The 110,026-nt window shown below is 42.2% G+C and overlaps 1 long non-coding RNA gene and 1 other non-coding gene across 2 annotated transcripts; both read right to left on the bottom strand.

Annotated features, from left to right (window-relative positions):
* Window positions 1-63,495: 63,495 nt before the first annotated feature.
* LOC143839086 (uncharacterized) lies at window positions 63,496-77,759 on the bottom strand. Its single transcript, XR_013231596.1, has 3 exons — window positions 77,491-77,759; window positions 74,235-74,333; window positions 63,496-63,785 (listed from the first exon to the last, which is right to left on the bottom strand). It is a non-coding gene; the product is annotated as an uncharacterized LOC143839086 (long non-coding RNA).
* Window positions 77,760-93,544: 15,785 nt separating this feature from the next.
* Window positions 93,545-93,649, bottom strand: LOC143839197 (U6 spliceosomal RNA). Its single transcript, XR_013231653.1, has one exon. It is a non-coding gene; the product is annotated as a U6 spliceosomal RNA (small nuclear RNA).
* Between the last annotated feature and the right edge of the window lie 16,377 nt (window positions 93,650-110,026).

The raw sequence follows: 110,026 nt of genomic DNA, 5'->3' as shown, positions 1-110,026 counted from the left end.
CGTTGCTTACTTGAAAAAAGCAATGCCAAATGTCATTCACTGCCAACATCTGGTTGTGAAGAACCTCAGTGATTGCTTGCACAAGTAATTACACACTTTCATTACTGCAATGATGAAAATGGCAGCCACAGGTTATGCCCCATATTCTGAATGATCAACTCTCCTCAGTCTTCAGAATGATGAAGGTTTTCAACATTGCTGCTTTATACTGAAGCTCATTGTCTATTAAAAGACTACTATGTGACATGCTTGTACAACATTTTTGACACAATTGTTGGATTTTTTGAAGACACAAATGCTTTGTTCAGCAATGAACCCAAAAAGATCAGGCATGACATTGCTCATTTATCAGAACTATTTGCAGGTTCAAGGAAATTAAGTTAATCTTATTAAGACCAAACCTATCATTTAAATATTTCCATTTTCAAGAAGAAAGCTGTGAGAGGACAAGAAGGCACTGACTGAGCAACAAAATGACATTGAACTAAAGCCAATCTTTAATAAATTGTACTAAGAATTCTGTTGAGAGAAGGAAATTTCTGATTACGATCCAGAAATATGGACAGTAATTGTTACATTTCCAACTTTTTTCCAGAATTACACAGGCATGTTCTATCAGGAACATGCCCTTGTAATTCTGGCCAGGTAGAAGATCTTGATCTTTTTCTGTACTGTCCTTTCTATGCTGAGGCCCGAGCTGAGTTCATCCATCCCTTTGTGAAACAAAAGTCAGGACAAACTGTAACACATAACACAGACATTATCAATAAATTACTGTCTGATGAATCCCCCAAAATCACTAAACCTGTTGCTAAATGTTGTTCAATAGCATGTAGAGTTCATGGAGCTGGTAGGATCTGACATGAAAAATGAAATATGAGGATCTTGTTTCAGGCTCAAAGCTATTTCTGCTCTAAATCCACTATACATTTTATTACCAAGTTATAAAGTTACTTTTAATATATATATATTTTAACATCATGTTTTATCTGGGATGCACTGTATAATTTCCTCTGTTATATGTCTGCTGCAAACCGTAATAAAAATCATTTCCAACTTCATATTTGGGGGAACTTGGTTTTAGTGTGACCACCAAGCTTTACTCTGACCAAAGAAACAACAGGAGAATTCCCGGAGGGTTTGAAAGAGGCTGTGGTACGTCCACTGTTGAAAAAAACATCTCTAAACCCACAAGAGCCTAACAACTACAGGCCCGTGTCTCACTTAGCGTTTCTGGGCAAGATGATAGAAAGGGCAGTCGCAAACCAACTGACAGAATACCTGGAAGAAGCTTCGGTCCTAGACCCATCCCAGTCTGGCTTCCGGCCTGGCCATGGGGTAGAGACAGCGCTAGTCGCCCTGACGGACGACCTCCGTCGCCAGTTGGATCGAGGCGGGTCGGCACTGCTGATATTATTAGATCTCTCAGCAGCGTTCGACACAGTCGATCACGAGCTTCTAGCTCGCAGCCTCATCGATGCTGGAATACAAGGGACAGCCCTTCAATGGCTGATCTCCTTCCTCCAGGATCGTGGACAGAGGGTTGCAATAGGAGAGAAAACATCAGGCCGCCGGCAACTTACTTGTGGAGTCCCACAAGGAGCGGTCCTCTCTCCTATCCTATTCAACATCTTCATGCGCCCTCTCGCACAGCTGGTACGGATGTTTGGGCTGGGTTGCCATCAATATGCAGATGACACCCAGCTCTTCCTCCTGATGGATGGCCGCCCTGACTCTCCCCCAGAAGCATTAGCCAGCTGCCTGGAAGCAGTGACGAGATGGCTCAAGCAGAGTCGTCTGAAGCTCAATCCTTCAAAGACGGAGGTCCTGTGGCTAGGTAGGAAGGGCCCATGCGAGGAAGCGCGCCTGCCTACCCTGGATGGCGTGCAGCTCTCTACGGCTCACTCTGCCAGGAACCTAGGCGTGATTCTGGACGCCTCCCTGACAATGGAGGCCCAGATCACAAAGGTAGCGCGGCTGGCATTCTACCATCTCCGCCAAGCCAAACTACTAGCGCCCTACCTGGCCCCGGAACACCTAGCCACAGTGATCCATGCGACGGTCACCTCTAGACTGGACTTTTGTAACTCGCTCTACGCAGGCCTGCCCTTAGCCCTGACCCGGAAACTACAACTAGTTCAAAATGCAGCAGCCAGGATCCTCACGGCAACACCGTGGAGGTCCCATATCCGGCCTATTCTCCATCAGCTGCAATGGTTACCAGTTGAATTCCGGATCAGACTAAAGGTTCTGGTAATTACCTTCAAGGCCATACGCGGTCAGGGCCCAGTGTACCTGAGGGACCGCCTCCCCGCCTATGCCCCCAAAAGAGCTCTGCGCTCTACTGCCTCCAATCAGCTAAGGATCCCTGGCCCTAAAGAAGTCCGTCTGGTCTCGACCAGGGCCAGAGCATTCTCTGTTCTGGCCCCTACCTGGTGGAACGAGCTCCCAGAGGAGATCAGGGCCCTGACGGAGCTTAAACAGTTCCGCAGGGCCTGCAAAAAGGAGCTCCTCCACCAGGCATTTGGCCGAGACCAGATGTAATGTACAGCGACCAAGGGCCCCTGCTCCCCCCCACCCCCCCCCCTCAGAATTCAATCAATAAGCCACCCCCCTCAGAATCCCATCAACAAGCCCTGGACCTGTTTGTGTTATGATTGTTTATTGTTATACTGTGTTGTTTGGTTGCAATTGTTGGTTATTGGTGTACATGTTCTACAGACTGTTTTATGTATGGTTCTCTGTTATAATGTAAACCGCCCTGAGCCTCCGGGGAGGGCGGTATAAAAGTATGATAAATAAATAAATAAATAAATAAATAAATAAATAAATAAATAAATAAATAAATAAATAAATAAATAAATAAACTCTAGATGACTGAAGGTGGCATTTTAAGACTCCTGTTATGTGACTAAAGCAGACATTGGGAAACTGATATCACTTCATCATTCATTAAGAAGTTACTGAACAGTGAAGCAGTTATTAAATGTAGGAATCAAGATTCTTGCTAAACGATTATCAGAATATCACCTGTTATGCATGGGGCTGTTGGTGATGGGGCAGTGGGGCCAGTCCCCAATTATGCATGATGTCACTGCCATCCTGGCCACCACCCAGACATGGCCCGATTCAGGGCCTCAGATGGCCCACAGTAAGGGAACGCAGATACTTCCATGTACCCTGTGTTGCCGCAGTCACCATCCATGGCCCTGCCAGGTTAGCCTTATGGAAGAGGGCCAGGGCTGGGTGTCCAGGGCTGGGCACCCTTCCCCCAACCCTGCAGGGACACCACATGCCCTGGATAACTTTGTGATACCGCAGAGCCAAACAAGGCGATCTCCCACCCCTGCTATTGTGTGGTGGGACCCCCATGCCACCCCCTGGTGCCACCATGCAGCACAATGTTGTAAGTGTGCATACACAATGTTGGGGCAGTCCACATGCACCATGGGATTCGATCTCCCATGCATACTCGGAAAGTGGCGGGGCAATATTGTAGAACAGAGAACTGTTACGGACATTAGGTAGTGCCTTCTCCACCAATGTTTTGTTTTACCTTGGGTACAGAATAGTCCCCCAATATTGCCTTCTCCATATTTTATTAAAGAGTCAGGAGAAATAAAATGGGAATCTGGCAGAGCACTCCGAATAGCACTGCATAAGCCCTCAAAATGCAGTGATAGCAATGAGACCAGTTTACTTCCCTGACACCATTGCATCAACTGAATCTCATCCTGCTGTACTTTTCAAGGTGGTTTGTGGTCTTCTAGTTCCTCAGTCAATTCTCCATGCTGAAGATAAATTCAGTTTAATACTATTATACTTTTTCAAGATTATTTGCCAGTGAAATGTCTTATATCTGGACTGCTTTAGATGCCAGTCTGGATGCAATTTATTTGTGCCTGAAGCTTCTGTTTGTCAATTTTCTATGGATGTTTTCAGATTGGTTTCCCTGATTGATATGAATAGGATTCGGGTAGGTTGTAAAGAACACCACTGACAAATTACATTCTTTCATTTCTTAGTTTATTAAATCTAGCAGGGATAAACAGGCTATTCCTCTTGTCAGAATTGTACATTCTTTGTGGTAAGGTTTTCTCTAAATTATTGAAAGAAGTTATTGTGAGGTCTTTATTGGGGAGGAAAAGCAGTGTTGATGAAGGAAAGGCTTGACAGTTACAGACCTGTTTTGGATCTCTTGTTTTTGGGCCAGGGATTGAGCAGGTATGGAAGAGAATTTCCTGGATGTCTCATTTGCCCTTGATGCTTTTAGAATGGCTTCATACCTGGTTTTGGAACTGAGATGCATTTGTTTGCTGTGGTTGATGAACTTTTTCTAGAAAAGATAGAAACAAATTTTGTTAGATGCTAGTGACATTTTATCCTGTAAGCCACAAAATATTATTGAAACAGTTGGACTGCAGAGTCCTTTGAATATCAGGTGAATTGTTTACAGCTCTGTACTCAATCATTTGTATCCAGATCTCAGACAAATAAAATTGAGAGGCTGTTGAAATCTTGTTCCCAGGTGTGTTAGCTTTGGGAGAAAAAATGCTGAATTTCCAGGATTCTCTCAGCCATGGAAGGTCCTAGCAGCCACAATTCTCAAGGGAGGAATGATTGTGTGCATCATCACACATGTACCAACATGGCAAATTGCAAGATGAGTCTCAGAAAACTACTTTTCCTGAACATTCACAAAAGAATTGTAAATTTTAATCAATTCTCAGCTGAGATGAAAATGTCCATGATGAATAAAGTTGTACCAACATGCACATATTTAATAGCTATTGAGTGTTCTGGAATAAATGTGCATCCACTACAGAATACAGAACATAGCTAACAACAAAACCTATGGAATATATCTATAAGCACCTTTCAAGTTAAGTCTATAAATCTAAATTATCACTTTTAAAATTATATTTTATAAGTATTTGGGTATCCCATCATAACATAGAAAACCCATACCATCCTTCCAATGATGTGCCAAACTCACTGAGGGACATGCCCCCAATAGGGAGACATCCCTCCCCCATTGATGGCCAATCAGAGGCTCTTCCTTGCCCCCTCCTCCTCCATGCTGCTTCCCAGCACTTGCCTTAAAGAGGAAGAGTGGGCAGAACATAAGCTGGGAATCTGCCATGGGGAGTGGCAGGAAATAAATCTAAATAATAATAATAATAATAATAATAATAATAATAATAATAATAATAATTTGGGAATGATCATCCAGGTACCCTTCAGTCTCCTGGCCACTGGGAGGGCAGGCAGGCTGTCTGGCTGTACTTTGCCATGACCTCTGGAAGGGCAGGGAAGGCCATCCAGCCACACTCCACTGCAGTTGTGCTGTGCTCCCTGAACTTCTGGACTCTGAGAGGGTGGGGAAGGTCATCTGGCCATGGTCTGCTGCACCCACTCTGTGCTCCCAATCCTCTTAGCTACTAGGAGAGTGAGGGGGTATCTAACCTCACTTAACTATGCTGGTCTCACTGATATGCCCGTCCTGGCCTGTGGGGGCCCTTCTGCCTTCCCTCCCTTCCACCTTCAAAATGGGCTTTCCTATTAATTAAACTATACATTTGATACCCACACATTCTTCCCACCATAAGATAAGGTAAAAATATTCAAGTTAGGAGAGGTAAATAACAGTAAAACAAATAATGTAGAATTTGTAGGAACTGGTAATGCTGCTATCAGTTATGAAAGAACATAATGAGGTTCTTAGATTCATTATTAAGTAGACATGGACTAAAGGTTCTGAGAAAATAAGAAAAATGATTTTAGCAAAAAAGGAAATGCAGACTACAAAGAAAAGTGGATTGAACAAATAACATACTAATGTGAGAAGAGAAGAAGTTTACGAAATTGTAGAGAGAAATTTCTTATCATTAATAGATTTCATCAGTGTCCATACAGGGTTTTTTTCATTTAACATTTTGTTAGGTTGACTTATCTCCATTCATTCTGCCTAAATATATCTTCTCTGCTAAGCACCAGGCTTATTGATGCTTGACATCACTCACAATATGTTCCTTATTAATATAATGTATTTTGCTTGAACTGTGCTTAAATAATCCTTATTGTTCAATCTACCTTCCAGATATTTAAAAATTACTTGCAGTGTCTCATCATTAGGTATGAGCATTTGGTTCACACAAACCCCTCCCCCATGCCCCCAAAATACCTTACTGATTTTTTAAAAGATATTTCTAAGATTAATGCAAATTCTCTAATCTGCTTTGGCTACCAGTATAGCTGACCCAAATAAAAAACAATGGGGGTATTTTGGTATATTCAGCAGCTATACTACTGAAATAGTTGCCAGACATTTAAACTTAATTGTATGATCAGTCTGCCAATCAGCTGTTAACATTAAATGGCCAGCAGCCATTTCAGGGTTCCTTTTCACTTTCCCTCCCTCCCTCCCCCCCTTACAAAGGGAGGGAGAATGGATAGGTGGAATAGCTGGGGGGAGGGAAACCCCTAGCACAGCCCAAGCTGATTCTGTGGAGAGACTTATTTCAGCAGTGTCAGCTGTTTGTCAGGCTATGCATGGTGGGGACTGGTTCAAACCAGCCCCTACAGCAGATCCCAAGCCCATCCTTTGGAGAGAAATCTCTCCACAGGATCAGCTGTTTGGCAGGCATTTAAATGGATCTTGGTCCCTTTAAATGTATGGGAACTGAAAAAATGTGGATTCCCTGTATCCTAACACCATACCAGTCTTGGGATTCAGGAATACTGGAAAAATACCATTTTTTTGCCTCCAATATATCCAAACCTGGAAAATACTTTTTTTTTGGGGGGGGGGGGGTTGCACATACCTACTCATAGCTTAAAATCAACATGACAAAACCATGTATAAAAAAATTATTTACTGTGCACAAGTAATGACAGAGAAGCACCTGTACACATAGCTAATGATAGAGAAAACACTGTTAGGTATAACTAATGGTAGAGAAATGGCTGCTATGGGATTATATAATGAGCTGTGTATATTTTCCATCAATAGAATAGCAGTTTTGTAAATTCTCTTAAAAGCCACTTAGTTGGTATTTCTTTATGAAATGGCATTATGGTATAAAATGATTTATAAAGGAATAAAATCAACACAAAAGGCCCCTTGACTCAAGGAACACACAATCTAAATTTCAAAAGTGGGAGAGGGCAAAAGGAAAGGCATGGAATTAATGTGGGCAAATGCTGCTATGTGTCCAAATGATGATGTAGGAACAAGGTGGCAAAGTGGGCCATGCTCCTTGGCCCAACCCAAGGTGGATTGAATACCTCTTCAATTAAATTCTTAATCCCCCCCCCAACACAAAAAATAACATATTTGATAAATTTTCAGCAGGGAATCTTTAGCTATTGTGCTAAATTTCAGATCACTATACGTTGGCATTATTCCAAATGATAACGCTACTCTGCAAACTTGAGCATATGTGCTATAGTTTTAAAGGAGAAAAGATACCCCCCCCCCTTTATGACCTCTAGTAACTGCATTAAGAAATTAGATTTGATGGGGAAAACTGAGTGAGGGCTGAAGGATAATATTCCTTCCTTCTTTCTTTGTTGGTTTTCTTCCTGCAAATCACAAGTGAACACACATTCAGTATTACTTTAAAAACAGAGATCCACAATGCCTCATTTCAAAGCTCATTGCCTGTACAAAAAACTATGTCCACCCAGAAGGCTGTCCATTTTTACTGCTCACCTCCTTATATCTTAGGCAGCAACATCAGCAGTGGTCAGGTAACCATAAACATTAGTTAGCCCAAGAGAGATCAAAACTTGGACTTTTTCCATCACTTTGGCAAGTGAATATTCACTTTGTGGTTTCTTTTTATATTAGTTTATATATTTGTCAGTGGTTTCAGTCCTGTGCTTTTCACTGCTGGTTTACAGCATTGGCTTTTTGAGGCTCACAAACTAGGAGAAGGAGCAGGAAAAATCCAGGTCTATCAGCCTTTTCTATGGGTACAGCATAGAATTCAGCCCAGTATATGTATACTTGAATAAGCTCCATAAAGGTTTACTGGAAGTAGAAAAATATGATTTAAATTGAAGTAATGTATTATGAAAAGAGGGAGGAAAGAAGCTAGAAACCCCACAATTAATACTATTTCTGATATCATGAGGAAGAGATTATGTCGCATTGCTACTATACAGCTCAGCAGGAGAAAGAGCTATCTGCTAGGAAATGAATATTGATAGAAGTCTCCTTTTTGTGTCAAAATTCCACGAAAATACTCTGAGAATATGTAGCCATTCAGAGTAGGTTTGCTGACACAAATTAAAGCTATTTTGCCTGTTTTCTGAGTGGAGTAGAAAACTATTTCAAAGGGAGGAAATCACTACTATGAAGAGAATGTTTTGTTTTTAAAAAGCAGGAAATAAATGTGGTGAAATGTGATGCCCGGAGCACAAAGACACTGCTCATCTCTTTCTCATGAACCACAGATTTTGGTTCTGCATTCCATATTTAGCTAAGCATTTCCTCATTTGAACTATACTAATGGTTTAGGGTTGCATTATGAGAGGAGTAAAAAAAATACTAATTTTCATAGATGACATTTTATTTGTAGCATTTTGCCAAAATTTGCATTGTCATATGTATTAAATGTAAAAATACAAGTCTTGGCTGCTAGTGACTACATTTTAAAAGTCCACTAAAATCCTTTGGATTGGCTCCTGTAAAAACAGATTGTTAATGAATTCTACAGATCCAATTTCACTGTTTCAATCTGAAAACCTTGTTTCATTTTCTCATCTCTTTTGAGCAAATCAAACTCAGGGATCATTATTTTCTCCTGCTGATCCCCCTCCCCGTCAAATGTATTCTATTGTTAATGTTATTTTTGCATCCATTGCATATAAATGGCAGTCAGTTGGCATGAAATGTATACATGGCATAAAAGCAACCAACGGGAACATTAAGAACAAAAATGGATTAAACAAAAAAATTCACAATGATAACAAAGAGGAACAAAAAGGAGCTAAAAAAGATATATTCATACATTTGTGTTTCTACCCATTTGGACCAGAGTTTCAAACCATGTTATTGAAAAACTCGATTTTTCTCTAATATTGGAAAACCTCAGGAGTCTTTCATCCTGTTGAATAATGAACAGTCTGCAGATTTTTGGTGCTGAAGGGACTCATCTACAACAACCAGTCATACATACTGTACGGGCAATAATTGCAAGTTCGGACACTGGAATCTTTCCCCTTGGCTAGTCTCAGCTGCTCATTTCCTATGCATTTTGTTCTAAAACACACTTTAGCTCCATGTGAAGCATTGTTTCAATATAATGCGCAAAAGTATTAAAATTCAGACAGAACTGCCATGAGAAAATATTTGGTGTTATTAAAGAAATAGTTGCATAACTATTATCCCTCCCCTGCCCCCGCCCCCCCAGTTTCTCACTATAAATGCATGGGAAGTAGATGGACAATTAAATAACACTCAACAACCAAATGCTAAAGAACAGGGACAACTAACTGATGACCAGAGAGTAACAAAAAGGCTCTCGTCCTATTTTCTCCCATTTCGTCACTGTAGGCTCGATCAATATAGCTTTCTGAACAATTTCAGTTTGGGAGCAGAATTACTTTGCCACACGGAAACACAGCAAGATATGAAGTGTCAGCCCTGTTCCCCTGGCAACGGAGACTCTCAGCCTTTCTTCCCACACTTATTCAGAGTGACAGCCATGTTGAATGGCTCCATTTGCTCTGCACATCTGATGCGATTCAAGTGAACTTAAACAAGCATCATCAAGGCATCAGCACACTTACTATGACATTCCCAACTGGTTGGGATCACAATCTCCATAAAGAATAGAGTCTTGAGGAAGAAAAATGACCCAGTAACATCTACTGATTTAGACAACTGACTTCTGGAGGAAGGACCATGGCTCAATAACAGAGAACAGGCTTTGCATGGAAATGTCTAGGTTCTGTACTTGGCATTTTTAGTTAACAAAGCTCTGGCAGCAAATACTGGAGAAAATCTTTCCCTGCCTAGAATCCAGGAAAGCTGCTGCAAATGTTATTGTTGTCAGCCATTCAGTCATGTCTTGGCGGTCCCATGGCACAGCTGCAGATAAGACAGTATTATACTATAGCTATCATGCCTTGTCCACACAGGAAGACCTATTGTGCAGGGGATAGATCCAGACAATATGGCACGGAACATAGCCACCATGACACAGAGTAGCCTGAGGGAGTTGGTAGGCAGCAGCAATATCACCCATGGACAATAGGGCCAACATACTGGCAGTTGTGAAGGCTGTGCATCTCAAGGGCACCATCTGCCTCCTGGTGCACAGGTTTCACCTGGTGGTGAAGAATGCTCTGGAGCCGGGGAGTACAGCCAAGACCACATGGCATGCAGTCCTTGCTCAAGACCTTCTGGTGCCTGGCGACCTACTTCTCAGACAATATCAAGGAAGAGCATAAGAAGAGACCTGCAAGACAGAAGATGTAGTGCTTGGCTTGCACCACATCCCCAGTCCAGCACTAAAATTGAGAATAAGTGCTTGCAGAAGCTGGACTGAGGAAACTGCCATGTGCATGATGCAATACAGGCATGTAGAAGCAACTCATCTGATAGTTACTGACTTTTCTGCCTCTGTTCTGTTCTGCTACTCAAACACTCAGCCTAATGCTCTATTCTCACCAGCAAGAACACAGGATTCTTACTGCCACACTATAATATGATTAGAAATAGAGAACAAAATACATCGAGAGTACTGACACCATTGTGAAACAATGCTAATCATACTGAGTTCCTTTTTTTCTAAGAGATAGATCAAGACCAAATCCGCCAGCACTGCATCTCATGAGGTTTAAGCCTGATTGTGTTTAGATAAGAGATAGTTACAAGATGACTAGAGATCTCATTCACAGTCATAATTCCTAGGCATAAACAAGTAATGGTGGATCTTTGGCAAGGCATGAAAAGAGTTTAGTTGTACTAGGCCTTGCCCACAACTATTCTTATGTCCTGTTTGGCATTGCTACACCCTTGATAAACTAGGTTCATCATCAATTGAATAAACTACTGTGTCATGTTCAAAAAGGGCCTTTTGAATGGCAAGCTTCTCCTGTTTGAAATTAATCCAGAGAACAAAAGGCAGCAATGAAAATGGACAGAGGTGATCAGATTCCATTGCATGTCTTCTGTGGAACTACCAGTGTTAGAAAAGAGGCTATGTAAATGTCTCACACATGAATCTGAAGCAAGATATGAAGGGGATATGATTGATAAGGATGGAGGAAAAATTATTGGTGTGATGGTGCTCTCATAGAAGGTAAAAGAAGTAGTGCAATGGAAAGATTAGCCATAGAACACTCCATCCTCTATATGGCACCCTTTTAAATACTTGAAGATGGCTATCAGATTCCCTCTCAGTTGTCTCCAAGCGAGAAGAAGAAGAGTTGATTTTTATATGCTGCTTTTCTTTACCCGAAGGAGTCTCAAAGCAGCTTACAGTTACCTTCCCTTTCCTTTCCCCACAACAGACAATGTGAGGTGGGTGAGGCTGAGAGAGCCCTGATATCACTGATCGGTCAGAACAGCTTTATCAGCCCCATGGTGAGCCCAAGGACACCCAGCTGGATGCATGTGGGGGAGTGCAGAATCAAACCTAGCTCACCAGATAAGAAGTCTGCACTCCTAACCACTACACAAAACTGGCTAAACAGACCACACTCCCCCAACCTTTCCTCATATGTCTTGGTCTCCAAACCCCTCACCTTCTTTGTTGTCCTCCTCTGGACATGCTCTAGTTTGTCTACATCCCTCTCAACTGCAGTGCCCAAAAGTCAGTCCTTGAGCAGCTAGAGTGGATGGCCGTAATTACTAAAAGTCAACATGGCTTTCTCAAGAACAAGTTATGTGAGACTAATCTTATTTCTTTTTTTTTTAGAAAGTTACTACTTTGCTAGGTCAGGGGAATTATGTGGACATAGTTTACCTTGATTTCGGTATGGCTTTTGCTGAGGTTCCACATGATATTTTTATTGACAAGTTGGTAAAATGCGGTATTGATCCTATTACTGTTAGGTGGATCGAGAACTGGTTGACAGATTGCACGTAGCGGGTGCTTATAAATGGTTATCTTCTTGGAGAGAAGCGATGAGTAGAGTGCCTCAGGGATCTGTCCTGTACCCTGTGTTGTTCAACATATTTATGAATTATTTGGATGAAGAAATAGAGGAGGTGATTAAATTTGCAGATGACACTGGGAAGGGAAGCAAACACACCAAAAGACAGAATCAAAATACCTGATGATCTTGACAGGCTAGAAAACTGGGCTAAAAGGAATAAAATGAATTTCAATACAGATAAATGTAAAGGACTTCATTTATGTGGGGAAAATCAAATGCATCACTATAAGATGAGTGAGACTTGTCTTGCCAGTAGTACATGTGAAAAGGATCTGGGGATCTTAGTAGACCATACATTGAACATGAGTCGATAGATAAACATGAGTCGGATAAACATGAGTCGGTGGATAAACATGAGTTGGTGTATAACATGAGTTGGTGGAATATGAGTCGCTTTCAGACTCCTTCAGGTAGAGAAAAGCAGCATATAAGAACCAGCATATAAGTAGTACTGTTTTTAGTTTGGGGCGCTACAAATGAAGAAAGATGTAGAAAAACTGGAGCATGTCTAGAGGAGGGCTATGAGAATGTTACAGGGTTTGGAGACCAAGTCATATGAGGAAAGGTTGAGGGAACTTGGTCTGTTTAGCCTGGAGGCGACTAAATGGTCACATGATAACCATCTTCAAATACTTGTAAGGCTGTCACATAGAGTAGCGATCCCCAACCTGTGGGCCACGGACCACATGTGATCCTTTGACTAATTGGAGGTGGGCCCCGAAGGACGCCTTCTCCCCCCCCCGGCCCTTTACTTCACCCCCCCCCAGCCCTTTACAACACATTTCATTGTTGTGGCGTGTCTGTATCTTATTTTGAAGGGATGTTTAAACATTACCATAGTGATCAGAGAGCGCTTGGGCAGTGGTTGAGAGTAGAGGAGTAAACTACCCCCCCCACCAGGCCTCAGTAAAAGGCGTTGAGTGGTCCCCGGTGAGTGGTCCCCGGCGTTGGGTGGCCCCCGGTGATAAAAAGGTTGGGGACCACTGAGGATAGAGCATAGTTGATTTGTTTTGCCCTAGAGGGTCAGACCAGAACTAATGGGTTGAAATTAATTGAAAATAATTTTTGGCTAAACATCCAGATGAAGTACCTGACAGTTAAAACGGTTCCTCAGTGGAACAGGCTTCCTTGGTGTCAGGAACCAGGCTGAGCCTAGCCTGCAGAGTCCGTGATAAAGACACATCCAACAGGCAGTTGTAAATCCAAAGAGAACTTTATTAAACAGAGTCCACAGAACGCTAAAGCAAGCCAAGATCTTCCTAAGCAAAGATCTTGATAATAACAAAGAGCAATAGGAAACCCAGGGCAGATATAGAGCCCTGTCCATAAGGGAGGGGTACAAAGGCATTTTGGCAGGAGAGCAAAAGGGCAGCAAAGGTGAGTTGGTTCACAGGGCACCAGATGGCCAGGAATCTAATCTAGGTTGTTGCCACATTGTTGAGACTTGGGCTGTCTCCGCAAGGACACTTAAAGTAAGATGGATACATCAACAACGGAAAACTCCTGCTGGTAAAGGGAAGGGAGGTTTGGAGCCTACAGACAGATTTACAGGTTTACAACTCTCAGTCTTTCCAGGGCCCCCGCTGGGAATGCAAGGGGAGTTTTAGAGCCAGAGAGCAGATTTATAGAGTTATGACGGCTGGGCTTGCCAGGGCCCAGGAAATGAAAAAGTCATGAATCGGGGGTTCATGACACTTGGGAGGTGGCGGGTTTTCCTTCTTTGGAAGTCATCTGACAGAAATGCTTATTTTATGAACTTAGGCAGATTGTGAGTGGGTGAGCAGGAAGGGATATGCCAATGTTTGGCCCTTGTGGCCCTTTCTTGCATATCCAGGAAATTGCTAATCACCACTGTTGGATGGTAGTGGAATTTCCTCCAGGCCAGGCTGGAATATGGAGATTTTTGGTGGAACGATCACTGAGGCGTGAAATTGGGGTCACTGTAGATGGGCAGGTTGTTGTGAGTTCCTGCACTGTGCAGGGGTTTGGCCATGATGACCCTGGAGGTCCCTTCCAACTCTGTGATTCTGTGATTCTAAGGCTAGCGAAATATGTGGGGAAAAGGTCCATACTATCATTTTCCATTGATACTTTCTTGGATCCACATGGATAATAGTTCAGCTTTTATGAATCTTTCATGATTCTGGGTCAATGTCTCATATTGAATACCACAGTGATTACAAAGTAGTAGTTCATCATAAGGAGCTATGTTAGTTTATTGCAGCAAAAATAAACTGGAAGCTTGTAGTTCAAGACTAACACATTTTTATTCTATATATAAACTTTTCTGTTTTACAGCCTGAAAGTGTATGCTAGGGGAGGGTGAGATGTATTAGTCTTTAAGATGTCTCAAGACTCTGTACATCCCCCACCCACCATTTTATCAGTGTATTTTTTGAGAAAAAGGTCTACCTCCGTGCTATACATGGCAATTGGAAAATGAAGGACAAATGGAAGAAAAGCAGAATTCCTATGGCAATTATCTTTGCTCTCTTTAGCCATCATAATTAGACATTGAGGACCATTGCTATGATGTTTTTACAGCACACCCAAGAACATGAGATTAACTAGGATGGTGATTCTTAACTTCTCTAAGATTATTTCTCATCTTTCACTTGTTTTTTTAAAGACTTGTTTGGAACACTTTGCAGGTCTGTTTGCCTCTCCAGGAGCATCTCTTAATCACAACAAACTGTCACTGGCTGTCAATCAGCCGCCCTGTAAATGATAATGGCCAGCTCTAGGTTAGAAAATGCCTCTTAACTTGATTTCAGATTGATGGGGCGGCAAACAATTGTGCCTTCATCAGACATTGATGAGCAGATCTGCATGCTGCTTGGAAATGCCATTCGGAAGGCCAGAAATGCCTCTCTTGGCTTTTCAAAAGAGCAATTGCAGCCATTCGGTTCTGCTAGCACAGTAATTACAGAGCCGATATTGATTTGCTGCTAAGGGACTTAAGGTATCATTTTGCACATGTAGGCGGTAACACCTAGCATTTATAATGGTCAGGTCCAAGTTAGCACGGAGTATTAATTTGATTGCCAGTTGCTGAGAACAAGGGCAGGGGTGGTGGCCTTGCTTGTGAGTTTCCTAGAAACACGTAGCTGCCCTCTGTTACAAATGGAATGGACATGGGGGAGGCTTTAGCTTTACCAAAGACCTGTATTAAGTCTGTGGGTTCAGTGAACACAGACTCCGACTCTTCAGAACAGCTCTTTTTATTTAGCAAATCCAGCAACAAACTCCAAATACTGAACAGAGAAAAACAGGCAAACACGTGCACTTTTATACTTTTCAGGCAGGCCACTGCTGCTTCCGATTGGCCCAAAGCAGAGCGATCCGATTAACTGTAAGCAGAGCAATCTGGTTGGACCTTAAACAGGCTCCTTTGATTGGCTAATTCATTGGCCGGCAGAAGCCCTCATTTGCATCAGCAGCCAAATGTCCACAGACATAACACCCTGTGTCTTCTGAGAGCCTGATTTGTGATTTTGAAAAGGGCAGATTCTAATCTGGAGAACTGATATTGATTCTCCACTTCTCCACATACAGCCAGCTGTGTGACCTTGGCTAGTCACAGTTCTGAGAACTCTCTCAGCCTCACTTAACTCACAGAGTGTTTATTGTGGGGAGAGGAAGGGAAGGCGATTGTAAGCCACTCTGAAACTTTTCCGAATAGAGAAAAGCAGGGTATAAAAACCAACTCCTATCCTTCTTCTAAATGTAGACCCTTAGTTGAGGCACCCACCAGATAGGCCCCACTGCTCAATGTGAACAGATAGCCCTCAGGCCACCAAACACCCAAAGCCTACTAGCAGAGAGAGAGAGAGAGAGAGAGAGAGAGAGAGAGAGAGAGAGAGAGAGAGATCACAAAAAGAAGGGGTGGGGTTGTATAAATGTTGGCCCTCAGCTGATGATCCCACAACAGAAGAAAGCAGAAAGGCTGGGTGGCACACAGAGCCCAGGCCCACAAACACCTAAATCCCATCAGCAGAAGATCACAAAACTGCAGAAAGGAAGACAGGGGTGGGAGAGGGAGGATTGAAGTACTAGCCCTCTTCAGAGGAACCAATAGCAGAAGAAAAACCCCACCAGCAGAAAGTCTAGGTGGTACACAGAGCCCTAGTCCAGCAAATACACCACAGCTCAGAGAGTTGTTAAAGCCATGGAGGGGTGGGAGGAGAGTGTAGACATGCAGGCCCTCTTCTGAGGAATCCACAGCAGAAGCAAAGCCCAATGTGAGCAAAAAGGCTGGGTGGTACACACAGAGCAAAGAGCAGTCTGCTCCCCAGGTAAAGTGATCAATTCTCCCCCCCCCCCCCAAACCTCTTTAGCTTGCCACAAAACCCACAGCAAAGGAGGGCTGGCCTGCATCTTGGGGCTTTATATAGTTTTCAGATCCCACAGAGACAAATGGGAGCTCTCTAACTGGCAGGCAGCAGTGCCTCTCAAGCTTTGTAGGGTGTTTCCCTTTGTATTGGTGTTTCCAAGGCTGGAAAGAATTCCACCTCCACTATTGTCTTGGAGCTTAATTGATTGATGGCAGGTTTTCTGGGAAACTGATATGTTTCCCAAACCATCCCAAACTACCCCTGAAGTCTGGGGAATCTTTGTGATGCTCATCCTTCAATGAACATTGCTTTCAACCACTGAACTGGCCCAAGTTCAGCACAAATTTTCCTTTGGACACTGGTCCATGCCCATCCAGAATAGCAAATGTTCACTTGGGTGATCAAGACTGCCAACACTCAACTGCAACTAGCAACAGTAGGGAAAGAAGACAAGAAGCAGGCAGGCAACCTGACTTCGCCAATCTTCTTTCCATAACTAAAGCCAATTGCAGCAGATTTAAGATTTAGGATGCTTTAGGATGCTTAGGGCTGATCCTGCGTTGAGCAGGGGGTTGGACTAGATGGCCTGTATGGCCCCTTCCAACTCTATGATTCTATGATTCAGATGGGCAGCAGTTTTGATATGTAAACCTCAAGCATAAAGCTAAGACATCTGCATGAGTATGAGTAGGGGCTCCCACCCACCCACCTATACCCTGCTATCTTTTAGTGCCAAAAAGACTGAAAGATCTGATCACTGATCTCTTGCATCATGCATAATTTAGCCATTAGCCTGGAGAATTGCCTGGTTTTGTTCCTGAATTCTAACAGCGACCCCAAAAAGTTATTTGCCATTCCCAGTTTCCATTTGAATATCATATCCTATTTATAGCCTAGGAACTACAAGTAATGACAGCTTTCAAATGTTCATGATGAATGGCAAAGGTCTAATTATACTTCCAGAGTGAAATCTGATTGCTACAAAAAAAGGGAAATGTCTCTCTTTCATCAGGAAAGTAACTACTAAATGCTTTATTGTTTGCCTGCAATACATTAAATGCCATCATAGTGATTTCAAGCTGCTGAGTATTATAAAAGTGTATTTAACAAAATATAATGGCTTTCTTCTATTTAAAATGAAATGAAGTATCCTAAAAATAAAAACTAAGCTTCACACAGCGATGCAAGCGAAAGTTGGGATTGCTTTAAATGAAACCAACTCTAAATAAAAAACACTTATCAGAAACATTTTTACCGTGAGAAGTTGCTACTGTCAAAGTGGAATTATCACGCTTCCAACACCATGTCAGAAAGATATGTTTGAAGATGCCATCAACCATTCCATTTTAGATACTGAACTATGAGTATGGGCCATGGGATTCAACTAAGATACAACCTCTGAACTAACAACTATTGTAAATATTAGTGCAGTATGAATGACTACAACAACAGATTGCTAGAAATGTGATACTTGTGGAGAGGATACATCAAAACATTGGAACTTGTAGAAATTTGTTTTCAGCATCTTTATTAAATCATCCTATTGCTTGTGCTTCTATGTATACCAATTCTCATGTAAATTGTTGTGGAATAATTACATTCTAAGGGAGGGCCAAACTGTGGCTCTCCAGATGTCCATGGACAATAATTCCCATGAGCCCTTGTTGGCAAGGGCTTGTGGGAATTGTAGTCCATGGACATCTGGAGAGCCACAGTTTGGCCACGCTATAGACAAAGAAAAAGACTGAGTGGAAGATATTCTTACTTTACACTAATAGGCACAGCAGTACTGTGCATTTGCAGAGCTTAGCTTCTGGCTTTGTGCAGACTTCCATGTGACAATACATTTCTGTGGCAATGCTGGTAAAGTATGTGACAGTGCCTGGGCAAATGGAAGTGCAGACATTTTCCAGAGAATGAGAGTTAGATAAGATGCCATTAATGATAATATTTAATAGATTAATTATTCTGGAATCGCACAGTGCTGTCCCATATAAAGTTATAGCCTTCTGATTCCATTGAAATCAATGGGCCTAGAATGATGCAGCTGCTTAGGCTTGTACTGCAAATGTACCAAATCATCCTCAAGTGGATATTGCCATTGTATATATATTTGAAACATATGGTTGGGTGATGATTGTTTGTAGCACAATGGAAACAGGACTTACTTTTTTCTCTATATAGCCCAGACCAGCATATCTTGTCAGAGCTTGGAGTCACTTCTTGGATGGGAGACCACCAGGGAAGAGGAAGGCAGGGACATCATCTCTTGCCTTGAAAACTGCATGAGGTGGAACTTCATAGGATCACTAGGAATCATTTGCAACTCTATAGCACACTTTATGTATTTATCACCTGTCTATAACATGAATAAGAGCCTCTTGTGGCGCAGAGTGGTAAGGCAGCAGATATGCTGAAAGCTTTGCCCATGAGGCTGGGAGTTCAATCCCAGTAGCCAGCTCAAGGTTGACTCAGCCTTCCATCCTTCCGAGGTCGGTAAAATGATTACCCAGCTTGCTGGGGGTAAACAGTAATGACTGGGGAAGGCACTGGCAAACCACCGCGTATTGAGTCTGCCATGAAAACGCTGGAGCGCTTCACCCCAAGGGTCAGACATGACTTGGTGCTTGCACAGGGGATACCTTTACCTTATAACATGAATGGAAATACTGGCATTGCAGTGCATAAAGTGCCTGATTGCAGTGCATTAAGCCTGATCTATCACTGGTGGGCAAAATCACGAAACTCCAGCTCATTTACTTTGGACATATCATGCAATCCAACTCAATGGAAAAAGCAACTATGCTAGGATTGGTCAATGGGAAAAGGAAACCAGGCTGATAAAGCACATGGTGGTTAGACACAGTCAAAATGGACACCAGCCAGAACATTATACAACTCAAAGAAGCAGTGCAAGATCAGAAATCATGGCAACAGCAGAGCCAGAGGATCGTCAAGAGTCGGACTCAAATGAATGGCTAACATCATCATCATCATCATCATCATCATCATCATATAGCATGAATATTTTCCTCTAGACATGCTCAGCATATATAAATCAGATCTCACAGTATGTATAAATAGTAAAAACATCTGAAATTTCTCAGTCTGACCATTTATATGGTTTGGGAATTGGATGAGGAAGTGCTCATGGACCTCCTGTTCCCTACAAGGGCTCCATGTAGCCATGGTGGAAAAATGCTGCAGGAAAGAGAATGTTATTGAACCATATGTAAGCACAGCATCTGTGCACAGCTGGATCAAACTCTCAGGTATTTGCATTGTTTTTCTTGATTGCATTTCACTGTTATTCATTTGCTGCTGTCAGTTTGCTTATTATTCTCTAGTTTTAAAATAATTTTTCACACATATTAATCAAGAACATGTTTGCTATGCCACTGAATTAATCAATGTTTATAAATTCCTAGTTTAAGCCTTCCTTATTTGATACACAGTCCATTCTGCTGCTGTCTACAATCGATAATGTTCCAAGCACTGTTGCTTCCATGCCCTTGACTTTGCACAGCTACTGACTTTGTAACAACAGTATATTCATCAGATCTAAAATGTCAGCCCAATACTCACAGAAGTGTACTTGGATGGCATGTGAAGCCTTTGCAATAAAGAGACTCAAGAGGAGGGCATTGGCCTTTCAGAAGCACATAGAACTTTCATTGCTGTCAGGTCCCTTGGTGTAATAGCACAGAATAAAGGGAGATTTCAAGGAAAGGACAAGAAAAAGACTCAAAATGATTAAGGGAGAAGAGATACATCAAATTTAGTTATATGTATGGACATAATCAATTCATACTAGATGTTCCAAAGAAGAATTGTCATATCACCACCATTTTGCTGGGTAAACAAGAGAAATTTAGTAAATGGGATCGACACCAAGGTCTTTGACAGAGCCCATGCTTGGCTTCCTATGATGCTGCTTACTGTAAAGTACAAGCTATATACAGAGATATGTGCTAGAAAAGCTTGTTTCATTTATTTATTTACTGTATCTGGATTTGTTATTGTTGCAACAATTCCATTAAAAAAGTTAAAACCATAAGATTAATTAACACATCAGAATATTTATATTGCTACCATTTTGTTTGAGCTTAAGTTCGGGGGAAACATAGAGAAAGAAAGAAATGTGTCAAAATTGGAAACTAACAGACATGTCCTTAATTGTGGGATTTTGAAAGTAACTGAGATTCTGCCATTACACTCCATCTGTCTCCTCTCAAGTATTGTTTCTGGTGGAGGGTAGAACAAACTCCAGCAAACTGCTTCCAAAACAAAAAGCCATGCCTCAAGTAGCAATCACTGAGGGCCATTTCGCACGGCTTCAAAATAGCACAATGGTTGCTAATTGGAAACGCTACTAATTTGCCATAACCCACGACGTCGTAGACAATCTGCAACAATCCTGAAACCGACCCGCAAAAAGCGCTTCGTTGTAGCGCTTTCAAGGGAATCCAGAAAAGTGGATTCACCCTCCGGATAGCGATACACTCCTGCAACCAATCTGCAACAGTAGCGCTAAAGACCTGTGCGTTACCATTGTTGCTGGTTCTTCAAAGTCCTTCCCCCTGGCTCTCTCCTCCAAACTTCCGGCAAAGCGATCGCCAGTTTTTTTTCTCCGAGCGAGCGGGGATAAACGCACCAGCGAGCCTCTTTCTGTTTAGAGGCTTCCCTGGCTTCAGTCCTTCACCTTTAGTCACTAAGCACAAACCACATAAAAGCCCGTTTGCTGAAATAAAGTCCCTTTATTTTTTACACATAAATTCAGCCGAAAATCGGGCCCGTGAGAGGGGGGGGGATTTTTTTTTTATCACTCGAGGCAGCGTGCAAACGATCATACAATCAAACGACAGCTCACATTAGGCAGCTGGATGGGTCTCTCCGTAGCAACGAATCTACCTAGATTCGTTGCTATGGGTCGTTTTTTTTTAAAAAAAACCTTTCTTAAAGGGAAAGGGGCTGTTTGGGAGCATGCTAACGGCTGCCCATTGGCTGCTTGACGGCCAGGGGCGGGACGAGCTTGGCAATAGCGCTTCCTTTCTAGCGATTTCTGCCGAGACCGGAAGCCTGTGGAAAACGCTAAAAAACGCAACTGATTCCACTACAAAGGCAGGTATGCATAACGACGAATTCCACTATTTTAAATGGCGATTTTTCATTCCGCAAACAATTTGCAACAAAGATCCCCGTGCGAAAAGGCCCTGAGAATCAATAGCAATTCTAACAAAACCATTACAGAACCCAGTAGTCCCAGTAGAACCAAAAACCAATGTGCCAAGCTAATCAGAACCAAAATCAAATCAGGGAATATTTGCAGTAGAAATGGAAAGAGGTAACAGAACCAATTCCAATGTACAGAATATCTTGCAGAACCAGTGCCACTGTGGCAGTACAATCTCAACAGGAGGTTCCATTTCTAGTCCACTACTCTCCAGAGACTTGTGTCCCCCCATAAAACGCCATAAAACCCAACAGACATCAGACCCCCTTAACCCCCACCCATAAAACAAGATTGGCAGCATAAATCAGCCCCCCCCAACCTCACAGCAGTCTACTCCAGGGTGGGGTGCACAAGATGTTAGTGCATAGCCTGAGGAGGGGCCTTGTTATTAATGCTGGCCTCAACCGAAGACCAGGACAGAGTCTGCACTTACTTTGTTTATTCCATTGTCAATCCTGTTGAATTCAGATGGCTTTGAACTCGGGTCTTCCTCTTCCCCCCCCCCCCATTGAAACAGGAAAGTGATCTGCACGTGGTTAGGGTAGTTCAGAAGGGGGGGAGCCAAGCCTCTTTCTTTCTATTCTTGAAGGATGGGGAGAGGAGCCAAGCAGGGAGCCACTATATTTTTTTTGGAGGGGGGGGCGGGAGAGGATCGAAAAAGGCAGAGAAGGGAGAAAAAATCCAGGACCAACAGAAGTTGATAGAAATTAGGGGCTTCTCCTTTAAGGCAAGCTTGTCACATGACCAGGTGCGACCTATCAGAGGTTCTCTACCACGGAGCTTTCTTTCCCAATCCGGATTTGAAAAATATTGAGTGTTAAAAACACTCTCAGATATCACACAATAAAGGTAGGGTCACTCCGGATCAATCGTTCTTGCTGCAGAAGGAAAATTTAAATTGCCCCAAATCCAAACGGAAATCGCATTCTGTGTAGAGGGCAGGGACTGAATCGACCTGGGATTGGAATAAAAACTACATGCAGTTTACACCCTGGTGGAAGAGCTCTATCTTACAGGCCCTGCAGAACTGTGATAGCTCCATCAGGGCCCTCAGCTCTCCATGGAGCTCATTCCACCAGATCAGGGCCAGGACTGAAAAGGTTCTGGCCCGAGTCGAGGTCAGGCATGCTTCCTTAGGGCCAGGGACCTCCAGCAGATTAGCACTCATTCCCCACAGCCTGTGGCCCTGAATGGTCTGGTATTAGTGTATCCAGACATGTAATTTTTTTTTCTGTTTATGTGTCTGTTATCTTTTTGTATTTTTTTCCTAAGCCATTTTTTGTATCTTTGGTGGGTCAGAAATGTTTAATAAATCAGGAAACAAAAATTAAATTTTAGCTTCAACTTGTGAGATATTCACCAGTGTTCCAATCATTTTTGCAAACATGCTCATACACAGACAAGTTGTACATCATAATTTTTCTTCTTTCTGGTAATTGTATTTGCATGCATGTCATCCAGTGGCATTACTAGAGCGTGGCAGCTATGACATGTGCCCTGGCCACCACTTGATTGGGACACTGCCAGTGAAACCACAGGTTTCTCTCAGCAGAACCTCCAGAAGCCCTAACTTCTCTCTGCAGAGATTTTCCTCTTGGATTTATTCCCCCTCCTCTGCTGTCTCCAATCCTCTCCCCCCCCCCCACTTCAAGAAAAGAAAGACAGAGGCTCCTGCTGCATTTGGCTCCCCCCCCCCCTTTGAACTTCCCTAATAACATACAGAACACTTCTCTGTTTCAATGGGGGGCGGGAGGCGGGGATAGAAGAAGACCCGAGTTCAAATTGATCTGAATTCAGCAGAATCCATAACAGAATAAACAAAGTAAGTGCAGAATCAGTCCTAAATAGGGTATCAGCTGATAGGTTATAGCTTCCAGTGGTCCAGTTCTAGGAGACACTGATGAGCACAAGTCATGCCTATCACTTTCTTCCACAATAGTGACCTTAATAGTGACCTTAGCCAATTGTGGCACCCCAAGCAGTCACTTCAGACACCTGAATCCTAGACTCGCCTGACTGGGAGAAGGGGTGTGTGTTCCATTGATGGAAGTGTCCTTGCACTGGGGGAAGGTTCAACTGGAAAAAGTCTGGATCCTTGATTCAACCCAGTTTATGCATACACTTTTCTGCTTCCAACAGCTTAAACAGCAAAGGTTTTATTCCCCCACAGATCTGTCAGATCAGCAGACCCATAGCACTCTCCTATATGAAAGCATCCAGAAAAAACAACTCCTAAGACCATAAGCAATACAGAAAAATGACCAGTAGTCATAAAGACAAAATGCTAGTCTCCCCCACACATTTCTATAAAACATATTGCCAATAGCAATCTTTTATTGTTTATTTTCTTATGCATATTTTGACACTGTGTTATGTAGAACAGAACTAGCAGTAAATGGTGGCTCGCAGTTGAATATCGTTAGAATAGAAAATCTGTTGTTTTCCCTTGCTATCTCTGTCAATCAGCCATATTTTGAAAAGGAGTGACAGTTCAATATGAATGCTAGTAATACTTGGCCTTAATGTGTCTGATCTCAGGAAATATTTCTTACCTTCACACATCATACCTACTAATGTACATTATCAATCCTCTCGGTATCTTTCCCAGTGGATCAACATTAAGAGTAGTAAACCAACTACTGCTTTAGTATAGTACTGTAGATTCTAGCATTATGCATGAAAGTGAGGTTTCAAATATACTTCAGTATTACAGGTGAAGCACATATTGCACAAATTCCATTGGACTGTCTACTGTGACTTGCAGCAGCTCTCCAAAGATTTACACAGAGAAACAACTTTCCCATTCATTGCCACCTGAGATCCTTTAACTGGAGAGATAAGTAGCTGAACTGGGGACCTTCAGATTCAAAATATATGCTGTAGTTCTTAGTCAGACCTTTTCCACAGTGGACCTCTGATCCTTTTATAAACGTATGTAGCAATTTTCTCATGCTCTGCCAATTTTATAACTGCACTACCTACTTCTTATTATGTACATCAATTGCTGGTGTGTATTGCACTTTACTAATACTTACTTGTTTGTTGTCTTATTTGTGGCCTGTGGTGTTCACCAAACACAAGATTGTCCATTATAACTGGGAACTGGATCCAACAGTTTTACAAGTAGGTACTGAAAAAAATTTGTCCTGTATAAAAAGGACCCCACTTGTTTGAAATTTTACTGTTAGCGCATAAATCCACTGTTGGCCCAGATTATCATCTTCATTTGTTTGATACTCAAACAGCTTGAGTGTCAAAACCCTGTTTCATAAGTTTTCATGGTGTCCATGTTGCCCCTGGCTTTTGCCTATCACCTTTTACATCTGCTGGCCATATATATTGTATTGTAACTGCCTCTACTGCCTTTTGATCTTTTGTTATTCATTGTAGAAGATGAGAAAGTAACTAGCTTAGTGCCTCTGGGATTCTAGCCTTTGAGCCATTTGATATTGTGGGAATACACTATCTTCTCCCAACTTGAGAAGATGAGATGCTGGTCAGGACCAGATTTCATTTTTTATACACCAGGGGGAATGGTATCTAGATGATTTTACACCCAAACTGATGCCTAGGGGGAGTCACAGGGGACAAGGATTGATAAGGGTCAATGATTCCCAGAGGTAACAATCTTAGCAAAGAATTAGAGATGTTTGCTTCATAGTTTTTTCAATAAAGAGATATTACTTCAAGAAAGTCTGCTTACTGGGAGCAATCAACTGGACCCTCACATTAAGAACAAGCTAGTTTTTGGTACCCTGATTTTTACTCCTCAAATGAGTTTCAAAGTGGCTGTAACTTTTCTCTTCCTCTCCCCACAACAAGCATCCTGTGAGGTAGGTAAGGTTGAGAGAATTCTGAGAGAACCATGACTGGACCAAGGTCACCAGCTGGCTGCATGTGGAGGGGCAGGGAATCAAATCCAGTTCTCCAGATTTGAGTACACAGCTTTTAACCACTACACCAAATTGGTACATCAGTTGGCTAGTTTGTTCTCCTTATAAACAACCATTTGTTTATTTGAAATATTTGTAACTCACTTTTCTCTACTATTGGCATATCATTCAGGACAGCTCATAGAAAAGATTCAAACATTTCATAATAAAATTCTTATGATTATAACATCAAAAACAATACCAATACTAATATCAAATAATCAAATATCTATCAGAATCAGAATGCCTTAACATACTGGAAATGCTGAATTGGAAGGAACTAGACACACTTCCTAAGAGAGCAAATTGCACAATCTAGGTATGATGGCTGAAAAGCCGTGCCTTGTGTGGCTACCAGTCTCACAGGTGTCAGCTTAGGAGTGCAAAGCAGGACCTAGCAGAAGACCAAAGACCACAGGAAGGGGCATGTGGGTGGAAGATCCACCAAAGAAGAAGACAGCATATTCTTCTCCAGGTCCAAGACAATAAGGATGCTGGGAGGAAAGTAATCTTTGCTCTCCCTCCAATCTACAGTGTCCTCCTGCCCTGCCTTAAAATTGCCACTGCAACCAAAAAGGAAGTCAGAAAAAGAAAAAAAATACAAAATAAAGCAAAGACAAATCATAGTAATTCAAATAATGGAACTGAGTAGTATATTTCTAAAGAAAAGGGAACAAAAGACAAAATAGTTTATTCCATGGCCCAAACAGTTACTGCTGGTTGATGTTGAATGCAGGTACATGAATTACCTGTATCCCAAGGCTACAATTTTAAAAATTAACATTCCTTTGGTGGGAATATTTCCATGTTCTGTATTATTTAAGATGCAAAATCCCACTTGGAGAAAGCATGGAGTTATTTGTTATGCATTTTTAAAAACCATTATTGCCCTTTGATTGGCAGTACAAGTTGATATGTAGATCTTTGCTCATGAAAATTACAACTTTATTCAAAAAGGTTTATGTCATTAGTTCCTGCTTGTCAGTTGTGTTGTGATTGGGGCTGACAGCAAATGCCAAGCTGAACAAGGCTTTTTTTTTGGGGGGGGGGCAGTTCATGAATGTCACTGTCAGTTCCGGAATTTAGCACTTAAGGAAGGCTCTCTTCTTTCACACAGTTGTTCACTAATTTGAAAGACTCATCTAATCCTTATGAGTTTTCAGTGAGTAGTACAAAACAACATCAGTATTCATTTCCATATGGACCCATTATGCACAGGGGTTTTAGCGCACATTCGGGGTGGAATGGCGGCGACTAAAATCACCGATAACGCACGGAGCGGGCTGCAACCGGCCGCAGCTTCGGTGCATGCCGCCGAAAAAGCCGCATCAGTGAAATGCGGAAGAAAGCGCAGCTTCCGGGTGACCGGGGCGCAACCAGAAGCGGCGCCCGGATCGCCGCGTGCATAATCGGTTACTCTGGGTTTTGCCGCCGTCGCGCCCCGCCCCGTACATAACCGGTATGCATCGCGTCTTCCCCCTCCGCGTTTTCCATGTGACCCGAAATTGCCGTTTCGGCAGCCGTGCATAATGGGCCATGATGAACAGTGGGCACCACAATGATGATTCCGTAAGGACAGCTGTGTTACAGCACATTGCCAAGCAGAGTTACATCTTCTTAGTCAAGTGAAGTCAATGGGTAAGTCTGCAGCAGACCAAATAACTAGCAGTGTTCAGGCATCTCACAGACCAGCAACTTCCTTGGATCTAGGTTATGTTTGTTGGTCTTGAAAATGTTCTAGGTCATTTTGGGCACAGTGGTGATGATAATCTCCCTAGGGCAAAGAGAAGGCAGTGGACTTGAACAGAATAGGAAACCATATGTCTCATCAACAGTGTAGTAAATTAGGATCTAAATTACTTATGAATTCCACAGGGCAGATTGTCAATGTTCTCATTCTTGACATGACTATTCGGTGAGCTTCACGTGGAGCTCTAACCTTCTTTCTTTAAATTTTTCCCCCCTTGGCTGCCACTACAAATACTAGTGCTTTGATTTGAGGCTGCCCTTTTATTGTCAGATCTTGGGGCTACCCAGCTTAGCACTGTCACTTCTGAATGGCAATGGTCATCCAGAGTCCCAAGAAAAAGATATTTCCCAACAATTGCTGTCCAACATCCTTTAGCTGAAGATGCCAGGGATTGAATCTGAGCTCTTATACAGACAAAGCAAGAGCTCCACCACTGATCCATGTCCTTCTTCATCAGCTGAGAGGCTCTACATGGTCTGCTTTTTATCTCTTTTGCTATGTCCTCTCTTCCCATTGGTTTGAGGACCAAACTTCTTGATCTCTGGGAATTGCATCGTTTCTTTTTTGAGAAGCTCTACATGCTGAGATGTTTTAGTATTCTGAATAGCAGCATATTAGAATTTAAATAGAATCTACTGAGAAGTATGTGGAGGGAAACCTAGATACAAATGATACTGCCATGGGCTTAAAAAAATTAAAGCTGGGATGGGTACAGTTGGGTGGATCAGATGAGAGGAGAGTGTTACTGCTCATTTGGAGGGGAGAGAGAAAGAGATACACTGCATTTTTAACTGGAACCATTCTTCTAAAATATACTCTTAAGGTATATTTCCTTGTTCCAATGGAAATATCATAGATGAAAAAAAACATTCTTAGGTGGGGTGAATCAGTACTTCAAATGTGCCAGTGTACTATCTAGTAGTGCAAGCTTGTAGGGATTAGCATAGGGGTCTTCTGACTAGTCAAGAGGATTGTGGAGTTCTGAATCAGAAGGGACCTAAGCTCTAAATACCCTTTACTAGTATTCATGTTATAAAATTGATAATCCATCTTTGTGTCCTTACAAGTACACCAAAGCAACTAATAACTTTGAAAATACATAATAAAATCACATTTAAATCATTAAAACAAATAAAAAACAGAGTTAAAATATATACCAAGATGTAAAAACAATTAAAATACTGTGCAGGTGTGCAAAGACTGAAGAGACATGTTTTCTATGACCCACTTCAGTCTATATCCTTCTGGCTACAGCATTCTGTACCAGTTGAAGTATTTGAGTTTTTTTAAGGGCAGCTCCACTCAGTCCCACAATTGTTTGTTAGTTTATTGGTTGCATTTGTATACCACCCTCTCCTAAGGCTCAAGGTGGTTAACATGGAAGGAAAACAAAGAACAGTACATCGAACTCTGTAACTATATCAAATAAAGGTAACAGTAATAATAATAGCAATAAACAAAGAAATTAACTTTCTAACAATAAACAGTAAACAATCTAACAGACCCATTGTTGGTCAGTGTATGGGTCAAGGAAGGGAGGTTCGGGAGCCTAGTCAATGTTGTTTGGCTTTGGTCAACCTCAACCCAATGCCTGGTGCAGGAGCTCCTTTTTGTAGGCCCTGCAGAACATGTTTTAGTTCCATTAGGGCCCTGATCTCCTCTGGGAGCTTGTTCCACCAGAAGGCTCTGGCCCTGGTTAAGGTCAAGGGGACTTCCTTGGGGCCAGGGATCACTAGCTGGTTGGAGGTGGTGGAGTGCAGAGCTCTTTGAGGGGCATAGGCAGAGACACAGTCCCTTGGGTACTGCATATGGCCTAGATTGCATATGGCTTTGAGGATAATTACCATAACCTTAAGCCTGACTAAGGCTGTTTCAATTTTATAATTAGGCCTAAACTTGAATTGGAAGGGCTGTAAACTATTTGCCTCATCCAAAAGAACTTGGAATTCTCCAGTCACCACCACCACTACCCCATCACCCTGCTCAAGAATGAAACCTTTGAGACTGGTCAATAATTATTGAGATTTTCTGAGTGCAGCATAGGCTTCTTTAGATGCAGATACACCACAATCTGTGTCAACCACCTCCTCTCTTAAGGAAGCATTGACTGCCTCTCGAACCCAATCAACCAGCTCCCACCGCCCCCAGCAGATTTCCTTCAAATATCATCAGAACACAAAGCCTATGCAAATTCTGCGTTTTCACTCAGGCAGCCATCTTAACTGCCAGGAGCTCTTCAGTAGCAGCGGCTCCACTTCACTTTGTTACGGCTCTTCTGGCTGCCTCTGATAAGCTGGTAAGCATGCAATGTGCCCTGGTTTCCATGGCAGTGACCCGACCAGCGGAATGAAACATAAAACAATTTTCTCTTTTTTCTTGAAGCAGAGAACTCTCTTATCACTCCACACTCCTAAAGTACCAGAAGATAGAGAACGAGCCATTTCTGTATCAAGGGCACACATCAAAAGAGGGCAAGCTGGCAGAGTCTTGCTGAAGGAAGCTGGGTGCTCCCTTGTAGCACTGTTGTGTGGCTATTAATGTAAGATGAGATGATTGCCATGTGCTGTTACCAGAAATCACATACACGCATGTCCTGGGACACGTGTATATTCAGCAGTGGGGAAATAGCTTTGCGAGTGGACGATAGCGTAGCAAAAATGGATTGTTTGCCAATGTTTATGAGATAATAACATCCCTAACAACTCAAGGCAGACAACAGGTATATAGTAAAAATAGTAACAATCTTTATTAGAAGGAAAATAATAAAAATATATCTAGCACACTAGCAAGCAGTCGTATGGGGAAAAATAGAGTGGAAAGAGAGGGTTCAGTATAATTATTGTTCCTGTAGAGTGGATAGACAGAGAGCTGCAACACAAACCTACAAGAAGGGGGCTTCCAATGGGTCCCATCTAGAAAAGGACAAGGTGGCTTTGTGCAGCCATTCTTTATACGGGTTTGTGGTAAGGGGGCTACGTGTTGTAACCCTGGCGAGCACATGATGGAATTTTCCATTGAGCAGGATGTTGGACAATGCCCTGGCCAAGTCCAGAAATAGCTGTTGATGGGCTTAGTCAAAAGAGTTAATGTGTCTAAGAAAGGGAACCATCATATTTCAATAGGTCTAGGTGCTGAGTTTGGGGGAGAGATTTCCCCTGCAGAGGGGCCAAGCAGAAGTCACATTTGTAAGACAAAGACGTTGGCCTAGGAACTCCTGGGCCAACAGACTTGAGCCAGGCCACTGCATCAGCAATACAATGGGATGGGGGTGATGGTGGAGGAGAGCAATATTTGAGTCAGGTGATACCTGTGTTAAGCAGAGGCTGCTATTCTGAACCTGTGGCTATGAGCAAGGTTGGGCTGGGGACTTCCAGGTCTGACCTGGCTTGGCAGACTTTTAAAGTGTCTTGGCTTTGATTAAGGGGTGCCACTGATTGTGGAAGACATTATGCCAATCTGGGAGGAAGGAGTCCTGCCATACTTAACAGTGCACACACAAAAAGGGTGAACATAACACACCTCTCTTTTCTAGTCTTTTAAAGCAGAGGGAAAATTTTGCTGCTGCTATTTCTTTTCTACTTAATTTTAATAAATGTGGCTTAGGATTCAGAAGTGAATGATGTAAATCCCCAAATGTGTATTTGTATTTACACATGTGCGTGCCGGTAACATACACCGGCTGATGGCTGGGAAATGGAGGAGCTTCAGTATTCGGTTGAAAATGTCTGCAGGACTTTAATGTTGTGTTTGGTTAACAAAGACCTAATGAAAGGCAATAGGGAAGCTTTTCTTGTATGTAATGGCCAATTGGGATCAGGACAACAGTGCACAAAGTAAAGGGGCTTCAACCTCCCCCTCCCCATTTTGCCAACTTGAAAGACTCACAGATATCTGAGAAAACTTATGTATTCCCTGGGATACATATGTGTTACCTCAGCAAGTGCAATCCTACCCCAGGACTATTTCAAGCTGGGAAAATGGTGCAGGGAAGAAGCTGAAGCCCTTTCTCTGTATAGGCCATGTTCCTCGGTTTAATCAGGCATCACACAGGCAGGAATGGGGGGGGGGGGAGAAACCCTGCAAGTCATGTGTAATTATCATTCATGCATAAATTCCAGACCCACCCCGTGTATGCCCATGATGTTTGAAGAGCTAGGACTTGCTTTGTAGGATGTGTGAAGGTCAGGTATCTCTGGACTCTGTAGTTTTGTCTGTAACTTGTTAACATGACTGCTCTTTAAGAATGTAGCACTAAACACACACTTGTATTAAAACCAAAACCAATCAAACATATCATGCTGGAGAAAAACTATGGATTGCCATCGATGTACCAATTACATCTCTTCATTCCTTGAAACTTCAATGAGTTGTGCTTCCTGTATTCTCTGCACCACTCCTGGTACAGCAGAAATATTAAACAGGAATGACTAAGTTAGGCAGAAAGAGCCATGGAATGGAAGTGGCTGCACAATTTTGTACATGTTGTCGTGTTCTTGTTTTCAGATCAGGCAACACTATCCTTTCTGCGGATAATGGAAAGAAATAGTCCATGATGATATACAAAGAGATGTTCTGAATGTAACTGAACACAACTGAATGCTGCTTTATGGGCTATTAATATAACAGATATTAAACTGTGAAATGAAATCAGTATGAACTTGTCTTAAAATTCTAGGAAAAGAACGAAAAGGCAATTAAGCCCTCAAACAATGTGCCAAGATATAAATGTTTGATTCAACAAAAGAAAACTTCTGTTTATGACTGACTGATCGCTTGACTGCTTCTCTTCACTCATTTGGATTATGTTGTCACTAAAACAACAGAAATGTAGTAATTACGGATAGCCATCCAGTTGTGATAGTCTATAGCAGCAAAATAAAACAGGGCTCCAGGGGTAACTTAAAGACTAACAGAAATGACACTATTTTACAAGTCAAAATTCACAGCACTCAGTGATCCTTAACAGAAACTTGATGACCCAGAGAACTTTTTCACACCATGGAGGAATAGGTAAACAAAATGACTCATTCTCCCTCAACCCCAAGTTGTAGTACCTTGTTTAACAGAAGGACTTGACCCATTTATTTTTAAAATGTGCAGCTAAACATACTGATCTAAAAAACTTAAAATGAGATATACACCACAATGTGATGTGTATAAATACACATGAAACACAGACCACCAAGTATTTACAATAGGTGCACTGGGCATGTGCCAGGAAGTCACAAGGAATCTCTAACATGTGTTTACCATGTATCTCAAATGTCTGGAGGTACACTTCTCTCCTCCAAAGAATGTGTTCCTCACAGGAACCACAAGTATGTACATAATGAACACGACTGCTGAGTAAATTCTTCAGATCTACACCGCTGAGCTAAAATTCTAACCTTCAGCTCTGAATCAGCAACACCGTTGAATGAGTGGGTTTCTGCCAGTTTCCTGTCAACTTCATTCTGGACCTAACACTTCCCATAAAGCCTGTCTGCCAAACCCTTGCGAGGAAGTGAAGTTAACATGAAAATTGGCAGTCCTCTAACCAATCAAAAGTCACATGGATGCAGATGTCTTCAAATACATATTTGTAAAAATAAAAGGATCAGAGCAGCCCTGAGAAATATGTGATTATTAGGAGGATTTTAAAACGGGCTGTTTGAATCTGAGCTTGAAAGAGAAAGCATTGTAAAGAAAGAAAACTGAAACAATTTGCCCAGGTTGTACATTGTATTTCTTTATAGAAAGATAATGTACTAAATCTGTGACAAGGGATATCTATGGTTTTTAGCATTTTTTGAATATAGAAATCTATAATCTTACAGGATACTTTTAAGAAATCATTTTACATTAATGGATTTGTCTCACCTCATGTATATTAGCCTGTGAATAAGATCCTGAGTCCTTTTTATGTTATAGTTCTGAGCAAATAAATAGCAGTAGGAAATTCAAGAAAAGTATAACTAGACCCTTAATCATAAAGCTTTCCCTTCTGTGCTGATGGCACTTCTCATTGCTATAGAAGAGTTTGTGCACACACATGCATAAATGCAAACACACAGCGCCATATGGATAGACGACTATTGTGTAAACAATTTAGTCATCAATCAATCTTTTTTTTCCTAGGGTGAATCATAGCCTGTTCAGTGTGTTATGAAATTTGCTGGCTTCAACTCCTATACAACAAGATGCATTTTTAACACTACAATACCCAAATTTGTTTTTTTTTAACATTCTGTAAAATAACTATTTTAAAATGCTATACAGTTAACCCCAATTTTGTGCTTTAGAAGTTTGTTGAACTCTACATTGCCAGAATGACTGAGCCATAAATAACAGTGCTGCTTAGCTCAATGGTATAATACATGCTTTGAATGGGAACAATTCCAGATTCTACTGCTTGTCATAGATAACATAGATAACTCTGACACTGGTGCTGTGCAACGCCAGGTCAATAAACAACAAAACCTCTACCCTGCAAAACTACTTTGCAGAGCAAAGAGCGGACCTGGCGTGCGTTATAGAAACCTGGACCAGGGAGGGTGAAACAGTTGCCCTCAAAGATCTAGCCCCTGCCGGGTTCTCTGTCCTCCACCAGTCTCAGACAGCGGGGCGGGGAGGAGGGGTGGCAATCCTGATCCGAGAGGCTTTCTCCTTCAGGGCCCTTCCTGCGCCATCAATACCAGGCATTGAATGTGTTGGCCTCGGATGGGGATCAATCGAGATCGTGGCCATCTGGCTAGTGTACCGCGCACCCAATGCACCACCAGATGCTCTGCCTGCGCTGCTAGAGGCGGTTGCAGCCTGGACGCTACAGTTCTCCAGCCTATTAATTCTGGGGGACTTTAACGTCCATGCTGAGCTACCGTCCTCTAGAATTGGGCAGGACCTGGTGTCAACCATGGCAACACTAGGGCTCTCGCAATTTGTTGTTGGCCCCACCCATCAAGCAGGTCACACCCTGGATCTTATTTTCGGCACAGGTTTGGATGTGGATCTGGTCACAACAACAGCCGTGCCATGGTCAGACCACTATGCTCTAAAGGCTCGGCTAAGGCTCCCACCACCTCCTCAGTTGGGCGCCGAGCAAATTTTAGCTCGCCCACGGAGACTTATGGATCCAATAGGATTCCGGAATGCTCTGCGGGAACCAATGCCTCCTGGCACTTCTCTCAATGGCCTGGTCAGTGACTGGCATAACAGACTGCTGACTGCCATTGATGAGATAGCTCCCCGACGCCCTCTCCGGCCCCATCTCAAGCGAGCTCCGTGGTACACCGAGGAGCTTCGCGACAAGAAACGGGAACTGAGACGGCTAGAGCGAGTTTGGAAGAAGACTCGTGATGAAGCCTCGAGAACATCTTATAGAATGCAGATGAAAGCCTATGAGATGGCGGTGAAGTCAGTAAAACGTAATTTTTACTCGGCTACCATTGCATCTGCAGATTCACGCCTTCTGTAAGTAAATCTATGACCTTGCAATTTCTGCTCTCTGACAAAGACCCAGAGATAACCATTTTAGTTGCCAGAGTTTTAACTAAGATGCTTTTATAATATGCTGCCTACCTTGTATTTTATCTTTTATAGTTTATTTAATCATTTTAAGATCTGTTTGGTTATGTAACCCCATTTTACTATTTTGTTGAAATTTTAAATCCTATTTTTATATGTCTTATATATTTTATGCCAATAAAAGGTTACTGACTGACTGACTGACTGACTGACTGACTCACGCCCAGCTCAATTGTTTAAGGTAGTTCGATCCCTCACTGCCCTGATTGAAGGGCAACAAAACAGTAGCCAATTGGACATCAGCTGTGAGGCATTTGCGAGTCATTTTGCGGACAAAATCTCAACACTCCGCCACGACCTCCCCCCAAACTTAGATACAAAAAGTGAACTAGAGGCCCCTTGGCCGTCTCTGGAGAAAACTATGAGTAACTTCAGAAGACTCATGCTGACCGAAGTGGACAGGATTCTAGCGACAACAAGACCAACTACATGCCCACTAGATCCTTGCCCATCCTGGCTCTTGAAAACAGCTGGCATAAAGATAATGGGCCCCCTCCGGGAGATAATCAACCTATCTCTAACAACAGGAGAATTCCCGGAGGGTTTGAAAGAGGCTGTGGTACGTCCACTGTTGAAAAAAACATCTCTAAACCCACAAGAGCCTAACAACTACAGGCCCGTGTCTCACTTAGCGTTTCTGGGCAAGATGATAGAAAGGGCAGTCGCAAACCAACTGACAGAATACCTGGAAGAAGCTTCGGTCCTCGACCCATCCCAGTCTGGGTTCCAGCCTGGCCATGGGGTAGAGACAGCGCTAGTTGCCCTGACGGATGACCTCCGTCGCCAGTTGGATCGAGGCGGGTCAGCACTGCTGATATTATTAGACCTCTCAGCAGTGTTCGACACAGTCGACCACGAGCTTCTAGCTCGCCGCCTCATCGATGCTGGAATACAAGGGACAGCCCTTCAATGGCTGATCTCCTTCCTCCAGGATCGTGGACAGAGTGTTGCAATAGGAGAGAAAACATCAGGCCGCCGGCAACTTACTTGTGGAGTCCCACAAGGAGCGGTCCTCTCTCCTATCCTATTCAACATCTTCATGCGCCCTCTCGCACAGCTGGTACGGAAGTTTGGGCTGGGTTGCCATCAATATGCAGATGACACCCAGCTCTTCCTCATGATGGATGGCCGCCCTGACTCTCCCCCAGAAGCATTAGCCAGCTGCCTGAAAGCAGTGACGAGATGGCTCAAGCAGAGTCGTCTGAAGCTCAATCCTTCAAAGACGGAGGTCCTGTGGCTAGGTAGGAAGGGTCCTTGCGAGGAAGCACGCCTGCCTACCCTGGATGGCGTACAGCTCTCCATGGCTCACTCTGCCAGGAACCTAGGCATGATTCTGGACACCTCCCTCACAATGGAGGCCCAGATCACAAAGGTAGCGCGGCTGGCATTCTACCATCTCCGCCAAGCCAAACTACTAGCGCCCTACCTGGCCCCAGAACACCTAGCCACAGTGATCCATGCGACAGTCACCTCTAGACTGGACTTTTGTAACTCGCTCTACGCAGGCCTGCCCTTAGCCCTGACCCGGAAACTACAACTAGTTCAAAATACAGCAGCCAGGATCCTCACGGCAACACCATGGAGGTCCCATATCCGGCCTATTCTCCATCAGCTGCAATGGTTACCAGTTGAATTCCGGATCAGACTAAAGGTCCTGGTAATTACCTTCAAGGCCATACGTGGTCAGGGCCCAGTGTACCTGAGGGACCGCCTCCCCACCTATGCCCCCAAAAGAGCTCTATGCTCTACTGCCTCCAATCAGCTAAGGATCCCTGGCCCTAAAGAAGTCCGTCTGGTCTCGACCAGGGCCAGAGCATTCTCTGTTCTGGCCCCTACCTGGTGGAACGAGCTCCCAGAGGAGATCAGGGCCCTGACGGAGCTTAAACAGTTCCGCAGGGCCTGCAAAAAGGAGCTCCTCCACCAGGCATTTGGCCGAGACCAGACGTAATCTACAGCGACCAAGGGCCCCTGCTCCCCCCCACCCCCCCTCAGAATTCAATCAATAAGCCACCCCCCACAGAATCCCATCAACAAACCCTGGACCTGTTTGTATCACAACTGTTTACTGTTATACTGTGTTGTGTTGGTTGCAATTGTTGGTTATCAATGTACATGTTCTACAGACTGTTTTATGTAAGGTTCTCTGTTATAATGTAAACCGCCCTGAGCCTCCGGGGAGGGCGGTATAAAAGTATGATAAATAAATAATATGGGCCTAGAAACAGACTAGAGATCTGGTTTGGTATATATCCATAAAGGTAAAGGTAAAGGTATCCCCTGTGCAAGCACCGGGTCATGTCTGACCCTTGGGGTGATGCCCTCTAGCATTTTCATGGCAGACTCAATACGGGGTGGTTTGCCAGTGCCTTCTCCAGTCATTACCGTTTACCCCCCAGCAAGCTGGGTATTCATTTTACCGACCTCGGAAGGATGGAAGGCTGAGTCAACCTTGAGCCGGCTGCTGGGACTGAACTCCCAGCCTCATGGGCAGACAGCTTCAGACATCATTTCTGCTGCCTTACCACCCTGTGCTACAAGAGGTTCTATATTTCCATAGTAAACTGTAAAAGAAGATACAACTGCACTTTGCTTCCTGCAGGGCATTGGTCTCAAAAACATGTCTTGATCAGGGTAACCAAAACAATCTTACTAGTTCTATAAGTCTAGCCTGGCGCTATTACTACCTGAATATTCTAGATATTTGTTTGGAGTTGGACAACTTTTCACTCATTTTCACCCAGTTAACCCTCTGTACTACTGATCTCAACCCATAGGGCTTTTTATTTGTGGCCTCATGCTTCTCAGCCTACCATTTTGGGTGGGAAAAGAGAACGCCTCCATCCTGTTGGAAAGAGAACGAGAGAACGCCTCCAATACTTTTGAGGCTAGAAAGGAAATGTTCAGAATGGCATAAGTTTGGCAATACCTAGCTAATACAGCTCAATAATGCCAATGTCTATCCTGAGTCCACCATACTAAAAACTTCCTACTAACAATACACTAAGAACTAGGAGTATCTCATAACTTTCTGTAGAGGAAGCCAGTATTGCCTAGCAAACCATTGTCAAAACCCCATAACCCAAAGAGCAGGACTCATTTCACATTTTGATTATTCACCATATCTTTGTTAGATCAAGAAATGGTACTGCCAGTCATCTCTGAGTCTGCATAATTCATTGCCATCCAGCATAATCAGAAGTGTCCTGTCTCTGTACAAGAGGCCATTAGCATAATACAAGGGAGCCGTCATCAAATCAGAGGTCTGATCTCAGGCTGGTTGATAATCTGGATAAAGCCAAATCTAGGTTTATCTCTTGAGTAGTTAAAAGGCATTTTGAAAATTGGAGCCTGCAAATGCATCTCCAGGAAGCATAAAACACAAACTAAATGTATAATTTTACCTCTCCATCTATACTCCCCCCCCCACTCCAAATGATTACTTTTTTAGATATACAGGCTGCAAAATAAGCTTCCTGTGGTGGGGGTGTATCTAGAAATGCCGCCAGCATTGAAAACAGGTTGTTTGTTATCCTGCCAAAGCCAGCCAAACCTACACTTCATGCAGATTTCAAACAATCTAGGAAACAGCAAATGTAATCCTAATTATGACTAAATTTTCTCAGTAATGAGTGAAAAAAATGGAAATAGTAAATAAAGGCAAATGCAAAACCTTAAGGCACCACATATGGTGGATAATTATGAACACCGGTGATCATTAATAGCACACATTTGAGAGGGAAAATACATCCACAGTCTACTTTATTCTGTATGCAGACAGCTGCTAAAAAAAACCAGAGCAAGATTAATCTAAATTTTACATCTTCTCAGTTAGACAGAGCAGGGCCACTGAGAGGAGAAATGGGAGGGACACAAAATTCAGGGGGCCCAAGTCAGCTGGAGAGCTCCTGGGGTCAGCCTCATGCTGCATCCATCCAAATGACTTTCCATATATTTTCCATGTGATTCAGTTCTGCATGCAGCCATTGCAGGACAGGCAGAGCACTGTAAAAGGCTTTCTGAGTAGAAGCTCAACTCACCTTTCTACAAGACTGAAGCAAACTTGCCTAAAAAATCTTACATTTTAGCAAGATAAAATAATGATCCCTTTTATTTCCCCTAATTTCTAACCCTCTACAACTTTGGTCCCCAACCTTTTTATCACCAAGGACCAGTCAATGCTTGACAATTTTACTGAGGCCCGGAGAGAGGTAGTCTTTTGCCGAGGGACGTCGCCACTGCCTGAGTCCTGCTCCACTTGCTTTCCCGCCGGCGCCCCTGACTTCCCGCTGTCCACTGAGGGGTGCTGCCAGCAGCAGCTGTACAGTGCCATGCTGAGGGGGAGCCCCAGCCATGGCGGCCTCCGGAGAGCACCAAAGTTGAGCTGGTGGCAGAGTGACCCCAAGGCAGCAGCCGAGGAGGAGGACGAGGAGGAGCCACGGCCCGGTATCAACTGATCCACGGACCGGTCCCGGTCCCTGGACCGAGGGTTGGGGACCACTGCTCTACAACACAAGTTTCTCATTTCTCTCTCCTTCCCTCTAATTTTTCTTGGTCCCATGTCAGTTGAATAATCAGTTCTTTCACATAGCAAAAGAACTGCAGCAATACTTGCAGTCTTTAACGGCTCCTGCGGAGCGGAATAAATAAAAGAGTAACCCCTAAGGGGGAGGAGAAAGGGCGGGCTCTGTCCGGGATAAAAACTCAGAGGGCCAAATCAGGAGCCACTTCGCTTCACCCTCCGAGTGTCACTCCAAGGTCAAGCGGCCAATGGGGAGCCGCGCAAAGCCGCTTGGCCCAGCCTCGCCTTGCCCGGCTGGGGACTCACCACTCACAAGGAGAAGCAGCCTTCCCCGACAATGAGTCCCCAAGGCTGGCTTCCTCTCGCCCAGACACACACACTCACACACAACCCCCCTGGCCGCCCCCCATCGTGCTGCCGCTGCTTCCCCATGCCCAGACACACGCGCACACACACACACACTCTCTCACACACACACCAGCCAAACCCCCCTGGCCGCCCCCCCGAGATCATCCCACCGCCGCTTCCCTGCCCCCACAGAGACACACACACACACACAAAACCCCCCTGGCCGCCCCCCATTGCGCCGTCGCCGCTTCCCCGCCCCCAGAGACACGCACACACACACACCAGCCAAACCCCCTGGCCGCCCCCCCCCCGCACGATCGCCCTGCCGTCGCTTCCCCGCGTCGAGACATGCACACACACATAGCCACCCACCCACTGCGCTCTCCCACCCCTTCCCCCTCCCCACATACCCACGCACACACTCCTCTCTACCCCCCTCTTTCCTTCCCACCTCCCCCTCCCGATTCGCCCCCCCCGTGATTCCCCCCCAACCTTCACCACCCATCCCCTCCCCTTTCACCTACCTCTCTGCCTGCCTTCCTTTTTTCCTTCTTACTTCCTGACTTCCTCTATTTCTCCATCTCCTTCCTGTCTCTCTGTCTTTCCCTCTCACTTGCTTCCTGTCTTTCTCCTTTACTTCCTTTCTTTCTCCCTTCTACCCATCCTTTCAACCACCCCTTGCCTTTTTTTCTCCCTCCCATACCTCCTTTCCTCTTCTTCCTTCTTTGCCTACAGTCTGCCTCCCCTCCGCTAGGGCCCACTGTATTTCTTCTATAGCGGGCTTAATTTCTAGTACTTCATAAAGCAACAGCAATAGCCATCCTCCTCCTCCTCCTCCTTTTGGTGATCTGAAGGCAAAATTACATTCATAACACATCCCCAGTTGAGACACAAAGCTGAATTGTTCTCCTGTCCTCCGTTTCACCCTCACAACAACACTGTGAAATAGGTCTGTCTGGCAGTGTATCACCCAGCAACCTTCCATTGTGGGTTGGGGATCAGAGGACTAGAGACACATGTTAGATTGCTTGAAAACTATTTTATTTCATGTGGTCTCTCATGAAAATAACCTGGTTCAGAGTGTTCTGATTCCCTTCTGTCAGCATTTTGGGGTTGGTGGCCAGTTTTCAAACATGTAGTGTTATTTTATGATAAGTAGAGCTTTAGCTTCCATTGCAGCTAGCATGAGTTTGAGATAATCTGGACCAGGATATTCTCCTTCCTTTCATTTTTGTCCCTGGGACACTCACAATCACCCTGAAGACTGTGGCTAATTTTGAGTCTCCTAGCTTTATTCTCTGATGAGTTATGTATACCACAAATTAACAAATAGATAGACAGGACGATCCATTCAATAAATGTATTGCAACAACAAACTGAGGTAATTTTTGCCCAGTTCTAAAGGAGCATTATCCTTACCTTTGGTAAACGTTTTTTATTTTATTTTGGACGACGTAGTACACAATCCGCCAACTCCTCGCTGAGCTCCCACTCCCTCATTCTGTTTGTAGCGGGAGCTGGGAAATCCCCAAAAGTGGACACCCCCAAAAAAGCAGTTGCCTGCTATGAGCACAACTGCCAAAGAAATATGCATTGTTTCTGTAGTGCTACTGAGCCTCCAATTCATTCCAACCTTGGTCCTGCCTCCTTCCCTACTTCTGGGAGATGTGGGACTGCCTTATTAGTATTTTTTAATGTCAAAATGCCTGGAGCAGCACAGAAGCAAACACACGCTTTGTCCTGGCTATCTCACTGAAAAATAAAGAGCTGTTTCATTGAGACTGAAAGCATTCCCCTCCAAATGTCCTGTGCTTTAGTGTCATGAGAAAAAAATTTGTTTTGATCATGGACACATGTACAAACGTATAAGCGCATTGATGACCACTAGCATACATAGGGCTTGAAGAGCCCTATGCAGCTATGAAGAAGCAAATACATGTTTGTACATGTATAACTTTTAAAAAAGAGGAAAGGGTATGGATGGAGCCTCATGAACATCATGACATTTCATTGGTTCTCCATCTTGATTGACAGAGCAAGGCAGGATGAATTGCTAAACAAAAGAGGCACCTTGCTTTCCTCTCCAACAAAACTGGAAACCAGTGTGGAGCATAAGAAGTGCTGAAGACTAGTAAGAAAATGGCTGCATGCAAAGCAAAGGTAAGACGGGGGGGGGGGGTACCGCTAGCCCATTCAGTGGCCATTCCACTAGATGGGGCAGATGCAGAAATGCCCAGATTGTGATATTTAATTGTGATATTTAATGTCAATCAGAGTCATATGGGGAGACAGGGAAATTCTTTGTCCAGTGGTGCATGGTGGCTTTCAACAGTAGCAGCAGGAGAGTTGGTTCTTATTTGCCATTTTTCTCTACCAGAAGGAGTTTCAAAGTGGCTTACAATCACCTTCCTTTTCCTCTCTCTGCAAGAGACACCCTGTGAGGTAGGTGGGGCTGAGAGAGCCCTGATATTACTGTTCTGTCAGAACAGCTTTATCAGAGGAGCCCAAGGTCACCCAGCTGGTTGCATGTGGGGGAGGAGCAGAGAATCAAACCCTGCTCACCAGATTAGAAGTCTTTACCTTGAGGCTAAAAAAATAAAGCCATTTTTACAATGGAGCTTGCTCCTGGCAGTCATGGTACTGAGAACTGGGACCCAAGATGGTGGGGGCAGTGGGTGACTCAGGGAGGGTTCAGAATGGGGGGGGGTGTAACATGCTGTATGTCACCTTCATCCACTTCTTGGTTATTTCAGCTAGGTGCTTTCAAGATTGATCAGTAGATGCCTTCATGAATCTCAGCTTCACTTTTAAGGCCTAATCCTGATTTTCAACAGGAGCCTTAGAGTTACTTTCCACAAGCAAGACAATCAAATGTTCACTGAATTCCTGAGGTAAACTGACAAGGCAGAAAACTTTTCCAATCTGGAGCATATGTGTCCATGTTGCTTAAATGGCAATATACTATTTGGAAGAAAGGACAGCTCAGAAAAGAATGTGTTTAAAATGTCTAGCAAGCAAAGTGCATAATTTAAGATTTTAATTAATTTTTAACACTCCTGTCATTGTCACATGAAGGGAGAGGGAGAGACACAAACTTTTCATGCTTCAGATTTGAAGTCGGTGTAATTCTAGCTACATTATTTTAAGATTTTAATGAAGTGATGGCGGTACAAGGATCTAAGCAAGTAATTTACCAAATTCTGTAAATATTCATCCCAAGAGATTTTAAACAAAGGTGTTCCCTTGATTTGCTTCCCCGCACTTCAGCTCTGAGGGGAGATACTGTTGACATGGCATTTATTGGTCTTCCACATCACTGCTTTCTATTGCTGTCTTATGCTCCAAGGAAAATTCTGGGACAAGTGCAGCCATCTCTGTGCCTAACTTGCTAATGCAAAGAATTCTGTTTCTGCAGACAGAACATCAGCAGCCATGGAAAATAACTTCACATTATTTATGCTGAGAGGATACTGACTAAAATGTTAACCAGGGAATAGACTATAAGAAAATTGCATGATTATACAATAAAGAGCAAAAGAGAAGACGTGCTCCCATAAGACAAATAATGAGTCAATCTGAATAGCCATTTCTTCAGCTACAGCCAGAGGCAGTTCAAGCTATTCTGTCACCCTAAGCTGTATGCTCTGATCACTGTCTCCTACACTGCTGTTTTCCCAAAGCTGTCTAGTAGTGGTTCAGTCCTCTGGACATGAAAATGGGGACAGAATATATGATCTTCTGTATTACCCTGGCACCCCACACAGATGTAGAAGGACTCCATGTTAGCATGGCTGAGGAACTTTAACTGACCTTTGGAAGAAATAAAGGAAAATATAATGTTGCCTTACAATAAGCTAACCAGGAAACTATGCAAGTCCCCTACCTAAAGGTTTGCCTTCTGATCTCATGAAAGCACCCCAATTCCAGAATGACTCGTGCTTATTAGCCTTTTGGCAAGCATTTCATGAATTTCCCAAATAATATTGAGCCATCTGATAAGGTAATCAAACAGACTTCTTGAATTAATTAATGACAATGTGGTCGTTTAATTTGTCAAGACAACCACCAGGGCTGTTCCCAGTAACATAACTGCTACCCCTGTATTAGCATCACAAGAAAGGACACAAATGTAAAAAATAAAAGAGGATCTATTAGACTGGCAATCTAGGTTCAGTTTCTCCTCATAAACTGGCCTCCACCACTGTCACGCAATTTAAGACTGTCAGTCTCAAAGTTGCAAGAAGCAGCAGAACATGCATACAGTACCATCAAGTTGCAGCTGACTTATGGCAACCCTATAGGGCTTTCTATAGGGCTTTCATGGCAAGTGATTAAGTAGAGGTGGTTTGCCATTGCCTTCCTCACCACAGCTTTTCATGGTAGTCTTCCAGTCAAGCACTGATCCTGTTTAGTTTCTGAGATCTGATGCAATTAGGCTATGGCATAGCCACTATGCCATACCTTTGCAGATCCCAAGGATAGAATATGCACACACACACACCTTAATCCCCTTACCTCTTTCCCATATCTTCTCTCATCCATTTCTCCCAACAGAGAAAGTGAATTATTTTGGAGATGAAGGATGTCTGGAGGGAGTCCTGGTGACATTGATAGAAAATCCCAAATTGTTTTAGCATACCATCCTTTAGTTCACTAAAATCTCTTTAGGATTACAGTGTCAATTAAATTGTTGACAATAAGTCACTGTTTTCATTCGTGCTCTCTCCCCAGTGTATGATCTTAATGTAGGAACTGATTCTCATGGGTCAATTAAGAGGTTTTGGTCCACCGCCACAGCCAAGATTGTGCACATGAATTTGTCCTATCAGCTGGACTTAAAACCTGTGTTTGCTGATGGGAGGCATGTCATTTGGGGAAAGCTAAGAGGAGACAAGAATTAAAGGAAAGGTAGCTGAAATGGGAATAAGCCATAGAAAGAAGATGAAGGAAGAAGCAGGGGGAAAAGTGCAGTTTCTATTTTACTTTTTAACCCAAAACATAATAATCACAAAATAAAACTGAAACAAGCACAAATCATAAAAGAAAATCAAAGTTAACCACCATAATTAACCACCATAATTAATGACTGAAAGAAAGCTGGTTAGGACATGAGGGGATAGTTCTTAAGTTTCTACAAGTCTTTATAGCTCACTACAGTATTAGCTTCAGTATATTCCTTCTTTATCTGTTATGCAATCACAGAAAATATGGAGGAATGCAAAAACATGATAGGTGCCATTTATTATTTGGCTAATATTTTTTAAAAAATAATGGCAGGCAGGCTTAACAGCAGTTTTCACAGGCCTGGCTGACATACCTTGCAGGCACATGGCTTTAGCAGACCTAATCCTCAGGTCACGCTGGCATAGATCATGATATCTCCGTCAAGACCAATGATTTTTTTTTTTGGTAGACTGAAAACCTTTTCCTGCCCGAGGCAGAGTAATTGTTGACAACTGATAAGATTTTTTTGTGGAGACTGTTTTCAAAAGACTGTTAGGAAAACTGGCAACAGGGAAAAGAAGTTAACATAACTGGGCTGCACTGTGATACATTCACAGTTGTGTGTCGTAAAGTGGGAAGCACTTCAGCCCTGCACAAATACTGCCAACACAAACTGACTCGCCATGTGGGGAGGGAAAATAGGCACAAACAGGTTAGTCCTGTCTCCATTCAGTAGCCAAGTTGTCTGTATGGTGGGAATGCACACTTGAAGTGCTTGTATGCACTCCCTCTTCCCCTTGATTAGCAATGTTTGGAAGGCCTTGCCACTGATCCTGGGGATGCGACCATGTGTAGGCACTTCCTCGGCATTTTTGCACTGCACTGACAGCAAAGAAAAACCATGGAGCTGGGGGCAAGACAAATTCACTTGTGCCCACTCTCCCTCTAGGCATTGAGCTAAGACATGGATTGCTTGTCTACATAGGGCTTCTTGCTTTCAGCTACAAATGGAGCTTCCAAAATTACCTGTATTTCACTGACAACTGTACGCTGTCATGTTACTCTGCCTTTTCAATCAGCATATTATTCAAAGACAATTCACCAATACTCAGGACAGAAATCAGGAGAGAGCTTTTAAGACCAGAACACACACTGCTGAAAGATTCTGAATACTGTCCTACTTTACCTGTAATTTCTGAGGTGTTTCTGGTTTCCTAAATAGTCTTTTCATTCTTATCAAAAGACATGCTAAAAATAACATCTGGGGTTTTCCTCCTTTTTCTTCCTTTTTTGTGCTTTCTTTTCTCAGAAATCAATCATTCAGTAGTCATCTAGCGCAAAATTATTTCAAAAGCAGGGGAGCTTCCCCTACCTCTCTTCTGCATAATCCTGTCACATCAGGTTGAATAAACTGCACTGGTTTCCCACACACACGGCCTTACACACTGAATCATTTCATCCTTGCTCTGCCAATTTCCACCCAACCTCTCCCCACAAATTTTCAGAACTTCTTTGCAAAACTGTTTCTGGAAGGAATGCAACTGAAAAATTTTTTTGCGATGTTTGCACAGTTTGTTGCACTTTTGAAGGTCCTGCCCATATCCCACCATGTACATGCCCTCCTCCTCCTTATTTTCCAGAGTTCCTACCATTTTTTCCTGAAAGCATATGGCATTAGAAAAACAAAGAAACTTGCAGTCATGGAGAGAGGGAAGTGTTTATCATATAGGCAGTGAGAGGCTAGCATGAGATGGGTGGTGGCATCCCCCTCTGCAAGTCTACAAATCAGTTATGTATGGGAATCCCTATAATTCTCCTTTCCATGTTTATTCACAAAACGAACAGCTCTTCAAACATAAAGCTGCTGCTGCTGCTTTCTTCTTCTTTCTCTCATCCTCGCATGCAAGGTCCCACATTATTTTCATTGAATTGCCTTGCCTCTATTGGGAGGCAAGAAAAGCAGACTTCCAGTTTATGACATTCTAACAGATTAATTCTTCCCCTTCTGCTCTACATCACTCTTCTATTGTTGAGCCAACCAAATAGCTTCTCCTTCCCAGTGGGAGCCAGTAGGAAACACAACAAAAGTAAACACCAGAGACAAACTATACAAAAGGCAGCAGGAATAATAGAAAGTTGCAAAGAAGGCACCTGTTTCACAAAACTTTGCTTCTAGAGTCAGGACAGTTGACCTTCCCTGCTTCTGCCTGGAGCGGTTCAACCACTTTAGCAACAGTCTCTGGCCTCTGAAATTTGGAGATCAAATGGTTGCCCCATGCAAGGGTGGGAAGCTAGGCTTGGGAGCAATAAGTGACTGTAGGTTGGTGAGAGGAGCGCCCCAGCTCATTGCTGTGACCAGTACGGCTTGAAGGCCAGTGGGAGTAGAACATTGCCACCTCAGTGGTTACAAAACCACTGACTGAGCGACAATGCAATCCTCACCAGTTTAATACAATTGGCATCACAAGAGCATCCTCGTGCATGAATGTGTGGAACTTTTATTATTTATTTTGGTTTTATACACTGAACTACGAGGATCTGCCTGTGATGGCTCTCCAGAGGATATCCATTATATGGAGGAATGATCTTTATTAACATTTGCCAGTATACAGTTAATGTTATACAGTTAGTTTTACATTAGCTATTTCAGCAAGTGGGAGGGGGGGTTAAAAATATAATTAAAAGAACAAGTACTACAATCCCCCGTATAATTAACCATCATCTGTTTATGGTCACTATGATAGTAGATGCTGCAAAACCAAGTGTGTTATATATGTTATATGGATGGGAGTGATCTTGTAAGATCTTATTTAACTTGGCTGCTTATATAGCAGATTATAATTAGTATTGCTGATTATTTTTCATGAGCTGTTACTTTGTGATGAACTAATGCAAAAAAGCACATTGTCTTGCTGTATAAATTTTTGTTGGCTCTGTGGCAGACACAAGGGAACTGGAAGGTGTTCCTTATTTAAATGCTCAGAATGGATGCCTATAGAGTTATTTTTAGATGTACATTGAATATGTTTTGATTTGGTAAGTGCTTGGTAGGTAAAAGAGCAATGTGCTTGTTAGGAGAACCGACTAGAAGTCCCAGCAAGTAGAAGGGGTTTCAATGTCTCCTATTAATTAAACTAAGCCTGTAATTGTATTCATACTTACTTGAGAGCAAGTCCTGTTGAATAGAGTGGACTTCTGAATAAACATATGTAGGGTCACATTGAATGTCTGAGATGGCATGTTTCTTTGGTATAATACAAATGGACAGCTACGGATATTAATTGAAAGGTTGCTTTCTGAACTTATCCTAAGGACTATTCTTTCTGTATCACAACAGTGTTGTGCCTTCCTGGAGGAAGACTTCCAAAACAGTGAGAAATACACATTCCATTTTGATCCTTCAGCAACAAGGAATCACAAAACAGAAACATTCCTATGTTTATGCCAAGTGATTGCAGAGGAGCTTAGGTTGTACTATTTCCCCTTCTACCGCCCCCCTTCTCTGAGGTTCCTGCAGGCATAGGGAAAGAGCAATAACAAGTCATTTGACTTATTCTGAACTGAAGTACAGTCACCCCCAACTGCTAAAGAGCTGCAAGTTATTCCAAACCTATCAGTGATGGACAGTCCAATATAAAATTTCCAAGCTTTACATCTTTACATTACAGCTTTCCATGTAGCTTTATGCTTTTGCTTCATTTGTCTCCCAAGTACCTTCCCACAACATTGGTCCTCCATTTACCTTCCTATTGTGAGATAAATGTTCATATCTTTGATTTTACTAACACAAGATTTGCTAAAGGGATAGCTCCCAAACTGTGATAAAAAGCAGCATTTAATATATTAACTTTGATATGGAAGAACATAAAACTACAGAAGCCTCCTGCCAAAGGCTCTTAAGATAGTGCCAGTGATGGTATACTTTCTGGAGCTGTCTCTGATAAAGCTCCAACCTCCAGGTGACAGAAGGTCACATTAATGTCATCTAAGGCAGCTAAATAGCATGCAATGATTTTAATTTGCAACACTGACAAGAACTAAATTGCTGGGTACACCTGTAATAAGAACAAATCAAGCCATCACCATCCCAGTCATTCTTCTAAAATTAAAAACCATGTGAGTACATTTTTAAAATTCCGGTCACAGGAACTTTTCCAACACTAAAATCTTTCCCCTAAGATTTACTATAAAGAACAGAATACTAAAATGTGAGCATAAAATAAGGTGCAGGATCTAACACAGCATTTCCACAGTTAAAAGGACTTCTGATCACAGAAAACAACTTTTCTGGCTCCCCCATCCTACAGCAGTTTGAAATACCACCCCACCCAAATCTCATTCTTGTGGCAGAAGATCCTTAGGAAGAGGATAATCTGTTCCACATAATATATTTCTGGTAAGACCTTGGGAGAGGAGCATGTCTCATGTCTTAAAGGCTGCTGAATGCTTAACACCCACTTAGTGCAGCTGTTCTGCCCAAGTGCCTCCTCCTCCAACTGGCTTGCCTGTCTGTCCAGCGGCCAGCCAATCATCTTCCATCCCCCACCCCTGACCACCCCCTTCTCCTTCCACTTCCCTCTAACACTCGGAGGCTGCAGATCCCTGCTGCGTGAGAGCTGCCCCTGCTGGTGAGTTCCCTAACAGCTGTCTGTAGCCTTTCCAGGTCTTGGAGGGAGAGCCTATCTGCAGAGTTCTTCCACCCCCTACCCCAATCTAGCTCCCATTGTATTCCTGAATGCAATTGGTTGGCTCCTGCCTGAAGGAGTCTCAAAGCAACTTACAATTGCCTTACCTTCCTCTTTCCATAACAGACACCCTGTGAGGTAGGTATGGCTGAGGGAGCTCTGACAGAACTGCTCTGTGAGAACATAATATACACTGAACTATCAGGACTGTGATGTACCACAAAGAAATCAAGGTCACCTAGCTGGCTGCATGTAGAGATGTGGGAAAGCAAACCCAGCTTGCCATATTGGAAGCCACTACTCTTAAATACTACCCAACACTGGCAAGATATATATATTTGGACATGTGTAGGTATACAAGTGTATACACTCTGTACAGGCACCTCCTACATATACAGGAGAATAACCTAAGGTTGAAAGGACTTTTCTTCTGCCTCCGTTTCTTCAGCTTCCCTCCCTACATGGGAAAATTGCTCACAACAGAAGGAAGAACAAAAGTAAATGCAGGTGAAGGTCCTAGGAAGATGTCCACAGATTTTCTATAGCAGATAATACCAGCAAGCTATTGTGCATGCAAGAAGGAACCACTAAGTCTTGCATTGACTTCTTGATAAATGCCCAAGCTTATCATACATTTTCTTTTCTGAGCCTGGTCAACTAAACAAAATGCACATCCAGATGACTGTAGAATTGGTTGATATAAGAACCACTTTGCACAAGTCCCAGCCTCAAGAATACACTGGGCCATTCCGCATCTGATAAATATAGTGAAATACTTTATGCAGATGCCATATTTCTTGTACAACGTCACCATCATCCAGCGTTCCAGCAGCAAACCAGTAGCTACATCATCCATTTTAAAGCACTAGCTGGGGAATCGCACAAAGTGGGTTTCCCCCAACTAAAAAGCACAAGCTAGAGGAGAGCAACCAGCAAGCCACACACCAAGGAAATGTGTGGAGTCTCTGCCTCCAATGTCCCACCCTCGCACCCACTTGAACCTCCCTTCTCCTGGGGACGGGTTTTTTTTTTAAGCAAACTTCCTGGAGCAACAAATAGTCAATCATGCAGGCAAAGTAAAAAACAACTCCACCCCCCAGTTAAAACACAAAACATGCCACTCTAAAGCCCTCCCTCCCAAATCAGGAATGAGATTAATTTTTAAAAGATTCAAGGCTCATGATTCCCTAAGGGGTGGCATTATAAGAAGCACTATGCATCTATGATTAGATGCATAGGTGTTTCAATGGATAAGTTTTACTTTAAAAAAAAATTAGCTGCCATCGCAGGTCCTTTAAAACTTGAAGAAAGGTGACTGGCTGTCTGGCTTGACTGACAGGCAGAGGAGAGTTGCGTGTAAAGTGTGTTGCTCTCTTCTGCCATTTCAAGAAGGTATGCAGAGTACTAAGAAGTGTGAGAAGGTGGTTAATGAAAGCGAGAGAGCCAGAAGGTGAGGAATGGCTGGAGGCACATTTATTTTTTAACATTTTGCTGGTGTAATGCTATTTTTTTCAATGTGTGGAAATGCCCACTGATTTTTAAAAGTGCTTTAAAACATAAACGTAGCCCAAGCCAATATTTTCAGCAGTGGCCAATCAGATGCCACAGATAAACCCATAAATAGGGCCCAGTAGCAGTAGCTCACATGTAATGATGGTCCTTCAGCACCTGACAATGCGCCTTAACGGAGAGGTCCCATTCACTCATGGGCCGGTGATAGCCCTATGCTCCATACAGTGAGTAGCCCATGTAAATATATCTTATATTCTCACAGTGAAGTCAAGACTAGAGCTCTGAACAGGCAAGACAGAAATTTCTATGAACCTGAAAAGGACCATAGGTTTGTAGAAAATTGTGAAATCTAATAAATACACTGTGTGTATTATAAAAGGAGCATCTGTAGCTTTAAGCAACAGATTCTTTCAATGGTCGTTGCTAGGCTGCCACAGTATTACAAGCTTTAGTGTCTGTCAGTAAAAAGGTAGGGAGAGCAAGCCCTTTTCAGCCCTATTTTGACCTCTGAGAGAGAGCTCATCAGGGTTGGGCCTTGCTAGAGTTGCCAGCTCCAGGTTGGAAATGTCCTGGAGTTTTGGGGGTACAGTCTGGGTACTTACAAAGCTCCTGGCATGTGCATGCACACAAATAAGGCAAACCCATAGGTATAATAAAATAATCTTCTGTAAAACAGAAGCAGATAGTGCTCCAGGGGTGGCCTTGAAAGGAACTCGGGATGCTTGAAAATTGCCAGTTGGGCTCATGTTCTGTTTGCCAGTTGTAAGCCAGTTGTAAGCAAGGAACCAATTTTTGACAGACTCTTTAGCCGTTCAGCAGCCATTTGGGCAAGTTTACTGAATTACCCTTTGCATATTCAAACACTACCATGAAGTTCAGAGCAATCAGCAATATTTCATGCAAGGACATTCTCTTAGTACTAGTTGCCTGTTCCTCACTTTTTGCCATTTGGCAACCAACTGCTTAAATAAATAGAGAGCTATCCAATCAGCTATATTTAAATCAGTTTATCATTTGCATTTGTTTAAATCCATGTTATCACTGGGATTATTTCACAAATACATGTATTTATACAGCCTTATGATAGTTGTAGTTGTTAAATAAATAAATAATAGTCATAGTCATAATGCCTCATCTCATTTACATTGCAAACTTAAGTAGAATTATGCCCCCCTAAATCAGTTTGCTTAGAAGGGTGTTACTCTGTTTATGGTTGCATGGTTAATTACCTAATCCATTAATTACCTAATACATGACCCTGGGGGACAATCAATTTCACCTCATGCAGAGATGCAAAAGCAAAGTAGATGGTAATGAAACTCATCCATCATCGCTGCAAAGCTGTTTACCAAATCAGAGACTTGGCTCATAGGCAATTACAGCTGTTGAATATGATATGTTCATCTGTTGAACCTATTTCCCATTGTTCGTGGCATGCCTGGAAGGAAGAATGTGATGGGGAAACGTGAACTCCGGCTTATTTATTTTTCACGTTTTCTCCCCCACCCCCAATTGGGAATAAAATGTACCTTTAAAAAATACAATTTTAAAAATGAAGAGGGCATAATCCAGCTCAGTCACATTGTATTCAATGTACACCAATTGATTGTATAAACAGGGTCATGATACAAAGAATAATTAAGAGCTATCACATGAAATCCCTCAGCTTTTCGCATATCCTTGTTTACTGTTGTGCATTAAAATCTAACTGGGAAAGATTTGCATTTACTGGCTTCTATGTGAACCAGCTCTCATGTGAATTTACCCTTAAACGGAGCTAGCTATGTTTGACATGGCTGAGTTTGCCCTTCGAAGTGCTATGGCTTTCTTTTGATAAATAATTCCTGTGCATCATAGTTCAGTTAAATTTAGGCATCTGCAGTCTCTGGCAACTTATTTGGGAGTCGACAAAAGAAAAGAAATCTTGAGCAGCAGTTGCCTTGACAACTGTAATGCAGCACTACTACAATGTCTTGACAGAGGCCAATATGGCTGCAATTCATGGCCATTTACAGGGAGAGAGAAAACAATGCCTGCCAAAGGGGGGGGGGGGGAATAACAAGACATGAGTTTTTTTTTTATTTTAAAAAATGGACCAAGGAAGACAAATTATATGCTGTTTTTAGTCTCCTATTCTGAGCATTTTGTTTTTAACTCAAAAATCTGGTTCTGTATGTAAAAGTCTTCTGTACAGAGAGATAGTATAGTGGAGTGGTTAGGAGCAATGTTTTCTAATCTGGCAAACCAGGCTTGATTCCCCAGTCCTCTTTCACGCGCAGGCAGTTGGGTGACCTTGGTCTCATCACAGCTCTTGATAGTGTTGTTCTGACTGAGCAGTCATGTCAGAGCTCTCTCAGCCTCACCCACCTTACAGGGTGTCTGTTGTGGGGAGAGGAAGGGAAGGCAACTGCAAGCTGCTTTGAGACTCTTTGGGGCAGTGAAAGGCAGGTTAAAAAGCCAACTCTTCTTCTATTACATTCCATTGCCTTTTAATCCTACTGTTCAGATTTTTTCTCTCTCTACAGTTATACATATATTTGCCAACTGAGAACACACACATGAATCTGATAATGTGGTAACTAGCTAATGAAAGGTCATACTGTAATAAACCAATTATGTATTTGACAGGACAAAAGACAATTATTTACTTTATATTTATTTATTTTGAGATTCTTATACCATTGCCCCCCTGAGTTGTCACCTCAGGGCAGTTCACAGCACTCACAAATATACATCCTTTCGGTAATCAATTTAATGTAATTTAAAACATTAAAAACAGAGATTAAAATTCTACTATCTAAGAAGAAAAGAAGGGGGACAGAAGAGGGGAGAGTGGGAGGAGGTAGAGGGAGGCCTGGGTAGATGCTCATTGAGTTTTTTTGCTGGCCTCAACCCTATGCTTTAGCATGATTCCCATGAAGTTTACTTCAAAAGCACTTGGTTAACAGCCACAAGCTACTCTTTGATCTTAAATTGTGGAGGTAAATCCCATTAAAATCAGTGTAGCAACTGAGCTAACACAAAGTAGTGCAGATCAAATGCTGATGCTTAAGAATACAAGGATGGTAGCTAGGCATACAGAAACAGTATCAGCGGGCATATTTACCTCGATCAAATGTCCTCAGCCACTGAGACTCATGGGCAGTTTGGCAGGCAAATCTTGGTGGTTTGCACATGGGATCTATGTGGGGAAGCCTATGTGCTGGTATGGCTGCTGATACCATGGAGTGGATATGGGGATTCCATATGGCAAGCTTCCTGCAGTTTCCATGCCCCAGCAGCAGCCATCCCCCTCATTTAGGCCATTTGCTACCCCCCCCCCAAAAAAAGTAATTGGTGGTTTCATATTATTATAGATACAAATGGGTAGCCATGTTGTTCTGAAGTAACACCTTTAAGACCAACAAAGATTTATTCAGGCTGTGAGCCTTCGAGTGCAAGCATTCTTCATCAGACTATGATCTCCTTACATGACAGGGAATATTCCCTGTCATGTAAGGCAGTGGTCCCCAACCTTTTTATCACCGGGGACTACTCAGCGCTTGACAATTTTACTGAGGCCCGGTGTGTGTGTGGGGGGTGGTTTTCTCCTCTACTCTCAACCACTGCCCTAACGCTCTCTGATCGCTATGGTAATGTTTAAACATCCCTTCTAAATAAGATACAGACACGCCACAACAATGAACATAAGGAACATTTTATTTTCATGGAAATTTTAACTTATGCACCAGAAGGTTACTGCAGGGAAGCATAGTGGGGGAAAGTCTTCCAAACAGCATTGAACCATAGGGACATAACTCTTGTAGAAGCAGCCTTCATCAAGCATCAGCAATATAAGAAGAGTTGTCTATTTGTACCCCACTTTTTATTACTGAAGGAGTCTCTACTTAAAATCATCTTCCTACATGGGGCTGAGAGAAGTTTGAGAGAACCATGACTGGCCCAAGGCCACCCAGCTGGCTGCACAGGAGGAGTTGGGAATCAAACCCAGTTCTTCAGATCAGAGGCCTCTGCTCTTAATCACTACACAAACCACAGAGGTTGTGTTCACACACAATGATATTTCCACTGTTCTTTATGAACGGCACAAGGGTAAAAAAAAAAAGGCTTGTGAGACATTACGGTACCTGTTGTCTGGCCATCTGAGGAGCAAGAGCAATCAGGTAATACAAGTTATGATCTGGATGAGGGGGTAGAGGGACTCCTCATTAAATTTGCAGATGACACCAAATTGGGAGGAGTACTGAACACCGCAGAAGATAGAAATAGAATTCAACATGATCTAAACATGCTGTAAAAGTGGGCAACTGAAAACAAGATGCAGTTCAATAAGGAGAAGTGCTGAGTTCTACATCTGGGTCACAAAAATGAGAAGCATATACTGGATGGAAGATACATGTCTGGGTAGTCATGTGTATGAATGAGATCTTGGTGTATTTGTGGACTGTAAGTTAAATATGAGCAGACAGTGTGATGCAGCAGTAAAGAAGGCAAATGTAGTCTTAAGCTGTATCAACAGAAACATCACATCAAAATCACAAGATGTCATAGTCTGCTGGATTGTTGCATAGTATGCTGCTTTGGTCAGACTGCACGTGGGATACTGTGTGTGGTTCTGGAGGCCTTGCTTCAAAAAGGACATGGGCAAAATTGAAAGGGTGTAGGGTAGAGTGAGAAGGATGATCCAGGGACAGGGGACCAAGCCAAGCCCTATGAGGAAAGGCTGAGGGGCTTGGGAATGTTCAGTCTGGAGAAGAGGAGGTTGAAGAGGGGACATGGTTTTCTTTAAGTATCTGAAAGGTTGTTACTTGGAGGAAGACAGGAAGCAGTTTCTGTTGGTAGCAGAGGATAGGATCCACAGTAATGGCTTTAAACTACATGTAGAATGGTATCAGCTAGATATGAGGAAAAATATTCACAGTCAGAGTAGTTCAGCAGTGGAATTGGCTGCCTAAAGAAGTGGTGAGCTACTCCTCATGGTAGGAGGAGCAGCAGTTGGATAGCTACTTATCCTGGATGCTTTAGGTTGATCCTCCATTGAACAGGGGTTGGACTAGATGGCCTGTATGGCCCCTTCTTACTCTATGATTCTATTCTATCATTACAAGTTGGTAGAATAATACACAGCAATGAATTGTAAATACTTAGTAGAACTGAACAAAACACATTTGTGATAGAAACTAAGCCTTTCCCACCCCTTCATCATCCTTGCCCATCATGAATAACCGATTCTAATGAAATGTCCTAATGGGGCTTTTGAAAGGAAGTAGATGTAGTGAGTGTATGTAATGTTTCAGAGGAATAAAGAACTCTCAGGTAGCCAGTCCCAGTCCTATTGATGTGATATGTGATGTAATTTGTATAGGTTCTTTGCACACCACAGCATGCCTTTTCCCCACACATCTTGCTATATACTAAAATGTGAAAAAATACGGGAGAACCTGTTGTGCACATGCAGTCTACAAGAGGATGTAAACTCAACAGAGAATAAGCCTCACTGAATAGACCTGAGTAGGATTGTGAGTAAACACACTTAGGCTTACTCTTAAAGTTTTCTTACAGCTTTCCCCAAAAAGTATCTCATTGTGCAGGGAACATGATGATATGTAAAGTGTGCAGTGAATCTATTATAGCATGTAGGATTCATTTGCTTCCATTCAATAGAGTAAATTATTAATGTGCTTTTGAAAGACTTTTAAATGAACTTCTGAACTGGATTCCTGAGAAAAGGAATATTTATTGTCTAAGGCTCTATTATTATTTGTCTTCAAATGATACTCAGCTGCAGTCATTGTTACTTGTAATTATAATTGGATCCACAAAATAGTACATTGCTAAGTGAACAGGGAATGTGGTCCAATGAAAGCTCATACTCATGGCTGGATTTCACACAGATATAACTCATTAATTTTTATTTATAATACAGATTATGAAACTTTTAAATTATTTAAACCATCTAGCAATATTGGGCTATGAAGTATTTTTCTCAAAGCCTAGCTCTGATACTAGAACTGGGGTAATATAAGATTTTAAAGCACAGTGTTAGTGACATATATTCTCATGGCTCTAGTTGCTGATAGCCTACAGTATTCTTGCAGAGGATGTTTGAAAATTGGTGTGGAGAATAAACTAGGACTGCAGGTCTGCTCAAACAGTCTTTCCAGTACTATTGTGTGTTCATAGAGACACCACATCTGAATTGCTAGGGTTTGCAATCAATCCAAATTATAATAACAAGGGCAAAGTTTATTCCTCTAGTCATCTGCCTGTACAAAACATGGGCCATTCCACACAAGGACCAATGTTGCCAATTGGTTTCACAAAGCAGAAACGCTATTTTAAATAGTGGAATCTTGGCGTTCCGCATACCTGCATTTGTAGTGGAATCCAGTAGCGTTTCATTCGTTCCCCACTGGTTTCCAGTCTCGAAAAAATCACTAGAAAGGAAGCAATTTTTTCTGTCTTGTTCCCGCCCCTGGCCATCAATTAAACGAACAGCCAATGGGCGGTTGTTATCATGCTCCGGAAAAGCCCCTTTCCCTTTAAGCACACATGTTGCAACGAATATGCCTTGATTCTTCCTAAGTAGAGACCCATCTACCTGGCATGTGAGCTGGCGAGTCATCATGACCATGCTCCCCCAAGTGGAACCCCCCCCCCCGCACAGGTGCGATTTTAAGGTGCGAAATTAAAGGGAACTTGCAAACAGGGGGATGTGTTGTGCTTTGGGACTTAGGGGAGCTTTAAAGCACTTCTGTGGAGGGACTGTAGCCGGAGAAGCCTCACTGGGTGGATGAAGCCTCACCGGTTTGTTGCTTTCCCCACTCGCTCCAAGGAAAAAAAATGGTGATCGCTTCGCCGGAAGTTCGGAGGAGAGAGCCAGGAGGAGGGACTTTGTTGCAGCCGCTACATTGAGAATACACAGGTCTTTTTCGCAAGTGTTGCAGGTTGTTGGCAGGAGTGTAGCGATTTTCTGAGGGTGAATCCACTTTTCTGGATTCACCGGAAATCGCTACAATGAAGCAATTTTAGCACTAGTGTTGCAGGACTGATGTAGATTGTGTGCGACGTCATGCGGAACAGCAAATTAGTAGCGTTTACCATTTGTAAGCCTTCTGCTACTTTGAACTCATGAGGAATGGCCCATAACTTTAATAATAAAGTGTGTTTGATATATTTATCATTATTTTATATAAAGTGGTGAAATAATATTGAACAGGAATGATTAGGGAAAAACAGGATCTGTGATGCAAGTTTGTGAGCAAACCTCAGAAGTGAAGAAGTGATAATCTATCTGCAATTTGTATGTGAGATCCCAGAGATGTGCACTTTGGGCTCAGAGATACTAGTCAGGGACTTAGTGTGTACTCCAATGTATCCTCTTCAATTAGCTTATACAGGAATGAGTCTGCCTAGAACTGTGCACAGTTACAAAACCATCTCTACATGTATGGATATGGTATTATGGCACAGCACTTCTGGCATCTCTTCTATTGCTTTGTTTTTGTCTGTGTACTTCCCCCCCCCCCCCCATACACACACACACAGTGTTTTTTGGTGTCCACCAAGCTTGTCAGATGTATATCTACTGAGTCATCCTCTCCTTTTATTGCCACTCATCTTCCTCTCAGTTCCCCACTGGAAGAGAAAACTTCTAAAGATGACACAGGGAAATTGAAACTGAAAGTATAGTGCAGGCACAACAACCCTGGTACCACCAAGACAGGCTGGCCTAAGCAATTTAAATCCAAAAGTAGAAGTAACTTTCATCTGAATGAGTTACTTCTTTGAGCTAAACAAATGGGGGTTGTTCTGTATGAATTTTGGTTTAGTTATATACCAAATGCATATCCTGACTAGGGTTGGCAGGTCTGTCCTTGGCCAACAGCAAGATAGCAGTTCCAGATTGGGAAACTCCTGGCGATTTTGGGGATGGATTCTGGAGAGAACTAAAGCCTCACTGGGGTAGAATCTCATACAGTCCACCCTCCAAAGCATCCTTTTCTACAGGGGAACAGAGATTTCTCATCTTGAGATGAGCTGTAACTAGGGGATCCCCAGGTCTCACCTGGAGGCTACCATCCCTAATCCTGACAAATCGCAGAAAATAAAAATTAATGATCAAATTAGCTATGATGACATACATTTTCCCCTGCTGAAAATGGCAACCTTATGTCTAGTTTCCCCTTTGTGCTATAATGTCTAATTAAAATAATGCAAATATGATGACGACAACATAATGTGCATTTCCCCACTCAAGCTCTACATGATTGGCCATAGATGTGTGACAGCAAACACACTTTTACTGGTCTAGCTAGAACCTCAGTAAATTTAATATATACACATACACCCCGCAGTTTTAATTTTAAAATGTGAACAAGAGCAAAAATCCTGAGGTTAAAAAGAAATTTCGCACAGACTCCTGTGATGTTAACTAGGGATTTATATCTGGCTAAAAACCTTTTAAAAATACTATATCAGTATTTTTAAGTTATTAAATAACCTGGAATTTTAGGTTTGCTATTTTTTGGCTATCCAAAATGGCCAAGCCTGAAAAAATCCCCAAAATATTTGAGATTTTTTAGAACCAATAGATTGCCATAGCTGAAGTGCATTTAAAAGGATCTCAGTCCATTTAAATGCTTTCAGAGAGAACTCGTAGTTTGGAGAAGGTATTCTACCCAACTCTCCTTTCCATCTATGTGAAGCGATAGAGCCCCCATTCCACTGTAAGCCACACAGGCTGCAGCTGCAAAGGATGAGTGTGTATGCATCTGCTTGCTAGGGTTTCCAGCTCTATGTTGGGAAATTCCTGGAGATTTTGGGAAAGATTTTGGTGGAGGTGGAGGATATTCATCATGGATAATGTCATAGATTCTATCCTCTGAAATAGCCATTTTTTTCAGAGGAGGTTGGCAATCCTATTGCAGTCCAGCCTGAGTGCCTGTAGCTATCCTTGAGTCTTCCTATACAAAGTTATGTAGAGACAAACTGAAGCAGGGCTTTGGGCTTTTGGGTGGGATTGAGTTCAATAAAATATGGTGTTATAAATCAAAGGGGCCATCCATAAAAAAGCAATACACACTCTTCTGTGAGCAAAGTGTCATTTCATGTTCATAGGAAGAAACAGACGAGAGGTGATTTCAGTTTGGCAACTTGCAACTCAGGAAAGTAGAAGTGGGACAAATAATATGGAGAAGGGAATCTTCATGCACTTGCAATACTTTGCTTGTCATGTGTACATAAATAAAAGTGATATTGAGTTTTAAACAAAATGGGTTACTGTTTAACTTTTGTATAGACTTTGTGCTACATCATATCTTGTTCAGAGTCCTACATTCCCAAATACACTTGCAGCTTGGAAGTTATTGCTGACAATTCCTGCTTCAATTGCATCAGCTAAAAGGGGCTTCAGCATGTTGGAGTTAATTAAGAACTATCTCAAGCTACAAATGTCCCAAGATTGAATGAATGCTTTAGCAGCCCTGTCAATTGAATCACATGAAGCAGATTATGTAGATGTTGAGAATGTGGCCCATTCCGCACAAGGATCAATGTGGAAAATTGTTTGCAGAAAGAAATAACAGAATTTAAAATAGTGGAATTCGGTGTGATGCATACCTGCCTTTGTAGTGGAATCCAGTAGCATTTCAATGGTTTCCCACAGGTTTCCAGTCTTGCCAAAAATCGCTAGAAAGGAAGCGATTTTTTCTGTGCTTTGTTCCACCCCTGGCCGTCAATCAAATGAACAGCCAATGGGCGGTTGTTATCAGTTGTTATCAGTGTTCTTTCACAGAAATTAAACCAAAACCGACCAGTGGTGTGAAGATCCATTGTTCATGATTGTATATAATTTCCCCCCTGGGTTTCTCAGTTCAGTTCTGCTTCTTGTCCCACCATGCTGATCTTGCTCTTTTCTGCTGCTCCCAACAGATGCCTGCAGAAGGAGCGGCAACAGTGGCAGCACCCCCCCAGCCAAGCTGCTTGCCCTGCTGCAACCCCTATGAAAGGGTCATTTGACCCCCCAAACTGGTCCTGACCACTGTTCTAGAGGAAGAAGAGGAAGGAAGAGGTTCTTATATGCCACTTTTCTCTACCAGAAGGAGTCTGAGAGTGGCTTATAATTGCATTCCCTTTTTTCTCCCCACAATAGATACCCTGTGAGGCTAAGACAGCCCTGATATTACTGCTCGGTCAAAACAGCTTTATCAGTGCTGTGGCGAGCCCAAGGTCACCCAGTTGCTGCATGTGGGGGAGCGGGGAATCAAACTCTGCTCGCCAGATTAGAAGTCCGCATTCCTAACCACTACACCAAGCTGGCTACACCAAGTTGGCTCTAGTGAGAATGTGTCCTGATTGGATTGCTACCATCACCTGGTGCCAGTTGGCTCAAGACTATAATTGTGTTGAGGCCTGGACTATGATAAACTTGAATTTCAATGCATGGCTACATATGGCAATGAAAGATATGAATGTGCTAATTTGGTAGTAAATGTTTTTGTTTGTTTGTTTTGTTTATTTCTGCTACAGGAAGATTTTAGAGTGTTGTGTTGCCTAGAAACCTAAACTATTTCAGAAAGAATTAAATAAACTTAATATCTTTTGGAAAAGGCCTGATTTCTTGTATACACTGTCCTAGGAACCCACAAGGTTCAGGCTTGTCCTTAACAATACTGACAAGGTAATAAAGGTAAACCCCAATGTGCTGTCAGTCTGGATCTGTGCTTCATCCACAAATGGTGACCAGTAACTGCAAACGCTCTGTTACTCTGCAGCTCTGTTTTTCTGGAGGGACTTAGGATCAAGTCTAGTCTAAAAGTCCCAACAGGTGAGAGGGATGATGACATCATTTTGGGGTAAAGCAGAGAGAAAGAGATTAATGAATGAAGGGCTAAAAATTGTGTTTTAGCAGAACTGAAATGCTTACAGCATTGTTTTCATATTTTGGAATTCCATTTTCTGCACTGCTTGACATGTTTGATACTGTTCTGTACTTTTTGAATTTTTGTAATGAATTGCTTATTAGGTCTCTCATGCTATTCAATTACATTGTTTTATGCCATGTAATCTATTTTGAGTCTCAAGTAGAAAATTGGTAAATAAATTATAAAGTATAAATAAATAACAATGATGGGCTTACCATCACTGTACCATGAGAACAAATATCTGCTCCTTCATTTCCCTGGTATATCCTGAATCTGACTGAAAAGAGTTGAGACTCACAATTATCTTTGTTGTGTTTCCATTTGTAACTTTTTCCTGAACAGTATCTTTGTTTAATTTTGAAAGAAAAATAAGTGAAACATTTTAAAGCCCCCCCCCTCCCAGCATGAAAAGCAAGCCAAAAAATGTGACTGCAGAGGTTAGAGATGTCTGCAGTTTCATAACTGTTTGCCCCAGAGAAAAAACTGTTTTACTGATACAAATTGGGATTTTTTTCATGCACCATGGGTTTTGGGGTTGCCTGCTCTGGGCTGGGAGATTCATGGATTTGGGGACACAACCTGGGGTGGATGGAATTTGGGAAGGGAGGAAGCTCAGCAGGGAAGTGATCCCATATTGCCCAACCTGTGAAGCTGCCATTGCCTCCTAAGGAAATGATTGCTGTAGTCCAGAGTTGTAATTTCAGGAGAACTCCAGGTCATACCTGGAGGTTGGCAACAATGTTCTGATGAAGTGTGCATGCACACACAAGTCCCGCCTTTGTTGATCTTACAGGTGCTACTGGACTCAAACTTTGTTCTGTACCTTTATACCAGCATGAATCTATCTACCCTCATATGGTTTATCCTTATCCATGGTTCCTCTATATATTTGTGAAACAGTATGGGGGGTGGGATGTGTCCGGTTGCCCAATTTGGAATAAGGCAATGCTGGCTGCACCCTGACTGGCCCTGCCCGTACAGCTCCCGCCCTCCCTCCCTGGATACTAGCCACGTTCCTCTCAGACGTGCCAAAGACAGATAGACACACACAGAGAGCCTTGCCAGGCCGAACACGAGTCCTCATTCCCTCCTATCACTCCTGCTGCAAGGGAGGCAGAGAGAGACACAGAGAGAGCTGCCCCAGGCTTCACACCAGTCCTCCTTCCCTCCTAAGAACAAGCCCTAATTTTCGGATTTTTTTTTCACTCAGCAGAGCGTGGTCACGATGACTCGCCAGCTCAAACGCCAGCTAATTGGGTCTCTACGTTAGGAAGAATCAAGGCATATTCGTTGCTACGTGTGTGCTTAAAGGGAAAGGGGCTTTTCTGGAGCATGATAACAACTGCCCATTGGCTGTTCGTTTGATTGACGGCCAGGGGCGGGACAAAGCACAGAAAAAATCGCTTCCTTTCTAGAGATTTTTGTGAGACCGGAAACCTGTGGGAAATGATTGAAACGCTACTGGATTCCACTACAAAGGCAGTATGTGTAACACCGAGATTGCACTTTAAAAAATAGCGTTTCCGCTTTCTGGAACCAATTGGCAACATTGGTCCTTGTGCAGAAACACCCTCAGTATTATCTTGGAGAGTTAAAGGCAGTCACAGTGGGTTTACATGAATATATAGTCCTCACAGAAAGCAAATGCACAACTTAATGCAGTGATACCTGGTGGGTCAGGAGCAACATCTGATATATGTTTTTTCAGACCAATATCCCTTCCAGGTGGTACCCTGCCCATATTCCAGTAAGGTTCTTATGGGTGGCAGGTTGACTTTGAAACAGCAGCCACCAGAGGGCCTGAGGGCGAGTAGTCTTTAGCTTTTCCTTAGCCTCCACACAGTCTTGTACCAGAGCTGGAAGTTGCTAGAGAAAAAAAAAAAGAAAGTTAAACCATCATTACCACTAACCACTGCAAACTTAAATGGACTCCGGGGAATGGTAGAGGACAGGAAGGCCTGGAGGATCATTGTCCATGGGGTCGCGATGGGTCAGACACGACTTCGCACATAACAACAACAACCACTAACCACCTGGGAAAAGAGGAAGATGGCCAGAATGGGCTGATGGTATTTTAAATTGCTTTTCTCCCTGGCCAGCTTACTCTCCACCAGGCGTTTTGACAAGCTCCCTCTCTTGCCCAGTCTTTTCTGTTTCATGCTGAGGAAATAGCAGAAACTAGCAGGACTCACTCGAGATACACATAGTCTGACAACCTTACATATGTACAAGTATCCTGATAGCATCTAGATTAGGTTGCTGCAATGCATTCTACATGGAGCTACCCTTGAACAGGAGCTACTTTGGTGCAGAATACTGTGGCCAGAGGTATTAATGCAGTGGGTCATAGGGACCATTGATCCATATACACTGGCTTCCAGTTTATTTCTCAGCTCAAATCAAAGTGCTGGTATTGACCTCTAAAGCCCTGTATGGCCTAGGATCAACATACCTTAGGGTCTACCTTCTTCCATTTTAACCTACCTACCTACTGTAATCTTTCTTGGAGGTTCTGCTTTGATTGTTCCTGTGAACTGAGACCAGACAGGTGATGTCTCAGGAAAAGGCAGCAAAACCTTAGAATTCACTCCCCAGAGAGATTCAGCTATCTTACTCTATCAATGTCATTTGCTAGCAGCTGAAGGCCTTTTATAGTTGCATCTGGCACACTGCAAATAACAGAGCTGGCCCTCCTTCTAGTGTTGTGAGTTTGTGTGTGCGTTTAATTGCATTTAATTGAATGATTTTCATTGCATTTTAATTGTTTAATTGTTTTAATATTTTATGTTCATCACCTTGTGGACCCTGATTTCATGGAAAGATGGAATTAAACTGTTAATAATGAAGAAGAGTTGGTTTTTATACCCTGCTTTTCACTGCCCAAAGGAATCTCAAAGTGGTTTACAATTGCATTCTCTTTCTCTCCACACAACAGACACTCTGTGAGGTAGGTAAGACTAAGAGAGCTCTGAGAGAAGCTACCACACGAGAAAAGCTCTAGCAAGACAGTGACTAGCCCAAGATCACTCAACTGGCTGTATGTGAAGGAGCAGAGAGTCAAACCAAGTTAACCATATCAGAAGCCACTGCTCTTAACCGCTATACCATGCTAGGAGCTTACAGTTATAGCTATATATTTAACTAGGGGCAAAGCCCATTGCATTCAGGAATACAACGGGTGCTAGATGGCGGGGGGGGGGGGACTCTGTGGATAGACTCTCCCTCTCCCCAGGACCTGGAAAGGCTGCAGGCTGCAGGCCTCTGGGAAGGAAACTCACCGGTAGGGCCAACTCTTACATGACAGGGATCTGCAGCCTCTCAGACTCCGAGAGACATGGAAGGAGGAGAGGGTGGTCAGGGGTGGGGGACCAAAGTCAATGGCTGGTTGCTGGACAGACAGGCAAGCTGGTTGGAGGAGGAGGCAGGGGCAGGACAGCTGCCCTGAGTTGGTGTTAAGCACTGAGTGGCACTTAAGCCATGAGTCCAACTCCTCCTTCAAACTCTTACCAGAAATATTAAGTGGAACAGATGTTTTAAATTATATATATACTAGTCCCCAAACCCACCTGCAGGCTGCAATAGTGGGGCAAAGTGGGGAGAGGCAGACCTTGTGAGGAACCACACAACGTGGACATCGGCCCCATGTGGATTTGAGCCTAGCTCTCCCATTGCCTAGTCTGACATTCAAACCACATTACTGTACTAGCTTATATCACTCTAGCTCTTCCAAAAGAAGGGGTAATGATGGAACATGAGCATTAGGTTGCCTAAATAAGGCCAGATGCTTATTCCTTTGCCTATTCTGCATCTCTTGATTTTCCCGCTTTTATCCTTGCCAATCTCCGCCCGATTCGGGCTCAGGCATTATGAGTGATCTGCAACAAACATTATTTCCGAAACGAAACAGCTTTAACATACTTGCATCATCTGCATCACATTAGTTTAAATCGATTTCTGACGTTCTGACGTACTTCCCACCAGAGTGCGCCTGGATATGTTTTTTTTATTACCGTATTTGTACACTTTTCCATGTCTGTGCTGTCTCAAACAATCTAAGCTCCCAAAACAGAGCTGAAGAGCGTATTTACCCGTGAAACAATTATTCCCCCTTTCTTTCGACTCCGCAAGTCGACCAATCAGCAGGAGATAAACACATTCAGTCAGCATTGGAAAGGGGGGGGGGTTGTCGACCAATCAGCAAGAGAGAACCACGCAGTGTCAGCATTGGAAACGCGGGGTTGGTTGACCAATCAGCAAAAGACAGTTCCGTAACGTCACCATTGGGGAGGAGCGGGGGGAGGAATGCCGGTTAATCCGAGTGCCGAGGACATCTACACGTGGATCCTTTGGTGCATCCGGCGCAAATTGGGGGATATTCCGGAAAATAAGCGCTCCCTGATATTCCAAGGCAAAGGTACGGTGAATGTGGGTCGAGGCATGACGGTTGCAGATGGAATATTTCCATCAATGGAAATCAAACTGGAAATCTATTTCAGTGCAGACGGGAGGGACTGAATCGACCTGGGAGTGGAATAAAAGCTCCGTGCAGTTTACACCAAGGTCTGATCACTGCCCCTTTAGCCCCCTGCAGGCCAAGTATGGAGATGTGGAAAGACCTCCCGTGAACAGATAAATGTGTTACATGTGTACTGAAAATGCCAGACTCTCTTATAATACCGCTTCACCAACTGCATGACAAGAGGTAAAGTGGTATTAGCAGCCATAGGTACTGTACAATTAATAATATCTCAGGGTCTAAGTGATGCCACAGTAGCTGCTTCTCATTCCTCAACTTTGCATGAAAGAACTGCTGAAAAGATTGTACAAATAATATCATCTGAATAATATTTATCCTTTGAGACAAACAAAAGCACAACCTGAAATTATATGAGTCTGTGTTACGATGGTTGCCAGCCAACTAAGTAAAAAGTCCTATCTGATTATTTGTTTTTTCTTTCAGGCCAGTTGCCAGAAAAGTAAGTGTCAAGGCTGCTTTTTCTCCATCAGCATATTTAAATAAATAAAAAAGCTAAATAGCTGTGATAACTTCCATTTACATCACCAAACTAACCCCAATCACTGTTGGCAGAGTTTAAACATGCAAAGGCTGCTTATAATATCATAATTTTATTATGAAGAGGAACAACTATGTATAATTCTTTGTATAACTATTGTTTTGCTTTCATTTAGCCTGTTGTGGAAGCAAGCAGGAAAGAAATGTGTGCAACGGAGCAGGAAGTTTCCAAATGAGCTAATCAGGGCACTAGAGAAAAAATCTGTAAAAAATCAGGAAATTCCTAATCTAATTACAGTATTTGCTGGCGTATAAGACTACTTTCCCCCCCCTGAAAAACATGCCTCCAAGTGGGGGGGGATAGACATATACGCTGGGTGCACTTCAGTTGGGATAGACATAGCTGCCCATAGTGGCCCATAGTACTGTAATGTAATGTAACAAGCTCTATATTTTGAGTGGAAATGTTGTGGGGTCGTCTTATACACCGGCAAATACGGTATGCTAAATACACATCTCTTCTGATACTCCCAATGGATATTCTTCATATGCTTTTGAATCATGCACTCCAGATCTTGCATATTCCAACAGTCACTAGGGAATGTTCCTGGACCTCCCTAAATCACTTGGCTACACCTCTAGAACCATCAAAAATTATTGCAGTTCCTCCCAAGGGCTCAGTAGCTGCCAGGGAGCTCCTGGGGACTGACTTCTATATTACCTCCCTGTGCCCAGGTGACTATTCCCTGATGCCATGGACTGACTACACACCCTGACCATGAGTAGGCACATGGCAGTGACAGCCTCTGTCATCACACCTGAGGCAGCTGGGTCTGCCTACCCCCCTCTGTCTACCAGGGCCATGCTGCTGGCATCTGAAGATGTATGACTTGGTCTCCAAACCCCTCACTATCTTCTTAGCACTCCTCTGGATGATGCAGTGGTCCCCAACCTTTTTATCACCAGGGACCACTCAACGCTTGACAATTTTACTGAGGCCCAGTGTGGGGGGGAGTAGTTTACTCCTCTGCTCTCAACCACTGCCCTAACGCTCTCTGACTCTGGTCGCTATGGTAATGTTTAAACATCCCTTCAAAATAAGATACAGACACGACGCAACAATGAACATATGGAACATTTTATTTTCATGGAAATTTTAACTCATGACAATGACAAATCAATAGGAACCCTGAGCTTGTTTCTCTGCAACGAGATAGTCCCATGTGCGCCTGCCGGATTGTGGATGAAGTAAAGGGCCGGGGGGGGGACATTCTTCGCAGCCCACCTCCAGTTAGTCAACGGACCACATGTGGTCCGCGGCCCACAGGTTGGGGATCGCTAATCTATAGTCTGGAGATCAATATTAATTCTGGGAGATCTCGAGATCCCACCTTAAATATGGATTTGGGGAGAAAAGTAGTACCATCTCAGATGACACATAAGGAACACCTAGTGTGAAATATCTCTACAAGTGAAAAGCCAGCACTTTCAGGAGCTGAATTCGGAACTGTTGCTGCTTCATTAGAGACATGGTTTCCTCATGCATTCTTGAACTGGTCCTTAAAACAACTACCATCACTGGATAGTTTACTGCATTTCTCCCCTAAGAGCTATGAAAGCTCCATAGGCTACATTACAGGTATCCCCCTTGACATTTCTCCCAAACCTAGGAGTCTATATAGAAAGATGAGTCTGCCAGTAGCCTCCTCATGCTGGAATACAATCTGACCTTATGTCCTTAATTTACTGCAGCAAATATCATTTTGCCATCACTGAAAACTGATGACTGCTGTCTCTAAACCATTAATTTTAACTGTCTCCCCACTCTGACTGCTTCCTGGCCTTTATGACAAAGAAACAAAGATCTGGGAAATATGAAAGATGAATGATATTACCCAGTTCCACAAGAAAAACTTTGAAAACACTTGTTTGGAGGAAGCTAGCAGCTTTGCCCTGTTTTGGTAACTGTGATAGCTTTTACTGCTTTTAGAGCAGTGGTTCTCAACCTGGGGGTCGGGACCCCTTTGGGGGTTGAATGACCCTTTCAGAGGGGTCGTGGCAGGGTAAGCAGCTTGGCTGTGGGGAGGCACCATCCACACAACAGCCTTGTGGGGTAGATCAAGATAAAAGGTTTGTCTGTCTGGAGCAGCAGAAAAGAGCAAGATTGGTATGGTGGAACAAGAGGCAGAACTGAACTGGAAAAAAGCCAATTTATATACAATCATGAACAATGGATCTTCACGTCATTGGTCAGTTTTGGTTTAATTTCTGTGAAAGAACACTTGCATAATTTTCTGGTTTGGGGTCACCACAACATGAGGAACTGTATTAAAGGCTCATAGCATTAGAAAATCACTGTTTTAGAGGCTTAGCAAGAACACAGAATTGACTTATTAAGCACCCTTCTTGTGAAAAAGAGCACCCCTCCTATAATTTTCATCTGTTCCAATTATTCTGTTAGTTTTAATAGATGTTGATGCGAAGAGAAGAAAGTAGTGTTTCCCAACTTATGCACAATAAAACCATGTTTTTAGTCAGCCATGCTGAGGTCTGGTTGCACTAGACCTCACTCACACATGTTCAAAGGACATTTTATATCAGCTTTTACCAGGCTACAATGACAAGTGGCCCAGCCCATTCAAAGTCAACATGTGCCCTACTTACTAAAATTATGATTGATGGGTATAAAGCCAACTGTGATTTCCAATGTCCTGGCTTAACTTGGAGAGGGGGGATTATATTGCTTTTACTTAAGAGAATAACAAAAATGTACCTTGTGTATCCAGTTCTATGAGCTGAAAAATGACTGCTCCAGATTCCAAATGCCCATCAGTGGAGATATAGAGATGGTAGTTATCCACATTCATTCATTGATAGTTTACATTATGTGCCAGTTCTCCCATAGAGTGGGTTGTCCTGCCGCGACTCCTCCAGACAAAATTTTCCAGTGGCTGAACTTTCCTGCTTTTATTTATTTATTTATTATTTATTTATTTATTTAGATTTTTATACCACCCTTCCCTGAAGAGCCTCTTGTGGCGCAGAGTGGTAAGGCAGCCGTCTGAAAGCTTTGTCCATGAGGCTGGGAGTTCAATCCCAGCAGCCGGCTCAAGGTTGACTCAGCCTTCCATCCTTCCGAGGTTGGTAAAATGAGTACCCAGCTTGCTGGGGGGTAAACGGTAATGACTGGGGAAGGCACTGGCAAACCACCCCGTATTGAGTCTGCCATGAAAACGCTAGAGGGCGTCACCCCAAGAGTCAGACATGACTCGGTGCTTGCACAGGGGATACCTTTACCTTTACCTTTACCTTACCGCCCTTCCCTACGGCTCTGGGTGGTTTACATAAAACATTTTGGAACATGTGCATAGAACAAGGCTATGATGTGTATATTTTCTTCTCCCACTGAGCTCCTGTCAGTTATCAACTGTTCTGGCAAAAGAGGGGCTGAATATAAGCTGTTCCCCCTTACCCTTTCTGCTCTCAACTAGTAAATAACACTGTCAAAACTGACAATACAAACCATATGTTCAATGAGTACAGTTTGCAAGGACATACCTAGCAAATCCCATCCAGTACAGTGTAATCCTGACTGAGCAATGTTACACCCTTCTAGGAACCATTGAAGTCAATGGACGTAGAAGGTATAACTAGGATTGCACTGTTGTTCTTAAAATGCTTCTGGAGTATTACTACATTTTAAGAATACGCACAATCCTCATTTATGTTTTAGACCTGCTGGCTACCAGGATGATTAATGGACTTTGGGTACAAGCAACATTCCTACTTAATTTTTCTTGGCCTCACTGTACTCAGAATGCAGCACATAGATTTTAGAGTGTTAAAACTTGACATCTTGGATAGCTTTGTGTCAATTTATGCTTTTTTAAATTAGGAAGCCCCCATTTTAAGAATTTTTTCCTGCAAAGTATTTATTTTCTACTGCTATTGTTATCCTTCCCTGGCAATCTTGCACAAACTCTGTGTTTTGTTTATTGTTATACATATTGGACCAGTGTCAAGGAAGAACTAAAATAGTTGTTTTTGTTGTTAGGTGCAAAGTCATGTCTCACCCATCGTGACCACATGGACAATGATCCTCCAGGCCTTCCTGTCCTCTACCATTCCACGGAGTCCATTTAATTTTGCACTAACTGCTTCAGTGACTCCATCCAGCCACCTCATTCTCTGTCGTCCCCTTCTTCTTTTGCCCTCAATCGCTCCCAGCATTAGGCTCTTCTCCAGGGAGTCCTTCCTTTTCATGAGGCGGCTAAAGTATTTGAGTTTCATCTTCAGGATCTGGCCTTCTAAGGAGCAGTCCGAGCTGATCATCTCCAGGACTGACCGGTTTGTTCGCCTTGCAGTCCAAGGGACTCGCAAGAGTCTTCTCCAGCACCAGAGTTCAAAAGCCTCAATTCTTTGACGCTCGGCCTTCCTTATGGTCCAACTTTCGCAGCCATACGTTGCAACTGGGAAGACCATAGCCTTGACTAAATGCACTTTTGTTGGCAGGGTGATGTCTCTGCTTTTTAGGATGCTGTCTAGATTTGCCATAGCTTTCCTCCCCAGGAGCAAGCGTCTTTTAATTTTTTTGCTGCAGTCCCCTTCTGCAGTGATCTTGGAGCCCAGGAAAATAAAATATGTCACTACCTCCATTTCTTCCCCATCTATTTGCCAGGAATTGAGAGGGCCAGATGCCATGATCTTCGTTTTCTTGATGTTGAGTTTCAAGCCAACTTTTGCACTCTCCTCCTTCACCCACATCAACAGGCTCTTTAGTTCCTCTTCACTTTCTGCCATTAGAGTGGTATCATCTGCATATCTGAGGATATTTCTCCCTGCAATCTTGATCCCAATTTGTGACTCCTCTAATCCCGCCTTTCTCATGATGTGCTCTGCATACAAGTTAAATAGGCAAGGCAACAGTATACAGCCTTGCTGAACTCCTTTCTCAATTTTGAACCAGTCAGTGATTCCATGCCCGGTTCTCACTGTTGCTTCTTAACCTGCATATAGGTTTCTCAAGAGACAAATAAGATGCTCTGGTATTCCCATCTCTTTAAGAACTTGCCACAATTTGTTGTGCTCCACACAATCAAAGGCTTTAGCATAGTCAATGAAGCAGAAGTAGATGTTCTTCTGGAACTCCCTAGCTTTCTCCATGATCCAGCCTATGTTGTTGTTTTACATAGCATTTATTTAGAATATTTATGTTAGTGTCTACTTAGATTAATCTTGTTATAGAACAATTTCAGTAAAGTATTTGTAAAGTAAATAAATAACAAATTATTTTTATTTTTTGAACTATATGTCTGTTGGAATGTTTTCTCCAATTTTATTACCCAAATGAAAATTAGGGCAATATTTAGGAAGAAATGAAGAGTAAGCTTTTTTTATTGTACTGTTTGGGTAATTTTATTACAGAATAGGCAAACCAAACCAAATACTCTTGGTCAATATGATTCGGAGGGGGGGGGGAGCACAGAATTGTACATTACAAGTACCCACTAATTTAGAACAGTAGAAAATATAACATTGCTATTCGTTGTTTGAGTACACTCATACATCTTTGTTATACAAAATTGCCTGGTTTAATTTGTCCTGAAACTTGTTCCATTATAAGGGACCATTGCATGTGTTTCATATATTCATTAAAGCAACTTGAAGAGTGAAAGAGGAGACTAGCATTGAAATGAATATGAATGTATATGGAACATTAACTTGTTTCCATTAAAGTATGAGATGGATAAGTTAGCAAATACAGATTAAAAACTTGAGGCACTCAATGTGAAAACTGATGGTGTTCAGAATGATTTTACCAATATAGGAGTAAGAACATAAGAGGAGCCCTGCTGCATCAGACCAGTAGTCCATCTAGTCCAACACCCTGTCTCACACTGGGGCCAACCAGTTGCTTTGCATGGCCAACAGCAGGGCATAAGTATAAGAGAAAGAGCTTGAAAAACTATTGTTAATATTTAAAAGTTAATGCTTAGAAGACTTTGGAATGCCTTAGTTCATGCTCAAGGTGTAACTGACCTAGGGTTGTCAACCTCTAGGTGGGACCTAAAGATATCCCAGAATTACATCTGTTCTCCAGATGACAGGGATCAGTGTCTCGGCTGTTCTGAAGAATATGGCATCATACCCTACACTTCCCACCCACCCCCCTCCAAATCTCTCCGAATTTTCCAACCCAGAGTTGCCAGCCTGATGCTTGGTGATCTCCCACAATTACAACTGATCTCCAAACTAAAGAGATTAGTTCCCCTGTTGAAAACAGCTGCTTTGTAGATTGGCCTCTATGGAATTATATCCTACTGAGGCTGTTCCCCCTGCCCTCCCCAGGCTCCACTCACAAATCTCCAGGAAATTCCCAACACAGAGCTGGCAACCCTGAACTGACTCTGCATGCAGCTAGGACAAAATGTAGTTAAATAACAGTTAAGAACAAATCAGGAGGTCTCTGTTCCCCTATAAACTTGTTGAGTTGTTATATGTAAATCACATTCTTAACTTGAAACATTCATATGCAATGCATGGATAAATTCTTGTACAGTTTTCAACAAGGCAAAATATGCAAAGGGTTCTGAACATTCTAAAGCAGTGGTCCCCAACCAGCGGCCTTGGCACCGGGCCGTGGCTCCCTCTCCCTGCCCCCCCCGCAGTAAGAAACTTCCCAGGCCGCAAGCAAATCGGCCGCCAAAGCGGCCGATTAGCTTGCAGCCCGGCAAGCTTCTTTCTGCAGGAGGGTGTGGAGAGGGAAGTGCGGCCGCCAGCGTAAACACGCATGTGCGGCAGGCCAGCTCATGCAAATTTGCACTATGCACAGCCGCAAACACGCATGTGCGGCAGTTCTGCACATGCGCGTTTGCGGCCCCACCAGGAGTGCAACCGTGCATGCATGTCAGTTTTGCGCATGCACACATGCGTGAAATTGCCGCCCATGTGCGTTTGCGGCTGCACATGGGCTGCCACGCATGGGCTGCTGTGCATGTGCACGCCCGGATCGCCCTCCCCCCCACCGGTATGCAGCCGAAAAAGGTTGCGGACCACTGTTCTAAAGTACTGTATACATCAGGGGTAGTCAAACTGTGGCCCTCCAGATGTCCATGGACTACAATTCCCATGAGCCCCTGCCATTTGTCAGCAGGGGCTCATGGGAATTATAGTCCATGGACATCTGAAGGGCCGCAGTGACTACCCCTGGTATAAATGTTAAACATTACCTATTTTCTCAATTTAAATTGGGAGATTACAGTGTTGCATTGGTGCCAACTTCTGAAAGCAAGATCTAGTACCTGTATGGGGTGGAGAAGTTAGAGCAAGATGTGGTACCAAGAGACAGTCCTTCAATGGCAGCTTGTCATCCTCCTCCGGCCCAATAGTTTTTAGTGGACCTGGGGGGGATTTGTATATTCAGAAAACAAGTGCAAAAGAAAACAACAATATACAATGCTTCTGTTCTTTGCCTTGACTAGTCCAAAATTCAAAAAGCTATCCGGCCATTTTTTCCTGATTATTCCCTCTCTTGTTTAGTTTGCTAACTGGAACTGATCTGAGCAATTTATACTTTATATATATATGCTATCATGTAAAGCTGCTTAGCCTCCATATATTGGAGTAATGTTATACTTTCCTAACTTTCAGCTTACCTCATTAATGTCTTACCTCTTCTCTTGAATGGAAGGACTGTATAACATTAGGATATCCAGAAAGATTAACTTCTCAGTGAGATTCTAGTACTAAATATTTTTGTCATACTTGATATTATTTTGACTGCTTGAGATTACTAGTTTCTTATTCTCCTTAGGATAAACAGACAGCCAGATATCATTATCACTAAACATTATAAAGTTGAAGTTTCATGCAGACAGCTAACTCCTTATCTGATTGGCCCTCCCTTGGGGTGTGCCACCAATAGGGAAAGAGCACCCTGCCAATGAATGCCAATCATGGGGCTTATCAGTTGTCATCTTCTTCCGCTTCCTGCTGCTGGTATATTGCTTCATCCTCAGCCTCTTCCCACCATCTCCCCCAGGCAAGGGAGGGAAGCCAGCTGCTTCCTTTGCCTCATATATGCCATTGGCAGCACGCACGGTGAAGAGGCTGGGATTAGAGCGTCCTTATAGGATGCTGTTTGAGTCCTCTTCCCACCTCTTAGCTGTGGATGCTGGCAAGCGACCGACCCACCCACCCTCCCTGTTTCATATTGTTTGTTGCATGTTGTTTTGTCACTGCGTATTTTGCACAAGAGCATGAGCTTTTATGTAAGGGAGCCGGTGTGCGATCGGCCTCCCTGCGGGGTACAGGGCCTCCTTAAGGGGGTGGTGGAAACGAGCTACAGGCAAACCCAGCGGGGTAGGCTTGGTGGCTCGTTTCCATGACTGGAGAGCTCAAGAGGTAACCAAGGAGGTTTGCACCCTTTGGTCCTCCATATTTGAGTCCTCTCCCATAATTTAGGCAAACTCAAAATATAAAATCTGTAACCCAGCGGGGTGAGTGACAGATGATTTTGGGTCTGCATACTAGTACAGTCAGCGGACTGCATAGTTAAGCTCATGCCCTTTGTTGCACCAACCCTCTGTTTGTTTGGGTGTTAAATAAATGCCGTGGCCATTTAAATGCCAACAATTTGTGTCGACTCTTTTTTCCCAAGCTGACCTCCTGCCTGACAATATCTTATATAGCAATCTCAGCCTGGCTCTAGAACTACATGGGCATAGGATCTTAGGGAAATTCCACATATTACTGATTACTTAACACTGTAAAAAGAAAAGGGGGGGGGCTATTTGTAAACTGTGAATTCTGATGGTACATTTTGGAAGATATTTTATTACACAACTATAAAGGTAAAGGTATCCCCTGTGCAAGCACCGAGTCACGTCTGACCCTTGGGGTGACGCTCTCTAGCATTTTCATGGCAGACTCAATACAGGGTGGTTTGCCAGTGCCTTCCCCAGTCATTACTGTTTACCCCCCAGCAAGCTGGGTACTCATTTTACCGACCTTGGAAGGATGGAAGGCTGAGTCAACCCTGAGCCGGCTGCTGGAATCGAACTCATGGGCAGAGCTTTCAGACTGCATGACTGCTGCCTTACCACTCTGTGCCACAAGAGGCTCTTTGCACAACTATACAGTGAGAGTCTATTGAAAAAAAATATCTGAAATGTAGAATGCAACACAAAATATGTGAGTTTCTCACCTTTAAAAAAGCTTTCAGGATAGAGTGATGTGTTGTCACTCCTAATATGGATTCATCTATAAACTCCTATGTTTTTTTTGCACATACAATGCTGTCCTAGATAGAGTGACATGCTTCTAAGTCTCTTGGCTGCAAAGGACTTAACAGGGTGGCACTTGGTTTAGGATTGCTCTGTGCTACCTTCCAAAGCTTTAGTGATTTGTCATCACTGCCTCTTTCCTACCTTTTGCTAACCTTGCAACACCCAGCAACATTTCCTGTGCCATTTCTACTCAACAGCTGTACTCCTCTATTGCTCATTCCCTGAATACAGTTGCTGTTTGCATTTTGCCAAGAACAGCTGTTTCAACAAAGATGTAATTATGTTTGCTTTCTGATTTCCAACATTGTTTTTAAAAAATGTTAGGCAATCATTAAGAGAATCTAACTATACAGAGTGAGGAGAAGAATTTAAAGGAAGAAACGGTGAGGATTAGAAAATTCAGATAAAATAGAACATGTACTGTTATTTTTGAAAGTAGAGTCTGATTAGCTCTGTTTGAATAGTTAATAATCACTTGACCTAGCCTATGTAAATGTGTTCGATTCATTTTCACTAGGTGTGTACATATGATAAATCAGTCTCACAACTGCATGAGCATCAAATTAATATCCTGAGGAATGTTTCCCCAGTACTGCTGGAGACCAGCTACTTGGCTGTGCCCATCCTGAAGCTTAAGGTATTGATCCTAATATGTGCCTAGAAGTTTGGTGTAGTGGCTAGGAGTGCCAACTTCTACTCTGGCGAGCCAGGTTTGATTCCCCACTGCTCCCCCACATGCAATCAGCTGGGTGACCTTGGGCTTGCCTCAGCACTGATAAAGCTGTTCTGACCAAGCAGTAAGTGTCTCAGCCACACCTACCTCACAGGGTATCTGTTGTGGGGAGAAGGCAAATGTAAGCTGTTTTGAGACTTCTTCTTGTAGAAAAAAGCAGCATATAAGAACCAACTCTTCTTCTTACTGCTCTGCTCTACTCAGTAGTAGAGCTGAGGCTGTTTCTGCCAATACTTTTAAATTTGAATCTCCTGGAATTACAGCTCAACTCCATAATACATAATTCAGTTACACTGGAGAAAATGGATGCTCTGTAGGATGGACCTATGGCATCAGACACTGCTTGGCCCTATTTGGCCAGGCTCCATGCCCAAATATCCCGTAGCTTCCCCTGCCAAGCAACCTTAGGTGTGGACAGTCTGGAACCTAGATTTATTTTTACCCCAGCATCCTTGTGACGGCCTGTCCCCAGCTGGGCTGGAAATCCAGGCTTTCTCCCAGTGAGGCTGTTCTCTGGCTCTGTTCAGCTGTACCAACCTTGGAGTTGGCAGGGTTCCCAGCTGTGGTTATGAGTCCTGGCTGGAGGTCAGCAGCACAGTGAGAGTCTTACCAAATCTCAGCCAGCTTCCTGGAAGCATGCAAAGAAACAAGAAGTCTGTTACCAGAGTCTAAGTAGCAAGCCAGAGGTGAGTTTGTACACAGAAGTCAGAAGGAAAACAGCAGAGCAGAGTAGTAATAGGCAATCCAAGAGGTCAAGGCAGAGTCAAGATCAATCGAGAGTCAGACATGATCAGGCTGTGCAGGAGTCTTGGTGTACAGATGTGGACAAGGCAACGATTCAATTAGGCCTCAAATAGGCATGGCCAGGGAATAAGGCAAGCTCCTGTAGAGACTTACGCAGAGTGTGCAGGCCTTTCAGCCTTCATCCTGTGGGGAATCAGATGAGTCCTCCAGCCTCTGATGAAAAAGAGCAGCCAGCCAGGCATTCCTCCTTCTTAAGTCTTGCCTCTGCCTTCATTGTTCCAGAGCCTCAATGCATCCCAGCTGGTCCTTGGTTGAGATTCCTCTTCCTCATTCTCTGCCTGTATGGGCTGGCTCCTGACAATCCTGGTCCTTGGGTACAGAATCAGAATCAATATCCGGAGACATTTTGCTAGCATAAATGTCAACACATAATTGAATATACACATGTACAATGTAGCATGTAATCTGAAAGCCTCCCCAAAATAAACCTCTACACAATCTGCTCAAGCTGGTTGAAAATAATTTTTAAAAAATAATAAAGCGTCGATTTATGACAAACAGCCAGCTCTGCCTTTGATTTCTATTGTGCTTGCTTCATAATATACCATGATTTGGGGCACAACTTGGAACTTTTCTTGTCCATTGAAATGAAAAGCCTGTGATTGTGAGTGCTTTTGTATAATCACGATTGCAATAGGGCTGGTACAGACACAGACTCAAAATAAGGTGTTTCAAGCATAAATAGCCTAATAACTGAAATTTTCTCCACAGTATATAATCTTTTTTGCAGCATCAGTGAACATTGGACTATGTAGTGAAAAATGTATCCCATAAAAGGCATACAACACTAAACAAAATCTTTCTTGAAGTAAAACATTGCTTTTGATAGCACACTGACATACAAAACACCAGTTCTTTGTCTAACATCCAATGAGTCAGTGATAACAAGGTAAAATATATTCTGGAGGATTGTATTTACATAACCTACTCATCATGAACATCTCTATAAAAGCCAGTCTATAGAATACCACTCCAGCATGGTGTAGTGGTTAGAGTTTTGGACTAGGACAAGGAAGACTTGGATTAAAATCCCCAATCATGTATGAAGTCTACTGGATCACAGATAGGGTTGTCAGCCCTCCCCCCCCCCCAACTTATCAGGCCACCAGTGGGGGAGAATAGAGTTGCCCAAAACTCTCCAAAGCAGACTTTTTCTCCAGAGGAAATTATGTCTATAGGCTGGAGATGAGCTGTAATTCCGGGGGATCCTCAAGTCCCACAAAGATACTGGGATCTCTAATGACAAACTGGTCACTTTTTTCTAGCCTTTAAAGAAGTGAGTGTAAGCTCATGCTTAACTTCTACAAGTAGATATTGGACTATGCAAGATCTGTAGTGTGCATGATTCAAATACATATGAAGAATACCCTGCAGGGGGCATCAAGGGAAATGTGTATTTAGCATAGTTATATTAGGAACTTCCTAATGTTTTTCAAATAGTCTCCTCCTATGTTCTGATTGACTCATTTGGAGACTTCCTTTGAACATACTTCCTCCCTGCTTGCCTGCAGAAATCAACATAGTGAACAAAGACTACTGTCTCTCTCTCTTTCTATAGTTTGTTTTACTTCAAAGCTATTTTTTTCTTTTAAGCCTCCTGGTGCTTAGATCCTTTTTCATATTTAAATACTGCCAACATTGTAAAGGTATATAAATTACTCCGTTCTTCTGTTCCAATGTCTCTCCTTATCAGTCAGTTCCACGCTGGGTATGTCTTTGGAAACTGTAAGCTGAGATTCTTCAAGCTGCATTTTCTGTTGGGTAGCCATCTTAACAGAATGTTAGCTGTTTTCCCCCCTTCATCAGTGTACCAGCTCCAGTATTACTTACTTTTCCCATCTGATCAATTGCTGGGGGGGGGGGAGGTTTAGAAATGGAATGAGTCTTGTCTAGTGATATGACTTTTTCCCTAAACTTGGATTGCTGGGGGAAACAATGATAGGGAAAGCTTTGAATGATATTTAGGTGTGTGCGTGCACTACTTAAAGTTTTAAAAGATATGTACCCTCAGGGGGAAACTCTGGGGCTTGCTGCACAAGGACCAATTTTGCTGAATGTTTTCAGTATGGAGAAATGCTATATTTAATAGTGGAATTTCATCATTCCACATACCGTTAATTCTAGTGGAATGTTGAAGTGCCAGTAGCGGTCTATTCATTCCCCATATGTTTCCGGTCTCACTGGAATCACAACAAAGAAAGCGATATTTTCTGCACTTTTCTGCCACTGGCCGTCAATCCAACAGAACATCCAATGAACTGTTGTGTTCATGCTCCCGAAAAGCCCCTTTCCCTTTTAAAACTTTTTTTTTAACGCAAACACCCCAGTCACAATGAATATTTGTTCATTCATTGTCTCAGAAAGACCTTTTTTGCTGGTGTAGGAACTAGCGCTCAATTGTTTACACGCTCTTCAAGTACACGCTTTACACGCCCCCCCCCCCCCATAGGCATGATTTGTGGCCAAAATTACGGGCAGTGTCGAACAGGGGCTGTATTGTGCTTGGGAACTTTAAAGACATTTGCAGTAGGGAGCTTTGTTTTACTGTTAAGCACTTCTGTGGAGGGACTTTAGCCGGAGAAGCCTCGCTCGTTCGTTGCTTTCGCTGGTCTAAGGAGAAAAAATGGCTATTGCGTCTCTGGAAGCTCGGGGGCGAGAGCGAGGGAGGGACATTCTTTCTACTGCTACATTGAGAATGCACATGTCTTTTTTGGATGTGTTGCAGGTTGTTCTCAAGAGTCTAGTGGTTTTTTTGGGGGGGATCCACTTTTCTGGATTTCCCGAAAAGCGCTACAACAAAGCAATTTTTGCGGGAGTGTTGCAGGAGTGTTGCAGATTGTGTAAGTCATGCAGAATGGCCCTCTGCGTTCAGCTGGGAAGTGCCTCTTTCTTTTCACAAGTAGATGTTTCATCTGAATCAGAGTAAATGTGGAGAATGGAGGTTTGGAAGTTTGCAGCTTTCCTCCGACGTTTGGGGCAGACCAAGCAACTGAGAGAGAGCCTCCACAGGGGCCAGGTTGAGCTGGGCTGGGCAGGATGACCCCCTTCTCCTTTACCTCCCCCTCAGCCAATCCTGTTGAAGGAAAGGAGGGAGGGAGGGAGCCAGCAGCTCAGTGTGTCTGGTGCTGGTGGCTCTCCCTCTCAGCAGGCGAACAACTGACCGAGCCTGTCCAAGCAAGGGGACAGCAGCAGCAGCTCAAGCACAGGGGGCATGCTCAACAACAGCGGTGACTGCTCTCAGCCAATCTCCAAGCCCATTTCCCCACTTTGCAGCCAGACAACATGCACGGGGAAGGCTTGGTAACCCTGGGGGAGGGTTACTGGACACACTGAGCACCACAAAATGGCATATTTTTAGCTCTATGTGCATATCTGACCTCCAGCCCCCGTGAAAGATATTGTCATTACACAATACAGCCTTTACCATTAAATACTTAGTTAATTTTAAGTGAAATAAGTCTTCATTCATCATTGTAACTGATCAATCAATGCTGTAAAGTGCAATCCTGAACAGATTTATATCATTCTAAGTCTATGGATTTAGAAGAGTGTAGCTCTGTTCAGGATTGCACTATTTATCTATACATAGTCAGACATATACTATATAAAATGTCATTTAAATTATACAGAATACATTATTTTAAGCCAAAGTTATTTTACTGAGAAATACACTATATTGATCAAATGAATGTGCCCTTAAAATATTAACATTTCAGAAACATTAAAGCAAACTGTGCATTTATGTTTGCATCATTATTTATAAACTCATTCTGCTGGAAGCTTGGATTTTAAAAACAGCAAATTGCCAGAAGCTTCCCCCCAGTTACTGGATTGCCACACTCCAGTGCTTGCAAATATACATTATAAATCTTCATCTTGGCCTTAATGGCCAAAATAGGTTTGGTAGAATGAGCCCCATCGGTATATTCATGTTCCTGCCTTCTATGTGTATAAACCAGGGAATGTGGAATTTTTACAACAATAATAAAATGCACACCTTTTTTTTCAGAATGCAGAAGAATAAACTTTCAAGTATTCAAAAAGAGTGCACACAGGATAGAAATGATGAAGATAGTCATTCCAGAGAGATGTTCAAACTCAGGACATTTCTGCACCCATTAAATGTAACATCATGCCACTGAAGCTGAATATTCCAGCCCCTGCACATGATGTCACCCACATCCAGCTGACAACTTGCTACATCCTCCATTTTAAAGCTTTGGGAATCGCAAAAAGTGGATTCACCACCCCAAAAATTGCTATCTACCAGAGAGCAACCAGCAGGCAACCAGCAGAAGGAAGATATGGAGGCTCAAACGTGCTAAAGACGCCTACATCATCCCACCCTCGCACCTGCCTCCTTTTCTGTTGTTCCTGGGGACAGGAATTTCTTTTTTTAAATGGCAACGTGCCTGGAGCAATGAATAGGCGGACTTGCAAGTAGGCGATGCCAGAAATAAAAGAATATTTTATTAAACAAAACGTGCCTCTTGAAAGTTTTCTCTCTCCCCACACACCCAAAAATCTGGAACAATATTAATTTTTTAATTTATCATAGGACTTGTGATTCCATAAGGGGTGGCATCCAAAAAGCACTATACATCTATGATTCCATGCATAGGCATTGCAATGAAGAAGTATGAATTTAAAAAAATAGAGGGAATTGGAGAAAGGGAATTGGTTGATTGAACTGATTGACAAGCAGAAGCATGATGCATGTAAGGCACGTTGCTCTTTTCTGACTCTTTCAGCATCAGATGAGGAGGGTAAAACACGTGAAAAGAAGACAGACAAAGGCGAGACAGCAAAAAGGTAAAGAGGGCCTGGGAGGTGAAATATTTATTTATTTATTTATTTATTTATATTTACATTTCTATACCACTGTTCACGCCAAATAGCCTTGAGGCAGTTCACAACATAAAATCAATAAAATACAGCATAAAACCCATAAAACTCCCTTAAACATACAATAGCTTAAAAAAATTAGCACTTCACCATTCCATGGGTGTGATACTATTTTTCTGATGTGCAGAAATTCCTTCAAAATATATCTACTAATCTTCCTGTTCTCCATGGAGTTGATAGAGTAGCACACTCCTCCATAAACCAGTCTAATGTTCCTGGACGCCAGTTATGTCACATTCTCATGAGAAGGAGCATGCAGCAACATAGAAGAGAAAATGAAGCAGCAGAAAATGAAAGATGCAGGGACAGTCTCCTGTATAACCTTCATCTAACAAACACTCTGGCCCAAAAGATGTGTCACAAATGGTCAAGAAGTTTCTTGTCCAACAAGATCTTTATTATGACCTCCATAGAAAACAAAAGAATTGCTTCCAGTGCATAGAAAAGGAACAATACATTTTAGCTTTTAATCCCAGTTCCCAATTTTATTCAACATTGTCTTTTTGGAAATAGTAAATGGATGGAAATTGCTCTACAGATTGGAAGATTTTCTTTTGTGTGCTTTTATGGTGCTTAATTGGGGGCCAGATTTGACGTGGCATTTTCCCTGCACTATAAATTTCCAACTGGAGTAAATGGGTTGTGAAAATTTTGGAGGAATAGGTCATTAAGGATCACCAAAGCATTCATTTACGCAAAGGTTAAAATCCTATTTACCATTTGCTCTTGGAACTGTAGTTGATTCATTGTTCAGCATTTTCTGTTTCTTCAGTTAACTATTCACGTTCTTCTCAACCAACCTCTAGTCTAGTACAACATGGTTGTTGGACAACAATATATGCAAACAATTTCCTTTGATAAATAGGCTTTTTCCTGGTGTTTAAAAATATATAGGGTGCTTTTTTGTTTTAAAAAAGCAGTACCTGTAGTGATTTATATAGCTGTGCCAATTTTTATCAATTCCCTCCTCCTATAAATTCCTACCAGGCTATTCCTGAAGGCCCACTATCTTCTTCTCTGGTTTAGGGTAGGCTTGTATGCAAGGATTAGGACATGGGAAAGAGGTGCCACACTCAGCATCATCACAAAAAAGCCTTGAATATATAGGAGGAGAATCAATTTGAGGAGTAAGTTCTGAAAGCACTTCCTATCACTTGACATCCTATGAACAATATTTTAACATTTTAGGTACAAATTATTTCAGTTTTCTAACTGATAGCTATAGAAAGAAATAATATTATGTGTTGCTGACAAACCATACTTTGAAAGGTTTCAGAGAGAGATTGAGCAACAAGAGAAACTCTAGTTAAATAACTGAGTTTTCTACTGACAGCTAATCCACACAGAGTTTAGACAACTTGGGCAGTGGGAAATCTGGGCAGTGAGATATTAACTTACAATTTGGGCCTAACTGGAATAATTCTTCTAAGGAGTGAAGGAGGGGAAATCGGGAAAGTGGATTTCCTCAAACACACGTGTATGAGAAAGTGCCCTAGATGCCTCCGTAGATGGTGCAATACTGGTACTTCTAGAAAGGGAGGAAGTGGCGGTACTAGCCAAAATGCCCACTTTCTAGGAGCCAGGGGAGTTCAATGGAACTTTAAAAGATTTTGAAAGAAAAAGATGTCTTTTGTGGATAAACACAGTAACAAAACCTCTCAGTTTAAAAGAAATCTTAGCATCTTTGAAAGAAAAGCCTGTGAACATGTCAAGAGCCTGTAACAAAGAACTTAAACTGTAAAATAACTGAGGTAAGAAAAAATTTGATTCCTCATTCCAACTACCCTTTTCCTTTTTGTAAAATAAAAGCTTTTGCTTGTGGTTAGAAATGCCTCAGAGCCTTTCTGATAGTTAAAAGGAAAAGTGCTCTATAACCTCCCAAAAGAATTCCAGGGTTAAATAAAGCCCAAAAGTTATAGCAGTGACAGGGAAGGACAGTGGGCTTCATTTTTATAAGGATCATGCTACAAGGCTAGCTTAGTCTGTGAGAGAACATTTTTATTCTGGAGGGAAAATTTACCTCAGAGTGGAGTTCTGAATCCACATCATCAAAATCAAAGTAAACAAATGAAAATCAAATAACAATGAGAACGACCACACTCTGAAATTTAGGTTCAGGTGCTGAAGTAACATCAATAGTTAAAAATCTTCATTAGGCAGAGAGTGCTAGGAGTTAACTGTCGCTCAAGCTCTCTCTACCTAATGAGGAATTTTACTCCTTCTCTTGCTATTGCTGTTTCTTCAGTGCTTGGAACCTGACTTTCAAAGTGATGTTCATTACAGCCTTACACAGAAAGCAAGCATAAGTAGAGCAGTTAACAGATCTGGCAGTAGGTGATGTGAAAAACCTCTTCCTGAGACATGGCATAGCTGCTGCCAGTCTAAGCAGACAATACTGACTTTGATGGACTAAGGGTCTGATTCCAGTATAAGGCAGTTTCATGTGTTCAGGAGTACAACACAGTCTCTCATGGCACATGATCCAAAGCAGATATAATGGAGGAAGTCTGTGATAAGATCTACCAGCATCTTTCATTTTAAAACAGCCATGGTAGGAAAGAAAAATTGGATTCAGGGCAATGGTGCTGGAAAACTTAGCAAGACCTTTTCCTCTCAAAATTTCCACAGTTTAAATCACCTGTACAAGTTGCTATTAGCCTTGCTGTGGAAAGATAAAAATCATAATCATCTTTATTCTTGAATCCCTCCCTTCCTGGTAACTCATTCCTTTTGCTTGATACCATTACTAATTCCAATTAACCCCAGTGCTTTTAAAGAAAAATAATGTAAGGCAATCCAGTAGTTGAAATTCCATTTCATAAGATGGTTTGACACATGGTTGAATGGAAATGAGATTTCTGATATTGACCAAAGTGATGACCTTTATGATATTTGGACTCATAAAATTCACAGACAAGGCTTCCGATGAATTGGAATTAGGAGCACTGCTCTATAAATCATAGCATACTGACTCTCCATTTGAGAGCATCTCTTGACAGAAGACGCATATTAAGCCTCTGCTTAGTCCCCACTGTCACGTTCTTCAGTCATATTCAATATGCCTGTAGAACCCCATATCTTCTTGCTTACTACCTTCACAAACATGTTCATGCAGATACAAAGCATGGCTCTAGTTTTATAAAACCTGGTTTTCGGTATTCTCTCATGCAATCAAGAAACCAAGAAAAGGCTGCACAGATAGAAAAGAACAATTTTGAATTATTATGCCTGGAGTGTACCCCTTTACCTATTCTATACAATTGAGGGCTGCCATACATTCCTGAGGAGAAATGCAAAACACAGCACTTAGACCGTTTATGCACTGGGAACTTCACTGCCCTACCCACCTATCAGGAGCACAGATAGGGGGTGGATGAGGTGCACCAGGCCAAATGCTCCCCCATGTGGGTGCAGGAAGAGGTGGGGACACCTGCCACGACTAAAACTCCAGCCTGCAGCCCAGCATGAAACCTCCAGTGCATAAACGGTCTTAGAGATAATTTAATGAATGTAAAACCTGCCATCCAAACCTGTTACTGTGCAGTCTGTAATAGGTCTCTGCATATAGTAGTCTAAAAAATGTACTGCTGTCATGTCACCAAGTCACAAGAGGCAGATGGCAGTTTGCATTGTATCCACTGGGGCACAGGGATGGCAGAGAACACTAAACCGTTTCTCTGACTGTGCTCAGTGGGCCTTTCTGCAACATTACTATAAGGCTAAGGTTCCGATTCTGCTAAAACCATCTATTAAGACAGCTTTGGAGCAAGGAAGGACCAGCCAGTGAAACTCATGGCTGCTACAGTCATTGCCACGAGACGGCCTCCTAACAGCATCATTCTCTTTAGCAGCCTTGTTCATTTAATTCCACTAGGTTCATAGTTCTGACTGTGCAATCAGATCTTGCAAACAGGCATCCCTGTTAACATGCCCATACACACACACCAATACCCCCCCCCCATTTTTCAGTCTTGGTTTCATCCTGGTTGGCAACTTTGAACATATTTCATAGTAGAATAACAGCAAACCTATGTTAATATTATGAACAGAAGGGGGGAGTTAATATTTTCCTAAGATCTATCAAAGTAGTAAAAGGATGCTTCACCCCCACTACAGCCTTCGTATACATGATAATAGAATGTTAACCTGCCTTAGGGGTTATATATGAGGAACAGAAGTAAAAAAAAATAGCTTCCATTGCTAATAGCATGGACAAGGTATGTCTGGGGATAACCTGGGCCACACTATTCCAATTTCATTCATTTTTGGCCCTGGAACTTCTACAATCATCCAGAACCTGGTGGCCAATTCTGAGATTCTTAGTTTTATTTTCTCATGAGTTATGCCCACCAAAAATGGACAGAAGGATATGTATGGAGAATCTATTATTATAGATGCATGTTAACAGCCAAACAAGTATTTTATTTTGTTACAGTTTTTGATTTGAATCAGGGTTTTATGATGGGGCAGACTGTCCAGAGGCTCAAGGTGGCTCTTAGTTGCCGTGAAAGTCCCAGCTGATTTGTGGCAACCCCATAGGGGTCATGTGAACCTGAGTCATCTGGGCCAGAGCATTTTAATAGTATAAAATGGAAAAGTTTTTCAAGGATAGCATAATTACCAATGTTTCTTTCAGCCTCTCTATTTTTATGGGAATAGTCAAGAGCCCTCCCAGTGACTAATATTCCATTTTTGGGTTAGGCTCTCAAGTGGATGGTGGCTACACAGCTTCAGGCACTCTAGGACAATATGGGTGTAAACTGCACTGAGCTTTTATTCCAATCCCAGGTTGATTCAGTCCCTGCCCTCTACACAAAATGCGATTTCCGTTTGGATTTGGGGCAATTTAAATTTTCCTTCTGCAGCAAGGAGGATTGATCCGGAGTGACCATGCCTTTATTGTGTGATATCTTAGAGTGCTTTTAATGCTCAATATTTTTCAAATCTGGATTGGGAAAGCAAGCTCTGTGGTAGAGAACCTCTGATAGGTCACACCTGGTCATGTGACAAGCTTGCCTTAAGGTTGAAGCCCCTAATTTATCTCAACTTCTGTCGGTCCTGGATTTTTTCTCCCTTCTCTGCCTTTTTCGATCCTCTCCCCCTCCCCCAAGAAAATAAAGAGGCTCCCTGCCTGGCTCTTCTCCCCCCCCCCTTCAAGAAAAGAAAGAAAGAGGCTCCCCCCCCCGCCCTTTCTGAACTACCCTAACCATGTGCAGAACACTTTCCTGTTTCAATGAGGGGGGGGGGAGAGGAAGATCCGAGTTCAAATCGATCTGAATTCAACAGGATTGACAATGGAATAAACAAAGTAAGTGCAGACTCTGCCCTAGTTGGTGGCTTTCTCCACAAACCTGTTACTCCTATACACCACTTGGTAGCTAATTGTATAAGTGAACAATGAGCAAATTAATTAGTCAACCAGAAATTATATACATTGTACATTTAACCATTCAGTATTCATTTAAGAACATTATTCTATATATGCATATTTTTCCCAGCCTCATAGTATCTTAGCTGTTGTCTCCTCCACCCTCATGTCATATAAGTGCCTGACTTGACCATTAGTGATCCTGTTTAGAAGCATCTCTCCTACTGCACAGATGCAAAATACCAATCAAGCCAAGGAAACAAAACAAAACTCCACTACCACAGCTACTTCACAAGCAAACACTATTTGATAATCATTTGAGGACATAGACAAACATTTGGCTCACAGGTGATCGCAACTGTTAACAGTAGGATGTTCTACTATCACACGTTCCAGCATCTCTAGAAGTAGAGACACTTAGATAAATGACAGTAAGAAGATGGACATCAGTTATAATGGACTGCATGTAATTGTGAATGGTTGTGTCCCCTGGAGAGAGGGATCCAGGGCTAAGGATATGACTGTTCTAAAAGGGATGGGGAGCATGTGTTCACCACATACTTATGTGCAGCTTCTTGCAGGTTCATACATACACTTCCTAGTTATAACAGTAATTACAGTGCAGCATAATCTCTTGTTATTATAAACAAGAAAGTTAAGTAGTCACAATTAGTAGTCACAATTACACAACTTCCTGACAGAACAGGACCAAAATGGGGAAAGAAGTATCTACTGTGACAAATCAGCACTCCTGTAAAGAGTTCTATTATACAAACTATGCTGCATCCCAATATCTTTTATCCTTAGGGGGGAAACTTTAATGAAATCAAATTCAATTCTGTTCAATTCTATAATGAAGCATTATAGGATAACGAAACTCTTACCATATATTTTGTCTATATGTTTTTTTAAAAGACAGCATAAGAATACAATTTTCCTTTGTCTTATTTTTTGGAGGTAGGTGCCTGTAAGGTTTTTTTGTTTTGTTTTTACTGCATTGGTCGAAGGTTTAGTGCCATGGTAACAGCAAAGATTTCCTTTTGTATGATGACAGCACATAGTAACAATATACTGCTAAGATTACTGTTTTGTTTGTTAACAACTGAATCCCTGTCCTTGAATATAACAGATGTATTTTCAGGCTATTATTTCAGTATATTGTTAATACAAATATTCACTTGAAGTCAGGAGTGGTTTTTTAAAAAAGGTTGGATAGATAAAATTGGGTGGTGGGGGGAGGGTTGTATCAAACCGCCAGGATAGTTTTTCTGCATTATTATTTTACAATGATTTGTTGGCACTTATTATTAGTGCTTATTTTCAGCAATGATGCAAGTTTACTTCATGTTAGCAGGTGAACAAACAAAAGGAATCTTTAGTTTCACAGTATTTTAAACATTGTCCAATATTAAGCTGTGGCCATCCTTATCATACATTCTCCGTGATTTTTTAAAATGAGAAACACCAGTAAGCAAGTGGAAATATTATTTCTGTGCAATAATTTGCTATTACCTGGTCACAAACTTTAGGAATGCTAACTACAAAACATTTTTTCCTCCAAATCTCAGAAAATAGCACTTTAAAACACATACAAACAGGGTAAAACCCCTTTCCAGCTTTTTAATCAGAAGCCAAAAGAAATGCTGGTGGGAGAAAACCCCGGAATTTCACAAAACCCTGGTTGAGAAAGCCTGGCTTAGACTATGGTGGGCAAAGTCCCTTCCCCCTTGAGGCAGTTTTCCTGACAGTCTGATTTGGGGATCTAATACAAGGGAAGGGATTGCAAAGGGGAACATCTGAAATGGAGAATTGATGGGTCTGCTTAGCCCTCTCCCTCTCAATTCCCAGCCTGAGTCCAGAATAAGGTTAGGAATGAAATATGGGCTAGGAAACTTGTATGCCTAGTTTGCTGCTGAGGCATAACTACACTCAGCTCTCATAGCCTTATCCAAAATGCAGAGAATAATACTGACCTCCTTTACAGATTTGTTTTCTGGATTACTGAGAAAATATATGTGAAGTGCTGTGGACATTCAAAGAGCACTCTAAAATATTAAGAACTAACAGTAGCTAGATGAAAAAAAGACATCTGTTATTAAACTTTTTAATTTCATATAAAAGAGTGTAATCATCAATCTTAGGTGGATGTGACTGACGGAGGAATTAAATAGTCCTACTTATGGAATTTAGCAGTAAGTAGCAGCTTTCAGTAGAGCCTCTTGTGGCACAGAGTAGTAAGGCAGAGTGGTCTGAAAGCTTTGCCCATGAGGCTGGGAGTTATTATTATTATTATTATTATCTTTCGATTTATTGCCCGCCACTCCCTTACGGCTCGTGGCGGGTTACAACATTTTAAAAACCCCAATAAAATCCATTAAAATCCCTCAACAACAATTACAATATAACATTATTGGTTAGCAAGCTAACCTGGCAAGATAGGCTAATCAACCTCCCCCTCCTACTACAAGCAGGTGGAGAGGGGATACTGATGGTACTAATCCCTAATCTCAATCCCAGGTCCCGGGTCCCTGGGGGGGGGGGGCGTAGATGTTAGCCTCGGCCTCAACTGGAAACCTGGTGGAAGAGCTCTGTCTTGCAGGCCCTGTGGAATGATGGAAGATCTTGCAGGGCCCGCAGCTCTCCCAGGAGCTCATTCCACCAGGTAGGGGCCAGGACCGAAAAGGCCCTGGCCCTGGTCGAGGCCAGGCGTGCTTCCCTGGGGCCGGGAACGACCAGCAGATTTTCTCCCGCAAAACGTAAGGCTCTGCGGGGGGGCATAGGGCAATAGACGGTCCCTCAGGTATGTGGGTCCCAACTCGCGTAAAGCCTTGAAGGTTAAAACCAAAACCTTGAACCGGATCCGGGCAGCAATTGGCAACCAGTGCAGCTGCCTCAGCACTGGCTGAATGTGGGCCCTCCAAGGTGTACCAGTGAGGACCCTGGCAGCTGCATTTTGCACTAGCTGGAGTTTCCGGACCAAGGACAAGGGAAGGCCCGCGTAGAGCGAGTTACAGAAATCTATTCTGGAGGTGACCGTTGCATGGATCACTGTGGCTAGGTGTTCGGGGGACAGGTAGGGCGCTAGTAGTCGGGCCTGGCGAAGCTGGAAAAATGCCTGGCCCGCTACTCTTTTGACCTGCGCCTCCAAGGTCAGGGAGGCGTCAATGATCACACCCAAATTCCTGGCCTGGGACGCGATGGTAAGGTACGTCCCTGCCAGGGTGGGTAAACGCGCTTCCTGTTCCCGCCCCCTACGTCCCAACCACAGGACCTCCGTCTTGGAGGGGTTGAGTTTCAGGCGACTCTGCTCGAACCATTCTGTCACCGCTTCCAAACATCTGGCAAATGGTTCCGGGGGAGAGTCCGGGCGGCCGTCCATGAGGAGATAGAGCTCAATCCCAGCAGCCGACTCAAGGTTGACTCAGCCTTCCATCCTTCCGAGGTCGGTAAAATGAGTACCCAGCTTGCTGGGGGGTAAACGGTAATGACTAGGGAAGGCACCGGCAAACCACCCCATATTGAGTCTGCCATGAAAACACTAGAGGGCGTCACCCCAAGGGTCAGACATGACTCGGTGCTTGCACAGGGGATACCTTTACCTTTAGCAGCTTTCACCAATTATTACAAAAAACCCCCACAAAAACCCTACCACTTCACAGGAACATTCAATACTGGAAGGAATAATTTTATAGGGTTTAAATGAAGTCCATTCAAAAGTATACTACAATGATGAAACAAATGGGAAATTAAAAGGGCAAAGATACATTCAAATACAAGGATAGACTGAAAGTAGTAAGGGTAAAGGAGAGCAACTGGTTGAACTGTCAGCTGTACATGGGAGAAAGGGAAGAGGAAAAGAGGAAAATACCTGCAGAAGTGGCATATAGTAGATCATGGCTTATATATAAACAAAATTGCATTTTAAGGTCCAGTTCCTGAACCTTTGGTGATTAGCCCACTGCTGCTAGTTTAGGGCTGTGTATTAGCAACACACTAGCACGTGTCTATATGTTTCCAGCTGCCATCCAGAACACACCCCATGATTCAGGACCCTTTCAGACAGCCTTTGAAATCCATTTTGGTAACCTTTTGCTATGGGATTTTTTGTATTGTTTCAGACACAATCATTTTAGTAACCAGCAGCTAAAACATTTTATTTACCTTTTCATACAAAGCCCCTTGTTTATGCTTAGCAAAGCATGGCTGAGCAGCTTTTGAGATAAACTGCTTTCTTCAAGTTTTCACCTCTTCTTTCAGCTTCTGAAACACTTTAGCATCCTGTTTAAAATGTCTGCAGCAATTCCAGTAGTTCTATACTTCCCCCCCCCACACACACACACACACACTGCACTTTTTCACCACACCATTGAGATGCTCTAGCACCACTGAGATACATTGAGATTGTGGCTGTTCAGGGAATTAGTGATTGGTGTTACAGAAGTTGCTAACAATAGCCACTAGCAGTGGTGTTGTAGTTTGCCTTGTTCCCTTAGTGTGGGGCTTCTGGGGCCTGATTGGTGCCAGACCCGGGTCCATATAGATGCCACCCTGCCCTTTACTGCTTGTGCAGAATTGACAATTGGATTCCTTTCCAGCAATTCAATGGTTTTATTTAAAGTAAAACACAATTCTGTTTTATTAAGCCAGAAATCAGAAGCAAAATTTGCAAATACTTGCAGATAATAAACATGCTATTAAAACTGAATCATCTATTAAAATTTATCAAAATACATAACGGTTTCTTTAAGAATAAGGCATATCAGGTTTTAAACTGATAAATAGAATGCTATATAAAATGTGGAGCTCAGAAATTATTTTAATGATGACTAGTATAATGAAGGCTACCTCCTGATGGTAACTTCTTTTCAATACTCTTAATAAGGTTCTCAAGGCTAATTTTAAAAACTACTTAATAATGTGATAGACCTGCTATCTCTTTATTTGGCTTAAGAAACTGACTTAAGAACCACCTTGACTTCTGATTTTACACTTCCCCATAAAAATTAAGCTTAACATGGATTATGGAACTCCATGAAAATATATAGATTCAAATGGGTAGCCATGTTGGTCTGAAGTAGCACAATTAAATCAGAGTCCAGGAGCACCTTTAAGACCAACAAAGATTCCCACCTCCCCATATGCTGCTTGCTCCATCCATCTCCATACAACTGTGAAACATTCCTCCCAGGGAATTGCTGGTAACTATCTATCCTAAGGCCAGGGAGTCAAACTCAAAATTCCATTACACTGCCATATCTTACAGTCACATTATCACAAAGAAAATAAATAGTGATGAATATGGATACACAAATTGAACAAGGTTAGCATGAACAGTGAGATTAAAAAAACCTTTGTCCCTGTTGAGTCCTAGGTATGTCATAGTATTAAGTGTTGTAATAACTTGCATTTCTGCAGTCAGACAGATGGAGCAAGCAGCATATGGGGAGGTGGGAGTCTTTGATCACTAATAACAGGCAGTTGGGTCTCCCCGTATGTTTTTGTAAAGTACACTGATAGTACATATGCAAACACACACATTTGCATATCATCCTGGTGCAGGGGCCTTGTTAATCTTCTCTTTATCATTCCAATTTTAGTAGATGTGCTGCCAAAGAGTCCATAGGCCTGGCAGAAATGTATACCTTGTCTGTCTCCCTGAAAGTCAAGACAGACTACGCAATGTAAGTCAATGCAATCAGCAAGATGAAATATCTACTAAGTAATGTAATAGCACATTAAATCACATTGACTTGGGGAAAAGATCTGGTGGAAATTTCTTTAATGATTAAACAATGATAAATGCTCATTTGTTGTACTGAAATCAAGTAAGGAAGCTGTGTACTGGACCATTCAGTTAATTCTTTTTTCCCCACGTCACTATCTACTTCTCATTTCTGTAGCTTCTGCCTTTCCCAGTCAATTAGATGGCAATGTTTTTTGGCCAATGCACATTTATACTAGCCTCCCTGTGAATGCCATATTAATATATCTGCCACCACTAGGATTACAGCAAGGCATCTCCCAGGGAGATATTATTAGTCAGTATAGTATAATGTCTGTTCCCTTCTGTTGATGTCTTTCAACTGCAGATGAAAACTTTTTTGTTTTGTTTGGCATTCCCTCAATGAACTATCCTTCCTAACGCATGTTGTACTTCTCATAAGTGTTTTAACTATTCTATATTTATTTTAACACTGGGTTTGTTTGTTTTTTACTTTTTTTAAAGTAGATTTAATAGGGAATGTTTAGAATCAGGATTATCTTAATGTTTTTATAGTGTATTTTATCTTTTGTAAATAGTTGTCTTGTCTTTTTTCATAAGGGCAAAAACATGGGATAGTTTGTGTATAAAGAAGTAAATAGTGTCTATACTAGAGGGTCAGACTATAATCCATGAGATGTGGTTCAAAGTTCTTGACAAAAAATCAAAAAGGGGGATAATGCTACACACAACAAAAAGCAACAAGTATACCCAGCAAGTAGTTGGGAACCAACAGTTTTATATAATCAAATTATATAATCAAATTTATTGTGTACAACTAATAAAGTTAAGAGCCTCTTGTGGCGCAGAGTGGTAAGGCAGCAGACATACAGTCTGAAAGCTTTGCCCATGAGGCTGGTTCAATCCCAGCAGCCGGCTCAAGGTTGACTCAGCCTTCCATCCTTCTGAGGTCGGTAAAATGAGTACCCAGCTGGGGGATAAACGGTAATGAATGGGGAAGGCACTGGCAAACCACCCCGTATTGAGCCTGCCATTAAAACGCTGGAGGGCGTCACCCCAAGGGTCAGACATGACTTGGTGCTTGCACAGGGGATACCTTTACATTTACCTTTAATAAAGTTAAAGTTAAAAACATAGACAAAGCCCATAGTCTAATCATCTTTACACCGCTCTGGGAGTGGTATATATAAAACAGTAAGGGGTGTGGGGGTGGGCACTGTCCAGAATGGGGGGGCCAACAATTGGCCCCTTGCTCCCGGACTGACGAGTGGAGGTCCCTCTGCTTGTGTGCAGCTGCCGATTGGCCCCTTGGCCCAGGACTAACCTCCCAACCTGCCCACCCTCCAACATGGGCCACCTTCAGCCCATGGCCGCCATTCCCGCGCTGCCCACTGACACGCCAGGTAGGCCCCAAAGCCCCTGCATTGTGCAGGAGCCGGGCAGGGAGGAGTCTTCAGCACGGCCAAAGGGACAGCCCCGCTGCATCTGTGACATGGCGGGACTGTCCGTTTGGCCAGGCCAAGGCCTCAGCATCGCGTAGGAGCTGGGCGTGGGGAGGCCTCAGCCCGGCCAAACGGACAGCCCCGCAGATGTGCTGGGACTGCCCCTTTGCCTGACCCGAGGCTAGCGCCAACTGTATTTAACATACAGCGGACTTGCATTCTAGTCATTTAAATAATATAATATGCACCACACAATGTTAGACCTAATGTGTTTCAACTCCAAATTGGGTCTTTCTTGGATGTCTAAATCTGAACACATATCTCATAAAGTAGAGAACACAGATAGCAGCCAATGAGATAAAAAAAATTACATCTTGTGGACATCTAACCTGAAAGGTCTTCATGCCAGCCATAAAGCTGATCTTGGACCAATTACTCTCTCTCAGCTTAACCTTTTAGGAGAAGGTAAAACAAAAGAATGAGGAATCATATATACTACTCTGACATCCTTGGAAAAAGACAAACAGATAATGAGGAGGGTTTAAATGTGGGAGGTCACTTGTATGAGATCATGGCAGCCTGATCAATTATCTGGGGAGTACAGTTCTTGTTCATAATTCCATCCTTCTTGTCTTCAGACAACTGTATTGGAGACCATAGTACAGATATCAAATAATTTCTTATTATCTCTATCACTATTCCAGGCCTTTTGAGAACCAGCTTGATGTAGTTGTTAAGAGTGGCAGCCTCTAATCTGGACAACCATGTTTGATTCACCACTCTTGCTCCACATTCAACCAGTTGGATGACCTTGGGGCCAATCACAGTCCTCAGAGTTCTCTCCACATCACCTACCTCACAAGGTGTCTACTATGGGAAAGGGAAGGGAAGGCAATTGTAAGCTGTCTTGAGACTTCCTTGGGTAATGGAAAATGGTGTCCAAAAACCCCAGCTCTTCTTTGCCTGGTGTGACAAGTAGCACACTTCATATCATACATTCTAAGACATTTGGTGTTCACATGATTATGATTCCTTTGAAGGATGCTATCTATAAATGGAAGTCCTGATGGATTCACAACAAAGCTTCTCAAGTTCCATTGCTGCTTTCAACAGAGTGTGTACCTTGACATCCATATATTTATGAAGGCACCATTTCTAATATGGATTCCCCATAATGGGCCTGGAAGATAAGTATTTCAGTCTCAGTCTAGTTAGCTGAGAGGATTTAAATGAGAAATATCCCTTCAAAGTTAGGCCTTTAAAAATCTAAAGGGACAGGTTAGCAGTTTCATTGTAATTATGCTGTTGTTACCATTCTTGCTATGCACACATCTTTACTACTACTACTACTACTACTACTACTACTACTATTACTATTATTATTATTATTATTATTATATTTATATTTATATCCTGCCTCCCGCTGAAGGCTTGAGGCAGCTCACATTAAATCCCACCCCCTAAAATCCATAACAGTGTAAAATTACAGTGAATAACAACCAATTGGTCAACAATAAACAACAATTGATGGCATAGTACTAATCATCGCGTCTCCGCAGCCTCAGCTACAGGGGGGTGGAGGGAGCTGGCATTCACTACTGCCGGGTTTTGTGAGGAGGGCCTAATCCTCCTCACCGCCCGGCCTCACCATAGGCCTGGCAGAAGAGCTCTGTTTTACAGGCCCTGAGGAATGCTGGTAATTCCCACAGGGCCCTCAGCTCTTCCGGAAGCTCATTCCACCACGTCGGGGCCAGGACCGAAAAGGCCCTGGCCCTGGTAGAGGCCAGGCGAGCTTCCTTGGGGCCGGGGATAACCAGTAAATTGGCCCCCGCTGAGCGTAAAGCCCTGCGGGGGATATAGGGAGAAAGGCGGTCCCTCATATATGCTGGGCTCAGACCACGGATGACCTTGAAGGTTAAAACCAAAACCTTGAACCTGATCCAGAATATAACCGGTAACCAATGCAGCTGCCTCAGGACTGGCTGGATATGGGTCCTCCACGGTGTAGCTGTGAGGACCCTAGCAGCCGCATTTTGGACTAGTTGCAGTTTCTGGATCAAGCCCAGAGGCAGTCCAGTGGAGAGCGAGTTACAGAAATCTAATCTGGAGGTGACCGTCACATGGATCACTGTGGCCAGGTGTTCAGAGGACAGATAGGGTGCTAGTAGCCGGGCCTGGCGAAGATGGAAAAATGCCTGGCCAGCTACCTGCTTAATCTGTGCCTCGAGCGTTAGTGAGGCATCAATAGTCACCTCCAAATTCCTGACCTGAGACGCGATATTAAGTTGCGTCCCGGAGAGGGTAAGTGCGCTTCCTGATCTGCCCTCTTATGGCCCAACCACAGGACCTCCGTCTTGGAGGGGTTGAGTTTCAGGCAACTCTGCTCGAGCCATCCAGCTACAGCTTCCAAACATCTTGTGAACAAATATGCCATTTTTTATGCCATAAAACTAATTTTATCAAACTCAAGACTTTAAGTCTTACATTATTATTTAAAATAATAATTCCCACAACAAATTGGTGCTTCAGATGCTGTCACTTCAGTACACGATCACAGAACTGCCAGTTGTCTTTATATCAACAGTAATTTTTTCCTGTCCTCTGAGGTTTACCAGTTGTCTAAGCAATTTTTGAAGTATTATTTTGTTTAAATATCTGTGTTATGAAACATGACACATGTTTCCTTTAAACTAACGTTTTCAAGATCTCTGCCTGCATTCACTGTTGAACCCTGCATAGTTACAAATAGCACACACCTTGAACTCCCATATGGTAAACTAAAAAACTGTTGGGAAAAATATCCAAAAAAGCACAACTTTGGTTTCTGCCAGAAATTTTAGCTGTTGCTGTACGTACAACTTTGTGTTCAAGGGATGATCCCCTTCAGCAACCTATTGAGGGCCTTTCCCCATTGCTTTTTTGTGGTTCCTTAGTCCAGCACTGTATAAATAAATGTATATCTAAATGTTTCTGCTTAGTTAAATTATTAATCAAGTTACTGAAGTGTGTCTGTGTGTGTACTTTGAATAAAACTTCGTTGATCTTAAAGGTGGCACTGGACTCAAACTTTGTTCTTCAAGTTGTTGAAGGTTATTCTAAATAACCTGTAAGAAACTTGGCTGATGAACCTAGAATGGAACAGTTCACAAACTATTTGAAATGTTTGGCAGTTGTTGGAAAAGTAATTATTTTTACCATAATTATGGGAGAATTTAATTATTCTTTTTCAGCACACAGAATTCCAAACATATTAGAAATCCTTTGTTCCTGAGTGGGCTCATGTGACTTTATGCCAGAACATATCAGTGAAACACAGTGTTTTCATGTACTATTTTCTTATGAAGTAAATATTAATATTCTAAGCCATTTAGTGGTAATTTTGGATATTGCAAAAGAAGGAAGACAAATTGAGCTTCCAGTATAATATATTAACCATTGATAGCTTTCTTTAAAAAACCAGACATTTTTATATAACTTTCCAAGAGTTCAATTACATTTTAATTTTAGATAAATTACATTTTACAATTCTGCTAGGTTTTTACCAATACTTCTGTGTACAAATTGTTTCAGCATCTCAGAAGTGAGATTAATTTCTTCCTGTAGTATAGATAGAATGGTTAAAAACAATGTTTTCCCATTTATTTGAAAAGGCAGTCTGGTTTGCAGAGCTTCATAATTTTCAAATATTCATCAATATGACTCTGTTTAATTTAAAAAAACAAATCACAAACTAACTGAAGTGTTCCATTAGGTGGTCGGCATCATATGGGAGCACCAGAATTCAAGAGAAAGGCTAAAGCAAGAAGGCTTTAACTTGATTTCATGCAATTTGATATTTGTTCTTTGGATTTCTTTGTTAAGAACTTCACAACAGCACTAGTTACTTAGTTAAAATGTTTATGCTCTGCCTCTCCATAGGAATATCTATGAGTTGGACTGTTGCATGTCAGGAACCTCTCTGATTAACAGCCTAGTGACTCTGATTTCTAGCCCAAAGAAGAAAACCAGATAGAACAGCCAATGGTCCAAGAAGATCTAGGAGGGTCCAGCACAGCAAAGGTGCATGCTATCAATGTTCTGGCAGCATCAGAGGCCACTCCTGACAAAACATGCAAGGAAGAACTCATCAGCAGCCTCTGAGATAGCCTCCAGGCCTCTCCTAGGTAAGATTATGAACCTGAGCCTATGGCTCACCACACACACACATGGTCACTCCCACTCTGAAACAGCGATGGCAGAAGATCTGGGCCAAGATAGGACATAGGACTGGCAACACACAGCCTCATCATGAATCTCAAACAGTGCTCTGAGAGTTGTATTGTTGTGCAGGATACTGGCCAGAGAACAGCTTCAGGACCTCTAGCTGCTGCCATCTGCTCAGCTAGGCTCACTTACCTCTCAGCTTACTTAAGCTGAGTCCTGAAAAGCTTGTATTGCAGGATCAACTGGTTCACTAGGTATAAATCATGTGGCTTCAGCTCCCCAAGCCTCAGAGCCAAAGCTCTGGTATCCCTACAAAGGAATGACTGCAAGGATCAGGACACTACTTCCTACTTCCTGGTATCCCTACAAAGGAATGACTGCAAGGATCAGGACACTACTTTTTAAAACAGTAAAAACACCAAAATAAACTGAAATAGCACTAAAACAAAACAGGAGTAAAACCCTTTTAAACCATGCAAAACAGCATCAAAGGAAAAATTAGGTTAATGTCTTAAATCTCTTTTTTGTTTAAATGCAGCTCAATGATTAAGACTGAGACCTTAAAACAACAGATGATAAACAGTAGCACCAACAAAACTCCACACCGGGAGAAAATGACACCATAGCAATGTGTCCAGTAAATCCATGTCAGGTAAGGGCATTTTCTAAGAGTCTGGGTTAACAGAAACATACTCAACATAGTGTGTAAAACATCATCACTTTGGATCCTGATGAACTATTGTGAAGAGGATATTCCACAACTTAGTTTCCACTATTGAGAAGAATCCTCTTTCCAGTGTTCACCCACAAGCCTCAGATGAAGATCTCAGTTTCTTGGCAAACTTATGTGGGGAAGGTGGTGCTTTAGGGGGATGTTATAGAATTGGATTGCTGTAGTTTTATTTTAAGGGTTTGGTTTAAGGATTTTATTGTAAACCGCCACAAGCTGACAGGGTCCAGGAGTGGTGGTTAATAAAAACCAATGGAAGGAAGGAAGGAAGGAAGGAAGGAAGGAAGGAAGGAAGGAAGGAAGGAAGGGAGGGAGGGAGGGAGGGAGGGAGGGAGGAAGGAAGGAAGGAATCTTGTCCCAGACCATGTTTAGGTAACAAGCAGTATATTTAATTTTCCCAGAAGTAAACAAGCAGCTAGTGGATGGCTTTAAAAACTATCAAGCTATGGTCCCTGCCAGCTAGCTATTGCATTTTCAATCAAATGAAGCTTTTTAACAGTCTTAACAACAAGCCCCTTTTAAAGTAGTCCAACCCAACTGTGATCAGAGAAGGAATGACTTTGGTATCATAGCTTATTAGAGACATTTTGTGCATTAACATTATAAATAATAAATTAAGCAAGAAAGGAACTGTGGAATTAGTGCTGCCTGCTAAGGTTGACATTTTCACACCACGGGTGAGGGACTCTCTGTTGGTCCTCCTTCATCCCCTGTCAGCACTCAGCAGGAAAGCTTAACTGTAATGCCATTTCTGTCCAAAAAAATAGAAATGATATCATCACATTGTGTGACACTCCAAGAACCCCCCCCAAAAAAAACTCTATGGGTTTTACCACAAAGGAGTGTTCCCCAATGTGAAGTTGCTTCCATTTTTTCCAACCAGAAATGATACTGTGGCATGATATATTTTCCCTGCATAGTTCCACCACCACCCTCCCCTATCCTCCCACCAGTTGCCAGCTTGGAATGTGCAGGCCGTTTATTCAGGTACTTAAGACCCAGGTACTTAAGGTACTTAAGACCCAGAGCTAGCAGGAAGATTGGATGGATGGATGGAGTTATAATATAAACATAAATACAAGCTCAAATATTCTTTATTGTCAAAAAAGAAACTATACATACATTCAAAAATACATAAGAATACCATGTAAATTAACAAGAAACACCAAACTATAACAAAAAAAAACCTAAACTAAATATTCAGTTGGTCTAGCATTCTCTAGCTGGCTCATCCAAAAGCACCATCAAAGAGCCCATGGTCAAGGGGCATTCCTTTAATTATGCCCAAGCTTTATAGTTATCTGTATTAGGAATGGGCCCAAACTGGGTCATAAACCACAATTCAGCACAAACTTGGCTAAGTTAGCAATCCTCAAACTAATGCTTGGGGAAGGCAAAGCCATTTCAGCTGCCAACCATTTAAGCTTGATGGGTCTGCCCATCAGCTATTAGACTGAAATCGCTGTAAGCCATTAAAAATGTCAATTTCATGGTGTGGCTAAAGATGTCATCCTGAGGGGATTGCAGTGCAATCATTGGAGCCTGACAGGGGTCAATTGTGGAAGCAATTGGCAGAAAAGAGGAGGGGTATGCAAACCCCACCTCATTTTTTCTACCCAGGAAGTCCTAGTGAACTCTTGGGGCCGTCTCCAATCCTTTAGGGAGTTTATCTCCCCGGATTACAGGCTGGCAACGTTTCAGGACAAGAGGACAACTGCCATATTCTTTCTTGGACTCCTTTCTTTCTTTCTTTCTTTCTTTCTTTCTTTCTTTCTTTCTTTCTTTCTTTCTTTCTTTCTTTCTTTCTTTCTTTCTTAAAAGGAACTGCTTCAACCCTCTTCTACGATTTATTTATTGCAAGTGAATGCGATGGACTGGGTGGAGGACAGCATCTGGCAGCCTTAATGAAAGCCACTAATCAACGCTTCTATAAACAACGCCAAGTAATAAATCTGCTTTTCACCTCTCTCTTTCCCTCCCCCTCTTTCCCTCCCCCACTCTCTGCCTGAGTAGCCACCTCGATTTGGGGCAGGCTAATTTTCTTAAGTAGAAGAAGAGGACTTAGATTAACTAGCAATAGCTTTTACAGAAGTTGTTTTGGTTTCCGGAGATAAGAGCTGTGATTGGGAAGATCTCATGAGAACTCTGCTCCAGGACGAGACTATTGGCTTCACTGACTTCAAAACGTTATTTACTAGGAAATTCTGATATATGACCAGCTCTTAAAGGACACCTTTTTTGGCTATACTAAATTCAGCTTGCTGAAAGTGCTTTAGTTCTGAACTGCCCTGTTTTTAATCTCCATGCTGTTTTTTGGTCTTCTGTTTTTTTTCTTGTTTTTTTTTTCATTCTACACTGAAGAACATCAGAGGACTAAACAGACTTTCGCTTTTGCCTAGGACTGTATAGGACCTCTCCTGGCTATTTGCAATATTGTCTGAACTTGGCCGCTGATTTATAAGCCTAAAACATGTCTATGTTAAAAAGAAGGGCCCATCTAATAGAGAAACAAACCCAAGATTTGAAAGCATTTACAGAAGATTTGCTTAAGAATATTTTCAAGGAGATCCAAGACGGCAAGGAAGAAGTTTTTAACAGGATTGATGGACCACTAACGGTGGTTGATGACAGCACTAAACAAGGTTGGAAATCATCAGCAGAAGAGAAATCTGAAATTTTGGAGATGGAAAAGGGGATGTCGGAGCTTCACAGAAAACATGACTTCCCAGATAAGGACACCCTTTTAAAAAAGGCATACAGCTATTTCAAAGCAACAGTACACAAGAATCAACCAAAAGATATATGGATCTGTTTTGAAAGTAATCGATTTAAAGGAGCTTCTCAAGAAAAAAATTGTACTGATACATTTTGGATCGGAGTCCAGGGGGTGCGACTGCCTCAAGATTCATCAGTGAATATTCTGCGGGAACAACTGCACTTTCTACGCCAAAGTCTAACTTTACAGAACATAAGTCTACGGGAACAACAAGGTTGTTCAGCATCGATATGAGACCTTAAGAAGATTGGGGAAGGGAAAGGAGAAGCAAAATGAAGGGGGAACAAGATGTTTGAAATCTTTTCTTTATTCTTCTTCTGTACACTTTTAAGGCAAGTGCTGGAAATGTCATGATAAAGTGCTGGAAATGTCATGATAAAATGTTTTTTTTTCCCTTTCTTTTTTCTTTATTAGTGTATTGTTATAGGGCCAGAGTTCATACTGTTCTACATGAAATGTTCAATGTTAAGTACTTAATTCAAACCTGAAAATATGGTGTTGAATATCTGTCAGGAAGGCTCTTAGACTGTGTTAAGTATAAAATGTTTTATAGGTGGTATGTGACACCAAAAGTGATTGTTAAAATTGCTAAAAACTATGTTAACAAATGTTGGAAATGTGGTGATAAAGTAGGTTTCTTTTTTCAAATGTGGTGGAAATGTGAAAAAGTTTATAAGTTTTGGGCAAAAGTTCATACATTGTAGTTAATGTGGGGTCTTAGATTTCCTATATAAGCTGAATCTATGTTATTAAGTATATCTCCGCAGTGCCTCCCAGCCTAAACTCAAAGCTTAACTAAAAGGGGACACTTAATGGAGGGGGTTTAAGTGTAACAAATGAAGATTATATTTTATTGTTCTTTGTATTAACAACTTATACTATTTGTCTTATTTCTATATTTCTATCTTTATGAAAATAAAAAATATATTAAAAATTCAAGTATACCCAATATTTGAGAGACAAAACACTCCATACAACATTACTACATGTATTTTGATTTGCGCTGTCTGAGATATCTGTATATTGCCAAACTTCATAACATTGATGATGCAGAAACCTAGTTATTTGGAAATATATTATATTATAATCATCACTAACTGTTGCTAAAATTATTCACATTTAAACAATAAATGTAGCCTTAAAAAAATGTCAATTTCACACACACACACAAACACACACACACACACACACCGCTTTGAAGCAGAGCGAAGCAAAACAAGCAATCCCCCCTTTTTCCTGGCCACAGCAAGCTGCCGCTGGGAGACGGGTGATCCAAACTGACTGGTTCAGTACAGGAAAATTCCGACAGTTCAATTTGGGGTTTAATTTGGGGGTGCCCTTAACGCAAACCAAACCAGAAATTTTAGGTCCATGCCCATCCCTAACAGGAAGTCATGAACAAAATGTTTATCTCACGATACAGAGTTTATAATATTAAATTAACATGTATTAAAATTACTTAGTGTCATAAATCTCAAGAACTATAGGGAATATAAATGATTAATTCTTTCTAACCAGCTATTTTATTTGGTCTATTTCTAAAAATCCAGGAAGCACTGCTGTATTTGATACATTTAGTCTGTTAAGGGAAAGAACAATGCAGCAAAACAGCTGAACAGGCAAACTGGTCAAGAAGCAAACCCTATTAAAAAGTAAGAATGATAGAAAACAATATTTAGTGAAGCAACATTTTTCACATGTGACTGTTGCACTAGATAAGTCAATGATCCATCTAATCTAGTACCCTGTTTCACGCAGTGGCCAACCAGATGATATGGAGGTCCAAAAAGTGTGGGAAAGATGGTAAAGCCTGTAGTGAATGTTGACGTTCCTTTAGGTGCCTAGTAGCACCTGACAGACCTATCATCATGAATCTGTCCAAACTATGGGTTCCCAAAGTGGGTGGTATACCCTCCTGGGGGTGGTGGAAGGATCCAGAGGGGATAAATGAGGAATTTGGGGGCAGGGGGGGCAGCAGTTTGACTTCCTGCTGCATCTGCATTTTCCTAGCAAGAGATGTTCCAAGGTGACTTGCCATTGCCTGCCTATGGGTAGTAGTGACCCTGGACTTCCTTGGTCCTTGGTCTCACATCCCAGTGCTAACCAGGGCCAACTTTGCTTAGCATACTGAAGACAACAACAGCTTCAGCAGGTAGGTTTATGGTAGAATATTCTTGCTGAGCTCTTTGCCCTTCCCAGGCTCGATCCCAGATATCCAGGAATTTCTTAACCCAGAGTTGCCAACCCTTTCCCCAAATGTCTCCACCTTTGGAAGGCTGGAAAAACGTTCTGCTTGCCCCAGGCCATGGGATTTTCCATTGCTTGCTTCTCTCTCTTCCCATCTGTATTTCTCCCTAGTGAGGGCCCAAAGTGGCTTTTACAAATGGTTTTTATAACAAAATTATATTCCAACAACCAAAATAGAAGGGCAGACACTATAGAGTGTTTAGAATGTTCAGTACACCTAACACCAGGCAAGAGGTGGGTGTTTGTATGAATGGGGGGAGGGGCTAGGGATGTGGCCTGGGAGTCAAGAAGGCAGCATCCCCCAAAAGTTTGGGAACCACTGATCTAAGCCCTTTTTGAAATCCTCTATACTCATGGCCATCATTACATCAATCAGCAATGCATTCCACAGTATAGTTAATTTTCAGCTTTTAAATATTCTTCCTTCTTCTTTTTATCCTTTAGCTGGCGATTGGTGAAGCAGGTTGTCCTCTCAGCCGATATACTGCACTGATGTTATGGCATTAAACGTTTTAAAATGCAGTTACTAAACAAAGGATGTAAAGCATACATGACAATCAGGTGGTCCTATTGTTTTGATTTTTGAAACTGCATGTTAAATTGTATGCCTACCTATTCATATAGCTATTCTTTATGAGGATGTGATACTTGACAAGGGATAAGACATATTAATTCCAATCTTAGCAAGGCTACCAGTGTTTACAGCTGCCTGTAGTGTCTTATAATAGATATTGGTTTGTGATGATAGATTGCCATGATGATAGTAGCTTCCTTATTAGCCTCCCAAGCAATAAGCCGTATAAAATGGTAAATCGGTTACAGAGATAACTGAACAGAATTGCCCTCATATATTCACATACATAAGTATAATAATAGACTGTAATTTGCAAGTCAGGCAATCTTGGCTCAAAACATCTTTGGAAAGCCTGCCCAGCTGTATAATACATCCCCAATAATACTTTTCAGCCTGCCTGCTTAAAAGCACACTATAATTTTTGTTATAACCTTATCATTATTGTTTTTGGCATAATGTGTTATTAAATTTGAAATTACACTACCCACAGAATTCACACAACTCTAATGAAGCTTCAGACCTCAAAAAGGCTTCTTTCTAATTAAAAAGTCTTCATAATCCAGGAATATTATTATGGGATAAGAACATTGTAAAGTTTAAATATTTGCAGTAGGTGGGAAAAGATTAGCAAAATTTACATCTCCTCTTCTAAACTGGTTTTTTTTTCAGCTGTGTCCTTAGCTACAGTAAATGTCATGGTTTTTTTTAAAGAACAGAAATATTAATTTTCAAGAGGTTCATTCAACAAAAGAGATATCAGACTTCTAGGAATTTCAATTAGTTCATAAAGCATTTACTGAAAAGTAGGTTTAATATGAATCTAAATCATCAAAGCTAAAATTCATACATCACTTATGCTGGTGTGCTGGCACACCAATAGTAAACAGATCAGAATTTAGATCTCCAACTCTTTCATAGGCTCCTGCCAAGCATACCTGTCTTGTTCTTACTCTCCACCAATTCTGCTACCAAGTATGGCCGAGAAAGATATGTGCTCTAGGTGTGCATAAGGCTCACTTTCCAATTTAAACCCTAATTCATAATAAGATAGCCTAGGTGCAAGGAAATTACTTTCCTTCTGCTGCCTCTCAATACCAGCCTAACAGTGCAATCCTATAAAGAGATCACCTTTCTAAGTTCATTGAAATCGATTAGGATTGTACAGTAAAATGTGGTTGACTTGAATTTCATATCCAATTTTCTTTTTAAAAAATCCTCCAGTCTAGGAGCACACACTGGGAATAAGGGACTACAAAGTATCGTGCCATTACTGAGATCCAGATGAAACGAAATTAGACATTTTCTAAGTTTAAAGTTTTCTAAGTGTAAAGGGAATAGTGCAAATATCTGGGCATGGAAAATTAAGCAGTTAAAATAATATCAAGCACATAACTGTCAAGACACTTTTTAAAAAACCCTAAGAAAACAGATACTTTGGGCTCCCAAAAGTTTCTCCCTGCAAGACGAGAGGCTGAAAACCAAAGAGGAAGCAAAGAAATCAGCAGCTTAAAAGTTCAACTTGAGGCTCAAACATTGATGCAGGGTCCCAAGTGTGTAGGCGGCAAAGGGATCTCAAAGGGACAGAATCTGCATTGAGACACACCCAGAGTCATTGGGAGCATTAAAATTGTATAAACATGAATGGCTCAGGGGGGAAATAATTTCAGGAGGAGAGGTGGTGATGCCTGAAGCAGTCTTAGGGCATGTCTACATGTTAGTTCTTCCCCACCAGGTCTTCCCCATTTCTGCACAATCCACAAGAATTTGTAGATTCCCTACTGGGAACAGTTTCCAGACATACAAGGTCCATTCAGGTAGGCAACAAATCCAGCATTTTATTATATTCCAGTATTTATACATATAATATACATTATTAAAATGAATTATATCTCAGCAAATTGAAAATGCTTATATTTATGGAGGAAAGTCAGTGCCAGGAAAAAGAAACTGGTGTGAAAATAAAGATAGGATTCAATTACACAAGGGAGAAGTGACTTTGAGATGGGATGTTTCAGACTGAAATTACAAATAAGACAAATTTGAAATAATCTCTACAAACTACATAGATTACTAGCCTAATAATGTATGTATTCCAATAATGTATTCTGATGACTTTACATGTGGTTAAAATATATTGATATATCTCCTTTTTACAGACGTATAATAATAACTAATCCTTCTAAGGGCCAAACTACATGTTATACTTTTCCCCAGTTCCTTGTAATCACATTTGTCCATGTAGGTTTCCTCCTGGAACCATGGTTTATGCCTTCCCTGCACTGCACTCTTTTCCTAACAGCTCTAGGGGGACACTCACATATATTGATATGGTACAGAAAAGTTTCCACAGTGAGACAGAGTTTAGTTTATTAGTTTAGTTTATTAAATTTTTAGCCTGCCACTCCCACAAGACTTGTGGCGGGTTACAACAAGTAAAAAACCCCGGATAAAATTCCCCTAAAAATATACAATCTGAAATTTCCTATTCAATCCAAGATATAATATCATATAATATATAAGATATAATGTAATATGTCAGCTTAAAAACAGCTAAACCCCCCCCACCTTAAAATAGCACCTCTGGGAGGTGGACATGGGAGAGAGATCTCCAGTTGCCAGTAAGAAGGTCCAGGAGGGGCAATCCTTGGGACTCTCTGGTCAGGTAAATTACATTAGCGGGGGGGGGGGAGACATAAGGCCGACATGCTTGATCCAAAATTGCAAGTGTCCTTATGACTGAAAGTCCTTGTAGTGGATTGGGACCTAACCTGAAGACTCTATCTTGTAGTCAGGCCTTCATATACAACAACTTCAGAACAGATTCCCTTGGGTAGCAATGTTTCATGCATGCACACAAAAGCTTATACCCAGTGGAAAACTTTGTTGGCCTTAAAGATGCCACTGGACTCAAGTGCCGGAACAGATAATTCTGACTAAACCTAACATCCTTCCTTCAGCTTGTTCAAATGAGCATAGCTTAGAATTCCTGAGGTGAAATCTGGTTTCTACTTATATCAGAATATGAAATAGTAACCTATTTTTTCTTGTATGTTAATTTTCCTATGACCATTCAACCACATATACAAACATTTCCTCAGATATCTGATTTTTTTAAGTTTTTAAATTATTTAGATCAGATATTCCTTGAGATATTGCTCCATGAAGGTGCTTGAGAGCAACTGTTTAATTAGAGACACTGAAAGATGAAGATATTTATAGCAATGTTAGACAATGAGCCTACTGAAATTTGATACTTATAAAAAAGCACAAAATGAGATGGAGGGACTTAGCATCATGCACAGTGTCAGCTGCCTCTATAGGACCTGTCAAAGCAGCAGATGTTTACCCTGGGAAAGAAAGAAAGCCATGTAAATCATACTGCTGGGATATCAATTACAGCTAAGCTTTAGTTTAATGAAAGCAAAATAAGATTGTGCAGGAAAAAAATTGTATCAGACGGTGCAATCTACCAATCCATTAAGCCAAGGTACATGAATTTAATGAAACCTTTTAAAACTAGAATCCTGAAAAACTGGCTACTGCTACAGTAAAACAGCCAATGATATTCCAGGCTCCAGTAGCACCTCAGCATGAACTTGGTGAGTAGATTTAAGCCTGACATTATCTTGTCATATCAGCCCTCCATTTATTTATATTAATTTCATTCCAGATATTTAGGTCTGGCCATATGGCATTATTGAACACTGACATCTTACAAGAATGTTTTAGGAATCACGGTGATAATCAAATGTTTTAAATGTTTAAATTTTTCCTGGAGTTGGAAAAGATTGCTGTGATGTTTTTTTTAATTACTAAGATCATGTAGAAGATTAAAACAAACAAAAAAGGAAATTTCCCTTCTGAAAACCCCTTCTCTCCACCATTTCCCATCCCTAAAGCTTCCAGTGCAGCCCCTGGTGGGTTTTCTCAGTCTGGGTTGGACTGGGGTTAGACTAGCCAATAACAGCTGTATTTAAAATTGAAGCTTTTTGGAAGAACATTCACAGGGCTGGGACAAATTTAAACAATTTACTTTATGGAATTTATTTGATGCCAGCTTCTAGGCATGTCTCAGGAACTGATTACCATACACGGAAGGTGAGGAGGACCAAGATCTTGAAAGCTTGATATACATCATTAACACTCTCTGGTCCCATACATAATTCTTGTTCCATACTGCACACCAAAATCTCACCTTTTTTTCTCATACAGGGTAGGGCTTCTGCTCAACATTATTCTCAACTGTCTGCCTAGTTGCTCTGATCTCCAGGTATGCAAATTTCCTGTGCTCTTTCCCCATTC

The sequence above is a fragment of the Paroedura picta genome, chromosome 5, assembly GCF_049243985.1.
Source record: "Paroedura picta isolate Pp20150507F chromosome 5, Ppicta_v3.0, whole genome shotgun sequence".
NCBI lineage: Eukaryota > Metazoa > Chordata > Lepidosauria > Squamata > Gekkonidae > Paroedura > Paroedura picta.
The sequence above is the reverse complement of the archived record's forward strand: the minus strand, read 5'-3'. Positions and strand labels throughout refer to the sequence as shown.